At 34.3% G+C, this 144,179-nt stretch overlaps 6 protein-coding genes, 1 long non-coding RNA gene and 3 pseudogenes across 20 annotated transcripts; 5 read left to right on the top strand and 5 right to left on the bottom strand.

The window, feature by feature from the left end:
* Nucleotides 1–15,896: 15,896 nt before the first annotated feature.
* Nucleotides 15,897–18,986, top strand: LOC147400511 (uncharacterized). 3 transcript variants are annotated; one of them, XR_015179014.1, is made up of 4 exons: nt 15,897–16,267; nt 16,383–16,463; nt 18,200–18,325; nt 18,537–18,986. It is a non-coding gene; the product is annotated as an uncharacterized LOC147400511 (long non-coding RNA). The 3 variants fall into 3 exon arrangements; XR_015179015.1 differs by lacking the exon at nt 16,383–16,463 and having other exon boundaries at nt 16,243–16,267; nt 18,537–18,983; XR_015179013.1 differs by lacking the exon at nt 15,897–16,267 and having other exon boundaries at nt 16,274–16,463; nt 18,537–18,983.
* Nucleotides 18,987–29,145: 10,159 nt separating this feature from the next.
* LOC147400510 (UDP-glycosyltransferase 92A1-like) lies at nt 29,146–30,856 on the top strand. Its single transcript, XM_086446211.1, has one exon. The coding sequence runs from the start codon at nt 29,210–29,212 to the stop codon at nt 30,680–30,682; it is 1,473 nt and encodes a 490-aa protein (XP_086302337.1). The 5' UTR covers nt 29,146–29,209; the 3' UTR covers nt 30,683–30,856.
* Nucleotides 30,857–36,257: 5,401 nt separating this feature from the next.
* LOC147400509 (UDP-glycosyltransferase 92A1 pseudogene) lies at nt 36,258–37,741 on the top strand (annotated as a pseudogene).
* A 726-nt stretch (nt 37,742–38,467) lies between these two features.
* LOC147400508 (mannan endo-1,4-beta-mannosidase 2-like) lies at nt 38,468–43,447 on the bottom strand. 10 transcript variants are annotated; one of them, XM_086446209.1, is made up of 7 exons: nt 42,776–43,426; nt 41,783–41,854; nt 41,337–41,538; nt 40,539–40,596; nt 40,305–40,403; nt 39,211–39,285; nt 38,468–38,843 (listed from the first exon to the last, which is right to left on the bottom strand). In XM_086446209.1, the coding sequence occupies exons 2-5, from the start codon at nt 41,791–41,793 to the stop codon at nt 40,354–40,356; spliced, it is 321 nt and encodes a 106-aa protein (XP_086302335.1). In that variant the 5' UTR covers nt 41,794–41,854; nt 42,776–43,426; the 3' UTR covers nt 38,468–38,843; nt 39,211–39,285; nt 40,305–40,353. The 10 variants fall into 10 exon arrangements, 4 of the variants coding, with proteins under 4 accessions (XP_086302335.1, XP_086302336.1, XP_086302334.1 ...); XM_086446210.1 differs by lacking the exon at nt 42,776–43,426 and adding an exon at nt 39,389–39,492 and having other exon boundaries at nt 39,211–39,304; nt 41,783–42,769; XM_086446208.1 differs by lacking the exon at nt 42,776–43,426 and having other exon boundaries at nt 39,211–39,304; nt 41,783–42,769.
* Nucleotides 43,448–45,505: 2,058 nt separating this feature from the next.
* Nucleotides 45,506–47,464, bottom strand: LOC147400507 (nudix hydrolase 19, chloroplastic-like; annotated as a pseudogene).
* A 436-nt stretch (nt 47,465–47,900) lies between these two features.
* Nucleotides 47,901–49,479, top strand: LOC147400506 (UDP-glycosyltransferase 92A1 pseudogene; annotated as a pseudogene).
* Nucleotides 49,480–56,271: 6,792 nt separating this feature from the next.
* LOC147400505 (uncharacterized) lies at nt 56,272–69,120 on the bottom strand. Its single transcript, XM_086444521.1, has 8 exons — nt 68,781–69,120; nt 68,597–68,677; nt 68,413–68,492; nt 64,164–64,236; nt 60,225–60,372; nt 59,620–59,712; nt 58,288–58,412; nt 56,272–56,561 (listed from the first exon to the last, which is right to left on the bottom strand). Exons 1-5 carry the CDS (start codon nt 68,831–68,833, stop codon nt 60,333–60,335), a joined length of 327 nt encoding a protein of 108 aa, XP_086300647.1. The 5' UTR covers nt 68,834–69,120; the 3' UTR covers nt 56,272–56,561; nt 58,288–58,412; nt 59,620–59,712; nt 60,225–60,332.
* A 1,823-nt stretch (nt 69,121–70,943) lies between these two features.
* On the top strand, nt 70,944–76,673 carry LOC147400504 (alpha/beta hydrolase family protein). Of its 2 annotated transcripts, XM_086446206.1 has the most exons (6): nt 70,944–71,099; nt 72,022–72,399; nt 74,166–74,250; nt 74,356–74,525; nt 75,513–75,790; nt 76,250–76,673. In XM_086446206.1, the coding sequence occupies exons 2-6, from the start codon at nt 72,024–72,026 to the stop codon at nt 76,427–76,429; spliced, it is 1,089 nt and encodes a 362-aa protein (XP_086302332.1). In that variant the 5' UTR covers nt 70,944–71,099; nt 72,022–72,023; the 3' UTR covers nt 76,430–76,673. The 2 variants fall into 2 exon arrangements, with proteins under 2 accessions (XP_086302332.1, XP_086302331.1); XM_086446205.1 differs by lacking the exon at nt 70,944–71,099 and having other exon boundaries at nt 71,115–72,399.
* Nucleotides 76,674–79,012: 2,339 nt separating this feature from the next.
* Nucleotides 79,013–102,563, bottom strand: LOC147400503 (tRNA (5-methylaminomethyl-2-thiouridylate)-methyltransferase). 2 transcript variants are annotated; one of them, XM_086446203.1, is made up of 10 exons: nt 102,180–102,559; nt 98,710–98,784; nt 96,832–96,885; nt 96,540–96,618; nt 96,329–96,456; nt 94,096–94,179; nt 90,176–90,259; nt 81,177–81,328; nt 80,614–80,764; nt 79,013–79,503 (listed from the first exon to the last, which is right to left on the bottom strand). In XM_086446203.1, exons 1-10 carry the CDS (start codon nt 102,528–102,530, stop codon nt 79,042–79,044), a joined length of 1,620 nt encoding a protein of 539 aa, XP_086302329.1. In that variant the 5' UTR covers nt 102,531–102,559; the 3' UTR covers nt 79,013–79,041. The 2 variants fall into 2 exon arrangements, with proteins under 2 accessions (XP_086302329.1, XP_086302330.1); XM_086446204.1 differs by lacking the exon at nt 81,177–81,328 and having other exon boundaries at nt 94,096–94,193; nt 102,180–102,563.
* A 17,061-nt stretch (nt 102,564–119,624) lies between these two features.
* Nucleotides 119,625–137,482, bottom strand: LOC147400502 (Peptidase S41 family protein). The gene is made up of 12 exons (XM_086446202.1): nt 137,042–137,482; nt 135,476–135,557; nt 133,243–133,373; nt 132,232–132,318; nt 131,337–131,415; nt 124,744–124,832; nt 123,055–123,090; nt 122,706–122,825; nt 121,925–122,011; nt 121,691–121,840; nt 120,854–120,961; nt 119,625–120,056 (listed from the first exon to the last, which is right to left on the bottom strand). The coding sequence occupies exons 1-12, from the start codon at nt 137,408–137,410 to the stop codon at nt 119,808–119,810; spliced, it is 1,587 nt and encodes a 528-aa protein (XP_086302328.1). The 5' UTR covers nt 137,411–137,482; the 3' UTR covers nt 119,625–119,807.
* Nucleotides 137,483–144,179: the final 6,697 nt, after the last annotated feature.

Below are 144,179 nucleotides of genomic sequence, written 5' to 3'. Positions count from 1 at the left end.
TTTAAAAGGCTTTTTGTTTGGGTGGTTCTACGAAGCGTCGTCAAAACGAACAATTTAGGGGCAATTTTGTTGGAAACGCCCTCAAAGAATGACGATTAGGGGCATTTTCGTTGGAAACGCCCTCGAAGAACGATGAGAATCTGATGAATAGAAGGCGTTTCCGTTAGAAACGCCTCTGAAGATGGAAGAAACGAAATCTACAATCGATTGAGCTGTTTTTAATAGCGAAAATTGATGGCGATTTTGTGAACCGTCCTAAGAAACCCTAAATCGAGGCTCATTCTTCCAAAACGCCATTAAAGAGATGAAGAATCAAAGCATTTTCAATTTGGCACCTTCACGATCTCAAAATTGGCGGTAAGTTCTTCGTTTCCTCTTCTCTTCTCTCTCTCTCCCATTTCCACTATATATTTCCTCTTTTTCCCAACAATCTCTCTGATTTTTGTGCTGGCTTGATGTAAAAGGTGAGAACAAGTCTGAATTGAGCTAAAAGGAAGATTGTGTTGTCGGCTAAGGTGAGATGAATTTCCAATCTTCAAATTGATGAACCATGAACCCTACTATTTTATTTCAAACAAGTCTTTAAAGTGTTACTTTAAAATTTTGATTTAATTCTAGGGTTCTTAATTTTATTTGAACTTCAAAAGATTTAAGAAGAAAACTGCAATATTAAGATGTTAGTTTGTGACATCAATACCACAATTCTTTGGTTTTCTTTTAAATTTTTTCTTTTTAAATTTAATCTTTTACTCTATTATTCTATATAAAATGATTGACAGTAGGTTGTGATGTAGATCTTGTTATTTTTTGTCCATTTAATTGATTCAATTGTTTGATAAAATGTCACAATGGATTTATATAAACTACTAAAAACAATATTTTTTTATATAATTTTTCTTGTTATTAGAACAACAAAAAAAAAAAAAACTAGCCTTTATACTCCCATTATTACTAGAATTAAGTTTTAGGAACTATGGGGCTTGCTATAACACAATCTCTAGTTCTGTTTTTGTTGTTAGGTTCAACAAAATTCTAACTTGGTGTCATCTTGGTGAATTGGCAGACTACATGCCTACTTATGTCTTATAGAAGGAAGCTTTGAATTGAGTAGTGCTGTTAGAGTCATCTTGTTTCTGAAGTCTAGAGATAATGAGGAAATCATGCCAGAGCCTACTAAGGTAAGAAGAGGTTTTGGTTCTGCTTGTTGCCATATAAGCTCCCATTCATACAGGGACTCATAAGACTCTTGTGAGTACACAAGAAAGCATAAACTCACTTGGAAAACACATATAAAAATAGTCCAATACTTAGTACATTAGTATATAAAGCCCCTTTGGTTCCTAAATATGGTTTCTAATACTAAATATATTATTATATAGGAATTCAAATACAATGAAAAGTTCGAAATTAGCTTATGTAGATACACAATCATAAATCCAAATACAAGAACAAACAATACTGCAAACCTCATAAAGTTGGACAGTGCGTGAACGAGGCTTGCTTGATGGAGCTTCGTAGGAGGTCCCTCCAACCTTTTACTAGTCCATTCAAGGTAAAGAATGCCACATATTCCCATTTTGTTGTTCTTTACACGGGATCCAATGCTTCATAACATCATTAGGTTTTCCACAATGTTTTTATCATTCAAAAATCCCTGTAACCTTTAAGTCTTTTCCCTCTAAATCATTCACATTCTAACAAGCATCACATTGATTAATAGACTCGATACTTAAAACAAACAATAATATCCTACACAAAAATGCATTATTCGGACATAGTTTTCATGTTCCTTGTATAGTTGAACTATATAAAACCTCTACAAGGAATTCAACCCAAAAAGTAAAGGCCATTTCAGAACTAAATTAGTAATGTTGTTTTTCTTCTTCTTCTTTTGACAAGTGGTTATTTAAAAAATTTGTTGTAAACCTTTGGAATTTGTTGCGGAAGAGATTGGTTTAGCATTGTTGTCAACCAAATCTCATAAGCAAGCACGTCTCTATTGGTTATGTGTTGTTTGTGTTCTTCCACTTCTCATACGCAGAATTAATGTCTTGTTTACTTGTAAATGTTGGTTTCATACTTTTTGGATCTTATATAATTGATTTTTACTTAATTTGTTTGAGACAATTGGGATAGATTCCATCTGACATTTTTCCAGACGCAAATTGGTGTTTGTGATGATTAGGCAAAGTAATTGTTGGTCTTGAGCAGGTCTACTCTTTTTGTTACATAAACTGGATTAACTATGAACCTTGGCCTTGAGACATGATGAAAACCCATTAAGAAGGTATTCCTTGAACAGCTTTCACTTTTACATTATTTGTCTAGATTAAAAACCTTGGCTTGATTTGACCATGCCCGTAGTTAATCGTCTATATGTTTTGTTGTTGGTCTCTACAATTTGATTCAGTATTATATGTTCAAATGCCATGTCAATAGTTAAATAGTTTAAGTTTGTTTTCCTTTTCTTCGTTCATCTATATTTGTTGTAGATAGGATGAGTCACTTGTAGACTTGCATACGAACTCAATGAAAAGTAGAAAATTGATGAAATTGTCACTAACCCTCTACACAAGTCACTTCACTGGTTAGAGTGGTTATTATGATTTCTTTATCCTTAATTGTTGTAACTTTTGGCCTATTATGGTGTTAACACTCCCATCCATAGTTATACAGTCATCAATGAAAAACAGAATATTAATGAAATTGTCATTAACCCTCTATCTAGTTGTAGCCTCTTGAGGTTTTTAATGGATCATAGCTTGCTGTTCTTTGGAATGAATGTTTAGTTGTACGCTTTTGTGTTTCTTGTTGTTATTAGAACTTGAGGGTTAAATGAGATGTAGTAGTTTGCTTTGGAATAATGTATTATTGTCTTATGATTCTAGCTTTGGTCATCTATGGCATTCTTTGGGCAGTTAAAAAAGATGACAAACTGTTTAGATATCTATCTATAGATTTTTATGGAAATATTCATTTCTTAGGGCTGATCTTTGTCTTTCAAAATCTCTTCGGTACATTTTTCAAAGTCCTTATCTTGAGGTCCTGGTTGTCTGGTTTGCATACTGTCTTGACTCAGCCTATCCAAGTAGCAAGGGAGCCAATGGAGCTTGAGAAAAATATATCATCATCATTATCATTTTCATACTTGTTCAATTATTACTTATGTATCATTGTTTGCTACCGGTGATTTTTTGAACATTTCCATCGTCGTCATCATCTATCATTCATCCCTCATCTATTCATGGTCAGCAACATGAATCATGTTTCTCCTTACAACTCTATTGAGAGTGATATTTTGTAAATATGTATATGTCACCATCATCTCCCAATTCCCAACTATTTGGGGTCAGCTCAACAACGTTAATCTTATTTTGCCTTCCAACTCTATCTAGAGCTAGATCTTCTGTCAATGCACGTGTTTTCAATATGTGAAATGACACATTGTTAGGCTAGTGGTTGCAAATGATTTATTCCCGAGATTCAAAACTAGTATTTATTTTGATTTAAGTCTTAAACAACTTCAACTAGCATGCTCAGTTGGAAGAAGGAAACATTCAATGAAGCTTTAGTGAGAGTTTTTGCATGGGTTTTGAAAGCGCCCTCGATCCGCGGGGTGCGCGGATCCGCTTTTGACCCTTGAGGTTTGGGAGTCGCCACCTAGTTATTGTGGTCTAGGAACCAAACTGACTCTAAAATGGATAAAAACTAATCTACTATAGAAATCTGAATCCGGGGATCATGTTACGGGGTTGGAAGGTGTTAGGCACCAACCCCGCCCGGCCAATGCCGGTCTCTACTTATCCCAAATAAATCTACATCGCTAATGACAAACCTAGATTAAAAAATAATAAAAAAAGCTTACCTTTGATCTGCAAAAGTGCTATTCCCTCAGATCTGGTGAAAATGACTCCTTGTATCGTATTCCTTACTTCGTTCTATCTCCGGATCTGATTTCTGATCTCCGAGGTAAGGTATCTCCTTCTTGGATCTGGGTGCTTCGAATTTATTGTGGATTTTTGGAATGTTTTTTAGAGGTTTTTGGGTGTTTTTTAGGCTAAAATCGGAGTAGGGGTGTTAGGGAAGGAGTTGGGGCTCCAAAATTAGGGTTTTGGGGAGGTTATGGAGGCTTCTTCACCTACTTTTTCTAGGGTTTTTTCTTTGATACGAAAATAGGGTGTGGAGGCTCCTATTTATAAAGTTTTTAGAAGCATTAGGGTTTGATTAGGGTTTCTTTTAGGGTTTTGACTTAGTCTTTAGGGTTTTAAGGTTTTGACTTTAGTCTTATGAGATTGACTTGATTAGGGTTTTGATTTAGGGTTTTGACCTTGGTCTTATGAGATTGACTTGATTAGATTAAGGTCTTGATGTGGGATTTTGACCTTAGTCTTATGAGATTGACTCGATTAGTTTAGATTAGGGTTTTGATTTAAGGTTTTGACTTTAGTCTTATGAGATTGACTTTAATACTTGACTCTATTCTTACTTAATTGACTTTAATTTTGACTTTGGTCTTATTTGATTGACTTTAATATCTTGACTTTAGTCTTGCTTGATTGATTTTAAATTTTTGGAGAACCCCTTTCTATTATATCTTTAATTCTTTGGACCCCCAAATGGAGGGGTCCTTAAAGAAATATCCCATGAACCCTCAACAATTTTGCCTAAGAGTCCAATTAATCGATTTTTTAGGTTCAACTTTTTAAATTAATTTCATTAATGTTTCACTTTAATTATTTAATATTTTATTTATTAATTTCGAATTTTTTAATTATGAAAATTGTGAAATTACCGTTTTGCCCCCGGAAAGGACTTTTCACGTTTCAAGTCGGTTTTTAATGTTCTAGGATGTTTTAGAATCAGTTTTTCGTAAGGAATTCAATGAGAATGTTGGTTTGTGTCATTTATGAAAATTTTATGTGAAATTATTGTGAACTTTATGAGGGGCATTTTCGTAATTTTGTCAAATTCTATTAAAATTGGTGAAATGATTTATTTGGTTCCGATTTGTTATTTTATGTGTTCGAGAGAGTTTTCCTAAGCGTAACGTAGGCTCTAGGGTTGTTTTGAGGTTAGGGGTATTTTGGTAATTTAATCATTTTTAGTGATTTTTATCGTGAAACTTCTTTTTGGTTTGCAAGATGATGATTTCTATGTTTCTGGGGTCGTATTTTCCTAGCGTAGCGTGGTTTCTAAGTTTTTTCAGTTCGAGATACCTCATCCGGATTTCTGAAACATATCTGGTAACAAAATAAAGCATTGGAATAGACATCCATCATTGGGAACCTTTGCGATCGGGTTGACGACTTGATTAATCAGGCGGATGCAAAAATGGGGTGTCTACAGATGCCCCTCTTTGGCAGAGGGTTGAAGCAAACTAGATAGCAAATCTATCTTCGTAGATTAGTGCGATATCCGAATGCCAAAGCTAGTGACAGTTCATTTTACAGCCTGATTTAACAATTCGTCGGGGTATTCGGATCATTGAGCATAAAACCCTCCTCGAACTAAAAAAATGTCAGGTCCTTGAGCGCGAGCTCTCACTGGCAGTGTCAGATCCTTGAATTTTAAAAAAAATCTCCTTGACTGATATAACAACTATGCAAGTGTGTGGGCTCAAAATCTGAGAAAGATTTCAAAGAGTTTGAGTTGGAAATGAGTCAAATCTGAGCATGAAGTAAATATAAACTGAGCATAATTCCAAGAAAACCCTTGGCGGCATCTGAGCATAATTCCGAGAAAACCCTCGGCGGTAACTGAGCATAGTTCCGAGAAAACCCTCGGCGGCATCTGAGCATAATTCCAAGAAAACCCTTGGCGGCATCTGAGCATAATTCAAAGAAAACCCTCGGCGGCATCTGAGCATAATTCCAAGAAAACCCTCGGCGGCATCTGAGCATAGTTCCGAGAAAACCCTCGGCGGCATCTAAGCATAGTTCTGAGAAAACCCTCGGCGGCATTTGAGCATAATTCCAAGAAAACCCTTGGCGGCATCTGAGCATAGTTCCGAGAAAACCCTCGGCGGCATCTGAGCATAATTCCAAGAAAACCCTTGGCGGCATCTGAGCATAATTCCGAGAAAACCCTCGGCAGCATCTGAGCATAATTCCAAGAAACCCTTGGCAGCATCTGAGCATAATTCCGAGAAAACCCTCGGCAGCAGCTGAGCATAATTCCGAGAAAATCCTCGGCGGCATCTGAGCATAATTCCAAGAAAACCCTTGGCAGCATCTGAGCATAATTCTAAGAAAACCCTTGACGGCATCTGAGCATAGTTCCGGCATCTGAGCATAGTTCCGAGAAAACCCTCGGCGGCATCTGAGCATAATTCGAAGAAAACCCTTGGCGGCATCTGAGCAAAATCCAAGTTAACCCTTGGCGGCAACTGAGCAAAGTTGACAAAGGAATGAAGGACTTTTGGGAAAGAAAGAATGATCAGAGTGAATTGAATAAATCTGGAAGATACTGAATCTGGAAGATGATCGAATCCAGGAATGATTGGATCTGGGAATTCCATATTAGTTGATCTCTGGACGCAGTCAAATGTGAGATCCGAAGTGCTTTTGTTTGAACTTCAAGGATTTATCCAAAAGTTTTATGAATTTAAAACCTGAGTTTTTATTTTCTTTTGAACCTCAAGAGTTTTTTGAAGTACTGTTATCAAGAAGGTAACCTTAAGTTTGGAGTTCTCATTATTTTTTTTAGGATTAACATTGCTCAAGAACAAAATGTCCCTAGTTTGATAATAAACATGGCATTGAACACATCATTAAAAAATGCCCCTAGTATAAGGGGGGAAATTACATATCTAGAGGAAAAAGAAAAAATGCCCCTTGTATGAAGGTTTGAAATATTTGATTACCACAAACGCAATAAAGATCCAACTTTTAATTTTGATTAATTTTATTAAAGATTTTGAGTCAGGCTCAAGAGAACAAAATATTTCCTTTTGAGACTCATCATAGAATTCACCATTCTCTCCATTGGTTCACTTGGGGAAGTAAGAATTTTCAGATCGATCGTAGACAAGATACTTGTGGCTTCTGAATCTATGTCTGGTTTAAGTTGAGTATTGAACTTGATTATTCGGATTTCTGATGTTTCAGCTCGAACTGCTCTCAGCTTGGGATTTTCTTCTGTTTTTTTTTATTGCTCTAACTTTTGCTTAGATCGCCTTTCCAGGTTTTCAATCTATCGAGCTTTCTCTAACTTTTGCTTAGATCGCCTTTTTAGGTTTTCAATCTAGCGAGCTTGCTCTAACTTTTGCCTAGATCGCCTTTTCAGGTTTTCAATCTAGCGAGCTTTTTCTTTTTTATTGGCTCTGATTGTTGCCAAAGTTGTCCTTTCAGATTTTTAACTTTGCGAGCTTGGCTTAATTTTTGCCTAAGTCGCCCTTTTCGGGTTTTCAACTTAGTAGGCTTCATCATTTTTTTTTTAATCTTTTTCTTTTCCTCTGACCTTCTAGAATTACTGTCTGATCATGTTCTACTACCCTCCTTGACCTTTTCACACGGTACTTAGGAGGACTTTTATAGGTAGGCTTGGGACTAGGCATAAAATGAAAGGGATTTTGAGGCTCAAAAACCCAAATGCCCCTTGTGTGGCATTTAATTTAAATTTTTTCTTGAATTTTCTTCCCCATTCTTTTGAATTTTTTCTTTTTAGATTTTTTCTTCATCGGGGAATCTATTTTTTTATTTTGGTATGGTCGGGCCTGAAGTAATTTCTCAGGTTGCCTACATACCCCAAATTTTTGGGATCAGACCAAAACGTAGTTCGGATTTTTTCCTCCCCTATGTTAGGTGATCGGGCTGAGAAAGAAAAAGGCATAATTTTTATTTTTGAAATGACTGCAAAGGGGTTAAGAAAGGATATGTTGAACTGGGTAACTGGGTAATATAATGATTGATTCGGCCAAAGATGGCCTCCTTAAATGTAGTACCGTTTGATTTGGTCAAGGTTGGTTGGTTCTGGTAGTTCACCTCCATCATGATCTTGAAGTCTGACGACTTTTCCAGACAGTATTTCCTTAATGAATGAATTTCTCCAATTTAGATTTTCTCCTATAGTCGAGGAGGAGTGTTCAATTTTCTTTGAAGTCTGATAGTTAAATCTTTGACTTGTAAATGATGAGCTTTGACCTTCTTGTCAAATGCACAGGTGACTCTTCTTAGATAAGCTTGCACGTGATACAAGGCTTTAACTCGTTTTCTTCGACCAAGTTTAATTCTTCATACTGCTGACGAACCCAATCTATTTCTAACAAATGATTTTCCAACAAGATCCTAAGAGACGAAATTTCCATTTCAACTGGCAAGATTGCTTCCATGCCATACACTAAGGAGTAGGGAGTAGCTCCACTAGAGGATCGAATTGAAGTTTGATATGTCCATAGCGTGAATGATAATTTTTCTGACCAATCTCGATGTGATTATCACATTTTCCTGATGATAGTCTTGAGACTCTTACTGACTGCTTCAACCATTCCATTGATCTGAGAACGGTAGGGGGATGATTTGTGCTTTCGGATCTTCAACTTTGAACACGGAGTAATGATTTATGCTTTGAAGTACGATCCATTATCAGAGATCAGTTCAAAAGGTATCCCCGTATCGATTGATAATATGTGATTTGCAACTCAAGATGTAGTGAGGATATCACTGATACATTTTATAATATCTTCTTTGATTCCATTGATATAGACGAGTAACTATTTCATGTTAAATAACACCCAAGCTTGCACTTAACATATCCTCATAGGCCCATGTGAACAAGTCTTTTGAAATTTCTGAGAAAATTCATTATCCCCTGTGTTCCTCTAGAGATAAGATGGTTTCTATTTGAATCTCTTTAGGAATTTATTTCTGTTCCGAGGTCAATGACCTTTGCTTTCTTGAGCCCGACTCTTATCTTCTTGTTCAGGAGAAAAATATATCCTTGAAGTTAGATTATTAGTTAATTCTTTAATGCGCTTGAGGTATTCAAAAATTTTCTTTATTCAATCAAATTCAGAAGGGACGACAGATACCTCTATAAACTCAATAAACTAACTCGACTCAACAGGAAAAGAGTAGACTCAATCTAAAGAAAATATGACATTGAAAATTTGGACTCGAGCTAACTCAAATAACTCATGAAAACTCAATACAACTACCCACAATGGGCTTGATTAGGACTGAGGACTGAGACATTGCTTACAAACAACAGGATTGAGGCACGATGATCTTCATGGAACAACTGTGCGATATTGAGAAATTTTGAGGTCATTTCTGACTGTTGAATTGATATTGACGTTTACTCTAACTGATCGGATTTACAACCCTAGCTAGACGATGGACGATTGAGCTTAGATACAATGATAACCCTTAAACCTCTTTGAAGGTGAATTTAACAAATTTCAGTGTCACCCCCTTGATAACATTTTAAATGAACCCTGAGATTTTATTGAATTTTGTGCACCAATCCATTAAAAAATTCATCCATTCAATGATTATTCAGAACAAAAATAATTATGTTGCACTCTTGAAAAATATTGGAAAATAATTTTTTTATTTCACAAATCTGATTATTTTTTTGCAACATTTTTTGGTAGTTTTCCAAGGTCCATAAAAACTTTTCATGCAAAAATAGATCTTTTGCAAATTATTTTTCCTTCTTTTTCTTTTCTTTTGGAAACATTTTCTTCTGGAAAATATTTTTTCTCTGAAAAATAGTTTTTTATTTGGAAAGTATCTTCTCTTGGAAAATATTTTTTGGAAAACGTTTTTTCTTAGAAAACATTTTTTTTTTGAGAATAACACTTTTTTTTTTGGAAAACACTTCTTTTGAAAAATATTTTTTTCTGGAAAATACTTTCCCTTTGTAAACTATTTTTCTTCTTTGAAAATTTGATTTCTATTTCAATTTAAATGGCCCGATCCATCAAGATTGTTGGATCGAGTTGGGCTGGGTCATTTGCAAGAGATGGATTTTTTATTGGGTCGGTGCACCCATTTTGATTTTCAAAAACAACATTTTTTATTCTTGAGGACAATCATACACTCTGATCTCATCATTCACATACATCCATTTCATCATTCACATGCATTCTGATCTCATCATACATCCACATACATTCATCAATCACACGCATTCATTTAATAAACAACCCGGGAACACTCACGATAAGTTCGAGTCGTGACCTACTGGGAAGGTTTCTAGACTCTAAGCTTACTACGTGCAATGCATTTTTATCTGGCCACCCTTGCCCAAACACACCTATATACCTTTCGATACGTGGTGACTTGGTTTGATATACCGTATAGGTGATAATCTAAAACCTCAAATCACTTCTCTGAAGCCAAAAACAGCCAGTTTGATCTCCAGTTGAGAGGTGGTGCACAATGCTGAGCAAGGGCCCACTTAAATACCTCTCGTCTAGAATAGACGTAGTCTATCCCCCTCGTACAGTAGGGTACAGCGGGGCAAGATCTGCTTAGGCACCGATTTTGACCAAGAAGTGTAATTGATATACTTAGATTATCTTTTATACCTACGGGTACGAGTCAAGGGTTGTAGCTTTCATAAATGGTTTGGCATCCCACGAGGGGACCGACCATGTACTAGTACTACGTTGGCAATCGGGACATGTGACTGTGTGGCTTACAAATAGGTCAAAGGCTCAGGTCGCTCCAGCCTGGGTGCATCAATATATCTCTCAGAATTACCTGATCAGACGGTATTGATGCCCCCAGTTTGATATACCTTAAAGTACGTGACTGGAGTTGTGGGTTTCATGAATGACGTCGCATCTCCGAAGAGACCGGGCCACGCACTAGTGCCACGTTGGCTAAATGGGACGTATAAGTGCTCAAAACAGTAAACGTGCATGTAGTGTGTGCAAAACAGGGTGGGGTGTGCCCGGGGCCTTTTCCAAACAAATGGGCCCATGGGTCCAATTAAACCAATCATACATTTAATCAAAACCAAAATCATTCAAATCATATGAATATTCAATTAAAATCAACACCACTCAACTCATATGAATATTTAATCGAGGTCAATCACCATTCCAATCACATAAATATTTAATCAGATCAACATTATGACCAACATCAAACATACGTTCCAAATGATATTATGGCATATTAAATAAGCAATCAATATGAATTAATAATATGGTCCGAATTATTGAAATAAATTCATAGTTCCAGTTCTCCAAAAACAATTTACATGGCTCAATCAAGGTTATTTTGGGGCGACACAAAATAATTCAAAATTTCTAGGAATTTCGAATTGAGGGTATAATAATGATTAATGAAATAAAGAGGATGGTTTTATTCATTTTTTTTATTTTTTTTAAATAAGTTGAGCCCAATCAAGGAAATTCAGAAAACAAAATAAAATCAAAAGGCAAAAATATGTTGCTGTTGGTAACATTCAAGATCGGATTTTTCATTTTTTTTAATTTAAAAACAAACTTTCTTGTCGATTGAGGGGCTTGATGGGGGTATAAGTCAATAAATTAAACCCCTTAATTGACGGCAAGTTGTCCAAAAATTGTATTAAATTTGCCAAATCTGATTTTAACTCAAAACTCTCGATAGATGCTTTCCGATTACTAAAACTTGTAAAATAGAATGAGATTGGCTTAATGGAACAGCCATGGTATAACGGATTTATGGAGCTAAATATGATTGACATCCAATGACCACTGTTATTAAATCAATGTTCGGCCATTAATGTTCTTGATTGTCCAGAACCGAGAGCAAGAACGGAGCAATAACTGATAACTTCGACAAGTTTAATCAAGCCAAAACACAGAGTGAAACTGAGATTCAAGCATATCTTCTTCGATATCTTCACATCTGAAACCGAAATCAACAGTATCACAAACACGAGTGATCCGAAAAGAACAGCCACCAAAATCGCAACATGAACCGATGTTTGAGTGAAAGAAAAAATCACGAAGTAATCAGGATGAGGGCAAGGATCATAATCCACCTAAATCGATCGGTTTTGAGTGGTTGAACCGATCAGTTTCTGGTTCGAACCAGTTGGTTTCCAATGAGGACGACAAGATCACCATATTTGAATCGGTTTTTTTAAAAAACTGCTTCGAATCGAAAGGCATAAGTAACTTCGAGCGAAATTTAAAATGATCGGGCTGAAATTTCAGTCGATCGGACAGAGAGGTGCGTTCGGCTTTCGTGTTTAAAAAACGCTGAAACCAGGTCGACTTTTTAAAGAAGATGGTGTGCGAAAAGCAACAAATTGATTTTATGTGTGACACACCTCTTAATCACCAAAATTGTTGCTGTCCAAGTGGTGTGAGATAAGCACAAAACCGGGATTACTCGTGGCACCCTACACAAACAGCATGCTGTTTTTTTTATAGAACCTCTAAAAATTTTTTTTATTTAAAATAAAACGATTTTTTTCTTGCTACAACACAGCCCAACGTTGCTGTAGATAGATCCTTTAAAAAAAAATTTCTTTTATTTTCTTCCTTGTTGTTCATAGGGCAGCACGCCTAACCATTAAAAAACTATTTTTTTGCTCTTTGAATCGAAATATAATTTGAAATCAAACACACACCTAAAATTTGAATCGAAATATAATTACGTGCGTAAAAAAAATCATGGTCTGAAAACCATTATCTCATCCTCAATAAGATTATTCCTTTGAAATCTCGCATTATTTAGGGTCATTCCGAATGACTTCAATTGAACCATAAAAAAAATGATATACCGGATTAGGATATTCAAGATTGAATCATGTGATCTATGATTAAGCCAAAAGAATAACAAAACAAAAAAAAAAACATAAATAAATAAAATACAATAAACAAATAATCAACTAAATCAAATAAAAAGGTCCTATTAGCGACATATCCCATACTTGGGGCTTTTCAAGTTTGATCCTCGAAGGTCCCCAGTGGAGTCGCCACTGAAAGCGCCCTCGATCCGCGGGGTGCGCGGATCCACTTTTGACCCTTGAGGTTTGGGAGTCGCCACCTAGTTATTGTGGTCTAGGAACCAAACTGACTCTAAAATGGATAAAAACTAATCTACTATAGAAATCTGATTCCGGGGATCATGTTACGGGGTTGGAAGGTGTTAGGCACCAACCCCGCCCGGCCAATGCCGGTCTCTACTTATCCCAAATAAATCTACATCGCTAATGACAAACCTAGATTAAAAAATAATAAAAAAGCTTACCTTTGATCTGCAAAAGTGCTATTCCCTCAGATCTGGTGAAAATGACTCCTTGTATCGTATTCCTTACTTCGTTCTATCTCCGGATCTGATTTCTGATCTCCGAGGTAAGGTATCTCCTTCTTGGATCTAGGTGCTTCGAATTTGTTGTGGATTTTTGGAATGTTTTTGAGAGGTTTTTGGGTGTTTTTTAGGCTAAAATCGGAGTAGGGGTGTTAGGGAAGGAGTTGGGGCTCCAAAATTAGGGTTTTGGGGAGGTTATGGAGGCTTCTTCACCTACTTTTTCTAGGGTTTTTTCTTTGATACGAAAATAGGGTGTGGAGGCTCCTATTTATAAAGTTTTTAGAAGCATTAGGGTTTGATTAGGGTTTCTTTTAGGGTTTTGACTTAGTCTTTAGGGTTTTAAGGTTTTGACTTTAGTCTTATGAGATTGACTTGATTAGGGTTTTGATTTAGGGTTTTGACCTTGGTCTTATGAGATTGACTTGATTAGATTAGGGTTTTGATTTGGGATTTTGACCTTAGTCTTATGAGATTGACTCGATTAGTTTAGATTAGGGTTTTGATTTAGGGTTTTGACTTTAGTCTTATGAGATTGACTTTAATACTTGACTCTATTCTTACTTAATTGACTTTAATTTTGACTTTGGTCTTATTTGATTGACTTTAATATCTTGACTTTAGTCTTGCTTGATTGACTTTAAATTTTTGGAGAACCCCTTTCTATTATATCTTTAATTCTTTGGACCCCCAAATGGAGGGGTCCTTAAAGAAATATCCCACGAACCCTCAACAATTTTGCCTGAGAGTCCAATTAATCGATTTTTTAGGTTTAAATTTTTAAATTAATTTCATTAATGTTTCACTTTAATTATTTAATGTTTTATTTATTAATTTCGAATTTTTTAATTATGAAAATTGTGAAATTACCGTTTTACCCCCGGAAAGGACTTTTCACGTTTAAGTCGATTTTTAATGTTCTAGGATGTTTTAGAATCAGTTTTTCGTAAGGAATTCAATGAGAATGTTGGTTTGTGTCATTTATGAAAAATTTTATGTGGAATTATTGTGAACTTTATGAGGGGCATTTTCGTAATTTTGTCAAATTCTGTTAAAATTGGTGAAATGATTTATTTGGTTCCGATTTGTTATTTTATGTGTTCGAGAGAGTTTTTCTAAGCGTAAGGTAGGCTCTAGGGTTGTTTTGAGGTTAGGGGTATTTTGGTAATTTAATCATTTTTAGTGATTTTTATCGTGAAGCTTCTTTTTGGTTTGCAAGATGATGATTTCTATGTTTCTTGGATCGTATTTTCCTAGCGTAGCGTGATTTCTAAGTTTTTTCAGTTCGAGATACCTCATCCGGATTTCTGAAACATATCTGGTAACAAAATAAAGCATTGGAATAGACATCCATCATTGGGAACCTTTGCGATCGGGTTGACGACTTGATTAATCAGGCGGATGCAAAAATGGGGTGTCTACAGGTTTGTGATTATGGTTGAAATACTCATGACATTTTCACTGAATCAACCTTTTTAATGTTAATCCCTTTCTTAGATTATGAGATTTCTTTGTTTTTGGTGTTTGTTTTCTTCAATCGGTACATTTTGTTGGTTTTTGTTCTTGAAATGAACTTCGATCATAACTACAAACTCTTATCATTCCTAAAGCTTGATTAGGAAAAACTGTGTAATTTGTATTGTATGGGGACAGTATTTGGTAGTGCACCACATCTTTAACAGGAGCCCAATGGCATAGTTGCAGTCTATTAGACGCTTTCTCAAAACAAGTACTTTGGCAACTTTTCTAATCAACGAGAATAATTCTATCAGCTCTTTCTATGCTTGAAGAATAAACATTTTAACTATTTCCAATAGACTTGTATCTTCTATCATGAGTTTATCTAATAATAAATAGTTTTTTTTTTCATTTTTTATTTATCATACTTACAAATTAACCATTTCTGTTTTATGAATTATTAGGTTCAATGTTTATTAGGCTGAACCGGGAACCTCTGGGCCCATGAGGCATATGGAGTAGTCCCAGACATAATGACTCTCACAAAACCTCTCGCTAGAGGTCTACCCATTGGTGATGTCCTAGTAACCGAGAGAGTTGCTTCTACAATGAAGTATGGTGACCATGGAAGAACTTTTGCGGGTGGACCTCTCGTTTGCAAAGTTGCCCTTTCAGTGTTGAATAAAATCACGAAGTCCGGGTTCTTGGCCAGTGTTTCTAAGAAAGGTTAGTACTTTAAGAATCTATTAATGCAGAAGTTGGGAGAGAATAAAATCATGAAGCCCAGGTTCTTGGCCAGTGTTTCATTTTTTTTCTTTTGATTTTAGTCTCTTTTGTTTCTGAATTGTGAAGGGTACTTTAGTTTTTTACCTCCAAATTCTGTAATTATTATAGATTTTTTTTTTTTTAAATTCTAGTTTTCCTATTTAAGTTTTAATGGATTCTAGCCTCTTTGAATCCGATTTCTATCAACTTTTGTTGAAATCATTGGCATTTTAATTCTGATAAAAAAATATTGGTTTGATTTATTGGAAGTTGGTGAGAACTGAGAACAAATTCTAATCAGGATATTGGTTGTGTGCTTGTTTTGAATATATTTGTTCTGACGATCTATAAACAGAATGCCTATATTATTAAGAAAAGAGCAACCATAAGATAAGAGAGGGGGCGTTAAACTCAGAAGCTGCACCCACATCTATGTGCATTTCACCACGCTTGTCAAAAGATTTAAGTTGCCCATTTCATACACTTGTCAAAGTGCATTTCACCACATCTATGTGTGGTTCCAACTTTATACCTTTTTCCCTTAATTTATTTTGTTAATAGATGCAAAGTTTTTACCTGCATTGTACTGAAGTCGGTCATGTGCACTCAATGCCATTTGATTTTTCTTAATTTTGGTTTGCTGATTGTATTGTGTAAATATGCATATCAGAAGTTGAATTTGTTTTGATGTACTTGTTGAACTACTCTTCAGGTGGATTTGAAATTTTTGCTGGGAGAGGTGAATACGGTTGTCGATTAAAAAATAGCAGTTTATCCCAGAGTTGAAGGTAATCTTTTAACAATCTTGTTATTTTGATGATCTATTTAGTTCCATTGCAAGAGTTACTTATCCATTGTATCTTTACACATCTTTCTTTTATTCATGTATAAATGATCTGAAAGCTGGAAAGATAGTGACTCCTTTACCTCCGATGGAGAAGTTTTTGGATGATCCCCTACGAGTTCTTCGAGCTATTCATTTTGGTACTGCTATGTTATGTTTACATTAGTGCATATTTACATTCTAAGGATGTACAAATACACACATATATTACATGCGTTCTGATTTTTTTATTTGAAATTTGATTTCATGCATATTTGGCTTTGTGTTGGTAATCCCTAGTAATCCTGATTTTAAATCCTCTTAAGTGCAAGGTTCAATTTTGTATTAGTGTTGGTGTTGAACACTTGCTTCTAGCTTCCTCAAATTTCCAAATGATGTTAATATGCTTCCACAAGGCCTCGAAAACAGAGGTAATGCAATCCACTACTGGACTGCATACTTTGAATCAGCTAAGACAATCACATTAGCATACCCTTTTGAATATTATATGACAGCCCTTCATAGATTGCTTCAAGCTCAATCGGAGCTTATATCATTGAACCAGATGGACTATCACCTCCAAACAGAAACTTCCCTCTAGGATCCTTTGTGATGAAGCCAAAACCATTTATGTTTTCAGCACTCGACACATAAGCATTTATTTTGATGTACCCTTCTAATGAAGGCGCCCAAGTCACCAACATCACTGATATCTATTTCTCCCTGCCTTCACATCCCCATCGTTAACAACAGCTCAATGCCTTGGGGATCCAGATCTTTCACCACATTCCAGTTAAAGACGTATGTTGAAAACAAAAGCAAAAAAGTGTGTGTTTTGCGTTTAAAAACTAAAAATAGAAACCATTACATGTAAGGGTTGGTTATGGGTTGAGTCAGAAGGGAACTTCACATTACACCTCTCTGTACTTTTTCTGTTCTTAGCTTTTTGGTTGGTTGATAGTACTAGTGGAGAATATTTGAGTAAAATATATGTAGATTTTTATAGTCTTACTCTCATATCATGATTTTATAAAACCATGTGACATCACCCCGTTAACGTATGTTGAAAACATAGTTTTTTGTTAGTCCCATGTAACATCACCCTGTTATGGCCTTGCTATTCAATAAATCTTCATGGTGTTTGATGTTGTTTGGGTGTGGAATTTCTACTGTTCTGACACATACTTCATTAACCGTGCAAGTCTCTTCTTTAACTTTGCTTCATTTAGTCATTATAGAATTTGATTTTTCGAAGTTAAAGATATCTAGTTGATCTTATTTTTAACCATATGGTCTGGAGGTATGCTTCTTGATGGTCTCTTAGCTGAGAAATGTTCTTCAAAATTGTGATGGGCTTAGCTTTTCTTTTTTGATACTGGTGCATATCATTTCAGATTTTCGAAATTTTGGAAAATCTATTGGGAAGCATCCTAAATCCTATCGACAACAAATTACCTATTGGCAGTGACAGAGCACCTCCCTCCCTCGTGACCAAGATTCTCAGTGAGGCTCTCTCCTACTAGCCCCTTCATATGCTTTTATTCGTTTTGTGTATATTTTGCTGGTTTATTGTTTGTTTAATTAAAAAATTTTCCATCAAGGAGTACCATATGATTGGAATTCAATCACATATATGTTGTCTAAATGGATTGTTGTGTGATTTTTAAGTAATTTAGTATGCAATTCTAGCTCTCGGAGGTTCAGGTACTCCGTACTTGTGTTAGTATGTGACACGCACCATTGACCTTTGCATTTGTAACTCTAAATGTTTTTCAAGCAAGTGGCATAGTGGTTAGTAATTAGAGGGTGTAGAAGAATTTTTTTTTTCAGTATTATTTCTTGACCATCAGTTTATATGCAATTGTAGCACTTAGTTTTCTTATTTTCTTCTATATAGGCAGGGGTTAGCACAAACGTTAGTGCAAGTGGGGCAACTCCTTTGCACATTGCCGTTGACAATGGGAGTCCTAATATTATCAATTGCTTGCTAAAAGTTGGAGTTGATCCCAACATCAGTGACAAGGTGAGGGTATCTGGACTTTCACCTTTTTGTGTATTTATGTATCTATCTTGTATTAGATGATCAGAGTCTGGTTTGCAAATATGACCCTTTTTGTTTTGGATGAGAAGACTCATTGTCTGACCCAGTTTCATTTTAATCAGATACTGCCAGATATATTTATGTTCTTTGTTAGTTTCAAGTCATTCATGTTTTTTGTACGGTGTGTTCGTAGGCAACGTTAAGGTTCTCGTTTGGTTATCATTCGGGATAGATGGACCCAAGCAGGTAGCAATGAAGCTACCTGTTTGATCTGAGGATCAAGTTGTCAGTGACGCCGTCCATGAGATTATTGCAAACGGCAGATTCTAAGGTATGTTTTGGTTGCACATGATTTATGGCTTTACCATTTTATTTTGCCAGAGTGAGCATGGAGATGGGGTGGAGTATGAGAGATGATTGGGCTTCAAGTGCACATTAAATCCAAGAAACATATCGCATTTGTTTATAATTCATAGAGTTGTCTCTTTTTTTATAGTGAAAATATTCGTGAATGCGTAATTTGTTTTTGGATTTCGTAGATACATGTTTGGTAGATTGTAGTTTATGTTTGGTAAAATATTCATTTACAGGTTGTGGTATCTTTTTATAAACAAGTGATAAGTGAAATTTGTAGTGCCAATAGCAACTCTTTTTCTTTATATAATTGTAGGTTTTATTTTGAAATTAATATTTTATTAATTTTTTTTTACAACATTAGAGGCAGTTTTGAACTGTCTCTAATGTTGTTTTTTTTTAAACTAATTTGTTATTAGGGGCGGTTTTCAAACTGCCTCTAAAATATAAAATCCGCCCTTAAATAACAATATTTAGAGGCGGTTTTAAAACTGCCCTTAAATTATTATTATTAGAGATGGTTTTCAAATAGCCTCCAAAATATAAGAACCGCCTTTAAATCATATTCTTTAGAGGCGGTTTTTAAACCGCCATTAAATTATTAGTATTAGAGGCGGTTTTCAAATAGCCTCTAAAAATATAAAAAACGCCCTTAAATCATTATTTAGAGGCGATTTTAAAACCGCCCTTAGTTGGCCATTAAAAGGAATCAGCGACGCCACTATAGTGGGCGGTTTGACTAAACCGCCCTTAAATATATTAGAGGCGGTTTAGTCGAAATTGGTGACAGTTTAAAACCGCCTCTAAATACCAAATATTTTGTAATGAGGCAAATATTATTTGGTCGACTCTAGATATCCGTTGATAGAAGGTTACCTCGCACCTTACCGGGGTACAACATATCATTTACAAGATTTTATAAGAGAGTCAAGGCCAAGAACAGATAAAGAATTATTTAACTATATTCATTCTTCACTTAGGAATGTCATTGAGCAATGTTTTGGAGTTTTAAAAGTCAAATGGACAATTTTGAAGCAAATGCCACATTACAAATTTCAAACACAACGAGATATTACATTGGCTTATATGGCACTCCATAACTTCATAAGGAAGCATGCAATTGCAGATGAAGAATTTTTACGTTTCGAGGAAGAACAAATTGTGGAAGATGAAGAGGGTGCATCTGAACATGATAATAATAATGAGCCTGTAGATCGTCGATCTCGTATTACCATGGAGAGGACAAGGAGTGGAATAACTAATGCATTATATACTGCTTATGATAGAGCTTAAGAACTTTGATCTATTTTAGATTTGTTATTAATGAAAATTATAATTCTCTTTTTGTATGACATTGCAACACTTTTGATTTTCGTATAATATGTATTTTTTTGAATGTTAATGTGTATGGGATATTATGTGGATGTCGGATTGTGTATATGATGTTATGTGAATGTCGGATTGTATATAGGATGTTATGTGAATGTCGGATTATATATGGGATGTTATGTGGATATTAAATTGTGTATTATGCAGGTATTTTCTTTATAAAGAAAATTTCATATGTCCATTTTTAAAAGGAGGTGCTGCCGAAATTTCGATAAAATCATAAAATTTATACATTTATTTAAATTGAAAATAATTATTTTAATGATTTTTTAATATAAATTGATTATATATATTAGTATAATTATATATTTATTGTATTCTGGTTATTTTTTGCGCATTATCAACATTAAAGGTATTCTGGTCATTTTACCAGAATTCAGCAATAAAAAGCTATAAAACAAACATGTTTTTCTAACTTTTGTGTTTCTGTAACGAACAAGCTTCTGTTGAATATGGCTTTTCAGGCTCTCGGCTTCTGCTTCTTCCAGAAGCCAGCTTCTGGAGCTAGAGCTGACTTCTGTAAAGAACAGACCCTAAAAATTAAACAAATGTATGAACCTATATTTAGAAAATAGGATGAGTCTACTCGGAAACATTCTAAGTTGAATGTTGTTTCTAATTTTATTTTCTAAATTAATTACCTTTTTATGTGTTAACTATGTTTAGTTATATTAGCTTACGTTTTGTTATAATAAATTTCAAATTTATCTTCTTTCTACTTGTCAAGAAAACTTATGATATTCTTCCCATCTCAACCTAGAGTTTGATCAAATGGGGTTTGCGGTTGTAAAGGTCTTGTTTTTTTTTCTCTTATTTATTGATTTAATATCTGAAACATTAGAGAATTTATTAGCTAGCTATGATAGTAACATTATTGATCTTATTTGTTACAATGTTTTCTACCATTTCCCCAATCTTGACTCAATATGCATAGGTTCACTATTGGGGCATATTTTTTTATTCAACATTTTTAATATTTTTACTCCATCTGTATGCCATCAATTTTATTAGATCTAATAGCATTCAATAGTGTTTTAAACCACTTTAACAAGTTGAAGAATCATGAACTGCCCATTTTTTTGATGAGAAATCATCATCACCAAAAATCAACCCATTCCTAAACATTTAACTCACGTTGGATAGAACATTGGATCTTGGCCTATATATATATATATATATATATAAAATAAAACACAATTGGGTTAGAATAATTGTGAGTGACGCAAATGTCCCATCATTTACAATTTTGTGAGTTAAACCTCTCATCAAGCTATTGTGTCATGGGACTCACTTTATTTCCTTTATCTTTCAACACCTCTAATTTTTCTATATTTTCTCTTCTACTTATTTAATCAAATTTTTTTTTTCATTATTTATACTTTAATCCCGATTTTTCTAATAATATCTTTCAAACTCTATTTTTCCTCCTTTGACTGCCTTAATTGGAAAAATGATGTCCTATTATCTAACTTTACAATATTTTCTCTTTTACCTTTTTAATCTACTTTAATAGTTTTCATCTCTTATCCTATCCATCTCATTCTTTTAAAAATACCCCTTCCATCAAGTTATAGTTGATTGGGACCCACTTTATTTCATTTATTCTCCACCTCCCTTATTTTTACTATATTTTCCACTTTACTTCTTTAATCTCAATTTTTTTTTTTAAATATCCCTCCAACTTTTTTTTCTCTTACCCCTTTAACTGGGGAGAGGATGCACGTGTCGTAGGCACGAGTGAACTCTAGTGTGTGTGTATATATATATATGGCCAAATTCAACAGTCAAAGTTTTGTCTTATGTGGGTTAAAAATTTTAAATTGGACTGATTTTTTATGAAGAGATCATCCTCGCAAAAAATCAACCTATTCTGAAACTTCTAATCCCATCAAAAGTGGTTTATAAACTAATGGTAAAAGCTTTCACGATTCCTCAACATATAAACTCAGGTAAGATTTTTCAGAATTGGTTGATTTTTTGTGAGGATGGTTTCCTTACCATAGAGACCATCCTCACAAAAATCAGTCAATTCTAAACTTCTAACCCCATCAAAAGTGGTTTATAAACTAATAACAAAAGTTAACGGTTCATGATTCTTCACCTTATAAACTAAGGTAAGATTTTTCAAAATTAGTTGGTTTTTTGTGATGATGATCTCCTTACCATAGAGACCATCCTCACAAAAATCTGCCCATTCCAAAACTTTTAGGCCATATAGGACAAACCACTTTGGCAACCAAACACTACCTACATATATATATATATATATTGGTATGGTGAGAAGATCATCCTCATAAAAAATCAGTCCATTCCGAAACTTTTAACCTCATCAAAAGTGATTTACAAATTAATGGTCCACAATTCTTTAACTTATAAACTGAGGTTAGAAGTTTCAAAATTGACTGATTTTTTGTGTAGATGATCTCCTTACCATAAAGAACGTACTTACAAAAAAATCAGTCCATTCCAAAACTTTTAGCCTATATAAGACAAAACACTTTGACTAGGAATTTGGTAACCGAATGCTATCATATATATATATATATAGATAGATAAGGGAATACTAACGTCGAAGACCTTATGAGGACGTTCGCAATCTCCAACACTTTTTTCCTAATAGTATGCCTATCCATTTTGTCATTTAATAAAAAAGATAATGGTATATTAATCTTTTTATATAATAAATACTTATTTATTTAATTAATACATAATAAATGATAAAGACATTTAATCTTTAAAATTAAATATCTTGTTGCAATAAATAATTTGACAATCAATGCAAACAATCATTTATTGTGTAAAAGACCACATACCCCTATTTATTTTCACTAAAAGATAATGATTGGGGGCATTATTGAAGAAAAAAGTATTAGACAATGCTAACGTCCCCAGTACGTCTTGAACATTAGCATTTTCATATATATATATAGGGAAATGTTCAGCACCCTAAGTTTTACCACACACTTTAACAAACGTTTTTTGTCCTACATGGGTTAGAAGTTTTGGAATGGGCTGATTTTTGGTGAGGATGATCTCTATGATTAGAAGATCATCCTCCCCAAAAATCAGCCCATTTCGAAATGTTTAAGCCCATGTTTACACGTTGAAAACTTGTGGACCGTCCATTTTTTGTAAACCATTTTTGATGGGGTTAGAAGTTTTGTAATGTGCTGATTTTTGGTAAGGATGACCTCCTCACCATAGAGATCATCCTCACCAAAAATCAGCCAATTCCAAAACTTCTAACCCATGTAAGACAAAACACGTTTGTTAAAGTGTGTGGTAAAGCTTAGGGTGCTGAACGGGACCCATATATATATATATATATATATATATATAGAACAACGTTCCTAAAACTCATATTGGGACTCACATTGCGACACACCGTTTTGTCTTATATGGGCAAAAATATTTGGAATGGGCTGAATTTTTGTGATGATGATCTCTGTGGTGAGGAGATCATCCTTGCCAAAAATCAGCTCATTATGAAACTTCTAGACCGTCCAATTTTTGTTGAAAAATTATAGACCGTCCAATTTTTGTAAATCAATTTTGATGGGGTTAGAAGTTTTGGAATGGGATGATTTTTTTCCAGGATGATCCCCTCATCACAGAGATCATCCTCACAAAAAATCAGCTCATTCCAAACATTTTTTCCCATATAAGACAAAACGGTGTGTCGCAATGTGAGTCTCAATATGAGTCTTAGGAACGTGACCCATATATATATATATATATATATGGGAAATGTTCAGCACCCTAAGTTTTACCACACACTTTAACAAACATTTTTTGTCCTACATGGGTTAGAAGTTTTGGAATGGGCTGATTTTTGGTGAGGATGATCTCTATGATTAGAAGATCATCCTCCCCAAAAATCAGCCAATTCCGAAATGTTTAGCCCCATGTTTACACGTTGAAAAATCGTGGACCGTCCATTTTTTGTAAACCATTTTTTATGGGATTAGAAGTTTTGGAATGAGCTGATTTTTGGTGAGGATGATCTCCTCACCATAGAGATCATCCTCACCAAAAATCAGTCCATTCCAAAACTTCTAACCCATGTAAGACAAAACACGTTTGTTAAAGTGTGTGGTAAAGCTTAGGGTGCTGAACGGGACCCTATATATATATATGAACAACGTTCCGAAGACTCATATTGAGACTCACATTGCGACACACCGTTTTGTCTTATATGGGAAAAAATGTTTGGAATGAGCTGATTTTTTGTGAGGATGATCTCTATGGTGAGGAGATCATCCTTGCCAAAAATCAGCTCATTATGAAACTTCTAGACCGTCCAATTTTTGTTGAAAAATTATAGACCGTCCAATTTTTGTAAATCAATTTTGATGGGGTTAGAAGTTTTGGAATGGGATGATTTTTTGCCAGGATGATCCCCTCATCACAGAGATCATCCTCACAAAAAATAAGCTCATTCCAAACATTTTTGCCTATATAAGACAAAACGGTGTGTCGCAATGTGAGTCCCAATATGAGTCTTAGGAACGCGACCCTATATATATATAGGGTCCCGTTCAGCACCAAACATTTTAGCGAACCATTTTTGTCTTACATGGGCTAGAAATTTTGGAATGGGCTGATTTTTGGTGAGGATGATCTCTACACAAACATTTTGGCCAGCATTTTAGCCAATCATTTTTGTCCTACATAGGCTAGAAATTTTGGAATGGGCTGATTTTTGGTGAGGATGTAGAGATCATCCTCACCAAAAATCAGCCCATTCCAAAACTTCTAGCCCCATGTTTACAAGTTGAAAAATCATGGACCGTCCATTTTTTGTAAACCATTTTTGATGGGGTAAGAAGTTTTTGAATGGGCTGATTTTTGGTGATAATGATCTCCTCACCGTAAAGATCATCCTCACCAAAAATCAGCCAATTCAAAAACTTCTAACCCATGTTTTGAAAAATGTTTTGCCAAAATGTTTGGTGCTGAACATTTCCCATATATATATATATATATATATAGGGAAATGTTCAGCACCCTAAGTTTTACCACACACTTTAACAAACGTTTTTTGTCTTACATGGGTTAGAAGTTTTGGAATGAGCTGATTTTTAGTGAGGATGATCTCTATGATTAGAAGATCATTCTCCCCAAAAATCAGCCCATTCCGAAATGTTTAGCCCCATGTTTACAAGTTGAACAATCGTGGACCGTCCATTTTTTGTAAATCATTTTTGATGGGGTTAGAAGTTTTGGAATGAGCTGATTTTTGGTGAGGATGATCTCCTCACCATAGAGATCATCCTCACCAAAAATCAGCCCATTCCAAAACTTCTAACCCATGTAGGACAAAACACGTTTGTTAAAGTGTGTGGTAAAGTTTAGGGTGCCGAACGGGACCCATATATGGGCTGATTTTTGGGGAGGATGATCTTCTAATCATAGAGATCATTCTCACCAAAAATCAGCCCATTCCAAAACTTCTAACCCATGTAGGACAAAAAACGTTTGTTAAAGTGTGTGGTAAAACTTAGGGTGCTGAACATTTCCCATATATATATATATATATGGGAAATATTCAGCACCCTAAGTTTTACCACACACTTTAACAAACGCGTTTTGTCTTACATGGGTTAGAAGTTTCGGAATGAGCTGATTTTTGGTGAGGATGATCTCTATGGTGAGGAGATCATCCTCATAAAAAATCAGTTCATTCCAAAACTTCTAACCCCATCAAAATTGATTTACAAAAAATGGACGGTCCACGATTTTTCAACGTGTAAACATGGGGCTAAACATTTCGGAATGGGCTGATTTTTGGGGAGGATGATCTTCTAATCATAGAGATCATCCTCACCAAAAATCAGCTCATTCCAATACTTCTAACCTATGTAGGACAAAAAACGTTTGTTAAAGTGTGTGGTAAAACTTAGGGTGCTGAACATTTCCATATATATATATATATATAGGGTCACGTTATTACGACCCCCTTTTGGACCCCCTTTGCGACACACCTTTTTGTCTTATATGGGCAAAAATGTTTGGAATGGGCTGATTTTTTGTGAGGATGATCTCTGTGATGAGGGGATCATCCTGGCAAAAAATCATCCCATTCCAAAACTTCTAACCCCATCAAAATTGATTTACAAAAATTGGACGGTCTATAATTTTTCAACAAAAATCGGACGGTCTAGAAGTTTTGGAATGGGATGATTTTTTGCCAGGATGACCCCCTCACCACAGAGATCATCCTCACAAAAAATCAACCCATTCCAAACATTTTTGCCCATATAAGACAAAAAGGTGTGTCGCAAAGGGGGTCCAAAAGGGGGTTGTAATAACGTGACCCATATATATATAGGGAAATGTTCAGCACCCTAAGTTTTACCACACACTTTAACAAACGTTTTTTGTCCTACATGGGTTAGAAGTTTTGGAATGAGTTGATTTTTGGTGAGGATGATCTCTATGATTAGAAGATCATCCTCCCCAAAAATCAGCCCATTCCGAAATGTTTAGCCCCATGTTTACACGTTGAAAAATCGTGGACCGTCCATTTTTTGTAAACCATTTTTGATGGGGTTAGAAGTTTTGGAATGAGCTGATTTTTGGTGAGGATGATCTCCTCACCATAGAGATCATCCTCACCAAAAATCAGCTCATTCCGAAACTTCTAACCCATGTAAGACAAAACGCGTTTGTTAAAGTGTGTGGTAAAACTAAGGGTGGCGAACGGGACCCATATATATATATATATATATATATATATATATATATATATATATATATGTAGGGGAAATATTAATATTATAAAAGAACCAATTTGGTGTCATCCACGTAAATTCAAAAACAATGATTTAGTCCTAAAATCGATTTTAGAGCCTATTTGTTTTCATAGAGTTTTCTGCATCTCTTGTCTTTTAAGTTTTTATTTCTATGTACAGTTGTATTGATATTTTGAAAGTGTTTGAAATATTAATATTACAAAAGAAAATTGAAACTATCATAGAATGTAGGGGAAAGACTAAAAAGGGTAGAGAAAGATTGAAAATTTTTCAAAATAAATAGTCTATTTATTTAATTTTGAAAATAATAAATTACCATTTTAGCATAGTCCCAAAGTCAGACTATGACTTTAAAACAAGGGAAAACTTTAGAAAAACTTAAAAAACAAGAAAGAAATGGTGAATCATAAAAGATAAAAGTATATTACAATTATGAAAAATGTATATATCGAATACATAAGATATATATAGGGTTGGGTTCCGTAGACACATAAAGTTACAACGCTTTTGTCTTATATGGTTAAAAAGGTTCATAATGGGCTGATTTTTTGTGAGGATAATCTCTGTGGTGAGGGGATCATCCTTGCAAAAAATCATTCCATTCCAAAACTTCTAACCCCATCAAAAGTGATTTACAAAAATTGGACGGTGTAAAATTTTTCAACTTGTAAACATGGGGTTAGAAATTTTGTAATGTGCTGATTTTTGGTAAGGATGATCTCCTCATCATAGAGATCATCCTCACAAAAAATCAGTCCATTCCAAACATTTTTGCCCATATAAGACAAAACACGTTGTAGCTTTATGAGAAACTTTATGTGTATATGGATCCTAATCCTATATATATAGGGTCAGGTTCAAAGGACAACCATTTCTACACACATATAGACAACGTGTTTTGTCTTATATGGGCAAAAATGTTTGGAATGGACTGATTTTTTGTGAGGATGATCTCTGTGATGAGAAGATCATCCTTGCCAAAAATCAGCTCATTATGAAACTTCTAGACCGTCCAATTTTTGTTGAAAAATTATAGACCGTCCAATTTTTGTAAATCAATTTTGATGGGGTTACAACTTTTGGAATGGGATGATTTTTTGCCAGGATGATCCCCTCATCACAAAGATCATCCTCACAAAAAATTAGTCCATTCCAAATATTTTTGCTCATATAAGACAAAACACGTTGTCTATATGTGTGTAGAAATGGTTGTCCTTTGAACCTGACCCATATATATATATATATATATATATATTTTTTATTCTATGTTTTCAATATAATTTGTTCTCAAACATAATTTTGCATCTTATGATGGTAAAAAAAAAAAAAATTAAATAAATAAAAAATTTATTCATCAACTTATCTTTTGTTTAAAATAATACACTATTGAAAAAAATGAAAAAGTATAACATCAACATATTATCATCAAATGTTATATTTTTACATTTATGAATTACTAAATTCTATTATGTATCAGATCCAACACTAAAAACAGAATGTGTTTTTTTAGTTGAAAAAAAATGTGAAAAATATTTTTTAAAACGTAAAAAAAATACATTTAAAACAAAAATAAATGTGAAATTTTCAAAATAATCAAAAAAAATTTATTTTAATCGTCAAAGGTATCAGGTGTGTTTTAAACACATTTTTTTTTTCAAAAGTTGTCTTTTTTTTACTATGATTGTCAGAATTAAAACATTTTGGTTAACTTAGGAATAGGTTTCCATTTTATAAAACAGTAATATATTTTTACCGTTTTAATTTTAGTAAATGATAAAAAATAAAAAAAAAACTTTATTTTTTCTTATTTTAATTAATTTTTTATTTCACAAAAGATAATTTACTGTTTTAGAATAAAAATGAATGGATTACAATCTCATGAAATTTTTAATTTTTCGCAAAGGTTCGATAAAATATTCTGCAATTTCCTTGGTGTAAATTGTGTAGTAAATTAATTTAATTAATTTTTATCAAAATATTATTTTTTTAAATATTTAACATCACATCACATTTAAGCAAGTTCAACGGCAACAGCTTTATGACTTAACTCGTGGATCAAGGAAACGAACAGTTCTGAATGCCATCACTGTAACACAGCTGCACTGCTTTTATTTGGAAAAGGAAAATTTTACTGTTAGACGTCATTGGAGGCTTTCTGTTTGGATTGAGAGAAGTAGAGAAAAAAGAAACTCCTTAAAATAAAAATAAAAAAGAGAAGGGAAGAGAAGAGAAATTCAATTTCTCTTCATCATATTTTCATTGACAAGGGAGAAAAAGACAGAACGATGAAATCTAAATTCATGTATCCTTTTGCCAAACTTTTATTTTGCACCTCAGAAAGAAAAACTCTCTCTCTCTCTGTCTCTCCATGGCTGAAGAAGAAGAAAATGTAGTGGTGATGTTTCCTTTCATGGCTCAAGGTCATATAAGACCATTCTTAGCTTTAGCTCTTCAACTAGAACAGAAAACCAACTACACAATCATCTTTGTCAACACTCCTCAAAACATCATCAAACTCCATACATCTCTCCCTACCAACACCTCCATACGCCTCATTGAGCTTCCCTTCTGTAGTTCAGATCACAATCTCCCACCCAACTCAGAGAACACAGATGTCCTTCCTTACCCTCTCATCTCACACCTCCTTCACGCCTCCAAATCTCTTAAACCTTCCTTTGAGCAACTAATCCTCAAGATCACCAATCAAAATCGAGGTCACCCTCCTCTCTGCATCATATCTGACATGTTCCTTGGATGGACCGTCGAAATCGCCAATCGTTTAAACATTTTTCATTCAATCTTCAATGCGGGTGGTGCTTACGGTATGGCGGTGTACTTCTCTCTTTGGATCAATCTTCCTCATCGTGCAACGAATTCGGACTATTTCTCTCTTCCTGATTTTCCTTATGTTTCGAAAATTCATCGATCTCAACTCGCTACGAATCTCAAGAACGCTGATGGTTCCGATTCTTGGTCTCTCTACCTCCAAAGAGAGCTCCCTCTGTGTTTTAAGTCAGATGGAATGTTATTTAACACCATAGAAGAACTTGATCGAACCGGGTTGACGTATTTCAAAGGAAAAACTGGTGGTCGGCCAGTTTGGTCCATTGGGCCGACTCGATTTCCCCTAACAAAAAACAAAAATGTCGATTCCGACCACTGCATCAATTGGCTCAACACCCAATTCCCGTCTTCAGTTTTGTTTGTGTGCTTTGGTTCACAGAACACCATCTCTAGCTCACAAATGATGGAATTAGCGATCGGATTAGAGGCTAGCGAGAAGAAATTCATTTGGGTCGTTAGACCTCCAGTTGGGTTCGACATCAATGAGAATTTTAGATCAGAATGGCTTCCAGAAGGATTTGAAGATCGAATCAAAGAGAAGAATAGAGGGATTTTAATACGAAAATGGGCGCCACAATTGGAGATTTTATCACATAATTCTACCTCCGCGTTTCTTAGTCATTGCGGTTGGAATTCGATCTTGGAGAGTCTGAGCAATGGTGTCCCTATAATAGGGTGGCCAATTTCCGGAGACCAATATTACAATTCGAAATTACTAGAGGAAGAGGTGGGTGTGTGTGTTGAGATTGCTAGAGGGAATGCTTGTGACATTAAGCATGAAGAGATAGCGAGAGTGATTGAATTGATGATGGATGGGACTGAGAAAGGTGAGTGCATGAGGCAAAAGGCTCGTCAAGTTAAGGAGATGATTAAGGATGCAATTAAAGAAGATGATGAAGGTTCCAAGGGTTCTTCTGCAAGATCGTTTGATGAATTTATTAGTGCAGTGCTGAGTATGAGGAAGGCAAAGAGAGACCAAAACTTTAACAATGTATGAATCTACAATTTGAAACTAGGATGAATCGACCAGAAAACAATCTGAGTCGAATAAAATGTGTCGATCAAGTTATGTTGTCTAAATTATCATATTAGGGTAAATTACCATTTCATGTGTTGAATATGGGAAATCTTATTTCTACTTAAAGAAAACTTATGATTTTCTTCCTTCCTTAATATTAGGTTTGATACTTTATTTTATGAAACAGAGTTCTGTAGAATGTGTCTTTCATTTATTTTATGAAACAGAGTTCTGTAGAATGTGTCTTTCATTCATTGCATGCTACATGTGAAAAGAGAGTAATTAGTAGAAGATTGAATGAATCCAATTTTTCGTAACACGGAAGCTCATTTGTCGAACCATTTTGAGAAGCCTATTTTAGGCTGCACAAAGAATTATTGAGGCAACAAACTATGCTCTCCCCTTAGACAAGTGAAACCAGGTGGAAAAGGCATGTAAATTTCTTTATGTTGATCACCATTTGAAGAAATGCAGTGTGAACACTTTTGTTGTGGAAATGCAAGAGACCATCCTTCTATTGTGGAAATAGCAAGAAGGCAACGAACAATGACAAGTTTGGCAACAAGTGCAAAAGTCTTGTGGGTGAATTTTTTTGCAACCAACAGAGCTTTGTGTCGTTCAATGGAACCATCGGCTCAATTCTTACCCATTCTTACCAATTTAATGGCATCATGTTAACATTCATATTTAACTGCTTGGGAAAATGAGTTAGGTTCAACAAAAGAAGAAATGATCGAAGCAAAGGCAAAATGAGAATGAGAAAAACATGTATAAGAAAGAAAGTTTATAAGTGGATATGGAGTACCTCAAGTGTATGACCCAATCGAAGAGTGATCAGTGATGCAAAATGAATGCAATGATGTCATATTAGTCATTGTGGACTTCTCAGTCAAAGTTAATTAGGAATTTTAGGGATTATATCAATATTTTAGGAATATGTTAATAAGGAGATTTTGGTTGTATATTACTAGATCTAACGGTTATTCTATTTTCTAAATTAGTGCAGGACTCAGAAACTTTCATGGTATCAGAGTTAGGTTCTAAAAACATAATTCTCCCACATGGCCAAATACGGCATAGCGACTGAGAGACAAAGCTCCACATCCAAAGTGACCTCTAATCCAGAAACAACACTTGCTGCAAGCAATCATGGAGGAATATAGCAATCTTCTTTTCTCATCACAAGTCATAAATTCAATGGACAAAATTCCTCCAATGGCCCCAGTCCATGATGATGTTTATTTGCGAGAAAGGAAAATACGATTACCTTACCGGTGAAGTTACTGTACCGAAGAAGATTGACCTTAAATTCAAGCTATAGATGAACAATGATATAGGAGAAAATTTCCTTCTGTAGAGAACAACCAAGGAAATCTGGGACGCTGCAAGAAAGACATATTCAACTTCTGAATATACTTCAGAATTGTTCGAAATTAAAGCCATATTGCATAATCTACGCCAAGGGGATCTTACGATTACTCAATATTTTAATGCTTTTACCCACCACTAACAACATCTAGATATGTTCGAAGTCCACGCATGGAAGTGCTCGAAAGACACAGCCCGATACAGGAAAATTGTGGAGAAAAAACGGACCTTCAAATTTCTTCTCGGCCTCAACAAAAACCTGGATGAAGTTAAATTTCTTCTCGGCCTCAACAAAAACCTGGATGAAGTTAGAGGCAGAATAATGGGGACAAAGCCTCTGTTGAGTATTAGAGTGGCATTCTCAGAAGTTCGTCGTGAGAAAAGTAGGAAGAAGGTGATGATGGGATTTTAAAAATTTTCTCCCATACTCGAAGGATTTGCCCTTGCAATCCGTGGAACACAACCAAATAACAATAATGACAATTGATAGAAAAAATGAAAACCTTAGTGTGACCACTGCCGTAAACCTAGACATCTCAGAGAAAATAGTTGGAAAATTCATGGCAAACCTGTAAACTGGAAGCCATCGTGATAAGCAAATGACAAGAAAAGCCGAGTCAATGTTGTTGCCACCACAAATGAAAATCCAGCACCTACCGAGAGGAGCCTTTTCACCAGAAAAACAACTCAAAGTCCTACAAAAACACTTCAGCCAAAGTACAATATCTTAGTCAAGCACTTCTCTCCTTGGAAAAAGCATGTTAACACATAAAGGTAATTTTTTCAATGCCTTTACAATTAATAAAAGACATTTAAGACCGTGGATGTAAATCTACATATTATTGTTTCAGGCTATCAAGGACAGTGTCCAAGGGCATACAAGTTTGCAAAGCTTTGATACAAATTGTCACAGCCGTGTTCTTTTGAAGCGAGGTCATGCGGCACAAGGGGTGCTAATCCACAAGCAAGCCTGTAAAAATGATCGTACACCACAAATGTAGCTAGCAAACAAGTAAACTAGGCAACACGAGGCAATGCTCGGAGGCAACTTTATTGATATAATATTGAGATTACATGGTGTAACACGTAACAAAAGCAATAGGTGTGTTACAAGCAATATATGATCCTATGACACGCGGGACTTCCACGTAACTTGGCTCGGTGCTTCAATCAATTTGGACGTAGGCCAGAGATTGGGAAGCACTAGACACCTTTCCTACAAGGATGCTAATATTCCTTTCCTAGGTTTCTAGAAGGAAACATCAAAAGTGGAGGCCTCCATTTTTTACAAAAATGCCACTAAACTAACAGATATGCCCTGGCACGGGACTGACATGGCATCATAGTGAGCCTTACATAATATTACATGAGTGCTCCCAGATGACTCCAGGGCAAGCTACACCTAAACTCTAGGTGTTAGAGTACATGACCATTATAGTCTCTCCCACCTATTCTACAGATGTCCTCGTCGCATTGTCCCTGATAAACTCTTCAATCTTCTGCTTGAACAGTTGGTATCAGACCACATGACGGGAGATGCAACAATATTTTATAAATACAGCCCATGCCATGAGAATCACATAGTCCGAATAACTGATGGATCTCTATCTAAAGTTGTAGGAACCGGTTCAATCAAGATTGCAAAGGACCTGAATCTAAACTCTATTATCCATGTCCCTAATTTGGACTGTAATCTGCTCTCAATCAGTAAATTGACTCGTGATCTTGACTGCATCACTAAGTTTTTCCCAAATTTGTGTGAATTTCAGGAATGGGATTCGGGGAGGACGATTGGCAGTGTTGAGTTGTGTTCTGGACTCTATCTTCTTAAAGAAGATTCTCTTCCAAGAAGACAAGCTCATAATGCATGTTGTGTGTCCTTTAAAAGTCAGTTAGTTTTAAATTCCAGTGTCAATAAAGATAGTGAAATTAGTTATGGCATTATCGTCTTCGTCATCCAAATTTCATGTACTTTGAAAAATTATTTCCTTGTTTGTTTATCAATAAAAGTTTAAAAATTTTCAATTGTGAAATTTGTCAATTTGCCAAACATACTCGGAACCATTATCCTATTCTATCATATAAACCATCTCATCCATTTTCCATGATTCATAGTGATGTGTAGGGCCCCTTAAGAATTACAAACATGGTAGGAACACTTTGGTTTGTATCCTTTGTTAATGATCACACTAGATTGACCTAGATATTTCTTATGAAAGAAAAATCTAAAGTTGGCCAAAATTTTCAAAATTTGAACTCCATGACACAAACTCAAATCCAAACCAAGATCCAAGTCCTAAAAACTGATAATGCCAGCGAATACTTCAAATCTATCCTTAGTACCTATCTCTTAAGTCAAGGCATAGTTCACTTGAGTTCCTGTGTTGACACTCCCTAGCAAAATGGGATTGCAGAGAGAAAAAATAGACATTTGGTAGAAATAGCATGGTCTTTCATGTTCTCTAATCACGTTCCAAAATAATTTTGGGGAGAGGCAGTCCTTACAGCTGCATACCTTATTATAGATAATTGTAAAATCATTGATAGAACTTGTGAGGGTGGATGTGACTGATTTATACTTCTTCATAGTATTTTAAATCATTTTCTTTTAGTGTTTTATTTTAGAGAATTTCTCTCAAAAATTATTTTTAATCGTTTGCTTAAATTTAATTGGATTTGAGTAAAAAGAGTACCAGATTAACATTGTCTCTGTGGATCGATCATTATTCACCAAGGTAGTTTTATTATTTTATTTTATCATAATCTACAGTTCAAACAATCTATTTTAGAGCCTATTTGTTTTTATAGAGTTTTCTGCATCTCTTATCTTTTAAGTTTTTATTTCTATGTATAGTTGTATTAATATTTTGAAGGTGTTTGAAATATTAATATTAAATTTTTTTTGAAACTATCATAAAATGTAGGGGAAAGACTAAAGAAGGTAGAGAAAAATTGAATTTTTTTCGAAATAAGTGATTTATTTATTTAATTTCAAAAATAGTAAATTACCATTTTTAGCATAGTCCCTAAGTCAGAGTATGGCTTTAAAGCAAGGGAAAACTTCGGGAAAACTTCAGGAAAACTTTAAAAAACGAGAATGAAATAGTAAACCATAAAAGGTAAAAATATATTACAATTATGAAAAATGTATATGTCTATTGATACATATTATATTTATTTAATTTTATTCTATGTTTTTAATTTAACATGTTCTTAAACATAAATATACATCTTACAATTAAAAAAAAGTAATAAATAAATAAATAAATTTACTCATCAATTTTTCTTTTATTCAAAATAATATACTATTGAAAAAAATGAAAAAAATATAACATGAAGATATTAGCATTAAATCCTATATTTCTACATTTATGACTTACTAAATTCTATTATGTATCAGATCGGACACTAAAAAAATGAATGTGTTTTTTTTTTAAGTGAAAAAGATTTGGAAAAATCTTTTCTAAAACATAAAAAAATATAAAATTTTCAGAAAAATCATTTTTTTTAATCTTTTAACCGTTAAAGGTACTGGGCGTGTTTTTAAGCACTTTTTTTTTTTTTTTTCTAAGTTGTCTTTTTTTTAGTATGATTGTTAGAACTAAAATTTTTGATTAAATTGGTGAGTTAAAGAGGGGAGAGAAGAGAAGAGAAGAGAAATTGGTGAGTTAAAGAGGAGAGAGAAGAGAAGAGAGAGAAAAAAATAGACCCTTAAATGGTCGGATTTTTTTAAAAGAATTCGATTTTTTTTTAAATAAATGAGTTAAAGAGGAGAGAGAAGAGAAGAGAAATCAACCCTTTAATGATTTTTTTTTTATAAATACTTTTTAATGGTCGATTTTTTATTTTTTTATAATTTTTGAAAAATTATATATATTTTTTTGATAAATATTTTTTTAATTTTTTTTTAATTTTTTCTTTTTAAAAATATATAACATCACATCACATTTAAACAGCAAGCTGCCAAAACAATGCAAAAATAAATAAATGCATCCTCTGAACTTCAGCGACAGCAGCTTTATTACTTGGCACGTAGATCACAAGGAAACGAACAGTTGTCAATTCCATCACTGTAACACGGTTGCACTGTTTTTATTTGGAAAATTTTACTGTTCGACGTCATTGAAGGCTTTATATGTTTGGATCGAGAGAAGTAGAGAAAAAGAAAACTCTTTAAAAAACAAGAAAAAAATATATATATTCAAGTCATTATCCCCTGTGAGAAAAGACAGAATTATGATGATGATATCTAAATTCATTTTTTGGCACAAATAGGCTTCGCCAAACTTTTATTTTGCAGTTTTAGAAAGAAATACTCTCACTCTCTCTTTCCATGGCTGACGAAGAAGAAAATGTGGTGGTGATGTTTCCTTTCATGGCTCAAGGTCACATAAGACCATTCCTAACTTTAGCTCTTGAACTAGAACAGAAAACCAACTACACAATCATCTTCGCCAATCGTTTAAACATTTTTCATTCAATCTTCAATGCGGGTGGTGCTTACGGTATGGCGGTGTACTTCTCTCTTTGGATCAATCTTCCTCATTGTGCAACGAATTCGGATTATTTCTCTCTTCCTGATTTTCCTAATGTTTCGAAAATTCATTGATCTCAGCTCGCTACGACTCTCAAGAACACTGATGGTTCCGATTCTTGGTCTCTTTACAGCCAAAGAGAGCTCCCTCTGTGTTTCAAGTCAGATGGAATGTTATTTAACACCATAGAAGAACTTGATCGAACGGGGTTAACGTATTTCAAAGGAAAAACTGGTGGTCGGCCAGTTTGGTCCATTGGGCCGACTCGATTTCCCCTAACAGACAACAAAAATATCGATCCCGACCACTGTATCGATTCGCTCAACACCCAATTCCCGTCTTCGGTTTTGTTTGTGTGTTTTGGTTCACAGAACACCATCGCTAGCTCACAAATGATGGAATTAGCGATTGGGTTGGAGGCTAGCGAGAAGAAATTCATTTGGGTCATTAGACCTCCAGTTGGGTTCGATATCAATGAGAATTTTAGATCAGAATGGCTTCCAGAAGGATTTGAAGATCGAATCAAAGAGAAGAACAGAGGGATTTTATTACGAAAATGGGCACCGCAATTGGAAATTTTGTCACACAAATTCTACCTCCGCGTTTCTGAGTCATTGCGGTTAGAATTCGATCTTGGAGAGTCTGAGCAATGGTGTCCCTATAATAGGGTGGCCAATTTCCGGAGAACAATATTACAATTCGAAATTACTAGAGGAAGAGGTGGGTGTGTCTGTTGAAATTGCTAGAGGGAATGTTTGTGACATCAAACATGAAGATATATAGTGAGAGTGATTGAATTAATGATCGATAGGACTGAGAAAGGTGAATGCATGAGGAAAAAGGCTTGTCAAGTTAAGGAGATGCTTAAGGATGCAATTAAAGAAGATGATGAAGGTGTCAAGGGTTCTTCTGCAAGATCATTCCATAAATTTATTAGTACAGTATTGAGTATGAAGAAGCATAGAGAGACCAAAAATTAAAAAAATGTATGAACCTATATTTAGAAACTAGAATGAGTCGACTCAGAAACATTCTAAGTCGAATGTTGTTTCTAATTTTATTTTTTAAATTAATTACCATTTCATGTGTTAACTATTTTTAGTTATATTAGCTTACATTTTGTTATAATAAATTTCAAAATTTATCTTATTTCTACTTGTCAAGAAAACTTATGATACTCTTCCCATCTTAACTTAGAGTTTGATCAAATGGAGTTTGAGGTTGTAAAGGTCTTTTTTTTTTTTTTTTTTTCTTTTCTTATTTATTGATTTAATATCTGAAACATTGGAGAATTTATTAGCTATGATAGTAACATTATTGATCTTATTTGTTTCAATGTTTTCTACCATTTCCCCAATCCCGACTCAATATGCATAGGTTCACTATTGGGGCACATTTTTAATATTTTTACTCCATCTGTATGCCATCGATTTTATTAGATCCAATAACATTCAATAGTGTTTTAAACCACTTTAACAAGTTGAAGAATTGTGGACTACCCATTATTTCACTATAGTAAAATAGGGCTATAGCGACGGTCGGGACAGTCGCTATAGGTACAAAATACCGTTGCTAAAACATTTAACGACAGTTCAGGGTAGTCGTCGCTAAATACCCCATCGCTAAATATTATAACGGCCAACTATTATGTGTAGGTACATGGCCGTCGCTATAAAGTATTATTTTTATAAAAAAATTATTCTTTAGCTACGGTTTTGGCCGTCCCTATAAAGTTTTTGAAAAAAAAAAATTAATTTTACACCAACACCCTATGTATTATTGAATATTGGAAATACCCCCATGTTTTGAAATTAATGACCTTGACCCCTATTACCAATATGAAAAGACCCAAATGCCCCTCTTATCTTCAACTTTCAAAAATCTATTTGCCAAATTCAAATTCTAATCTACAATTTGAAACTCCTGCAATAAGCATTCCAGATGCCACACTATAAGAAAACATAATTGACACAACAATAGTTGGGCCAAGATTGTTTTGCCGGTATATTATGACACCACTTGCATACAAGACAACCTCCATTCTTCATTATCAAATTTGCAAGTTCATCTATTTTGTTTTGTAGAATATAAATAAGAAATCATCAGTAGCGTGCCTCCCTCAAATCTACAATACTTCGCCTTACTTGTCGTGATAACAACACTATTTTGTGGTGATGTTTCCCAAATGCATATATACTTGTCTGATTCCATTGTGGATTAATTCCAACACTCGGTAACTGCAACCACGAAAAATCAAAAAAATAGAAGATCATAAGTAGAATTTTAAAAAATCAAACCTTATAGATCTGAACAGATGAATCTATTGTGCATGAATCGGATCAAGAATTATCCTATAGATCTGAACAGATCCAATTTCTAAGTTAGCTTTATTGCAACAAAATCATTGCAAATATCTTATAGATGAAAAATGATAATCTAGGACTTGTTTAGAAACAAATTACAGTCTAGAATCATACAAATGAAGACGAAATTGAACTATAAAAACCAATCCAAAGACACGATTTTTAGCACTAATTCAGCTAAATATAAAGAACAAACGTGAAATCCATAACATTTAGAAAGAACAGATGAAACAGAACTCACCATCAAGGCCTCCTTCATGGTGACTGGAGCATTTGCAGCAGCCATGGCGCCAAGTGGTTTCGATCGCTTCTAGATCTAAAGCAACGAAGGAAACCTAAACATATAAATTGTTCAACAACCAAACTAGGAGATAATATATAGCTCAAAGGATGAAATGAGAAGCCATTTAAATACTCACATGTACTCAAATGAAATATTTTGTCATGCAAACTACTGTACCCCAGAAAAAACCAAGTCCTACTTCAAAATACCTCACAAGTACTATCTGCCGACACTCTTTCCCTAGAAAAAACCAAGTCCTACTTCAAAAACCAAGTGCAAACCACACCAACGTAATGTGAAATGTTTGGACGGTGCAGACACTAGCACAAATCATGCTACCAAGAGAATGCATATATGGAACCCAAGAAATGTAAGTTGTTCATTAGTTGTGTTAGGAGCTAACATAGCTAAAAGCCTATCCCAATTGTCTTAGAATATTCATAAATACATATACAGTAACCAAAAATGCCCATAGTTCCAAGCAAAGATATGATGCAGAATTGCACAATCCTACAAAGATATTCTAGTGAAACATTTGAATGGCAATATATAACCTTCAGAAACAAAAGAAACAGAATTCTAAATAACACTAGGGCCAATAGAGAAATAATGATGATGTTGGCAATAATAATAACACATAAAACTATTGTTATTATAGGTAGCAAGGAACTTCAAGTACTTTACCTCTATAGGTAGATTGGCAGGGAATAGATTAATGGTACAAGGATTATAAATTTCAAAAGAAATAATAAGTTCAAGATCGATTCATATACTAATTTCTCTTATGAGACTTGTCTAAGATGGACAACACACGTTGGATTAGTAATTGAGGAGAGTTTGATAGGATTCGATAGTATTTGGGAGTGAGATTCCTGTATTTCGATGAAACTTAGAGGGCTGTGATTTTGAATTTCTCATGTGGTAATCCATTTGAGCAAAACAACCTCCTTAGTAAGGCTCACAATCTTACTATGTTAGTAAGAAAAAGGTTTTACAAAAAAAAAAAAACTACAATTGACAATAAACAGAATAAAGGGATTGATTCATGATACCTCATCAGTTACTTCAATGCACCATTTTTCTAAATAGGTAAGCCTACTTTTACATACTCCACATCACTGGGTGAGCAGCACAAACGCTGCAAAAGAAGGCTGAGGAAAATGAAAAGAATGTAAATAAGGACACGGTGACAAGAGCAACATAGTTATACTCATTTTCGTTTGGTTAAAATACTACATAACAGATTTAATGGGATCAACAAGAAAATACAAGTTGAACCAATTTACCTATTGAATAGCTGAACATTGATGAACAAGAATATCTGATTGAACATTGAGTGTGCAGCTGCAATTCCAAACTCATGCACTCATTGCAAAGTGAAAATTAGTAGAAATAAATCTTTATATTGAAGATTATACAAGAGTGAAAGGAAAACCCAAACCAATATGGATTGAAATCTCCTAATTTCAGCTTGCCAGCTTAAAGTGTACACATCATACATCATTAATTAATTGAAAATACAACTAAGAGAGTGTAGTAGATAAGCTAAGATAGGAAAAAATACACAACTCAAAACATGACCATGTCTTCTAAAGTTTACATTACCTGGACACTTCAAATGGGAGCCATATCCATGTCCAGCATTTTTAACTTAATCTTGCTTTTCTTAAGGGCGTGTTTGATTGCATGGCCAACTCTAAGGAAAATAATACACCGTGGAAAACTTAAATTTAACGCTGTTTGAGATTTTAAAGCCTAGCCCTACCTAATGCAGGAACCCTTAGCTATCTCTTGAGATTTGAAAGCCTAAAGGCTTGCAAAGAAGAAGCATAACAAATTGCCAGCACTGGAAGTATTTTTTCACCCAAAAATATGGCACAACTAACAAAGTCAACTCTACCAACACTGGAAGTATTTACACAATCATATAAATAGGAGAAAAAAAAAGACTGCTACCCAAATAAGTGCATGACAGTTACTATACAATGGCACACTCAACAATTTAATTTGTAGTTACTATATATATTTTTTGATAAATAACAAACAACAATATCTCCATTTATAGAAGAACTTATTTCAGTTACCTTGATCAATTGTGTCCCATACACATAGAATGCCTTCCCATCCACCATGAATTGTGTCCCATTCCTTCCCACAAAACCCATCTCAGGTTCTTTAAAATAATCAAATCTCAAGTCCCCAAAAGACATGTAAATGAAGGCAACACAAGATGTAAAACCAAGAATTGGGTACAACAGCCCATGTCCTGCCAATATTTTTCTCTCTCTGATGTAGAACCTCACAAAAATAGAAGAAAACAACAAAAGGATCAAAACTAACAGAGATATTGGTATCTATTCTAAGCTCTAAACCATGAAAGTCTAAAAATCTTGGATACGTAGATCAAGATTTGGTGTCTTAGATCTCTTAACAAATTATGTGACTGAAAAAAAAAAAAAATTAAAATACTAAATCCAAAACATGTTCAACAACAATGTTTGGTAGTACTCTATATAAGCATTCAACTCACAGGCTAGTCATGTTTAACAAGTTACTTAATGGTGGAAAGACATTTCTGGTGCCATTTATGTCACTAATCCTCCTACATAAAGAAATTCAACCAAGCATTAACTACTACAATGAATTGCTTAGTCAAAGATTACTTACAAATATTAACAAAACAATTAAGAGAACATGATATAAGGAAGGATTACTCGCAGCCTATATAATTTGGTCAAAAAAGAAATGGAGATGGGATGTGGAAAATCTACTAATATTTCACTTAATTGTGATAATTTAGTTTACAGATGCTATAAGTTTTAGTACCTCTAGCTTACCTCCCAAAGCCCAAGGATTATCCATTTCAACCATGGAATTAAATTTTTAAATATTTCTATAAAACATATAAGAAAAATATTTTTCATTTCTATGGAGACCAAAAAGAAACAATATTAACATTTTTCATTTTCATAATTTTTATAAAGTTCTCTTTTATGGGAAACTAGGTATTTGGGCCTTTTGAAATTGGATAAATCAAATATCTATAGAACAAGTCTTACTTTTAAAACTTTTTTGGGGGGAAAAATCAGTGTGTGTCTCTCTCTCTCTCTCTAGGTATTTTGAGGATAAAAAATAAATAAATAAAATTTCTTTCTTCTCTTTCACTGGAGAGACCAACAATAGAAGAAGGTTTTTTCGACGTTAAATCCTAATGGAAACATTATAACTCGATTAGGGTGTAAGATATGCTATATGGAATCTTAATTGACTATAAATTTACATTGATTTACTATTGTAAGTTAATCTCCAATCCATAACATATCTAGGGCTCAAGCTTAATTATCCATCAAAAATAAATTGAGAAACAGAAATGAACAGCTTGAATTGGAAAAAATTACAGATTCTAGGGTTTCAAATCAAACAAAAATCACAAATTAAATTACTTGAATCAATAAAAAATTAAAGAACTAGGGTTTATCATGATGGAATTGAAGAAAACTAATGTTTCTTCTTAAGGACTTACAAATTTGAAATTTTTTATAGATCTTCTATCATTATCTTCTTTTGACTTCAATCGTTCTCGAAATCAACCAACGAGAATGAGATCCCTCTACTGCCCCTTTTTCTTCTTCTTCTTCTTCTGGTGAAACAAAGATCAAAAGCCAGCTTTAAAATCAAATATGAGAAACGAGTAGGGTTTTGTGAGAATAGGAGAAGCACAACTTTGAAATCGACAATGGTGAGTAACCGAGGATGGGACGAAGATTTGGAGAAATAGATGATTAGAGATTGATTTACAGTCGAATATTTAGGAAAATCGGAGATGAGAGATCAATTTACAATCGAAGATTAAGAGAAATAGAAGACGAGAGATCGATTTCCAATTGAAGATTTAAACAAATCGAAGGGGAGAGATCGATTTACAATAAAAAATTTAGAGAAATCAAAGGTTTCTTCTCGATTGTTCTGTCTTCGTTCGACCACGAGACCAAGTTTTGAATCCGAAACTTGCATAAAAAATAAAGGAGAACGAGTTTTGATTCTGTCAAAAACTAATATTAGATAAGGAGACGATTTAACAGAGTAAGTAACCACGATGAAAGAGTAAGAGCCGAGAGAGAGAGAGGAAGAGCCCTTCTTCCTTACTTCCATATATCGACGGTCACATTTTTTTATTGCTACAGATGGATATAATGAGGGTTTAAATGTGACCGTCGCTGCAAATCGTTGCTATAGAAGCAATTTCCTATAGTGTTTGGTGAGAGATCATCTTCACCAAAAATCAGCCCATTCCAAAACTTCTAACCCACGTTGCATAGAACTTATTTTATTTTCTTTATTCTTTAACACCTCTAATTTTTATATATTTTCTCTTTCACCCCTTTAATCCAATTTATTATTTTTCATTATTACCTATTAATCCCGATTTTTTTTTAATAATATATTTTCAACTCTATTTTCTTTCCTACTTTTACCTCCTTAATCGGAAAGCCTTCCCTAACTTTACAATATTTTCTCTTTTACTTCTTTAATCTACTTTAATATTTTTCATCTCTTATCCTATTCATTTTATTCTTTTAATAATACCCATTCCATCACGTTATAGTTTATTGGGATCCACTTTATTTCATTTATTCTCCACCTCCGTTAACTTCACTATATTTTCTCTTTTACCCCTTAATTTACTTTCTTATTTTTAATCTTTTTATTTCTTTAATCTCAATTTTTTTTTTTATAAGAATATCCCTCCAACTTAATCTTTTTTACTTTTATACTTTCACTTGAGAGACGATGCCTATGTTGTAGGCATAAGTGAAATCTAGTATATATATATATATATATTATATATATATATATATATATATATATATATATGAGTCGAGTTCAACACCTAAAGTTTTGTCTTATATGGGCCTAAAAGTTTCAAATTTGGCTGATTTTTTGTGAGGAGATCATCCTCACAAAAATCAATCCATTCTGAAACTTCTAACTCCAATAAAAGTGATTTATAAATTAATGGTAAAAATTGACGGTTCACGATTCTTCAACTTATAAACTTGGGTAAGATGTTTCAGAATTAGTTGATTTTTTGTGAGGATGATCTCTTTACCATAAAGACCATCCTCACAATTGGTTGATTTTTTTCAAAATAATCAAATTTTTTTTATTTTAGTCGTCAAAGGTATTAGGTGTGTTTTAAACATGTTTTTTTTTTTTCAAAAGTTGTCTTTTTTTTACTATGATTGCTAGAATTAAAACATCTTGGTTAACTTCAGAATAGGGTTTCCCATTTTATAAAACAGTGATATATTTTTACCGTTTGAATTTTAGTAAATGATAAAAAAAAACTTTAATTTTTCTTGTATAATTAATTTTTTTTATTTCAGAAATGATAATTTACTGTTTTTAGAATGAAAATGAGTAGACTACAATCTCATGAAATTTTCAATTTTCAGCAAATGCTCGATAAGATATTCTGCAATTTGTAAATTGTGTAGGGAACTAATTTAATTAATTTTTATCAAAATATTATTTTTTTAAATATTTAACATCACATCACATTTAAACACCAAGCTCAACGGCAACAGCTTTATGACTTAACTCGTGGATCACAAGGAAACGAAGAGTTCTCAATGCCATCACTGTAACACAGCTGCACTGCTTTTATTTGGAAAAGGAAAATTTTAGGTGTTGATTGATTCAGCTTCTTAAAACTGCTGTCAACTTCTACTGTCAGAATCTGCTGTCAGAATCTGAAAAGCTGAAAAACTTGTTTGATAGAGCTTTTTAAAACTGCTCTGCTGTTGACTAGAATCTGGTAATTACTGTTTGATACAGCTTCTAAAATCTGCTGTAGTAGGGTAAAATGACCAGAATGCCCTTAAGGTTGATAATGCAACCATAATGCATAAAAATTACCAGAATACCCCTATACATATATAATTACACTAAATATATATAAATATAATAAAATTATATAAAAAATTAAAAAAATAATTATTTTAATTTTAAAATGTTTATAAATCTAAAAAAAATTATAGAAAAATTTATAATTCTATAGAAATTTCGGCAGCATCTCCTCTTAAAAATAAACATATAAAATTTTTCTGATAAACAAAATACCTGCATAATACACAATCCAACATAATGTACGTAGAATGCATCAAAAATTATTAAAATACCCCTATAAATATATAATTACACTAAATATAGATAAATATAATAAATTTATATTAAAAATTTATGAAAATAATTATTTTAATTTTAAAAAGTTTATAATTCTATGATAGACAACTTCGCCCACTTCAACACCAGTCTCTTCCCATGTCTATCTCCTCACAGCCTCTTCCAAGCTTTCTCCTAGCTAAGAACAAGTGTAAGTTACATATCAATACTCCAACCCAGACTTCCATTAAATGGTAATGATACAATCTTTTACTAACCATTTTTTAACAAATTAGAAATATTAAATTGAAGTGTGGATACACATATATTAAAAACCCAATCAAAATGGTGCTTAGTTAGAACTCACAATCGCCTAAAACAACCACAAGTTTGGGGGTATTGGATCGGATGTCAGATTTAGAGTTGACAATTTAATTGGAAAAATATTATGAAAATAACAACAATACATCAATAAAACCAGCAAGGCAACTCCACATAAAAGTGTACGGTCATTTTCTTTATCGATGACTAACATAATTACAACCCGTTAGAATTCGATACCCACATGGGCAACATCAAACAACGCAGCATAGAAAGCTTCAACTCTATAAATAATACAAACACCGATCAAAATCAAAAGAGAGCGGTGGACATCATAACATACTGGATCAACACGAGGATAAGCTCTCTTTTTGCACAATTCATTTGAGCACTGCTTCCTTCTCCCAGCATCTATGGGGATTGTTCTTTCTTCACAATTCCCACAAAAGCGTGACATATTGTGCCATTCTAGCAGAGCTAGCCTGATTTAATGCCAAAATAAGATAATCCATACATAACTTTCAACACTGACAAACCTTAGCACTTTATAAATGGGATTTGCAATACTATGTAGTGTCACCCATACTTCTAAAGTGACCATAATTCAACTCAAAATCCCGATAAGATTTCAACAAATGCCCAAATATGAGTTTGTGGATTGGACACCATAGGGAGTAAATCAGTTTGCCAGGCTTCAATTTTGGGCTTATGTTCTGATTTATAAAACAGGATTTAAATGATCATCTTAGCCTATCTAAGTACAATACTACCTGTAAAAAATATTTGTAGAAATTTAAAATTCTTCATTTACGTAGAATCAGATATTGAAAAACCAATTGCTGAATCATGTCCAAGACATTATTGATTAAAAATATTGATGAAATTCATAATAGAACAGAAAAACAAAATCATCCTCATCAAGACAGTATATCTTTGGCAATCTCATATATACTAATTTTTTGTTAAAACTTGTTAATGCTCTCAAAGCAACTAAAAATCCCAAATTTTCTAATTTTTTGTTCAAAATTGTTAATGCTCACAGTGCAACTAAAAATCCAAAATTCACACAAAGCATCACTTACATGACCGGAAATCGCCAATTCCCCCATTGCGCGATCTTCAGTCCAATCGGTGGCAACCATTAAAGTCTGCAGTTCAACAAAGCAGAACTGTCTCTCATCCAATTTAGGAACAGAACCGCCATCTGCCGACATATCGATTGCCCAATAAACAGTATCATTCTCCAACTCTGACCAAGGTAGACGAACGAATCCGCATTTAAATGAGATTCAGAATTCTCCAAAATATGCTTGAAATCAGCCAAATTGATCCAACCCAGATTCCAAACTGGTGGGGAATTTTCGGTAGAATCCAAAGAACAGGCCAAAGGCCTACCTTTCCTGAAGGGCAAGACCTTGAAATTCGGTGAAGACCATTCATGGGTGTTGTTCTCCAAAATTAGGGTCTTTAGGGTTTCAAGAGCTGAATTTGGAGAATATGGGTTTAGGTTCAAGGCTTATGTCCTCGTCATTGATGGGTTTCAATACAACGTTGTCGTTGTAGATGGGTTTCGATCAGAATGATGGTCGCCGTCGTCGTTGTCGAGGTGGGTCACTGCTGCTGTTGAAATCGATGAGAGAGAGAGAGAGAGAGAAGGCAGGAGATGGTTTTTTTATCGTGGACTGTGCGTGGAAATACGACATATGACGAAGGGTAATTTCGTCATTTCACTCGAGCGTTTTAAAATGCGGTTGCGCAAAGCTCCTCTTATGCGCTTTTCATTTCATCGTTTTTTATCACAAATTTGCGTTTCTAAATTCAAAACGCTACATTTAGAAGCACTATCAAACACATGAATAATTGTAAATCTCAGTTTTTAGACGCAAACGCAAGTAAAACTGCGTTTGGAAGTGCAATCAATCGGCCCCTTACTGATCGATGTGATTGGAGGCTTTTTACGTTTGGATTGAGAGTAGAGAAAAAAAAAACTCTTTAAAATAAAAATAAAAAAGAGAAGGGAAGAGGAGAAATTCAATTTCTCTTCATCATATTTTCAATGACAAGGGAGAAAAGGACAGAACGATGAAATCTAAATTCATGTATTGGGCCATTGGCACAAATAGACTTATCTTTTTGCCAAACTTTTATTTTGCAGCCTTAGAAAGAAAAACTCTCTCTCTCTCTCTCTCTCTCTCTCTCTCTCTCTCTCTCTCTCTCTCCATGGCTGAAGAAGAAGAAAATGTAGTGGTGATGTTTCCTTTCATGGCTCAAGGTCACATAAGACCATTCTTAGCTTTAGCTCTTCAACTAGAACAGAAAACCAACTACACAATCATCTTTGTCAACACCCCTCAAAATATCACCAAACTCCATACATCTCTCCCTACCAACACCTCTATACGCCTCATTGAGCTTCCCTTCTGTAGTTCAGATCACAATCTCCCACCCAACTCAGAGAACACAGATGTCCTTCCTTACCCTCTCATCTCAGACCTCCTTCACGCCTCCAAATCTCTTAAACCTTCCTTTGAGCAACTAATCATAAAGATCACCAATCAAAATCAAGGTCACCCTCCTCTCTGCATCATATCTGACATGTTCTTTGGATGGACCGTCGAAATCGCCAATCGTTTAAACATTTTTCATTCAATATTCAATGCGGGTGGTGCTTACGGTATGGCGGTGTACTTCTCTCTTTGGATCAATCTTCCTCATTGTGCAACGAATTCGGATTATTTCTCTCTTCCTGATTTTCCTAATGTTTCGAAAATTCATCGATCTCAACTCGCTACGAATATCAAGAACGCTGATGGTTCCGATTCTTGGTCTCTCTACATCCAAAGAGAGCTCCCTCTGTGTTTCAAGTCAGATGGAATGTTATTTAACACCATAGAAGAACTTGATCGAACCGGGTTAACATATTTCAAAGGAAAAACTGGTGGTCGGCCAGTTTGGTCCATTGGGCCGACTCGATTTCCCCTAACAGACAACAAAAATATCGATCACGACCACTGCATCAATTGGCTCAACTCCCAATTCCCGTCTTCGGTTTTGTTTGTGTGTTTTGGTTCACAGAACACCATCTCTAGCTCACAAATGATGGAATTAGCGATCGGGTTGGAGGCTAGCGAGAAGAAATTCATTTGGGTCGTTAGACCTCCAGTTGGGTTCGACATCAATGAGAATTTTAGATCAGAATGGCTTCCAGAAGGATTTGAAGATCGAATCAAAGAGAAGAATAGAGGGATTTTAATACGAAAATGGGCGCCACAATTGGAGATTTTATCACATAATTCTACCTCAGCGTTTCTGAGTCATTGCGGTTGGAATTCGATCTTGGAGAGTCTGAGCAATGGTGTCCCTATAATAGGGTGGCCAATTTCTGGAGACCAATATTACAATTCGAAATTACTAGAGGAAGAGGTGGGTGTGTGTGTTGAGATTGCTAGAGGGAATGCTTGTGACATTAAACATGAAGAGATAGCGAGAGTGATTGAATTGATGATGGATGGGACTGAGAAAGGTGAGTGCATGAGGCAAAAGGCTCGTCAAGTTAAGGAGATGATTAAGGATGCAATTAAAGAAGATGATGAAGGTTTCAAGGGTTCTTCTGCAAGATCATTTGATGAATTTATTAGTGCAGTGCTGAGTATGAGGAAGGCAAAGAGAGACCAAAACTTTAACAATGTATGAATCTACAATTTGAAACTAGGATGAATCGACCAGAAAACAATCTGAGTCGAATAAAATGTGTCGATCAAGTTATGTTGTCTAATGTGATTTTCTAAAATATATATATATATTAATATTAGGTTTGATACATTATGTTAAGAAACAGAGTTCTGTAGAATGTGTCTTTCATTCATTGCATGCTACATATATATGAACCAAATCCTCAATTAGAGGAAGAGAATGGAAAGATTACAATAGTTTCCTTATTTAGAAAGATTACACAGCTATGAGGAATATCCTCATTTAATAGAGGACAATCACAAAAGATTGTGGTATCTTTCTTAACATATCTTAATACTCCCCCTCAAGTTAGAGCGTGAAGATCGGTAACGCCCAACTTAGGTAATAAATGATTAAATTGATCTTTCCAAAGATCGACAATACAACTTGATTATCACTCAAAGGTGCATTGGTTGGTGATGTGATACTCCAAGATCAGGAAGGAAATATTTGAACCTAGTGAGTTCGCAAGCAGCAGTTGCCATGGATCGATATTAAGCTTCAGTGAAGGATCAAGGGGTTCTCTAAGATATTGGGCTTGTACTCAAAATGGTGAAGTAGCATGTGGTAGTGCGTCATCGGGCAATTGGTCTGATTCAAATAAGAGTATGCTATCATTTTTAAGGTGCTATTCATTGACGAACGAAATATGCCCTTACCCGGACAAATTTTAATTAAGTATCGAAGCACACGTATGGCAACATCAAGATGACTTTGACGGGGCTGGTGCATACATTGGCTTAAAATATTAATTGAGTAGACGATGTCTAGCCTCATGATCATGAGATAGATAATGTGACCAATGAGTCGTTGATACATGGCTGGATCATTGAGGAAGGGGTTGTCGTCAATGAGGCTTTTATGATATTATTCCATAGGAAAATGTGAGGGGGCAAACCTAAAATTCCAAGCTCAATCAATATATCAAAAGTATACATTTGTTGATTAAAGAAAATCCCACTAGGAGAAAGAGCTGCCTCAATGCCAAGAAAATAATTTAGGGCCCAAGGTCCTTAATATGAAATTGTTGCTACAAGAACAACTTCAACTTATGTATGGACGTGTCATTATGGCCAGAAACAATGATGTCATCTACATAGACAAGGACAACAGTGAAGATGGAGCTATGAGCACATGTGAAAAGAGAGTAACTAGTAGAAGATTGAGTAAATCCAATTTTTCGTAGCATGGAGGCTAATTTGTCGAACCATTTTGAGAAGTCTGTTTCAGGCTGTACAAAGACTTATTGAGGCGATAAACTATGCTCACCCCTTAGATGAGTGAAACCAGGTGGAAGAGGCATGTAAATTTCTTCATGTAGATCATCATGAAGAAATGCAGCCTGAACACTTAAGTGATGAAGAGACCATCCTTTTGTTGTGGAAATGGCAAGAAGGCAGCAAACAATGACAAGTTTGGCAACATCAATAGAAGAAATGATCAAAACAAAGGCAAAATGAGAATGAGAAAAATGTGTATAAGAAAGAAAGTAAATAGTGGATATGGAGTACCTCAAGTGTGTGACCCAATCAAATACTGATCAGTCATGCATAGTGAATGTAATGATGTCCTATTAGTCATTGTAAAGGCAGAATCGAGTTTCACCTTGATTGACCCTGCCCTACTAATCCGAAGTAGCTCCTTGGTCCCTCTTGTAAGCACTGGTGTGGTACCTACCAATAATTCTCTGACACCCAAGTTAAAGTTGTAGAAATACCCCTCTCAAAGAAAAACAGTTTTAGCTTTTGTTCTCTCTTTCAGTTTGGCCCCCAAAAAAGATCTTTTCTCCTTCATTGATTCCTCTATTTATAGGTCCTTCCCTCAAATCAGGGTTCTTCCTTTAATCGGAATTCGATTATGGTGAATCCCCTGATTGTAAGGATCCTAAACAGAATTTAAATCTCGAAGAGTCCAAGATTTTTCGGAGATCTCTTCCAAGATTTTCGGACTTGACATGCGTAATCGGAAATTATCCGGATATTCGGACTTAGCCTGCCCTACCAAGCAGGTCAGATTTCTACCTATGTTGTCTTGCCCTATCAGACATACTAGGCATTGCTAACTTGGTTTACCCTACTGCTGGACAAGATTAGTTTTACTTGCCTGCCGCAGGTACCACTTACTCTGCTAAGACATGTGTACGGTCTAGATAACGTATCAATATTACCTTCACCTTCTACAGTCATAAAAGTAAATAGAACAGTGTCAAAACAGATGATAGAACAGTGGAAGGTAGAGGATAGGGTTACAACTTGGGCGGGCCAAACCCGAACCCATTTGGTTCAACGCAACATTTGGTCATATTTGGGCACAAGAAATTCGATCTTGGGTTCGAGAGAAAAATTGTTGATCAATTTAAATCAAGTTTAGCTCTTGGGTTGCCCAATTCGCCCGAACTCAATATATATATATATATATATATGAAAATGTTCAATTGAAAGTGCCCTCGATCCGCGGGGTGCGCAGATCCGCTTTTGACCCTTGAGGTTTGGAAGTCGCCACCTAGTTATTACGGTCTAGGAACCAAACTGACTCTAAAAAAGGTAAACATTACTAATCTACGAAAGAAAAAAGGGTCCGGAGATCATGTTACGAGGTTGGAAGGTGTTAGGCACCAACCCCTCCCGACCAAAGCCGGTCTCTACTAATTTTCCAAATAAATTACATTGCTAAAAGACCTAGATAATAAAAAAAATTAAGAAATTATACATTTCCGAAAACAACTTTATCGTTCCTCAGATCTGATTGAGTAACTCCTTGTATAGTACTCCTCGCTTCGTTCTGTCTCCGGATCTGATTTCTGATCTCCGAGGCAAGGTATCTCTTTCTTAGATCTGGGTTCTTCGAATTTTTTTTATGGATTTTGGGGTGTTTTTGAAGGGCTTCTAGGTGTTTTTCAAGCTAAAATCGAAGTATGGGTGTTAGGTAAGGAGTTGGGACTTCAAAACTAGGGTTTATGGGAGGCTAGGGGGACTTTTTGACCTACTTCTCTTAGGATTTATGATTTGATACGAAAATAGGGTGTGAGGACCTCTATTTATAGATTTTTTTTAAGGGTTGATTTAGATAGAATTAGTGTTTAATTAGAATTCTTTTAGTTAGAATTGTTTTAGGTAGAGTTGTATTTTAATTAGAATTATTTTAGGTAGAGTTATATTTTAGTTAGAACTCTATTAAATAGAGTTATTATTTAATTATAACTCTATTAAGTTTTTGACTTTTGGTCTTATTTGATTGACTTTAATACCTTGACCTTAGTCTTACTTGATTGACTTTAAGATTTTGACTTTAGTCTTGCTTAATTGACTTTAATTTTGAATTTAGTCTTACTTGATTGACTTTAATACCTTGACTTTAGTCATATTTGATTGACTTTAATTTTTTGGAGGACCCCCATCTATTATATCTTTAATTCTTTGAACCTCCAAATGGAGGGGTCTTTAAAGAAATATCTTGCGAACTTTCAACAATTTTGCCTGAGAGTCTGATTGATCGATTTTTTTAGTTCAAAATTTTAAATTAATTTCATTAATGTTTTACTTTAATTATTTAATATTTTATTTATTAATTTAGAAATTTTTAATTATAAAAATTATGAAATTATCGTTTTGGCCCCGAAGAGGACTTTTCGCGTTTTAAGTCATTTTTTTATGTTCCAGGATGTTTAGAATCGATTTTTCGTAAGAAATTCAATGGAAATATTAGTTTGTGTCATTTATGAAATTTTTTGTGTGAAATGGTCGTGAACTTTATGAGGGCCATTTTCGTAATTTTGTTAAATTCTGTTAAAATTGGCGAAATGATTTCTTTAGTTTCGATTTGTTGTTTTATGTGTTTGAATGGGTTTTCCTAAGCGTAATGTAGGCTTTAAGGATATTTTGATGTTAGGGGTATTTTGATAATTTGATCATTTTTTAGTGATTTTTATCTTGAAACTTCTTTTTGTCTGCAAGATGATGATTTCTATGTTTCTGGGGTCGTATTTTTCTAGTGTAGCGTGGTTTCTACAGTTTTATCAGTTCGAGATACCTCATCTGGATTTTTGAAATATTTCTGGTAATAAAATAAAGCAATGGAAATAACATCCATCATTGGGAATCATTGCAATCGGGTTGACAAGTTGATTAATCAGGCGGATGGAAAAATGGGGTCTCTACATCAACACCCTACTAATTTCCTTATGTGTTTTGTCCTACATGGGTTAGAAGTTTTGGAATGGGCTGATTGTTTGTGAGGATGGTCTCTATGGTGAAAAGATCATCCTCACCAAAAATAAACCCATGCCAAAACTTCTAACCCCATGTTTACAAGTTGAAGAATCATGGACTGTCCATTTTTTATGGGGTTCGAAGTTTTGGAATAGGCTGATTTTTGGTGAGGAGATAGATCATCCTCACCAAAAATTAACCCATTCCAAAACTTTTAACCCATGTAGGACAAAACACGTAGGGCAAAACGTAGGGTAAATAGTAAGGTGTTGAACATGCCCCCAAATATATATATATATATATATAGGAAATGTTGACGTCTAAGACCTCATGGGGGTAATACCACTCTCCACCATATTCACTTTACAATAATACCCTTGTTTATTATGTCTTTTGGTGAAAAAGACAAGGGTATGTTAGTCTTGATCCAATGGTATTAATATAAATATAAAAAATTTATAGAAGTATTGTTGGTATTAATTTTCAAACCATTTATTACAAACAAGACATTTAAATACAAAGATTAAAATGCCCTTAGAATTTATTATATAAAAGACAAGAATTTATTATAAAAACGCATAAACCAATTGAAATCAAGGAAGAACCATTACATCAAAAATATAAATATTAGTTCAACTAGGTTTGAGGTAACAGTCCAAAATCCAAATTATCCACTATAGAAAGGTCAAATTGTCACGATAACTGCTCAAAAATAATCTAAATGGAAGTAAATTTTGTGTGTGCGTGTGTGTGTGTGTGTGTGTGTGTGTGACACTAGGTAAGTCTGCTCAAAAGTGTTCTTTCCCATGTAACTGCTATAACATTTAACAAGCAAAACTACTTTCTCAAAAACTTCTTTCTCCTATGTAACTGCTACAACAAGCAAAGCTTTAAATTAAAATACAAAAGTTCTTAATTTTGTAGTAAAATTGATGATGGATATGCTGTGCCCTTTATTTTTTATACGCAAGTAAATGTATCTATGATGAGATGTATTTTTGTGAAGTACTAAGGACTATTTTGTGTAATTTGCAATTTTTTTTTATGAGGGATATGTATTTCATTTTTTGAATTGGGTTGGATTCAGTCAACTCAAGAAACAACACATGATCCCGATCATGTAATAACATATCCAATGATTGGGTTTGAATAATGCTAAGGTGACATCAAGATTGTATCTCACATCGCACATCTTGATGTGAACGTGAATGGGAACCATAGATGATTTTCATCGAGATACAAGTGAAAAAGCAACTATGGTTTCTATCCACTTTCACGTCAAGATGTGCAATATGAGGTACAATCTTGAGGTCACTCTAGCACGACCCAATAGGTTTCTATAAGCGTCCAAATAATGTATATCTCAATCATACTTATCTTAACCATTGGATTTAATATTTATATGGTCAAGAATCAAGATCTATGTTACTTCATGGTTCTTCTTGAGCTAATAGAACCCAACCCATATATAAAAGGGTATTTTTAGACCAACTACACACCACTCATGCAAGAGAACGATATCCAGCGATTGGGCTTCTATAAGTATCCCAATGATGTATATCTCAATTATACTTATCTTAACTATTGGATTTTGTATTTACACAGTTAATATCGTGAATTAGGTCATGGTTCATATTCCTTGAGTCAATGGAACCCAACCCATATATGAAAGGGTATTTTTGGTATTTCAATTTCATTTAAGAATGCTTAGTTTGAAAATTTTTCAATGACTGGGTGAGACAAAAGTTAGGGCGGCACTTAAGTGGAAAAATCTTTTATTATGAATCTATTAAGTAATTTTTTGTTTAATAAATATTAAGTACCATATATTTTCTTAGGGAGCGACCAGTTGCATACACTACAAAATATAAGGTATTTAGAGGCAGTTTTAAACTGCCACCAATTTTGTCTAAACCGCCTCCAATATATATAAGGGCGGTTTAGTCAAAACTCCCATTATAGTGGCGTTACTAATTACTTTTATTGGCCAACTAAGGGTGGTTTTAAAATCGCCTCTAAATGTGATTTAATGGCGTTTTTTATATTTTTATAGGCTGTTTGAAAATCGTCTCTAATAATAATAATTTAATGGCGATTTAAAAACAGCCTCTCAAGAATATGATTTAAGGACGATTTTTATATTGTTAGTGGCTGAATGAAAATCACCTCTAATAATAGTAATTTAAGTGCAGTTTTAAAGCTGCCCCCTAAATAATGTGATTTAAGAGTGGTTTTTATATTTTTAGAGACTAATTAAGTAGCAATGTTATTTAAATACAACCTCAAACTCAATGAGACAAAGAGTGGAGAAAAGGATTAGGGGGACAAAGATCATAGCTTTCTCCTTGTCTAACAAGCAAGACAGATATAGTTTATTGCAACAGAAAAAAAAATATCAATATTAACCTACTACAGTCCAACAGATTTTTGTGTAATCAAGGAACTATATGATATGAACATTTAAGCCAAATTTTCTAAAGAGCACGACCCATGTCACTGATTGCCAAGAAAATATGTTTACGAGGTAGAAGGAACAAAACTTGAATTGCAAATACATTTTAAAACAAAAAAAGACAAAGAAGAATAAGAACCAAAGTTGACCTCAATAACATATAAAATATAAAGTGTAGCTCTCAATTTGTTCTTTTTCAACACAATTTGTGAAACTAAAATTACATAATAGCTTAATAAAAAAAATTATTATAAACTAACAGAACTATTTTCTCTCTTATTTGTGCAAGTGTGAGTTGTTGACCATAAGAAATATGATGCTAGTGCAAGGGAAAGAGACATTACAAGAAGTTTGTATCCATATGTAAAATCAGTACACGATCGCAATGCACGATACTACCTAATTGCCGTCTTTTGTATCTCCTTTTCATCCTGTTTAAATCATAGATCGCCCGACAAAGTTAGTAGTGCATGAGCATTAGAGAAAATAACAACAATGAAAACTCCATTGATTGGTAGCTAATGACTTTTATATGTACACATCTCCACATGTAGATGGTAAGATAAAGTAGTAATATTTTTAGTCTTGTTTAAAGCAAAACATGATTTCTTACACAGACACAACTAAACTGAAAGTTCCCAAAAAAGGAGACCAACCCCAGACTTTTATTCAAAATCATTCTTTCTTACTAGAGAACACAAAACAAAACCTCAATTCAAAGGAAAGGGAAACAATTTCATATTGTCCTCGAAAACAACTTACCACTTATCTCATCCTGAAATTTGAGGATAATTCATATGGGTTTGGCTCCATACCATTGGAGCTTTTGGGTGAAACTGGCTAGAATGTGTCTAGGGGCACAATATATCTATGTGGCCATGACAATCTTAAACAATGGTTGGAGTGCTTTTGGTAAAACAAACTAACATCATGCCACGTGAACTATGGTTCTCACCCAATCAGTCCTTGAAATCATTTGCTTATAACTTCACAAATAGTGCAAAAAAAGCCACGACCTACATAGACAAGGACTTAATTTTCTACGCTAATATTACCTTACTACTTTTGGTGTATTGGTTGTGTTCATATCAAGTCCATAGTGATCTCCTAAATGGTGACAAATGATTGGATAGTCCAAATTAATACAAATATGCACCAAACTCACATTGAAATCATTGTACTAACTTTGAGATTCTAAAAATAATTGTATTGACTTTAAGACCATATTGAAAATAAGTAAAACAATGACTTAGTTGAGTTAGTAAGTGGATGGGCCAAATAACTCCACCTAGCCCTCCTTTACAGAGAAGGGTGGTAAGGAGAGAATTATGATGCCCAAGTCCAAAGTTGCGAAAGCTCGAAATACAAGAAGAGTCCTATAAAACAAAAAAAGAGAAGCCCAACTTGTATATGCTACAAATAAAGTATTTGAAGGCCCGATAATAGAGAAAACATCCAAAAGTTTTTAAAGATCAATTCATATGAACTTATGTGGAGACTCAATTTGATATACAGAATTGTAAAAGATAAAAAACAGACCTTGCTACTAGTGTCAAACCTAGTCCAATTCAACAAATAGTTGATTATCTTTAAAGTCCTACTGACAGGGCTTGGTGTGCCCATTCTTAAATCCATTAAAGTGAGAAGTTTAGAGTGCTTCACACTTTTTAATCCAATTAGCACCCCTTATAAGTACTCTCATAGAGAACTTCATGGAAAGGAACATTGATCAACTCTTGTGATTCAATTTGAACTGTAAAATTCCAGAATTTTAATAAAAAGAAAGATACCCATAATCACAAGCATGAAGAATCAGATTTTCATAAGCAATTTTTTCTAAAAGAAAAGCAATCAATGATCATCATATAGCATTACTAATGCACAAGCACCAAATGGAATTCTTCTCATGAGACTAGAATGCAAGATGAATATACTTACATCCCATGCATGTAAAATGTCAAACATAAGTTATTATCACTTAGAATAGTTCCTTAAAGTATAGATTCGTCGACTTTTCCTCAAACTCCTCACCAAACAAAAATAAAAAAATAAATGGGTACTTAAGTATACTTATTTCAAATTATATAGTAAAGCTACTAAAACATCATTGTTTTAATAGTAAAGTAACTTCTATTTCAGATTATATAAAAGAATTACCTCTTGATCAGGTGCATCAAGCGAACTACTCCTTGATTCATCATTTTCACTCCCCCTTTATCCGGGCTTAAGATCAGAAATGTAAAATATTTAATTTTACATTGGTGGAGTTAAAAAATGTATACCTAATAAACAAAAAAAGTATGAGTTAATAAGAAGTTAAAAAAAAAAGGATATAGTAAGAAATATAAAATATGATATATGAGATACTAACAATAAAAAAAAATATGAGGTATTAACAAGCAAAAAAATATGATATGAGGTAGGAAAAGTGTATGAAATCTTACACCAACATATTAGTGTATGTGTAGTTTACAAATTCCAAAATAAAGAGTAAGATATCGGTGAAAAAAGTAATTCTTACCTATTTTGAAATAGTTTAAAAAACCCCAAAAGTTACCGATGTTACTTAATATTTAAAACAAAATAGTTTACCAAAGACATTAAAAAAAAGAGTAACTCTTAAAAGTTACGATAAATTAATCATCATCCAGAGGTTGGGTAAAAGAGTCAGGTGGAACCGAGTACAAGTTTTCAAATTGCAAAAAAAAAAAATATATATATATATATATATATATTATGAATTATATTATATTACTTTATTATAAAACTTAAACAATAAGAATAAATACTTACTAATCGTTCCATTCCCATAAATAAATAAATAAATAACATTTGAGCTCCTCATGAGCCTCCCTATTAGATTCTTTTTGTCGCGCAGCCTCGACCTTATCAGCTTCTCTTTGTTTATCAATTTCAATTAGTTGATTTTTTTTTAAATTTTCACTTTATCCTTCAAAGTAATTAGCTCCTCGATATCTGTGGATGAGGAGGCACATTGACTAGAAGATGATCCAAACAATGATGTTGAAGTCGAACCCAAGTCATACACACAAATACGACTAGGTTTCTCAAACCGCATAATCTTAGCAAATATGTCATTTGGTCCGATAATGTCTTCAGAGTTCAGTGGTAAATCTTTCATGAGTTCTTTCATCTCATCCTACAAAAATATTTATGAGTTTAATTAATTTAATCAACAATTATTAACAATGATTAATTATAGTAAATAATTGACATTTTTCAATAACGTAATTGCACTTATAATTTTCTTAGCAGCAACATCATCTACTAGCACGTTATTATCATTGGTATGGGTCTTGATAAATAATTCTACCCGACTAAGTGGACCCTTTGTTGGATTTTACTTTTCTTATTCATATATTAGAAAATAACAGAATAGTAATTAGTATAGTTACATATGTAATTGATATATCAAACAGAATAATAACTATATTTATACTCAATAGAATATTAATAGGATTGATATACCTCTTCATGAAGTACATGTGAGAAACTCTTCGAACCAAATATATGAAGCATCGTTTGGTGGGAACGATTTTCCCGATTAGTAGTACTCCGATGCTATATCAAGATCAATTAACTAATTAAAAACTCAATATGTAATGTTAACAAACTAAATTCTCTTACACAAAATATATCTGACCCAATTCAGAATTCCAAAAATTAATCAGCGTGATTCATTACTCAAAAGGAATATCATCTGGCCAGTTTTGAATTAGAGTTCTATCATCATTAAATACATCATAAATACAAGCCTTCAGTCTGTGCTTATAGTCCTTTCTTAACTTGTTAATTTTTTTCATTACGTGCTTACAATGTTGAGAACATATATGACAAATTTATCTTAGAAATCAAAGAAAAATGTAAAACTATTCTAAAAAATTTATAAAAGTATATCGATAAAAAAAAACCTATATAATTTTGTTAAAGATATTTAACATACTAAAACACTCTACCACACCCGTTCTTTAGCATTCTTATCAATTATCTTCCATGATAAGACATCTAATCTGAGTAGATGTGGTATCTAGGCAAGACACCACAAAAACTAAATAATTTTTTAGCATGCTTACCATAAGGTTGTCCAGCTTTGTTGAAACGTACTTCTGGTATTCGATTAGGTTCGACATTAAATATGTTAATGTATCGTGTCAAGCCTCGTCTTCCCTTGGGGGGCGTTCCTAAAGACACCTCATCAACTTCATACTTGAGTGAGTCCGTCTACATTTGCAAACAATGTTAGAATACAAATATAAAATCAAAATGAAAATTAATTCAATATTTATTACAAATTTAAGCAGTAAATAATTATTTAAACAATGATATTGACATACCAATGAACACTTAAATTAAATAATTCATTGCAAAATATGAGCTCTAACTTAGTGATTTTCAAAATTAAAATCATTTGCATCATCAACAACATCAACTGGATGAGGAGGCGGTTCAGATAACAAGTGGGGAGGTGTATTGATAGTAACCCCAAGTACATCATCTCTAACTCAATTGACATCACCATCATCACTCTCTTTAAAGACATTTCTATCAAAACCATCATCAAATGGATGGTTCTCTCATATATCGTCTTCATCATTAATAATTTCCACATTCATGTCATACAAATCTCTCAGTTTAGTATTTACAACAACATTCCATCCTAAATCAATAAGATCTTCTACATAGAAAACTTGTCGTACTTGCGAAACTAATGCAAATGGTTCATCTGTGACTTTATCTCATTGAAATAAAAGTTGTGTGACGTTGATAAGTGTAAACCCATGATCATCAACTTTTATTATTTTTCCTATTGTCGTAACATCAATCCAATCACACTTAAACAATACAAACTTAAGACTATGAGAATATGTCAATTCAATTATATATGATATATTATTAATCATGTAATGGGTCTTTTATTTCTGGTGCTTGTATAATTTGTAGTGATTGTAGTAACCGCAACACCACTATTTTGACTTTTACGTCCCTTTTCGTTATCCGATACACGAAATCAAAAATCGTTCTAAATATATCCCTTAAATCTTTTCACAAAACTTTGTGAACCTAAGCTTAAGCTTACAATTTCATCTGACACTGTTTTATTTGATTTATTCAGTAATTGCACCTTGTTGAAGTGAAAAAATTAATTTGATACATTAGCAAGATAAAACATGAGTCATAATCATATTTAATCCATTTCACTTACACGATCCTTAATCCAATTAGGTAAACATTTCATTTTTACAACGTCTGCAATTCATGAGAATTCTTGTTTGAAAACTACATTCTAAGATAACGCATATGTTGTCTACACAATCACAAAACTAAATTACATCACGTACACTTGTGTATAATTTAAATGCTTCAAAAAAAATTCTTACTCTATGTAACAGGTAACATTTTTGTTATTGAACAGTATGTAACAATGTACATGTTCTCTTTCCAATTATCTTAAATAAAATGTAATGATGCCTCCTATCACACAATCATCGCAATTTCTAATTGGTCTTTTAAACCTTGTCTCAACATTATGTAGATATCTTGAACAAAATGTAAGACATTCCTTAGCCAAATATCCCTCAGTTATAGATCCTTCAGGCTGAGATCTGTTTCGTACATAAGATTTTAATCTGTACAAATACCTATATAAAAATAAACATAATGTATATGAGATAACTATTTGAAAGCAATTTGAGCTAAAATCATAATTACTTTTAATAGTATACACCTTTTGATTGGATACATCCAACGATATTGAACAAGACCACCTAATATTGCTTCTTTAGTCAAATGGATCGGCCGATCTACCATAATGTCAAAGAATGCAAAAAAAAATATCCGTTCAAAATTCATAACATGAGCGCAATGCGTTCCTCAAGTTGATGTAATTCCTGAACATTACATACTTTGCTACATAATTCACGGAAAAGACTACACAATTCAATGATAATTGTAACGATATTTTTAAATAGTGATTGTCTAATAGCCAATGACAACAATTCTTGCATTAAGACATACGAGTCGTAACTCTTCAAACTAGTAATTTTGCACTCTTTCATATTGGCACATCTTGTGATATTAAAATAGTACCCATCTGAAACCTTCAAACTCTTTAGTACCTTACAAAATAATTATTTCTCGTGTTTCTCCATGGAGAAGCAAGTAGTTGGTAAATAAACTTTATTCGTCGTAGACACTATATGAGGGTGAAATGTGTCCCTCAAGCCCATTTCTACCAAGTCCAAACGAGCCTTTAAGTTGTCTTTTGATTTATTTTTGAGGTTCAACAAAGTACAAATTATATTATCACACATATTCTTTTTAATATGTATCACGTCCAAATTATGTCTTAATAAATTGTTCTTCTAATATGGTAATTCAAACAATATGCTTAACTTCTTCCAATTGTCTGACATTACGTCATCTTCTGTTTGTCTCGATCGCTTCTTCCCAACTTATTTTCCAAACTTAAACGCAATCCCATTCAACAAATTTATAATGTCATTTTCAAATACACCAAATGGTGAAGTCTTATCTTCTACCGTGCCATCAAATAGATATTTTTTCCTTTCGAAACTTATGGTGTAGTTTTAAAAAACAAAGATGGCCCATGTAGCAATGTTTTCTTCCTTTATTCAAATATCGACTACATGTATCCTTATTGCAAACAAGACACGCAAGTTTCCCTTTTGTATTCCAACCTGATAACATAACATAACCAAGAAAGTAACTAATGATCCATATTAAAGTTACACGCATCTGAAAGGTCTTATTTTTTTATGCATCATACATCGTTATTCTGTATTCCCACAATTCTTCTACCAGAGACATCATGTAAACATTTATGTCATTTCTATGACTATTGGGACCGAGGATCAATAAGGATAAGATCATGTTTGACTGTTTCATACACATCTATAGGGATAAATTATACGGAATAAAAATCACAAGCTATGTGCTATGAGAAATGTTCATAGTCCTAAAAGGGTTGAAACCGTTGCTAGCTAATTCAAGCCTTATATTATGACCATCTGAAGCAAATGATGGATTCTGATCGTCAAAATGTTTCCATGCTAATGAGTTTGTCGGGTGCCTTAACAAGCTATCCTTCGTACAATCCTTGTCATGCCATCTCATATTAAAAGTAATTTTGGTTGACATAAACAGTCTTTGTAGCCTTGATTTTGAAGGGAAAAATCGCAATATCTTAGTCGGATTTTTGTTCTTCTTATCCCTTGGATCATCTCTTTCTATTTTTCATCTTGAAGGACAACATATATCATGCAATCGTTAGGGCATGCATGGATCTTAGTATAGTCGAAATCTAAATCTGATATGATCTTTTTTGTCTAACTAAAATTTTCTAGCAATGTTGATCCATTTGAAAATACCTCCTTAAACAATTCAAGTACCATTGTAAATAATTTGTTACTCCATCCATTAAGACACTTTATGTGAAATCGTTTGATGATGAAAGATAATTTGATATGTTTTGTACAATCAGGATATAACTCTTTTTCTCCATCACATACCAGATTGTAAAAAAATTTAGCTTCTACAATTAACTCACTATTTATTGTATACATATGACTACCCATATCACAATTTGTGTTGGGGATTCTAAAAATATCATTTAAAAGATCTCTCATTTCATCTCCCATATTTTACACGTTTGATCTCACATCTAAATTCAAATTCCGCTCTCTCGATGATGATGATCCAATATCTTCACCGTGGAAGAATCATCTAGTATAATTCTTATCAAATCCAAAACATACCATATGATCATATGCATTTTCTTTACTTTGATATAACACATTGTTACATTTCGGGCATGAACATTTCAACTTCCCATTAACGATGGCTCCAAGCTTAAATGCTAACTTAATGAATTATTTTACCCCTTTAATATATTCTTGGCTAATCCTAAGACATTCAACAAATTCGTATAATCAATATATAAACGATGTGACATTCCTACATTAAACTTAATAAACTATCAAATGTAAACATACCTCGACTTATGAATCCAACTCTTGTCCAGTAAGGGTGTGTTTGTGAATTTAACATCCGTCAAAAAAATCGACACTAAAATGGAAAAACAAGAAAGAGTTACATATATTCTTTTTTTTTTTTTATAAATAGAGTTACATATATTCTAACTTATATATCACAACATTCTTAAAACTTCATACTTGCCTTCAAGTAAAAGACAAAATTAGTTATCGTCCATAAAGTATTTCTAGAATTACCTAAGGTATGAATCAACCACGTATACCAAACTCATTACTATGGCTAAGCAATAAAAAATTTAAAAGTCAAACATCTATACAACATACCTATTGATGTTCATAAGATCAATGAGAATAGAAATCAACATCACATCAAATAAGGAAATTATAAAAGTACCCCACGAATTAATTAAGGCAACCTACACAGCCAAATTATTTGGTCTTATGTAGGTTACAAATTTTGGAATGTGTTGATTTTGGGTGAAGATGATCTTTATGATGAGTAGATCATCCCACCAAAAATTAGCCCATTTCGAAAATTTTAACCCCCCTCAGAAGCTTACATCCTATTCAAATAGGCATTAAAAAATCTAATACTTTTGGAGGTCATACTTCTTTTTTTGGTACCTTTTGACTAAGGCATACGCCTTATGGGAATATGTTGTAGTATCTTCTTTTTTTTTTTTTTTGAAGTATTTTACATAATAGGCTTTGTAATTATATGGTTTCCCTTGTTATCATGGTTCAAAGTTTCGTGCCATTTCAAATAAAATTTGGATAGATGAAAGAAAATTTTGTTAAAAATAGAGAATCCCTTTAAATATATTCTAGAATCATAGATTTTCTTATGCCCCCCCTCTAACATACGCCTCCCTACTCTCTCATCACAGAACTGTAGATCATTTTCCTTAGGATACAAAGAATCATTAATCTTTTTCTTTTGTACCTCGAGGCAAATGATCTACGGTTATGTGATGGGGGCGTATGTCATAGTGGAGCGTCATATCAACACTACTCTAGAAATAATAGAGACAATTCTAAATTGAAACAAACTCCAAGTAAGTATAATTTAATCCAAATAGAAATAAAATCATATTTGTAAAAAAATTTAAAGAATGCTCTTCAAGTATAAATCATTGAATCCGATAAAAAAAATCATACGAAACTAAGCTAGAGTAAACTATTATAACCCATTGATTAAATGCTCAAAACAAATTAATAGAAATGGTCAACCATCTGATTTGGGGTTGAGCAATTAGTTCAAGTAGAGAGAAATAAAACAAGAGTCGGATCTCAATATCATAATCAACCAAGGAGATATATTGAGAAAGAATTGGAAAAAAATTATATTATTCCAAACAAAGATAAATCTGTAGTTGGAACAAGTTATCAACCTCCTTTAGTAGATTTAAATTCTTACTTCAACTTAGATAAAAAAGAATTCATGAATATGAAGTGATGTTCATGTTTATAAAAAATTAATATAAGACTTTCCGAGGGGGTGACTTAGTGATTAGTGAACCACATAGAAGCAAGACTTATGAATTCCATGAAAAATAAATACCAGTGATCTCGCAATCTCTTGTTTTAAGATTTATATGTTCTTGACATTAAAATTCATAAGAATCATAAGGTTGGATACCATAGTTTGTTACAAAGTTTACATTGATAAGGTATTTCAAATTTTTGGGATTCAAGATTGTTGTTCACTTGGAGATGTTCTCATAATTAAAGGAAATGCCTTTGTGGAAAGTTAGTGTCCCAACAACAAAGTAGAGAAAGAATAAATTAATGCTGAAAGGGTTTTTCTATTTTTGCATTGACACTTTTATTCCTCATAATTTAGTCAAGTTTAAGAAGATTTTGGTGTCTTTGCTTAGTTGAGTAGTTTCATATTTCTCGTATTTATACTACTATAGGACCAACTAAGGGCTTATTGTGAACCAAATGCTTAGTTGCTTGCAAGTACATAATCATTGTTATAATTTTTACTTCTAACACAGTTTCTTGTATTTCCACTTCAGTCTTAGGATTTTTAGAAAGTAAAGGACAACTAAAAGTACAATCATGATTAGAATGGGCATGCTAGCTAGGTCAACTATCATGCTTCTAACATTGTTATGGTGTTCTTGTGTTGTTTTTGGAAAGTGTGATCTTGAGGATTCAACTTGATTTGATTTACAAGATACAAAAGGAGTAAACTTGGCTTACTCTAGCTTAGTTTGGATTGGATTATTGATCAAAATAATAATTTAGTTTCTAATTGAGTTATTGTTGCACAGATATGCATATAGTTCACCATGAAGGTGACCGATCGAATTGTTTTGTGACTCTCACATCGATTTAGTTGAGTTAAGTCACCTCAAATTGATTCATTGAGTTTTACAGTTGTGATTCAACACACTTTCTGCTCAAGAAAATGTGATTACAGATGTATTGCTTACATTAGCATAGTTTCCTTGTTTAACTTTTGACCAAATTGTGTACATGAATTATAACATTGCTTAAGTTTTTTTTTTTATAAGGGTGAGGGGGGGTAGATTTTTACCAAACAGAATTGAAGAGAGAATATGTAGAAATCAATTTTTAGAAACACTTTATGTGGGTGAATCTCATGCTTATTTTTCTTTCTATAGTTTACAGTCCAACATTTCAAACTGCAAACATGCAAGTGTCTGTAGTGCAAAAAAAATTTGGTTGCTAGTATATAGGGGCAATCCAATTGGAATTGCTAACCTAATGTGTTTTCTACTCATTTCAATCAGAATTTGTTCATTTTATTTTTAGCTCCTCCCATCAGTGAGAATTTTTTATGTGATGTTTGTTGATTTATTTCATTTCTCGTTTCCATCCATGGAAAAAAAAACAACTTTCCAACTTTTCTTATAACAACAATAGAAAACAAGACTACTAATTAAGTAACAATAATAGAAACTTCAATAAATGAAATTAAAAACAAAACAACTACTAATTGAGTAATAACAATAGAAACTTCTAAATTGAAAACAAGACATCTACTAATAACAACTATTTGAACACTCCATCAATCAATAGCAACTAAAACATATAAAAGTGCACACACATATTTGAACAACAAGAATATAATACAATCCAGCTGCAAGATGTGAGTCTTATAGATGTATTTGCAACTTAGTTGCAAGTTGCATGTATTATTAGCAACAAAAAAAAAAAAAAAATACAAAATACAAAATCAGATTTGTACTTTCATAACTCTATCAAGAAAATTATATTGCCAATAAACAGCTCAATAATGTTTATACCATAACAAAGCATCTAGTTATAAAAAACAAGAGAAGTAAACTAAGGTACTAATTCATCTTACACTTTCTTTTGGATTATTCAACAGATTCAATAACTCTTACTCAATAGATTTCAAATATTGGGATAAAAATCACTCAATTTGATAAACAAAATATCTTTAAAACCCCCAAAAAAATTCACTTTAATTACAAATTCAAGGCAACCTTTTGTGTTAATGGTGTTGTAATTCATACTCGTTTTTTTAATTGAAATGGTCCAATATGATAGTTAGGATTAGTGATATATAATCCTATTATATGCCATAACCAAGGTATATGAATTAGCATATAGCCACTCTTGATGCAAGTGTTCAGGGGAAAAAATAAGATATATTATATTGATGCACCGACTTTTACTAAGAGCACCCCAATTCATACAAAGACTGAGCAAATGTTGGGCTGCTATTAGTAAAAGTTGGTGTGACAATAGAATCTTTCAAAAGTAATTAGGTTACTTTTTTTTAGATTCTGAAAAACTAATTTTCAGAATTTACAATCTCATTTGGCTTTACTGATTTTTGAAAATTTATTTTAGAATCTAGAATCATAATAGTACCAATGAAAAATATTATACCCGAGCACAAAAATATGAAAATAAGAAAGAAAAAAGAAACAAATTTCCAAAATAATGTATTCTTTTCAGATCTGATCTAATAGAAAAAATAATATTTTTTTATTGGTCCCAATTTGATCTTTATTCAATTTGATAACAATATATTTAAGATTTAATGTACATTACATATATAAATATCATCTATAATATTTTATATTCAAATACATTATAATATTTTATATTCAAACACCTTCGATTTTTCTTCAAAAAACAGCACAAATTACTATCAAACAGAAGCAAATAACAAGAAATATAAAAATGAAAATGAAAAATGAAAAATAGAGCAAGAAAGGGTTTGAGAAGAGGGGTGGCTACTTACATGATGTAGAGAGAACAATACAACGAAAGTTTAGGAGATTTGATTCTCTAGGATCAACAAAATACTGTAAATCAAATTTTCTGAATAAAATAAAATAAAATAAATTCGAATTAGTGTTGTACCCTAACGATAAAAAAAATCATTCAAAACCAATTGATACAGAGAAAAGGGGAAAAAATTTTACATGTCCAACTCTTGACAGATTTGGATTTTGAAAAAAAAACACCCTCCTTTCTTCTTCTTCTTCTTCTTCTTCTTCTTCAACCTTGAGAAATCATTAGAAAATTGGAGCATTAGAGAATGGGACGGAGATATATATTGAGAATGGGAGAGAGAGAGGGAGGATAAGAGGAAATGAAAAAACTTACTGCCAAATTGGAAACCGCGAAGGAGCCATATTGAAAATGCCTCGATTCGTCATCTCTATAATGGTGAAGCCTAAATTTGGGTTTCTAATGGCAGTTCACAAAATGGCCGTTGGAAACGCCTTCCAACGATTTACCGTATCGCCTATCTCGACGATTCATGAAAATCGCCTCAGATTTTGCCATTAAACTAGCCTCAGATCAATCTACGTTGGATCTTCCACGATATTTCGATCGAAACTACCTCCAAAACCTCGTTTCATTTGGTTTATCTCAACACTTCAACGAAACCACCCCAATTATGAGCCTCTAAAAGCCCTAGTTTTTTTTAGTGATATTAACCATAAACAATTACACTCCAAACACTTAAAACAAAAAAGTTGTACTCCTATTTTTTCTTCTTCTTCTTTTTCCTCCGCCAAGGGCGGATTTACATTGGGGGTTGTGGGGGCACTTGCCCACTAGAATTTTCAAAGCCTTTGGATTAGTAAGTTATTGCAAAAGATTTTAGCAATGGATAAAAAATTCTACCACTATTGTCCCGACAAAAAAACATATATTCACTCTTAATTGTCCCCACAAAAAAAATTATACTTTTAATTGCCCCCACATAGGCAAAATCCTGGCTCCACCCCTGTCCTCCCCTAACATGTCAAAAAAAAAAAAAAAAAAGATAATAATAAAACAAATTGAAAATGCAAAGCTAACCCTTTACATTAATTTCCACACAACGGTTGATTACCTTAAAGAAGTACAATTAATATAGTAAGATAAAGAATAAAAATAAAATCATAAAAGGGTTTTTTAGGCTTGGAGTGCAACCAACAATTTGGTGGTATGCAACTAGTCTGTCCCATTTTCTACTATAAGAAAAACACTTTCTTTACTGACTTGATACAATTTCAATCTTACTAAGGGTTGTTGGGCCCACATGGATTATCACATTGGTAATCCAGTGGACATCCTTCTAAATTTCACTTAAAAACTCATATCCAAAAAAACAAAATTCTAAATAAATAAAAACTGTTTTAAGCTTCATAAGATATTGAAAATGGAGGCTATTGAACTCAAAAATTCAATTTAATGGTAAAAAATAACTCTTTTAGGAAATTTTCTTCCTCAAAGTTCTTCAAATTTTTTCGTCTACATCCTTACAGAATTGGATCATATGTTTTGATGCCACAATGTGAGCAAACGACCCTTAGTAAGATTCGAATCTTACTGAATTAGTCGGGCTAGTCTGACTCTTTTAATAATAGGACTGGGTTACCATGCCACGAGAGATTACCACCTTATCTTATCGAGTCCGACTTTGCAGCGGACTGTCCTTTTTTTCAAGTGTAAGTGTGTAACCCTATCCTTTATGAACATGCTTCTCATTATTTTCAAATTTGACTACCTACATTTTGATGAATATTTGAGGCACCTCCCTACGTTCTCAAACTGAAAACAACCCCTTGAATTCGGTCTTCTCTTTATAAAATGACGTCAATGCCCTCATCTTAAGCATCATCGTCATCATTTTCGTTGTTAGGGCTATCAATAGTTTAGATCAGACCCAACATCCAATCCGTTTCAATCAACTAACTTTGACTTTGGATCTAGAATTTGGATTCGGATAACGATCAAATTTAACCCATCAAATCGATTTTGGATCAACCATACCCAGATCCGATAAAATGTGTTTTAAGTGTTTAAATTATATTACATGGGTTTATAATAATATAATATTATATATAGATTCTATTTAGATTTTGGATATCAAATTGGGTTTGATTCAATCGAGATCTGATTCAATTTATTAGATCTGGTTTGAATAACTCTATCTGGTAAGATTCAAGATCTGATACATATTGTATTTGATCTTATCGGATTGGTCCCAATGCAACAATGATCCAATCTAAACCCAATGCATTGACAACATAGTCGTCAACATGATGATGACCATAAGGATATTGAGGTCATTTTCATTAGTTTACAAGAGTAAGACCAATGTAAAAAGGTCTTATCATCAGTTTAAAAATAGAAATGGTGGTATATCAAATATTCAACAAAATATGGGGATCATCTCAAATATTCCTTATCGTTACCGTGTGCTTTGGAATTATAAAACAATTAGCCATCGTGTGGGTCGCACGTGAAAGTCAAAAACACCGTGTCAAAACAACGGTTTCTATTTCATCATCCACACATCGTTTTTTTCTGGTTGGTGGGTCTCTTTCTCTCTCTCTTTTCTCTTCTCTTCTGTTTTGTGTTTCTTCAAATTGATCTTCCTCGATTCTCTCTTCTCACAAGACGCGAGTCCTCCAATCTTAATTTTGGGTTCTTTTCTTTCCCTCTTAATCCCCCCCCCCTTTTATTTCGCATTAATTTATTAGATGGTCATCCAGATTTATTGATTTTGTGATGAAAATCATGTTTTAATTCGATTATTTCTGCTTCTGTGGTATGATCATGTGTTTGAGTTGGATCTGATTCATATTGGTTTATTTATATGATTTGGTTCGATCTTTATCTTGGGGTTTTTCTTTTTTGATTATTTTGATGGTTTCGAGATTCCCAGATTTTTTTTCTGAAAAATTTAGGAGTTTTTCACTGCACATTGGACTAATTTTTTTTTTTAGATAATTTGGGTTTTTAGATTAAATTTTGATTTTCTGTTCTAGAGATTCAGCATTCGAAACCAATAAGATCAAAATCGCTTTTTTTTTCCTTTTCTTTGTTTTTTTGTTTTTTTGTTTTTTTTTTGGTTTTTTTTTTTGTTGTCTTTTTGGTGATTTGGGGAGCTTTCAGTGATGTTTGCTGTAATTTTAGGTGTGGTTGAAAGATAAAAATTGGATTTTATAGGTTCTATAGACTCAGCATTCGAAACCAATCAGATCAAGATTGTTTTTTTACTTGTGATGCGGGGGATTTGAGCTTGTGGGGCTTTTAATGATGGTTATTGTAATTTTTGGGTGATTTAAAGACTAAAATTAGATTTTCCTGTTCTAGAGATTCAGCATTGTTTATTACAACTTTTGGGTGTCTTCAAAACGGATTGGATCAATTGCTTTTTCGCAATTTGAGCTGATTTTGTCTTCCAGTGATGGTTGTTGCAAATTCGGATGTTTCGAAAATCTAAAATTGGACTTCTCAATTTAGAGATTCTTCATTGTGAATTTGGACTTCTGGGTAGCTTTGAAACTAGAATCGAAATAACGTTTCTCTTCAATTTGAGCTGTTTGAGTTTGTGGGGTTTCAGGGATGGTTAGCGTAAATCTAGGCACTCTTCATTATGTATTGGATCACATATATTGTGCATTCGTCCACCGAACAAAATTAAGCCCACTGTTCTTCTCTAGAGGATGGGGAGGTAGTAAGCTAGATCAGTTGGAGAGCATGATCAAGCAACTCTTCCCTAATTTGACTGATCAGAGACGCCCCCCTATTTTGGTTCATCCAATTTGGAGGACCGTTTGGGAGACGAAGTCCGCTTGCTTAAGAGAAGGTATCTTCAAGACTCCATGCGACGAGCAGTTAATTGATGCATTACCTCCTGAGTGTCACAATGCAAGGGTTGCTTTCCTCACACCAAAACACGTCTCGCCACAAAAGATGGCTTGTGTTGTCCATCTTGCAGGTAACTTAACCATCTTATTATTACTTACAAGTTTGTGAATTTGGTTATTCTATATTAGTTGCTAGGAATGAATTTAATTGTTAGTTAATATTTTATCAAATTTTTTGTTTGGAGAATTAGAATAGTTGAATGATTGAAGAATGCATCATGTAGGTGATCCTTGTTTGAGATTCTTACTTTAGCACCACTATTTGAGCCATTCTATGACTCACTAGAACTTGGATGTGTTACAAATAGACCTGAGATCTTTTATATAGAGAAACAACTAAACACTAGATTAATTTGTAGGCAATGTGGGATTAAACACATGGTATTTTAAATCTACCCAACTCAACACAAAATAATGGTTAAACATAATTCTAACAACTATCTTCAACATTTCTCCTCAAGTTGGAGCAGAACGGGTGACCATGTTCCAACTTGCCTGTAGTTGTTTGCAACTTTTTTCGTCCAACAGTCTTGTTGGCTTCAGCATTTACACGCTTCAAAACTCCCATGGAACTTGCTAGGGTTTACATCATCTTGGCACGAAGATTTGCACTCAATGACCACAGCACAGTGCTCGAGCGATGAACTATTATTGATACACACCAATAAACCATAAATCAACCAAACACTTGGTCAATTAAATTACATTGCACTTTGGCAATTCAAGATGGTGCACATTATAACAACCCATAGCACATAAGTCACCTAGATGACCAAACAATGAAGACACTCCCCCCTAGATGATGCACCAACAATGCCACAATTATAAGATTAGTTTATAGGATTTCCTAAGAGAAGTGAAGGAAGAAGATATGAGAACAAATGAAAGAAGAAGGATTTTTATACTCGCAAAACTCAATCACCAAGAAGAACTCTTACGTTTTGATGTAACTACTACCATGAGGTCAGGAGCGGAACCAGGATTTTATTTATGTGGGGGTAACTCAAACAGACACAAATTTTAACATTTCGTGTGGGGGAAATAGCGGTGGGTTTTGTTTTCCACCGTTGTTATCCATCACAATAGCATAAAAGTTCTTGTGGGTGCAAGTGCCCCCCACTGTAAATCCGCCCTGCCATGAGGAATAGCACAAATGACGAATGATATCTATGATGTACAGAAACCACAATTGAATAAAACTGCAATGGACAACAATCATGTTTTGATATGTTGCATTGAAGATGATCAATGAAAATATTGAGCAAATAGAGAAAAAAAGGCTCAAGTCTACTGGTCTCGGTGATATCTCTTTCTAGATAAGTAGTGTAAGAAAAGATGATCGAGTGATCCAATACGATGTTAAGAAAAATAGTTTAACTAAATTGGATATATTGCGAAGAGACCTAAGCTCCTTTATGTAGAAGAGTAACCAAGTACAAATGTAACTTGTAGAAAATTTGGGATTAAACTCACAACATGCTAAAACTACCCTACTCAACCTAAACTATTAACTAAACATGATTCTAAACAATTATTTTCAATAGAATGAATACATAGATGCATTGTGGCTGTTGGAATCACTCTTTCTACTTCCAATTAATTGTGACTAACCCAATTTTGGATCATCTTTGGTGCGTGTAGCTTACATTCTTGAATGAGGATTAACAAGAACTCTCTGAAATGTTTTGCATCTTATTTCCATGAGCTCTCTTTCTTGGATTTCAATTTAGACAGTGAAATGGGTTTTCCAAATATTCCTTTGTTACTTATCAAAAATTCAAAATAAATAAATATGCCTTTGTTTGTAGAATCACTTCAGTTGTTTTTCTTATTTTAGGCACTGGGGACCATTCATTCGAGCGGAGGTTGCGTCTAGGTGGGCCATTATTGAAGCAAAACATAGCAACTATGGTGCTTGAGAGGTGAGTGTCACACATGCATAGGTAGCTGCTCTGAAATTAGTAGGAAAGGTTGTCTTTGGTGACTTATTACAAATTGTTATGTTCAAGTTGAATGTATTCCTCCAGCCCTTTCTATGGACAGAGACGTCCTACACTGCAGTGGGGATCAAAGCTCCTTTGTGTAAGTGATTTGCTTCTACTGGGGAGAGCCACCATTGAGGAGGCTCGCAGTTTGTTATACTGGTTAGACACTGAAGCGGGATTTGGGAAGACTGGTGTATGTGGGCTTAGCATGGGTAAGAGTCTTGCTTAATTGTTGTTATAATCAAGGTTTAAATTCTCTTATTAAGACAATGCCTAGCAGGAGGAAACCAGGACATTCCCGAAAGAAATTTTTTATTTATTTTTCATTCCAATCTCAGTCAAAATTGGAATGTCTCACCAAAAAATTCTGAGATGTTATCGAACTTTAATCATGATGATAAATATAATAACACTCAAGTTACTATATTTTGTTGATAGGATCTAAATAGTCCCTCTGGAACTTGCAAAATGATCTAAGTTTTGGAAGTGATTGGATCCTTATTTAAGAGAGCAGCTATTGGCACCCCAACATCTACTTATTACACACTAATTAGAATAAAAAAAAATAAGTCGATGGATAAGAATAAGTAAAAGTTGGGTTGCCTATAGAAACTCTCTCTCTGTTTTTCCTTTTCTTTTTAGATTTGTTAGATTTAGGATTTTATATGGGCATAATCCTAATTGTAAACAACTGTTGAAATTGTTTGACTGTGTTATAATGGTTTGTAATGTTGAAGTAATAATTGGAACTGAACTTTTATCACATTTGAAAGGTGTGTTTTAATCTTAATTAGGGTGTGATAAATAATGTAAGAAATTGGGGTGTTATAAGTCAAAGTTGGGGTGCCAATGAAGCTCTCTTATTTAAGCTAGTAGCTTTTTTGATAGATCAACTTGTGAGAAAGGAAACAAAACAGTTATATACAGGGTCGGGTTCTGTTTACTCAAAAAATATGATTCAATAAATGACACAAGTAAACAAAAAATCTAATGATTGGAAATTATCCTCAAGATAAATATCATCAGGGTATGTATTATTGAGATATGCATAAAATCTCATCCGTTAGATTTCGTGTTTACACCGTCAAGATCTTGTGTCATTTCTTGAATCATATTTTTTGAGTCAACGGAACCCACCCCTATGTATATATATATCAAATTACACATGTTTCAACTTTGACACCTCTGTCCTATTATAGGTGGAGTACATGCTGCAATGGTTGGATCCCTGCATCCTACACCAGTTGCTACGCTTCCTTTTCTCTCTCCACACTCTGCGGGTGTTGCATTCTGTGAAGGGATACTAAAGTATGCCACTGCTTGGGAGGCATTGAGAGAAGATGGTGCGGTCCAGAAAGCTGCATCAATGACCCTCGAAGAAGTGAGGGAACGGATGCGATCCGTATTGTCACTCACCGATGTCACTCGCTTTCCAATACCCATAAATCCTGAAGCCGTTATATTCGTTTCTGCCACTGTTAGTTCCAAAACTTATCATTGCTATAATCATGCTTCGTTTTTATTTGGATGATTAACCAAAACATTCACTGAAAATTGAAAAATTACCAAAAGAGGCACACTGTTCATTTTAATTCCAAAATCGGGAATTTACCGTTTTACTGATTTCGGAATTAAAATATTTTCATTAAAGTGGGGAAAATGTTTACTCCTTTATACAATAGAATATAATTTTTTTTTTTTACTATGCATTCTAAAAATATACCGTTTTGGTATAAAGAAAAATGGAATTCCATAAACGGTAATTTACTATTTTCATAATTAAAATGAAGTAGTCTGTTGTTTTGGTAATTTTTCAATTTTACTGTGCCATTTTGGTAATTCCCCTTTTTATTTTCTAAAAATATTGTCTCATTATGTTATTACCTTATTACTGACTATGGTACCTCTATCTTTCTATACAACTTTCGGGTTTAAGTATGATGGGTACATCCCCAAACATTCAGTGTTAGAGCTTCAAAGAGCTTGGCCAGGTTCCGAAGTGAGATGGGTGACAGGTGGGCATGTATCATCCTTCATCCTCCACAACGATGAGTTCCGAAGAGCAATTGTTGATTCTCTTAACAGATTGGAATGGAAAGATTCTTCTTCTTTGTGACATTTGACGAAGCTGTATTCTTTCATTTGAGTATTGTTCTTCTCCTCTAATTTATTGCTCTCTGAATAATGAATTATAGCTGATCTCCATACACCCCATCAAAAACAAACAAACAAACAAAAAAATGATAACAAAATGGGTGTTTTGTGAATTAAATGTGTCCTTGTATGTTGAAAGAAATCTTCCTTGTTTAAAGGAATGGCCTGAGCAGACAGCATACAATAAAATGGTTGATTATGATTTAGGTCAGTGTTAAATTTTTCTCTCATTCTTATATTGATGAGTTTGGATTGAGCATAGAAGCAGGTGCAGCTGCTTCTGTAGCCGAAATTCATCACTGTGGGATTTAATCACCTCCATGTTTCTTCTACTTTAGTTAAGCATACATTGAAGAAGAAAAAAAATTTGCGAAGAAAAACAATATTTTGATGAAGAAATAGGTAAGTATTCATATGCATGCAATTTGAATAACAAAAAACTCTAGAAAGTCGATGGTGGGTCCCATTTAGAATCATACTTAATGGTGGGTTCCAAGCATGGTTTTAAATCTGTCTGATACTGAGATGAATCGGTCTCGTTTAATAACAATATAGATATACATGGTGTTTCAACATTCACATCATCTCGCGAGATAAACGAGATGTCTCAAACATGGTTTAAAATTTGGTTTCGTTTTGGTTTGTGACCGAAACGTTTTGGATTTTCAACATTTTGAAACGATACATCTATAGAATCTAAACATTTGAGGTTTCGGTTCCAAAGTTCTCATTTTTTCTTGTGATATGGTTTTTCCGATGGAGAATCCTCTTCAATCAAGGTTTCTCAGGTTATTTTTCGATCTCTGCTGTTGTCACCATAAAATCTTCCGTGCCAAAGTTTCAGGTTTGGTCAACTCAACTTCTTCATTTTCTTCTCCATTTTTTGGTTTTTAAGATGAAGATTTGAGATGGTTCGGAATATGCCGTATTTTAAAAATGATAATATGCTCTTGACCTCAGTCTCCCTTCAAAGACTTAAGGGATTTAGAAAAAGATTCTTTTATATTTTAAGTAAATATTTGAGAAAGCCTTGTATTTTCAAACTAATGACATACCCCTTGACATAGGTATCCTCTGAAAGACTTGATAAGAATGTTTCAATAATCTGTCAGTATTGTTTCGGTTTTTGAAATATTTGAAACATCGAGACTAATCGAGATGTTAAACCATGGTCTTAGACGATATTTTGAAAATCTCAACTGAGTCAATTGGGATTTTGTAGATTTTTTAGATTTCAAATATTTATTATATAAATAAATTTGATTTTGTGACCAAACATTTCCTAATCTATCTTATTTTATTACAAAATTATAATTATTTTAATTTAACAAATCATAATTATTTTATAAAATAAGATGAATTAGAAGATGCTTAATCACATCATATTTTTAGGGTCCAACTAGTTGCACACCAATATTGTTGGTTAGACCCCAAACTTAAAAATGCCCCTTTTCTATAACCTTGACTTAAACCTACTTCTTGCACTTCATTGAAGTAACTCTAAGCTTTAGGTTTTATTTATCTTCCACCGGCATTTGCTAGTGCACTATTTTTCTTGTGATTGATTTTACTTGTGTTCTCTTTAACCCCAAATTGAGGGGTACTATTTTTCCCTTAAAATTCCATGATCTCTAATCACTTCAAAGTGTCAATATGAATCCCAGCAAGTTTTTTAAACCTCACTTTAAAATCGTCAACAAAAATCCTCCCTTGATTTATCAATCTAGAGGTGATTTTGAGGATTTGTGATGCCTATAAACATACCAGATTACACAAAAAATAATTATGTGCGTAAAGGTTAAGGAAGAATAGGAAGAAAAAAATAAAATAAAATAAAGGGCATGCAATATTTTTTATTTTTGGAGTGCAATCACCAAAATGGAGTGTAAAGGAGAATGTATAAATGGAGTGCAATAATTAATGGGTGGTGTGCAACTAGTTGGTCCCTATTTTTATTTAGATGATAAATAAATATTTAAATTACACTATAAACCTTGACTTGGCCAAGTTTTACCGACTTGATGGATAATGCCTAGATGTCATTGCAAGTCATCTTGGTTGCCCAATGACACAATATGCGGGGCAGATCACATTGAATCGCCCGCTCATTCTTGAACTATTCAATCTCGAGATTTGAAACCATGCGTTTGGTTATTCTATCCTCACTCCCAAAATTAACTTTGCTTAGAGTAACTACAAAATTAATGCTTCTTCCATAACATTAACAAGTGCATTTATTACAGTAACTACAATATTACCAAATTTCCCTTCAAGTCTGATACAAAATAAATCAAAAACCTGTAGAGGTAGCTTCAAATTAGTAAATCAGTTAACTAGACATTTAAATTAGTCCACACTAATTAGACAATTATAATCGTTAATATACAGTATACCTTCCTCTTCTATTTTCTGAAATAGTATTACCCCTAGAGTCTTATATAAGAAGGTTATGTCGATCGTTAAAAACACCACTACTCATAGGGACTACAGAGAATTCTGTCTCCCTAACGGAACGATCAACTTAAAGTTAAGAAAGCCAAGATGATGCCACATAATCTAAATAGAATTACTATACTAGAATATTTGCATCCACTTCTCCCTAAGCTTCTGTAACCAATTCATAGGGATACTAGAAAACAAACCTCGTGATGCACATGTTTGAGAATCGATTACATCATTGTTAATAAGTTGGGGACTTACAGATTCTCTGTGAAGTTCAACAGTGTCTTCCAGCTCAGAATTCTTTGGAGAAGAATCTGGTTTAACCTTTATCTTTATAGGTTTCCCGAGTTTTGATTTATCTTCCATTCTTGCAATTTCCATAGCTCTGGCACAAACAGGGAAGCCCTCATCATCCTTAGATTCCACAATTACTCCAGAACCTAAGCAGGTTTTCCCTTGGTAGAAAGCAGTGAACTGCCCAGCAGCCAAGCCCTGATCATCTTCAGATATATGGACAATAAAAGAATCTCCTTGGTTGTCTTCACCTGGTTCCATCGTTAAGCTGCAATCGTAGAAACTCGGACCATGTCGTACCTGAGAATATTTTACTTATTAGTCCTCAGAAATCAACAGTTGTGACATTTACGTGAATGAGAAGGTTTAAAATCTCATCTCGAGACAATGTCTCGGTCAGGAGAAAAACCGAGGCATTCAATGTTTCTAGGTTAGTTTTTCGTTCCAGTATCATCCAAAAACCAGAATGCCTCAGCTGAAACATTCTGACAGTAAACATTAAACCGGGCTGAACGGCAAATAATTCATGGGATTTGATTAATGGTTGATAAATAAAGAGAGATTATATTGCCCCACCAAAATTTTCTAATGCCACACCAATTCATAAGTAAATCACCAGCCATCTAATCCTAGTTAAAAATCAATTTCATCCCAACTTTCCAGATGATTGATTTGTTTCACTTAAAAGGGTTGGTTACCAAGAGATTTCCTAGGTTGAGACCTGCCATTTGCATGACCCTAGAAGTCTTAATCTTCTTTTTCAACACCAACTATATTAATATTTTGCCACTATGTTTTACTTATTTCTATCAACATGGAATGTTAGTCATTGATCCTGAAGAAAAAACTCATGTCAATAAAGCATGTCAAGTTGCTAAACAGATACTATATCAAGCTTTATAACAAGACACAAAACGCATGTCAGTGTCCAGCACTGATAAAATATCAAATAAACATATGTTAGTGTACAAACATGATAAACTGACATATTTATACACTGTATCCCATACATTGAGAGAGAGTTGTGCTTGAAATGCTCTAATTCAGGATTAAGTTTACAGTATTGAAAAAAAATGTATTGGATATAAATAGTAGTAAAAAAAAAAAAGTGAACAAGTTAAGCAAAAAAAAGGGTACAATACATGAGTGTGACACTTATTTTTGCTAAAAACCACATAACAATAAGACGGGGTCTTGCAAGATTCGAATCGTGACATCGCACACCCAAACTGAGAATAAATACCACTGGACCAAGAGAGCGTCACATTTCACATTGGGAATTCTTAGAAAGTCTTTGCATAGTTTCCAAGCATTACTAGAATTGATACAGTACAGATTATTTAATTTGTCCTCGTGTGTGAAGAGTGTGGGGAAAGAGTGCACACTAACAAGACTTAATAGGTAATATACCTTGCACTGGAGCTGATCAACCTGGTCTGGGGGTGACCCGCTTAGCCAGTTCATGGATCCAACACAGAATCTTCGCCTTCGTTTATCAAACGAGAAATAATTCCTTGAAACAAAGACTACATTGTTTTTGACATCCTTTTCAACAACATACCTACAAAAGATGTATATAATTTTCATTGGAAACTTACATTGGTTAATGAAGAAAATTGTGGCCACTATTACAAATATCATAAACTATGTGGCTGAGAAGGAAAACATTTTACATTTGAGATTGAGTGTCCAGATGTATAAAAATCATGATTTAAATTTAAAAAGATTCCTAAAATATAAAGAGAAACCTTTAGGCATTAGTGATCAAGAATGCTTTTTGGGGCTCTTCTTGCCTTGCCAAAAACAAGGGGGGACCTACTCATCTTGTGAGTTAGCAGTTCTGGGAGATCCCTCCTTATCTCTCTCTCTGAGTTTCTATTTCTGTCATGAACTGAGCAGAACGAGTGAAGCTAAATACATGGGCCAGGTGGGATGAAACCTTTTTACTTTTTTGCATATTTTTGTCAACATACCACGGTCCTCCAGGAAGGCGTAGACCTTGGCGCTGACCAATTGTATAGAACCAAAACCCACGGTGTTTCCCAAGGAAATCTCCAGTCTCAGCTTCAAGTAATATACCTTCCATTTCCCCGATATGTCTTGCAACAAATTCACTAAACTTTATCTATAGAAAGAAAGCCCATAAGAAAAATAAACCAATCTCTGTTACAATCAAATTGAACATTGTAACAGTACACAATAGAGACTTCGAATTTCAGTATGATGAACACAGAACGAAGAAGAGAAGGATTTGTAAGCAACACCATAACAAGAAATTAGAACAATCTAAAGATTAGACCCCAGGCACACTCCAACTGCGGAGAGCACGAACCATAGAATACAGATTCTCAAGCAATGCATTCGAAACATAGCAAAAAAATAAAAAAATTGAATCATCAGAAACCGAGTACAAGATGACATGCATACAATTTGAACTTGAGTATTAGAATACCAAACTAAAACACACCACCACAAAGAAAATAATTTATCCACTAGATGTCCCAGAAAATCATAGGGTCAGACAGAGAATACTGAGAAGCAAGAGGCGGCTACTGTGTACCAAAGAAAAACCTCCCAACGTCAACCATCAATTACTGCAAATATAACTCAATAATTGTGACAAACTAGCAAGTGATGAACAAAAAATTGTGTGACAATCTGATATTCATTTCAGCGGATCATTTTGCAGGCTTCTTTCTTTAATTTGCATGTAACAAATAATTTTGTGACAATCTGCTAAAATCAAGTTTTCTGTGGTTATATTTTAGGAGGTTGGAAATGATATTGAAGCATGAGTGGTAGAAAGTGCTGAACCAAACTCCTCTCTGCTTGATGGAACAGAATACAGAAAAGAAGAGAGACCTTAAGAGGAATGTTTCTCGGTGCTTTCCCAGTGACCTTGCATTGTTTCAAGGCTGTCAGATTTTGGCCTTTTTGCACACAAAGATCATCTTGTGGTCTTTAAATCGGTTAATGGTATATTGGGGAAACTAGAAGGAATAGCAGGATCTTTGATAGGAAGGAACACCCCCTCCAAGATATGACTATCTCCATTCTAGGGTTCATATTTTTTTGGTGTAAGCTTTTTAAAGAAGAGTTTGAAGGGATACTTATGAGGATTAGATGAGAATTGATGTGTAAAGCTAGGTAGTGTTGGATGTGCTTTTTATGCCTTTTTTTTTATCAGTAAGATTGTTTTTCTTATCTTTTTAATAGAACCCTCTATCAAAAAAAAAGATAAAAAAAGAGAGAGAGAAGAAAAACAGTGGAGGCCATTATTTGCAGTTGGCACAATATTCTAAGTCGCATTCATAGACATTTTATAAAGTATCTCTTGGATTGTGGTATTTAGTGTCCCATAGTTGGGGTGTAAAAAAGCTTGTGAGCCTCATACGCGACCCAAATTTTTTGAGCCCAAGCCCTGGTTGGTCAAGAGTGGTTGATTTGGGCACCTTGCCCTGGCTAAAAAAACGATTAGCTCTGCCCAATATCCCTATTTTTAGACAGGTTTTTGACTATTGGGAGAGTAATTTAGGTCATTTAACTTCAAAGGGGATAATTAAACCTAAATACCCTTATTTCATGGCTTCTTTGTAACAATTTATAGAATAAATGAGGACATTTGACCTAATTTTTTCTATTAATAACCCCTAACCTCATTCACTCACCACAAAATTCTAACAAATTTTCTCCCTCTACTCTGCTATTGAATCAATTAATTTGATCATTGATTTATTGTTTAAATTCTATTTAGATTTTCTCGGACAATCAATAGGGTACTCATGTGACATGGATGTACGACGGCATCGATAAATCAAGCATATCAGATCAGCCTGAAGCTTGTATCAATCTCTACATGTTGGTGCAATGTTGGTAAGATATTTATTTTTTTAATTTAGCAATTTAATTCTCAATTATTTCTTTTTAATTTTATAATAATGGACCCTTGGCAAAATATCATTTTAAATGATGATTTTTCCCCTATTCCAGATTATCCATATAGGGTGACACCTTATGAAACCCTTACTACAAATGAACATGTTAGTTCTAGTAAAAAAAAGTGAACAAACTTCGGAAGTTTGGGCCCACTTTGATTAAGTGGAAGTTCCAGTCCCAAAAAAGTCCACTAGTTATACATATATTAAAGCATGTTGCCACAATTTATAATGAATTATGGGTGGCACTAGCCACCTTAGTAGACACATTAAACAATGTATATCAAAAAGAAATATAGACATTAAGCAATCCCAAATAAGCAGGTCCTCCATAGGGAGCCAATCAATTTTCAATTTTAGTCAAGCTATGGCTCAACAAGCCATCTGGATCTAAAAGTCGAAGCCGCTCAAGGAGGACATGGAACAAATAGAATTGGATATTGATAGAAGAGATCTAAATTTGTACATTTTTTATTTCTTCTCTTTTTTCCTTGTTTTAATTTCATAAAAAGTAGGCCCGACCCGAAGTCCACTAAATGGGTAGGGTCGTGGGTAAAGCTCCAATTTTGGGGATTTTTATCGAGCTGGCCCAATAATACTTCGACCCTTCCAGATCCAACCCGAAGCAAGCTAGGCCTGATTTACACCCCTCTTAATCAGACTGATTAGATGTCTTCTAACTTTGAGTCTGATTTAGCTTTAGCATACATGATTTAGCTTTATGTCTGAAAGTATACCAACCTCTCCTTCCACAAAACCATCAGCCTCGTCACTTTCAACTTCATCTAGAGATTCATCAACGCCGATTTCCTTTCCTCGGAGATCTACCTAAGCACGTCTCAGAAGTCAGTTTAGCTAAGGTCAAGAATACAACATTTTGAAAGAAGGTCAACCGAGAAACATGGGTGGAAGATGGTTGGAAGGAAGGACGCGGAAGTTAGTAGTGATAGCCTGCAATGGAGTTGTTCCGGTTCAAGTCGACTTAAAAGTATTCAAACTGAAGTTTATCTGGGTGAAGAATCTTAGAAGAGTTAGTATCGTGGAAAGGGGTGGCAAAAGGGATGCCGAGTTACAGTGTTCCTGTGAAGAAATTTCTTGGATTGCTTGGGCATTGGAAAAAGCTGCTTATTGGGAAGAAGGTAAACCGTTTTGACTTAAATCAACAGTAGACAGGAGAACGCTTCTAGCCTCTGGTGATACCAATAGTATTGGCAGATTCATCAAGATTTCAGATTTCCAAAGTTCTGGGTGGTTTATTCCTCTTCTCATCCCAGAATGTTTTGAAGGGTCTGGTTAGAGAAACCTCGCTGAGGAACTTCGTAAGGCTGGGGATTCCATGGTACTCCTTTTGTGGTGGGAAAGAGTGTAGGGCCCTCCTTAGTTAAGGATCCGTGGAAAACAACTCCTGTGGTTGATAAGGGTGCAGGAATCCAACAAAGAGTCTGTGATTGGAGATGTCAATGAGAAGTTTACTGGGACATCAAAAGGCATCGATGGCTCGAAATCTTGGAAGTGTTCTAAGTCATCAAGGGTGGATGTGATCGGCAGGGAAGATGGACTAGCTGTATCAAAACCAGGACTAGAGTTATCATCGCTTAAAGTGGTTTCTGATAAGACTCATGGAAAATATTTTGAACTTTGAAAAATCTTTACATGATAACAGCTGGACTGCATCACAAGAGAACTCGACTGAATCATGTTAAACCATCAGATCAACAGGAGGAGGATGAGGTGTCAATCATAGAATGCTCTATTGATTTGGAGGAGTGTGTCGATGCAATGTTTGACAGTGAGGTAGGGATTGGTTGCAGGCCTGTGTTGGACTAGGCAAAGCCCAATATTTAGGCTATTATAGAAGTCCATGATTCTGATTTGGGCCAGACTGATTTGGTTTTATTTGGAAAATGACTGGTTGTGGACTCAAGCCCATGGCCTAGTGGATCAACTTTTGGAGAAAGATGGTGAGCCTTCTGGTGAGTGCAGTCTTGGTGTGGACTGTTGCATTGAGGCTCAGCCTGTTAGCTTTCTTATTTCTCTTTTAGCAGAGGCTTGATCTTCGGCAAACAATATTTTGACCAAGGTAGTTGCATCCGAGAGACACCTAGCTCACGGTGTAGATTATGGGCAGGGTCTTGCTTTGGGGGTTTGTGTTGCGAACGAGAGGCAAGATAGATGCATGAGAATAGCTTGTGTTCTGTATGCTGATTCCCTGTGTTGGTTGAATGAAGGAAGATGTGTAGAGTTGCAGATGTATGGAGGGAGGTCTGCGTCGTCACTGCCTCTTGCTCGGTTAGATCCTTGGAGGGACACTACTTTGGTGCTTAAGCTCCAACAATCAGTAGGCATAGACTACCACCGTGATAATCAGTTGATTGTGTAAAAGGAGCCTATCCTAGAACTTTCGGGTAGCTTAAGGGCCATTGCTTTGAGAGATTTGATTGGTAAAATCGAAGAGTGGATGCTGGGTGGAATTCTGGACCTGGGTTTATCTGTAGGATTAAGGATTTCCAGGAGGGGCAAAGCGGCGAGAGATATTCTGAAGGTGGCTTTGGGCAGACAAGCTTTAATTGCCAAGTGTTTATTTTGTCTCCAAGAAAATAAAGTGGATGCACCAACAGAGTCTCTCCTTGTGGCTGCGAAGTATAGCCCTTCGTTGATGTGTCCTGTAGTTTTTTATAAGGCCCCCTTCTGGACGTTATGGAGTCAAAAATGAGCAAGAAGAATTCCAGATTAACTAAGGAGGTTGTAGAGCTTGAGAAGGAGGCTCATCTGGTTTGAAACTGGTTCACAGCAGAAGGAGTGGGCGTTTATCTAATGTTATCAATGCAGCATAAATTTCTGATTTGGAATGTTAGAGGTTTAAATAATTGTTCCAAGACAGCGATTGTGAAGTCGGTTATTGTTTCTCCCAAGCCGCATCTAGTCTCTTTGCAAGAGCCTCAAGTTAGAAGTGGTGAATGATAAGATAATTGCAGAGATTTGGGGTTCTAGATTCATTAAGTGGTGTTGCGTGCCGACTGTTGGGACTGCTAGTGGTATCATTGTGATGTGGGATGTGAGATTTGTTGTGGTTAAAGACTTCTTGCTAGGCACCTTCTCAGCCTTGACGTTATGCATCTGTGTGGATGGTAAAGATGAGTGGGTGTTCTCAAGGTGTATAGACCAACTTCTGACGCAGACCAAGTTCAGTTCTAGGAGGAGTTGGATGTTGTGGGCTCATATTAGGGGAAACCTTGGTATTTGGGAGGAGATTTTAATGTCATCGAACTTTCGTTCGAGAGAAAGGGCGATGCTCGAGTGTATTCTAAGATGAGATGGTTTTGGGGGTTTATGGATAGGAATTTGTTAGTTGATATCCCTTTGTGTGGGAAGGATACACTTGGTCTAATCATCAGGATAGTCCAATTCTGAGTAGATTGGATAGGTTTATTGCCTCTAGTGATTGGGAGGATTTCTTCGGGATGATGGTTCAATAAACGTTTCCAAACCCATGCTCGGATGATTGTCCAATTACCTTAACCTTGGGTATCTTGAGAAAACACCCTAGCCCTTTCAGTTTTGAAAACATGTGGCTAAGAGAAGAAGGGTTTGTAGATCTTGTCCAATGATGGAGTGGCTTTTCCTTTTTGGCAGGCCAGGTGTTGTGTTCAAGCTTAAGCTTAAGGCCCTGAAGGATAAGTTGAGGGCATGGTAGGATTGAGTTGAATAAAAAGAACATTCTTGGTCAGTTAGATGTGCTTGATTTGAAAGAGGAATGGTTGAGTTTGTCATTAGAGAAGAAAACTACAAGAGTAAATCTGAAAGCTAATTTTCGGGAGGTGTGCTAGAGACAGAAATCTAGTGTTAAATGGTTGAAAGATGGCGATCAGAACTCCAAGTTTTCTCATAAGATGGTGAACTTCCATAAGAGAGTGAATTTTATTAAAAAAGTAAAGATTAATGGGGTGTGGATGGACGAGGAAGATGAGATTAGAGAAGGTATTGTGAGCTTCTATAAGAGCTTATATTCATAAGAATACTGTCTAGGCCTCTCCTAGATGGGTTGGACTTTGATACCAATTCAAAAGAGCAGAAAGTGTGGTTGGAGAGACCGTTCGAGGAGAATGAGATTTTTAATATCATCAAAAAGTTGAGCTCAGATAAAGCTCCAGGCCCAGATGGCTTTTCAATGGGTTTCTTCAAATTCTGTTGGAAAGTAGTTAAAACAGATTTGTTGGCGGTTCTGGCAGATTTCTCTCTCAATGGTGATCTAGATTCAGGAGCTAATACCAACTTCGTTGCTTTAATTCCAAAAAAAAAGGGGGTGGAGAATATTTCGGATTTTAGACCAATAAGTCTCGTTAGTGCCACGTATAAGATTATTTCTAAACTGTTGGATGCTAGGTTAAGAAAGGTGATAGATAGTATCATTAGCCAAGCTCAAGGGGCGTTTGTGATGGGGAAACAAATTTTGGATGTTGTGTTGATAGCTAATGAGTGGATTTACTCAAGGTTGCCATCTCAAATTCCAAGAGTGGTGAGTAAAGTGGATCTAAGAAAGGCTTATGATCACGTTAGTTGGAATTGCTTGAGGTTTTTGTTGGCTCGCATGGGTTTTGATCAAATGTGGATTAGTTGGGTGATGAAGTGTGTCTCAGCCCCTTCTTTTTCCATCTTGGTTAACGGCTCTCCTGCGGATTTTTTTAATTGTTCGAGGGGGCTAAGAGTCTGAAACAAGGGACCCACTATCACCATATATTTTCATCATTGTGGTCGAAGCTTTGGGTAGGATGGTTACTAAAGCAGTGGACAATGGGGATATTTTGGGATTTAGGGTGTTGAAAAATAGTCCTATGGTGTCGTACCTTTAGTTCGCAGACGATACTTTGTTCTTGTTGGATGCCTCCATTCAACAAATTCGGGTTTTGAGTGGTATTTTGGTGTGCTTCGAGACTTTCTCTAGAATTCCTTTAAATTCTAGAAAAAGTAAGATTTTCACTATCGGAGATGTGGAGGATTTAGACTACCTCAAAGCTAATTTGGGGTGCGAGGTGGGTGTTTTCCCTTCGTCTTATTTGGGTTTGCCCTTGAGGGCTTCTTATAATTGCAAATCGATGTGGAATCCAATCCTTGAAAAAGTTGGCAGGAGGTTGTCTTCGTAGAAAACTCGCTATTTGTCGAAAGAGGGTAAGCTAGCTTTGATCAAAAGTACTTTGTCCAGTATCCCGGTGTACTTTTTCTCTATTTACTTTGCCCGCTAGTGTGGAGATTAAATTAAGCAAGATCATCAAAGATTTCTTGTGACATGATACTGAGGGTAAGAAGAAGTTTCATTTGGTTAGTTGGAATGGAATATGTCGGCCCAAGAAGAATGGGAGTCTAGGGATTAAAAATCTTAAAATTATGAATAAGGCACTCCTTGGGAAATGGTTATGGAGGTTTGGGTGTGAGAAGAATGGTCTTTGGAGAAAAGTGATTGCAACTAAGTTTGGTAAGAAATCTTTTCGTCGGGGGATTTGTAGGGTGTTTACGTCTTATGGCTACTGAGTTTGGAAAGGTATTCAACAAATCCTACCTTTGTTTCAACGTAACATCTCCTTCAAGGTTGGCATTGGTTCCTCAATTCGCTTTTGGGAGGACATGTGGTGCAGATCAGATTGTCTCAAAGTTCGTTTTCCAGGTCTGTTCTCCATTTATTTGAAGAAAGAAAGGAGTGTGGCATATTTTTTGTACCGCTCTTCAAATGGATCATCCTGGGATTTGGGCTTCAAAAGATCACTTAATGACTGGGAGATTGAGGATGTTCTTAGACTTTTGAGAGATCTTGAAGTTTTGGCGGGTAATTTTGTAAGCAAGGATGCTAGTGGTTGGAGATTAGGAAAAAAAAAATGTTTTCTCAGTCAAATCTTTCTAATCTAAATTACTAAACCCAATGGGAACTTTTCCTTTTAGAGAGCTTTGGGGAGTTACTATTCTGTCCAAGATTGCTTTCTTCGTCTGGGTGGGAGTTCAAGGCAAATTGTTAACCTTGGATAATCTTACGGAAAGGGGAATCATTTATGCTAACTTATGTAGTTTATGCAAGTTAGTCGGGGAATCAGTGAATCATATCCTCCTTCATTGTGAGTATGCTCACAGGGTTTAGTTTCATTTCTTTTATTTGTTCGGTTCGACAAGTTGCATGCCTAAGTCCCTTTGGAGTGTGTTTGAGTGTTGGTCTCAATGGGGAGTAGGCTATCAAGTTTTTAAGAGGAAGTTGTGTTCCATTCTTCCCTTTGCCATTTGTTAGAGCTTGTGGTGCAAAAGGAATAGCAGGGTTTTCAAGAATAAAGAGCTTGAAATTCATAAGGTGAACATTGAAATTCTGAGCCTTTTGTTTCATTGGAGCTCGGTCTACATTGAAGCAAGAGGGATTCATTTTGAAAACTTCTTGGGGAGGTGGGATTGGGTATGTAACCATATGGGTAGTTTTTTAGTTCCTTTTCTCTTTTGTTCACTTTGTTATCCTTTAGGATTTTAGGTCTCCTCGACCACCCCCGTTAATAAAAATATTTTTATTCATCAAAAAAAAAAAAAAATGTATTACCACGAGCTATTACAATTTTGCTCTTATCCAATCAAAGCCCAAGTGTTTGAACTAGGAAGGAGGATGCCATCCATTATTCTTAGCACTAGAGTAATATTCAAAGGACCTAATATATTTTATTGAGCGAAGGTTTTTCTTTTTTATTTTCTTTTTTTTTTTGAGAATTTTGTGTTTGTGTGGTATCTTATTTTAAGCAAAGTAGAATGACTACCTTGTCTTTCCTTGGTAGGTCCACTCAACCTCCTAGGTTTATTGTATCTTGTTTTGATTCTCAACAAAATTTATAATTACCATAAAAAAGGGCAACATTTTTTTCTAAACTAAGCAACTCAAATATTGGCAACCAAGGAATCGGATATGATAGGCCTAAATTTTCCAAAATTCATCAAAGATCCATGTGACTAGATAAAGCATAACATGCTTTTGAATTATAGTCAGAAGCCCATTTAAATCAGTTACCAACAATATTTACCTTCCCGAGGAAACAAATTCCTTGTGAATCCTTCCTATCTTTGTTAGGAAGATCCATTCTAGTGGCCAGCCTACGGACTTCATCCTGACAAAGAAAAAAGAATTAGAACCAAATGATGTCTAAAGATGTTTGCATATTTCAATTATAACCATGCCACCAAGCTGAAAACCTCAAGACCTTATTTTAAGCATAAATTTGTTATCACATGCATGTGTGAACTTAAAAAATTCGAGTTAACTTGTGTCTCATTCAAGGTTTTAAAATCCAATTTTTTAGAGTCTATAGGCAGCTCAGAAATGAAAGTATTTTTTGGATAAATATTTTGAGAAATATAGAAATATCACAAATTTCCTGGAAATACTTATCCAAAGAAAATTTGGCAATAGCGGAAATGTTGTAACAAAGGACAAAAATAGTATATTAGATTAAAAATAGTATGAAAACACATTTTTTGTATGTGATTCAGTGTTGATGAAGTGAACCTAGGTTGTAAATTGTAATATTAACACACGAATCTTATCAACTAAGACAGCAGGTACCTTCATGAAAATACACCCAGAAATCACTATATTACAACCTAACAATCATTTGGAATAAGAAAAGTGAGGCGACCAATATGAGTTTGACCCTAGCACAAGTACATAAGATTTTAAGGACTGAAATTAGCAGGCTTACAGATCTAAAATTATCACAGAAACTTCAATTGGATGCATAAAGCAAAAGAAACATGCTAAGTTATATCATTACATCTTACATGAATGCTTTTGTTGCCAATGGGTTCCTCTTTTCCCTTAACATATAATTTTTTTTTACTTATAAATAAAATTACTTGTACTGTTATTAATTTATGTAGGGCTTGGCAGAAGTCAAGTATCTTAAGAATTAAAACCAGGGTTCATTCTGATAATTCGAGCTCTTCAAAGTTCTACAGAGAGGCATGTAGAACTACATGAATTCAAGATAAGAACGACTATTTGTCACACAAAAAAACACCAGAAGTGAGACTCACCATTGAAAAGAAAAATTAATGGAAACACAGATAGCATTCTTCTTCTTTGATCTAGAAAGTGGAGTAGAAAGATTATGGGTGGCAAAATGTCCACAGATGAAGTAACAAAACTAAGCTAAAGTCAGTTTGGTTTCTTTGAATTAGGGGGTTATCTTGAATATTTAGGGGTTTTCGTTCATAGGGAGGCTCCTTTCTTTTATTTCTTTCCTACAAATTTCCTTCATCATTTGGTGAGACGTTCTTTTTTTCTCACCTCGGTTAATATATGCTACCTATGATTTCTACAAATTTCTTTTCTTCTATTTCTATGCTGCATCACAGAACCAACTTCATGATCTCTTCACCAAGGCAGTAAACAAATGTACAACAGACAGTTTATTTCAAGTTGTGCGCATAGATGACATACATGTTACAACTTGAGGTTGATTTAAAATGTCAATGTTTGACAGTATAGTGACTTACATTTGTTAACTTACGTGGAAGGAATATGTATCCAATGGGTTGGGATAGTCAGATGTCATGGAGAAAAGTTAGTGAAGGAAAATATTGGGAGAATTCGATGGGTTGGCATAGTCGGATGTCTAGAATTTTGTAGTGTTTGGAATGGGATCTGTAAAGTTACCACAGAATTTAGTAAGTGTATCCGTTTCAAGGTTGGAAGAGGCATCCGCATTAGTTTTTTGAAGAATCGTTGGTGCAGTGATGTTCCCTTACAAGAGCTTTTCCCTAGACTCTTTAGTCTTTTCGTTGTTTTCAAAGAAAAAGAGTACCTATCTCTTCCTTTCTAATTCTTAACAACGAGGATGTGTCTTGGGATTTTGGTTTCAGAAAGAGGTTTAATGATTGGGAGATCCAAGAGGTGGCATCTCTTACCAACCTCTTATTGTCCTATGCCTTTTCTACCAAGGAGGAAGATTGCAAGATTTGGGTATGTTGTCAGGATGACAATTTCTCAGTAAAGTCTTTGTATTCCTCTCTTGATGGGACAGATGAGCTTCCTTTTCCAGCTTTTGTGATTTGGTATACTTTGATTGTATCTAAAGTGCCCTTTATGTGCGTAGCAGCCTTGGACAAATTCCTTACCATTTGTCATCTTAAGGCAAGGCGTGTTGTCGTTGTCGATTTTTTTTTTATGTCAGTGTAGTGGGGAGTCAATGGATCATCTCTTACTTCACCGTGATCTTGCTAAGTCAATTTAGTCTTATTTTTTCTCTCCCTATTCAATATTCCGCGGTATCAGTCTGATGCAAGACAGTGAGGGGAGAAAAGAAAATATGGGATTTAGGAAAATCTAATTTAGGATGTAGGTTTCAAGAATCAAGAATTCAAAATTTCTTGAAAAATCAAGAAAATAAAGTTTGTGCATTGGGTTCTTGAAAGGATCAGAGGGTTCTTGATGGTTTCTTAATCTCTCACAAATAAATAAAAGAAGATAGAGGATAAGAAGAAAATTAAAGAAAAAAAAGATTGATATTTACCTTGGAATCACCCCAATGATTACCACGGCATCAACCATGTTGAATGTACCAACATTCAAAAGAAAATAGAACTTCTTGTTTATTCCATTTATTCTCTATCAATAAACCCTAATACAATCTATAAATAAGGAAAATCAACTAAAGTCCTAATAAAACTAAAATACCAAATAAAATAACCTAATTTTCGTAACTTTCTCTCTCCTAATTTTTCAACCCTAATAAAATTAAATAAAAGACAAACTAAAGTTACTAAACTACCCCTAAATATTATAATAAAACCAGAGGCCAATAAAACATGAAAATAAGCCCTAAAACAACTCAAAACTAACTAAAAAAATAACTAATCTAAAATAATCATGAACGATAAATCTAGACCTAATTAAGTGAAAACCTAAAAAATTACAAATTTTTCGTCAGAACCCTTGACCATTGACTTGATTTGTGTTCCGCAGATAGTCCCACTCAATTCTTGTCATGCAATGTTGGAAATTCTACTACCTTTTCAGGTAGAGAGAGGAATCTTTGAAATATTATTACCTTTGTAATTTGTTGGGGCTTGTGGAAAGAAAGGAATGAGCGCATTTTCAATGGCAAGGAGGAAATTGTGCAAGATGTCATTATTAACGTTTTAGGCTTTGTTTTCTTTTAGTGTATATAGTCCATAGAGTTTAGAGGTCTTCCTTTTTAGGATGTTATACATAGATGAGATGTTGTGTGTAGAAGGAGAAGCTAGTCTTGTTCTTGCTTTTTGGTTTCTGCCTTTCTTTGAAGGTCATCTTGTCCTCTTTTAAAAAAGGCCTAATTTATTTAAAAATAATAATAATAATACGTATGTAATTAAGAAGCAATATCTGTCCATTTATTTTTTTCCATAATGGGATTTATGATAAAAGGGGGAAGAATACTTATGTAATTAAGAAGAACTACCAGTCTATTTTTTTCCATAATGGGAAGATAAAATGGGGGGGAGGCTAAACCAGCTGTACCTTACAATCTATCCCCCATTGTTTTCTCTTATGCTCTCTTTCATTTTTCTTCTTCTCTACTACCTTAAAATCTCCATAAAACGCTAGTTCTTTTTATAAGTAAAAAAACAATAGTTTCTAACTCAACAAAATCTCAAAAACATGTTGTGATCAATTGAAAATATTTCACCTCTTACAGCTTCTAAGTTTGAATTATTGGTATAATGCATCAATGTAGTGGGCCTCTCAAATTCTCAATGTCTGACATCATATTCTTGTGTCCCATATTAGTAAACATGCAAACATTCAAGTTATAAATGCCCAAAAAGCAACAAGGACATTTCTTTATCTTATTTTATTATTTTTGTGTGGTAGGTTTCTTAGATATCTGCTACTGAATAATGATCAAAATAAAGAGTTCTAACAGTTTTAAGAAAAAATAAAATCCATCAGCTCCTCTGGTCTAACCTTGGAGATACATCCGAGAGGGAAAATAAGTCGTTTAAGCTGGCCCTGTGACAGATGTGAAAGGAAGTAGGTTTGATCCTTGACCTGAACAAAACAAGCTGCTAAAATCAACAACATGCTTAAAAAAATTTCTAACTTAATCCCAAACAGAAAATCCAAATGAGAAGGATATAAGGAATGGTGTGGAAACTTTAGCTTCTAACATGACACCAGAACATACAGGACTAAGAATTAGTCATCAACGTGCCAATGTTCAAACAGTGCTAAAAAGTTCAATCAATCATATCTTTAAATATAAAAAAAAGTTGGAAAATAATTTCAAGGAAAAGTTTACATAATGGAGGCTTAAGAACATTTAATAAGGGCAAGTTTTGTCACAGCAGATCTACTATATCATTGGTAAACCATTCTTGGGGTACGATCGTGAGACTTATCAGATTCATCATAATGCAAACTTTAACCATTGAAGCATATGTTTGTGATAGATTAGGGCACATTTTATTGAAATAAAAAAAATAGATAGGGGGGGGGAGGCCAAGGCGGCCCCCACCGAGCATACAATGACTGAACCCAGAAAAGAACCAAAAAACCAACAACAGGAAGACAACCAAAGATTCATGAATGACATAATGAATCCCATTTGAACAAAAAATCCTCTAAATTCCTTGAAGATTTTGCTCCAATAGAAAATCAGTCCTATGATGGACGTAAGAACTTCATGCAAATGATGTTCCCTCCCTTTTAAAGACCCTGTTATTCCGCTCCAACTAGAAATCCCAACATATAGCAAACAGGGTTTAGACCACAGGGTTCTTTTCTTAAGTGAGATTTCGTTTGGGTGCCAACTTTAGAATAAGGTTAGGAGTGAGGAAGGGAAGTACCAAGACATTTGGAATAAGGAAAGAAACTGGGACCACACCTCTCTTGACAAAGAGCAATGAATAAGGATGTGGTCGGCCAAGGTAGCAAAAATTGACTAAAACAATTCCCCTTACCATGAGCTTATCCAATGTTAGAATTTTTCCTAGGAAGTTGTCCAAATAAATATTGAGATCTTAAGAGGGAACTTTGGGAAGTGGAAAATGTCCTTTAAAGAATTTTGGTTCAAGGAAATCAACGATTTATGAAATAATTTGATAGAAAAATATATATATCTTTGCTAGCTTCCCCAAAAAAAAAAAAAAAAAACTCCCACCCCCCCCCCCCCCCCCCAAAAAAAAAAAAAAGAGCCAATTTGAATCAGAGTTATGAAGTCAATTAATTTAGACACTTCTTGAATTTCCAAGGCATTAAAGTTTCTTCTGAAACAAAAATCTCATGCAATTTCATTCCCAAATTGAAGCAGTAGAACTCCACACTTATGATCTCCCAAAATCTTACTCTATATCCCTACCCTATTTTGAAAGCCATCCTTTGCCAAAATTCTGGATACTTTTTCAGAGGCTGCACCCATAAACGGAATGCTTTGAACCACTTTCCCAACCAAAAAGACCAATTCCATATTTTGTCTTGGTGATCTTCTTCCATAAAACACATCTCTCCTCTCCAACCTCCATAACTATTTTCCAAGAAGAGCCTAATTCATCGACCCAAGATTTCAAATCCCAATGCCTTCATTTCTCTTGTGAAGAGAAATCCAATTCCACTCAACAAGATGCAATTTCATGTTTCATTCATTATCATTGCAGAAGAAATTTCTAATTACCTTTTCAGTGCGAACTTCAATGATACTAGGATTAGTAAATAAGGATAAAAAATAGATTGGAATGCTTGATATGGTACTCTTTATCTTCCTTTTGAGAGGTACTTCGATTTCCACGACCCTATTTTTTTCTATTCGTTCAATAACTGTATCCCAAATGGATTTGTTTCCATAGGTTGCACCCAGGATAAGGACTAAGTAAGAGAATACTAGTGATTCAATTTCGCATCCAAGAAAAGCTGCAAGGTGGGTAATATATGAGTGCTCCATGTCCTTTGATGATTCTAGGAAAGTGAGAAAATCAATAAATCTGCTAACTATGAATATAAGTAAGCAGAAAAGTAATTTTGGTTATGAAATAGAAAACACAATGAGCAAATCTAGAGATTTGATTTTGTAATCATTATTGCTTCCCAGCAATATTGACATCAAAATTTACATGTCAAGGTTCTGCAAACAAAGGAACATACAAAGGAACAGAAAGTATGTGAGATAGAAAAGATGACATAGTTTATTAGTTTACACACATACCATGTCCTTCGATAATTCTAGTTCAGAAAGTTCATCCCCTTGATCTGAAGATGAGTGAATTATGCGTGCATAATGCCCAGATGCAACATAGTCAAATTCCATGCTGTTAATGGCATCCATGAAGGCACCTTAAAGAGGAATAGAAAAGCAAATCAGATGTAAATAGGCAATGGATATTAATGCCTTTTGCTATTTAAGAAGAGCTACATACCAAACTTGATTCTTGTATTGCAAAGAACGTCTGGATTAGGAGTACGACCACATCGGTATTCCTCAATAATGTAAGACACCTGATATGTCAAATAAGATAATTCCATCAAATAACTATATGAAGGACGCAATGAAATGAACTATGCATCACTAGATAGAATTTACACCCATATTGTATAACCATTAAAAATGTTTTTATTTGAGCACACAAGAAAATTCCTGGCACTGGTAGAGAGATCTATTCAGTCATATCACTAAACTCCAGTAAGGTAGTTTAAGAAAACTATACATACCACATTGTTCCAGTATTCGTCTGTTAGATGCACAACTTCCAGTGGTATGCCAACCTACAAAACAATAAGCTGAGCACAATTGTATGTTCACTCTTCTGCATAGTCCATAGTCCACACCAGATAATGTTGAAAAAAGTGTGCCTTAAAATGCATGCCTCAAGGCTTAAGCTTTGACCAGGTATAATGAAATTAAGCCTTACCCAGTTGAGCTGTTAGCCTTTAAGGTGCAGTCTTAAGCCTCAACCATGCATGATAAAAAAAAATTTGGATCAGTACAACCATGCATGATAATTGGGCCAACCAAACATTAAAAAGGTCAGGATAGGAATGACTTTTTCCATAAGACCCTCAACAGTCACCTTTATTATCAAAAATGAACTAGAAGAGATCAAGGACATCTTCTACCTCTTCTGTTTAAAGAAGTCTAAACCCATCTATCCTACTCTTAGTTTTCCCATTTTATGAGATGTATACCTTGTGCTCCCATTTATCATCTAATTTTGATTCTCACTTCTTGTGGATTGCTTGCAAACGAAGCTTTTCGAATACACAGGATCAATGAGGTACTAGCCAGCCTTGGAGTTAAATACATGTAAAACCCATTGTTACCTGTTTTCTCAACAAATACATGCAAAATCTAATTTTCTACTTATTTTAAGCTTGTTATTCCTATTTTTAGTTGTTGATTGTTAGAATAGGTAATGATAGAATTAAGTGGCAAACTAGGATTCATGTTGCCAACCCCAGTAAACAGGACAAGGTCACTGTAGACAAAGATGATAATGGTGGTGGTCATTAAAATAGTCAAAAAACAGTTTTTTTTTTTTTTTTATAAGTAAAAACAGGCAGTTATTAACAACAGAGCAGAGGTAATTAGATAGACATTGCATGGAAGCATGGGGTTGAGGTTGGGCAAACCAATATGGGGGACGTAAGGAATACATAACATCAAATGCAATTATAGCAGTAGGGTTGTAAAAGGGTTTAGAAAGGATGAGGAACCATCTTATGGATACATAGAAAAATTGCCTTCTAGTAGAAGGGTGCTCAAAGATGTTTTAAATGCAATGAGAGAATATTTGATGAAGGGGTTGGGGAATAAACTTCTTGCAAAACAAAGTTTCAACCAATTGGCTAATTAATTAGTTAACTTGTCTATGGTTTATGTCTACTGGCTTTCTATTTTAATACAAGTGTTTGCATAATAACCATTGATTTATTTTTTCTATGATATACATATACTTCTTATATACTTCTTAACAGTCAAATGTTGACAATAACTAGAAATACTAGGCGTTTAGCTTAGAGTTGTCACCCATTAAGGTAAGTTATAAAAATAACTAACAATCTTATTTTATTCTTTTTCTTTTATACCGATTATTGTTGCTTTTTATTAAAATATATATATGTGGAACTTAATTTAGAAACAAACCAAGCCTTTATGCCTCCCTCACTAAGACAAACAGTCTACTATGTGTGCTTTTTTAAAACACCGATCGACAACATCAATCTGATTTCAATTTCCCTTCTCAAGAAAAAAAAAAAAAAAAAGATTTGTTCTTTCACTATATTTCATCCAAATAGTGAATCCTTATTTCTTTTCCTGCAAATAAACAAAGATGCAAAACTGATTTATGTAATTTAAAGAAAAAAGAAATGGACATCACGCTTGCAACTTCAACCAAGTGGAGAAAGCATAACCACGTGAACCATATGAATTCCATCATAAACAGCAAGTACACATTCTTTATTGCACTAGCTTCAAATCTTATTCAGATATCAACCACAAAAACATATGTTGCTTTTCAATTTTAAGTGTATATTTAGAAGTTCAGAGAAATGATAAATTTCTCAGTAAAGCTTGCAGGAGAATGGAACCTGATCACAAACAGCTTCTGCGTATTTCAAATCTTCATCCCATGGGCATGCTGACCAAAAGTTTTTGAAATCTTCCTACAAAGAATCAAGTATCAGAACCAAGTTGAGCTGTGTTGGAATCCAAAACCCAACAAAACATGATGTAAACAGACAAAGATCATGATTTCAAATATCGTCTAAGACCGAGTCATCTCAACATCATCCACGAACAAGACGGATAGACATGGCGTCTCAACTATGCCAAATCTCATGAGATAAACGAGGTGACTCAGTCTTAATTATAATAATTTTTATTTTTATTATTATTATTATTATTTTAATTATAATAATTTTTTTAATTTAAATTCATATTATCTAAATAAAATATGATTTTATGACAAAACATCTTCTAATCTACCTTATTTTATAAAAATAAAATAAAATTATTTTTCATGTATATATGTATATATATATATATATATATATATATATATATATATATATATATGAATAAATAATTGTAAACTGAATTTAATGATTTATATGGTTGTATCTGCTTTCCTGGTTAGAAATGAAACTAGGTGTATCATGGGATCTCAGGCTCAAAAGAAGACTAAATGATTAGGAGATTGGAGATGTAACCGCTCTCATTGAATTGCTTGCTTCCATAGGACCTTCCCTAGAAAGAGCGGATCGCCGGATTTGTAAAGGCAGTTGTGACAGGAGCTTCTCTGTTAAATCTTTCTATTCTCTGCTAGAAGGAAATCAAGATCCTTCTTTTACTACTTCCCTTATTTGGTCTTCGAATGTGCCTACCAAAATCTCTTTTTTCTTTTGTTTGGCAACTTTGAATAAGCTTCTTACGATTGATCTCTTAAAATGTAAGGGTGTCTCTTTTTGATTGATTATTGTTGTTATTGTAGAGCGAGTGGAGAGTCAATGGACCATCTTCTTATTCATTGTGAATTGGCTCATGGTGTGTGGTCTTACTTTCTTTCTCTTTTTAAGGTTTAGTGGGTCAACCTCAATCAGTTATTTCTCTCTTGTTTGGTCGAAAGTTTACCTCTTTTTCTAGCAGGTTGAAGATTCTTACCCTTTGCAATTTGTTGGGGCTTGTGGAAAGAAAGAAACAGGAGCAGGTCTGATGGGAAAGAAAGCCCTACGCAACAGTTAACTTTTAACATTTTTGGTTTGTTGTTCTATTGGTGTAAAAAGCATAGACTTTAGAGGGGTTGTTTTTTCAAAGATTTTCTGTTTAGGTGAGACATTGTTGTTCTCTAGGTGTAAAAAGCATAGACTTTAGAGGGTTGTTTTTCGAAGATTTTCTGTTTAGGTGAGACATTGTTATTAGTGAGAGATAGTAGTTTGTTTGCTTCGAGGACTTCTTATCCTCTTATGAATAAAATTGAACTCATCATAAAAAATAAAATAAAATAAAAGATTTATATAGTCAGAGACGAGTTGACTCATTCAAGACAACTCGGTACGAGATTTGAAACCATGAGTCAAGGAGAGCTTATATTCAGAAGCATGGTTTTAAAACTCGTCCGAGACCGAGACGTATCGCCCGAGTTAACTCGGTATCAGCGGTGAACGAGACCAACTCACAATGAGTTATGAGACGAACGCGTCTCGTGAGTTATGCGAGTCGTCTCGGACGATATTTTCGCAAAACTCGTCCGAGACAAACGAGATATCCGAGATATTACAGATTTTACATTAACTCGCGAGACAAACGAGTTGTATCGGACGAGATTTTCAAAATCTCGTCCGAGTTAACCGAGACAACCGAGTTTTGTGAAAAAAAAAGTTAAAAATGAAAATTTCTATTTTATTTTTACAAGCAATAGCTATTGAGTGATATTATTACTTTCTTGTGATAAATACTTAAATGTATTTTTGATAATTTGTTTTATTTTTTCTTTAGAAGTTTTTTGATAAAAATTTCAGTAGAAATTTATACTAATCTTTAGGAAACATGTGTTTTATTTAATGGGTAGCATTCAATGACTAACTTTTTGGCAAAACATTTTTCAAAACATGAGTTAGAAGTTTTGGAATGGGCTGATTTTTGGTGAGGATGATCTCTATGGTGAGGAGATCATCCTCACAAAAAATCAGCTCATTCCAAAACTTCTAACCCATGTTTACAAGTTGAAAAATCGTGGACCGTCCATTTTTTGTAAACTATTTTTTATGGGGTTAGAAGTTTTGGATTGGGCTGATTTTTGATGATGATAATCTCCTCACCGTAGAGATCATCTTCACCAAAAATCAGCCCATTCCAAAACTTCTAACTCATGTTTTGAAAAATGTTTTGCCAAAAAATTAGCCATTGAACGGGACCCTTATTTAATTACCTTGAATTTGATTGATAGGTATATTATAATTTTTTTTTAATTTTATATTTTTTAAGGGGTTCATTTTTTTTAATAGGAATCAATTCTGAAATTTTCCTGATTTTTTCAGATTTTTTCAGATTTTTTAAATGGTTAAAAACCATTGTTTTAATGTTGAACGAGACGACTCGACGAGACGAGACGTATCGTCCGAGTCAACTCGGTATCAGAGGTGAACGAGACGAGACCAAATACCGAGTTTAAAAACCATGTTCAGAAGGCTCTTATTTTTATTTTTATTTTTTTGATGTTTTTTCATCAACAACGAGATAACAGAAACGAATTGTATTAAATAGTTCAAGAATTGTAGGACGAAATACAATTGAGAGAAATGGAGAGAAAAGAAAAGGAAAAAAGTGAGTTTCCCTCAATTTCTCTCTTATAGAGAGAAAAATGGGCCAGTTTTTACTCTCCAAATCGGAGAGAAATCGACAGAACAGAAATGCTCATGAATAATGACTAAAAAGAGTACTAAAAACTACAAACTCCGCCCTTTTTTTCTCTCCAAACTTTAAAGTGTTTGGATTGAGAGAAATAGAGAGAAGAGAAAAGAAAATTAATGAGTTTCTCTTCATTTCTCTTGTTTAGATTGTTAAGTGGGGAAAGAAGAGAAAAGAACTGAAAAGAAGGAAAGAGAAAAAAAAGTTTTTTTCTTTCTCTCCAAAAGTGAAGAGAACAGGAGAGAAATGAAGAAAAACCCTTTTAAAATATTTAATAATTTCAATACTGCCCCTAAATATTCTAAGATATTTGAAAATTCCAAAGTTATCCCAAGTTCTCTCTTGTAAATCCATACATGCCGGAGAGAAATTGAGTTTTTCTTCTCTTCTTAATGAGTTTCTCTTCTCTCCACTTCTCTCAATCCAAACATAAGCCAAACAAAGACGAAAAGAAACTGGATTTCTTCTCCCTCTTCTTTTGAGTTTATTTTCTCTTCATTTCTCTCAACCCAAACAAAGAGTGAGATTGAAATTGAATCACAAAAATGCAGTCTAATCAACTAAACAAAATATCACCAAAAAAAAAGGACAAAAATCGGACATTTATGTCGAATTCCACTATAAAATTTCATCCAAAAGTAAAGACGATTACTTGAAACCAGATTTTGAGATAGAACGCAGTGCAGGAATGTCCAGCATAGTGGAGAAGTCGAAGAGCAACGCTACTATCAACACCACCACTGAGAAGAACTGCAACTTTGAATCGCTTTCCAGGCATCGAACAAGAAAGATAAGGTTCAAGTTCGCCATTAAAGCTCGAATTAAGGCAAAATTGAGGCTCAGTAGAAGAAATGGAGATAGATCTAGTGAGATTTCTAGGGTTTGAGGATCGATGAAGGGTGTGAAGAGAGGGGAGAGAAAGAGAATAATATTTGAGACTATTAGGGTTTTGCAGAGAGAGAAAGCTGAGAAGAGGCAGAGCTGATGACATGGTTCTCAGCATCGCTCTGTGTCTGATAAGTGGGAGCGTCGTAGTGATGATTTTATATCTCGGTGTTATCCCACGGGAATATCGAGTTGACTCTCCCGAGTCATCTCGACGCCTTTTATATTTAAGTAATTATTATAATTTTTCTTATTTAAATAGAGCTACTATTGGCACACCAATTTTTATTTATTTTACCTATGAAGGATATTTTTGAACATACCCCGTATCTTTTGAACAAATCACGCTTTGAGAGAATAACTACTTGTCAAAAGGCTGAAATTCCCTTCCAATTAAGTCATGCCCACGTTTGGAAGGATAAGGAATTGTCAAAAGATTAAAATACCCTCACAATTAAAATCTAGTAAAACAATCAAGATCTCTAATATCAAAATTTGTATGGGATGCCAGATTTAGGGTGTAAGATTGAAAGTCTTGAGTTTTCTATTTTAGAAAGCATATTATCATCTTCAACCTCTCATTTTGATGAATACTAAAATCCTTGAGAAAATTGATCATTATCCATTCATTTTTTACATTAATCACACAATATAGAAGAGTGAAGATCGAGTCACTATCTCATTTCAAGTAAAGGTAATCTCAAAATCATGATCATGGTTGAAAATCTCAAATTTTTGCATCTTTTTTTATTTTAAAGAAAAAAAAAAAGATTTTTCACCTGGGATTTTAATTTAAAATTTGAATGTTCATTGCTCATTCCTTTTTTAGGTCTTTTTTTTAAATTATTTATTAAATCTAATGCAACCATGAAATTGTAGCCTACAAAGAACGTTAACTTCAGAAAAAAAAAAAAAAAAAAAGATTGGAGAAGATGAATATGTTATGAAAACACTTTCCTAACTCCATCCTCTTGTGGCATCCAAACATACGATTCGATGCCACATGGTTGTATATAACAGAATTCTAAAAACTTTGAAAAGAAAATTTAAAAAAAAAAAAAAACTTATTTTTCACCATAAATTTTAATTTTAAATTTGGGAAGGTCGGTAGCTAGCAGTCTATTTTCAATACAATTGATCAGTCCTAAATGAAAAAAAAAAAAATTTAGTTAGTTTTCTTTTAATCAAAGTTTTTCCATGAAATCTAGGGTGTTGTGGTGTTGGAATGCTAATGTTGTGATCCACGTGGACCTAACAACCCTTGGTAAGATTTGAAATCTTATTAGGTAGTCACGTTAGCCTACACTACCATCTATGTGTTTTAATTGTGTTTTTGTTTAAACAGAAATTTAGTTTATGCTTTAAAAAAAATGTTACTATGGTTGTCTAGCATAGGATGGTTGTATGCGAACTAGCTTAGCGGAAAGGGCAATTATAAAAGCACCCCACAATTTAATAAGGGCAACCACACCATAGTCGAATTGTTTTGTTTTATATGAGTTAAAAGTTTCGGAATAAGCTGATTTTTTGTGAGGATTTTGTTTGCAGTCGAAAATTAATGATTATTATTTATATAAAAATTTAAAAATGTAAATAATGTAACTATTTCTAATAGTTTGACTTATACCATACTAATTGCCTCGAGACAAGTCAACTTGATCTTTTTGAGGATATGGAGAGAGATTTCCCAGTCACATCTATTTGTGGCAATCAAAAAGATGATCAGATGTCACAATCTTATATATTTCAAAATTTTAAACATTTCAACAACAAAAAAATAGTTAGATTTTCATTGTCTTTGATCAAAATTACAACAGTTCATTTTTTAACAATTTGATCTAAATGACTATCTAGTTGACCTATTATTTTGCCAACATGGCAGTCCATGTGCCACATTACTATTTTTTTAATATAATATGACCTAAATAACTCTAGAAATTGACGTATTTGTTTGCCAACTTGGTAGTCCATGTGGACCCATGACCACTCAACTAATTTTCCTCAAGTAATTCACAAATGAAGTAACAATGAGGGTATTTCAATAAATTTTAAAGGCATTGATTCACAGATGAATTTAGTGTGAGGGTATTTAAGTCTTTTGACAATTACTAAACGTCATCATTTGTTCAACTAAACGTCATCATTTGTTGGTCCCTCATTAATGACAATGGTCAAGGGATCTTTGTCATCAATTTGAAATGTAGGGTGTATCTTTAATATTCATCAAAATGTAGGGGGTATGTTAAAATCACCCTTATTATAATTTTTGTTATTAAAATAAGCTACTATTGGCACACAAATTTTTACTTATTTTACCTGTGGAAGATATTTTTCAAACACTAACATGTGGAAGTTATGAGATGATTCTGCCAAGTCACATGTGAAAAAGATCCAACCAACCAGTAAAAATCAAAATAAGGGAGATCAGGTGATGTGGGAAGAGAATTTTAAACTAAGATTCTAAGGATTGAGGATATAGTTCGGCCACATCGTATCTCTAAATATCAGGAATTTAATCATATTCGTGAGAATTAAGAGAAGTCCCTAAAAGGGTGGGAACGATTATAAAGGAAAAAACGAAAATCAAAGAAAAACCAGAGCGGATACCCCTATAAATATATGGGCACAGGGCACTATAAGGTATGCGATTTTTTCCCTTAAATACTTTATATTATTTTCTTGTACTAAGGTTCTGACTTCGGCATCGAAGAGGTATTGTTGCAGGCATACCAATGAATACAAAAAGGAGAGACTCTTAACTTAATGGGAATTTCGATATAGAGTAAGTTTTTACATCAACAATTTTGCATTGTTTGTGGGAATTATTACAAAGAGAAATGACAATTATGGTGAAACCAAGACGAGAAGGACCTAAAGAACTAGTGAATCCACCATTGGCACCACAAGGCCCTTTACAAGCTATACACCACTTGGTGACAGAGATGAAGGGAAAGATGAGACAAGGGCTCGAACGACAAAATAATGAGATTCTAGCGATAAGAAGGGAAAATGAAGAACTCAAACAGAGGCTAAGCGAATGAACAAAAACTGGGGGAAAACTAGGAGCTGGATAGGGACCTCCACCCCATATAGCAGATCAAATCGAGATTAATCAGATAATAAATTCAATAGGGGCAGGAACTCAATAGGGAAATTCGGAAACTCAGACTCCCTTGACAAGGGAGGAGGTAAAAGAGTTGTTGTAGAGGGACAATGAACAAGTCAATGGAAGAGATTCAGGATGCCACACACGAAATATAATTCGAGAGCTCAAAAGGTCGCCATTCTCACCAACAATAATGGCATCCGACCCTCCAAGATTATTTCATCCTTCAAATTTTGAAACATTCTTTGGAATGAAATATCCAATGAAGCACGTCCTTTATTACAATAATCAGATGGTGTTATACCAAAATGATGACTCGTTGCTCTGTAAACTCTTTCTGGTGACACTGAGGCACAGAACTATGTCCTGGTTTCAGGGACTGCCCTCAGGATCAATAAGAAGCTTTCGTCAGACAGTTTATACTCTTAAAGAGAAGAAAAGGTCGGAGTAAATACACTCTTCTACCTGTGGTAAGAAATAGGGGAGAGCATCCGGACTTTCATGTCACGATTCCGATCTAGAACATTGGCGGTGGATAACTTGGATGAGGCGACTACATGTGTAGCCTATATAACAATGATAGTTCTCGAGACACGGCTGCATGAATCACTAATCAAGATCGATCTATTGTGATTAGAGGAATTGTATGCAAAGGTAAAGAAGTATATCCTGATAGAGGAGTCAATGAATAATTACAGCATATGCAGCCATTGCTAGTACAATAAAACCTGAAGCTCCTAGGAAACCAGAGTGAACAAAGGAAAATAATGATAAAAGGAAAAGGCAAAGGAAAATTAGGGAAAGGTCGATGTGGAAAATCGAACAAATCTACACATCGTTGAACAAAAATATGTACAAGATTCTAAAACACATACAGAATGATCCGGGTTTTGCACAGCCACCCCAAGATTTTCGAAGAAAGTCGAGAAAGTCGTATTGCAACTAACATGGTGTAGAAGATCATCTAATCGAAAACTGATACAAACTAAGGCATATCATTCAGGATATAATAGAAGATAGGAAACTCCGAAGGTTTATGGCAACGACTAGGGACGAATAGAGATGCCAAAGAGGAGAGAAACATATGCCGCCACCCCCACCTCCTAATGAGGAAAGGCACCGAGAGCATGAAGAGAAAAAGGTAATATACACAATAGCAAGGGTGCTAATTCAGAAGTTCGGATGGGGAACACTGCTAAGTAGATGGTCAAGAAGATTTGACATGAGGTCAGGGAGTACCAGGTAATAACAGGAGTAAGCGTGGCACGGGTACTAGAGTCTGTGTTAGGGAACAATGCAATTGTGTTCACTCAGGATAACCTCGATGGAGTAGCCACGCTGTAGACACCCCATTTTTTACACTCACCTGATTAATCAACTCGTCAACCCGATCGCGACAGTTCCCAATGATGGATGATTATTCTAATGCTCTATTTTGTTACTAGATATATTCCAGAAATTTAGATGAGGTATCTCAAACTAATAAAACTGTAAAAATCACGCTACGCTAGGAAAATATAACCTAAAAAACATAAAAATCATCATCTTGCAGATAAAAAGAAGTTTTACAATAAAAATCACTAAAAAATGATCAAATTACCAAAATACCCCTAACATCAAAACGTCCTTAGAGTCTCCTTAAGTTTAGGAAAACCCATTCGAACACATAAAACAATAAAATGAAATCAAATAAACCATTTCGTCAATTTTCACCAAATTCAATAAATTTACGAAATGCCCCTCATAAGGGTTGGCAATCATTTCATACCAAAAAATTTCATAAGTGATACAAACCAATAATCCCATTGAATTCTTTACAAAAAATCGATTCCAAAACATCCCAGAACATCGAAAATCGACTTGAAATGCAAAAGTTCTCTTTGGGAGCAAAACGATATTTTTCTAATTTTTTAAAATTTTTAATTTTGAAATTAATAAATAAAATATTAATTAACGTAAAGTAAAACCTTAATAAAATTAATTTAAAAATCTAAAGAAACCAAGTCAATCTCATAAGACTTAAGTCAAAACTCTCATTAAAACCCTAATCTAAAGAAACCAAGTCAATCTCATAAAACTTAAGTCAAAATCCTAATATAAAGAAATCAAGTCAATCTCATAAGACTTAAGTCAAAATCCTAATTAAAACCCTAATCTAAAGAAACCAAGTCAATCTCATAAGACTTAAGTCAAAACCCTAATTAAACCTAATCTAAAAAGACCAAGTCAATCTCATAAGACTAAAGTCAAAACCTTAATTTATCTTATCTAAAAGAAACCTAATTAAACACTAACTCTATCCAAAAAAGCTTTATAAATAGAGAGTTTTCACAACCTAATTTTATAGGTCAAAGAAAACTTTAAAAAATGTAGGTCAAAAAGTCTCCCTAACCTTCTCAAAACCCTGATTTTGAAGTCCTAACCCCTTACTTATCATCTAAACCCTAGTTTTTGTTCATAAACTCCTAGATACTCTTCACAAAACATCTAGAAATCCATCAATAAATTTAAAAAATACTCAGATCTAAGAAGGAGGTACTTCATCTTGGAGATTTGAAATGGATTTAGTGACAGAAACGAAGTAAGGAATATCTTACGAAGAACCATTCTACCAGTTTTAAGGGAAAAAATTGTTGTGATTATATAGATATATTTTCTTTTTTTATCTTTTTTATTTTATTTTATTTTATTTATTTATTTTAGACTTTTTTTAGTAATGTAATCTTCTTGGAAAATAGTAAAGACCGACGTTTGTCAGGCGGGGTTGGTGCTTAACACCTTCCAACCCCGTAATGTGATCCCCAGACTTAGTTTTTTTTTTTTTGTAAATTAGTTATTTTTATCCATCTTGAGTTAATGCTCGATTCCTAGACCGTAATAACTATGTGACTACTCCCAAACCTCAAAAATCAAAAGCGGATCCGCACATCCCGTGGATCGAGTGAGCTTTCATACGCCCCATTACGATGCTTTGGTAATAACATTCCCAGTTGGGAACGTGGATTTAAGAAGAATCCTAATCGATGCTTGTAGTGTAGTTGATATCCTCTTTTTGGAGACCACAAGGAAGATGAGGTGTTGAAAAGACTTAAACCAATTCAAGTAACTGTTTTTAGTTCAACGGTGCTCTAACCATTCCCGTTTGAGAGGTTACGCCCCTAATCAATGCTAGACCAGAAGTCGTTATGATAAGATTCATTATAATCGACTTACAATGCAACCCTAAGAAGAAGATGGATACACGACAAGAAGACAATCTTGTTAGTGTATCATCAAGTGGTGCGATTTCCAAGTAGAAACAGGTCGATGGAGATTATGGGGGATTAAGAGATGTCACAGAGATGCTTTACAACGGTACTCAAGGTTGGAAAGATTACCAATGTAGTACTAGATAAAAAGAGGAAAGAATTACCCACGGGATATCGGGACATAACAATTATAAAGGGAGCCATAGAAAGAATAGGTAATAGTGATGGAAAAAGTAGTGGAAGTAAACCTCAGAGAAAAAGGAAAAATGAATATCGGGGCACACATGCCCGAGGAACAATGGGAGGATTAAATATAATTTCCGAGGGCCAACAAAGATATTTTTGTGTGGTCGTTCAAAGACATGTCCAAGACAGACCCTCTCATTGCAAGTCCCTGACTAAATGTGGAAGCAACAGCCAAATCAGTTCGACAGAAGCCAAGAAGGTTATCTCCCCACCTGAGGCATAGGATAAATGAAGAAATCAACAAGTTGCTCAAGGCAGGATTTATCCAAGAAGTTGAATATCCAGAGTGGGTAGCAAATATTATAGTAGTCTCGAAGGAAGACAGAAGGATCAGGGTTGCATCAACTTCACTAACCTGAAAAAGATCTACCTGAAGGATAGTTTTCTACTCTTGAGGATTGATAGATTTATTGATTCAACATTGAGGCACGAAATGATGTCTTTTATGAATGAGTACTCAGGATACAACCAAATCCCCCTAGCTTTCGAGGATTAGGAGAAAACATTGTTTATAACCGAACAAGGGTTGTTCTGCTTCACAGTCATGTCGTTTGGACTAAAACATGCAAGAACAACCTATCAACGATTGGTAACCAGGATGTTCAAGGATATGATCGGAAAGACGGTAGAGGTGTATATAGATGATATGCTAATGAAAAGCAAGTTGGTAAAATTCCATCTCAAGGGCCCCAGAGAAATGTTTGCACGGCTCAAAAAGTACCGAATGAAATTAAACCCAAAGAAATGCACTTTTGGAGTTTCATCAAGAAAATTTCTCGGGTATATGATTACACAAAGGGGGATAGAGGTTGATCCGGATCAAATTTTATCGTCAATTGAGATGTCGAGTCCAAATAACTTGAAATAAGTACAGACTTTAACCAGAAGGATATTGACTTTGAATAGATTCATCTCAAGGGTATCGGATAGATGCCGACCACTATTTGAATTGTTGAAGAAAATAATGGGATTTGAGAAGACTGAAGAATGTGAAATGGCATTCTAGAACATAAAGAAATACCTTGGAGAGCTACCCATACTCAATATGCTAGAGAAGGATGACGAATTGGGAATCTATCTGGTAGCAATGACACTCTCAATAAGTTCGATTTTGTTCAGAGTAGATCTTGGATGGGAATATCCCATGTATTTCATCAGCAAAAATCTCGGACAATTGGAAATCAAGTATACCAAGACTGAAAAAGATTAGTTTAGCAGTTTCGGCCATACTTCTAATCACACCAAGTCTGAGTAATCACCGACTATCTTCTATGGGACATGCTACAAAGAACTGACAAGTCTAGGAGAATGGCAAAATGGACGGTAATGTTTGGAGAGCATGACCTATAGTTTGAGGGACGAACGACGTTAGAAGGTCATGTATTAGCAGATTTGCTATCCGACTTCTGTATTGATGATCCAAATTGGGAAGAAAATGAGGATGTAATGATTGAGGAAACAAAAGAAATAGGCGTATGAGACGTTCAATCAAGGTGGATGATGTTCGTTGATGGATCATCAAACTACAGTGAATCAAGAGTTGGGATAGTCTTGATGACACTGAGTAATGACAGAATAAAAAAGTTGTTAAAGCTGGGATACGGGGCCTCAAATAATGAAGTTGAGTATGAAACAATCTTAAATGGGTTTAGATGATGAAGGAACTAAAAATCGACAAGTTGATGGTTTTCACCGATTTCCAATTTGTCGTTAACCAGCACAATGATGAATACTAAATGAAGGATGAACGAATGGCGTAGTATCTAGCTGTACTAAAAAAGGAACTCAAAAAATTTATTGAAGTAAAGATAAATAGGATCCCAATAGATGAGAACTAGCTTGTCGACTCATAAGCAAATGTAGCATCGATGCTCAGGAATTCAATTTCTCAAAAGATCGTTGTGGAATGTCAACAAAGGTTGAACATCGATTAGAAGTCGGAGACATGCATGCAAGTTGATCAGGCCCATGGTTGGATGTATGACTTCTGTAGACACCCCAATTTGAATGGGCCCCTACTCGAAATGGCTCAAAAATATTGATTTTTCAACAAAGGTTGCCAACGGGCCTCAAAGGCAATGTGCATCGGGTGACCATTCATATCCACTTACAATATCAATTCTAGCAATTCCAAACCTTAGTAGATGTGGCACTCGTAATCGAGGATCACGTATCTACAACTTCATCAGATACCTTCAAAAAGAAATCATTCCCGAAGATAGAAAGAAGGTAAAGAACCTATTTTACTAGGTTGGACGGTATACACTGGTTGAAGAAGAGTTGTATAGGATGTCTTTTGGAAGCCCATTTTTAAAATGCCTAGATCCAAAAGAGTCTGAACTAATATTGGCAAAGACTTACGAGGGAATATGTGAAAACCACTATGGAGGACACTCAATGGGAAACAAGGTACTAACACAGTGGTATTATTAGCGGAGGATGCAAGAGGATTGCAAATGGTATATAAGATTGTATCATAAGTGCCAAAGACATGCAAATTTAAATTACAAACCTACAGAGGAACTTCATCCAATAGTAACTCCTTGGCCATTTGCAATATGGGGAATGAACATCATTGAACTGTCACCACAGGGGGTCTAGGGGTAAGATATTCATAATGGTTGTTACCGAGTATTTTACAAAATAGATAGAGGTAATTCCCTTTGCTTGGATCAAAGAAGAGGAGGTCATTAAATTTATGTGGGAACATATCATAACGCAGTTTGGGATCCTATACGCAGTAGTTTTAAACAATAGTGCACAATTCAAGGGGAACCGAATCCTTATTTACTATAAAGGAAGATGGGTAGATGAGATGTACAGTGTATTATGGGCATATCGAACAACAGCAAGACGGGCTACAGAGATGACACCATTCACGTTGGCCTATGGGACGAAGATAGTAATCCCAACTGAGGTATAGGTACCCACAATTAGAACACAAGTCGTTGAGACTCAAAATAACAAGGAGTTGTTGGCACAAAACCTTGATTGGCTAGACGAGACTTAAGAGTGGGTAATGGAAAAATTCGATATATACCAATATTAGTTGAAGAGATTTTATGATTGGAGAGTACAAAGGAAAACGTTCAAATCAAAGATATGGTTCTGTAGAAAGTATTTTAAAATACACAAGAGCTGAATAGCGGGAAGTTCAGAGCCAATTAGGAAGGACCATACATTATATACAAACTAGGGAAAACCAGAGTCTATCATCAAAAAACTAGAACGGGAGATGTAATTATGGCACATTGGAATGCCTTTAACTTTAAGAAATACTATCAATAAAAATTTTATTTTCCAGGTTATATGGTCTATTTTCATGTTGGAAAGCCTTGGCTCATTATGGGAGCTAAGCCCAAACTTTTGGGGTTGAAAATCCTTGGCTCATTACGGGATTTGAGCCCGATCGTTTGTAGTTGGAAAACCTTAACTCATTACGGAGTCGAGCCTGATCGTTTGGGGTTAGAAAGCCTTGGCTCATTAAGGAAACTAAACCTGACCACTTGGGGTTGGAAAATCTTGGCTTATTATGGGAGTCAAGCCCAATTGTTTGGGTTTGGAAAAATTGTAGGTTCACTACGAGAAGTTAGCCATTACCATAATTAGATTAGTTGAACGATTAACATAAAAGAAAAATAGGAAAAAAAAAATAAAAATCTTTCATTAAAATGGAAAGCTGATTACATTCAAAAGGAAATTGAATTACATTGAAAAGAAAAAATAAAAGCTAAAACCCCTAAATAGTGGGGGTGGTGTCAACAATGTAAAAATGAGGGAGAGAGATGTCCTAGACATGCTTTGGGTCCTTAGTAAGATTGAATAGGATGGGAACAATCATCTCTTCCAAGGCCAGCTCGGCCTTCTTCAGTTTGGCCTTGAGTTTGTTGCATGCCTTCTCCCATGTCAACTCCAAATCGTCAAGTTAGGCCAGGTAGAGGTTGAGTTGATCCTACAGCTCTCTCTCCTTCTTTGCTTCCTTCACCTTGAGTTGTCCCCTCTCAAGGGCAAGTTCATTTTTGAGCTAAGGCGAGATCTTTTTTTCCTTGCTTGAGTTGCTCCTTCGAGTTTTTTTAGCTCGTACTTCAGGGTGTCCAAGTTACCTTGAATCTTCAATTTATGAGATGCGGCGACATCCCTTTTGGTCTGTAGCTTCTTGGCACTGCTTCAACTACATTTTGATCGATAATGGTTGTATTCTTCAATTATATGAACTTTAGGACCCCATACTGAACCTGAAGGACAAAAGAAAATAAGGATTAGAAGTCGGCACCAATATAAATGAAAGACTAAAACAAATATAACGAAAAATTGCTTATCGTGGCCATCGCTAAAAAAATGTCACAGAAGAACCAAGCCGAATTGCCTGCGAAGTGCTTATTCGTAAGTGCCCTATCCTTGAGGAGACATGACGACTCAAACATTGCCCAAGAAATTTTAAATTGGAAAGCACAACGCATTAATCTATGACTGGGTGGCCAGCCATAGATGGGAGTTGACCCAGAAAATACCCAGTAGATCACGACCCCTGGACTTAAACCTGGTGGCAGAGGTCGAGATGGGAGCATAAATAGGCTAGTTGGGAAATTGAGTTATCACCCTTGGGGCCTCGATTGAGCCAACTGAAGGAAGAGGGGGACGTACGTCAGTACCCCTCCCCAACCTCTTCAATAGAGGTTGTTCATCCTCCCCTTCTCGAGGAGGTGAAGGCTGTACCTCCTGCACCTCGTCATTAGAGCCATCAGACTCCACAAGAATAAAGCACTTCGACAAAAACGACGCCATATCTTCAAGGTCATCCTCGGGCGCTTTGCGAAATGCTTTACAAAGTTGAGGCTTGATGGATAAATGCCTTACTTCTTCTCCCTCACCCTGATAGTTGATGGAAATGAGGAAGTCGATAACTCGAATTCACAGTTCTTGATTGGAAAAGATATGGTTAATCACCACCGAGTTAGGGACCTTCTTGTCTATGCTCGATATGAAAAATTAGAAAAAGATTGGAGGTAAGATCCTGGAAGAAACAAAGGAAAATTAGATCGAATTTATGGTAAAAAAAAACTCATCAACTTGATTGAAGGAGATGAAGGCAAGCGGGGGAAATTCGTCCCCTGGTGCATTCTTCTACTGACTAGTCAACTTGATCGAGAACAAGAACCAATCCTTGTCCGAGTCTGGGAACTTGAACACAGACGACTTCCCTCTCCTCTTTGTTAAGTAGAAGTATCCCTTCTTTTTGGGGCACTTCCTCATAGAAAATTGGGCTCTTATATCAAGAAGTCCAAGTTGCAGACATTTTTCCAATCGAGCATTCATTTGCTTGATGGCGTAAATGAGATGGTAAAAGTTACCACTCATTTGTCCTGGTGCCCTCCTGTAGAAGTTCAAAACTTCCCGAGTTAGCCTATTGAGAGGGACTGGGAGGCTGGCTTTAAATTGCCCATAATACACCACAGTGGTGCCATGGGGGAGGCCTTGAGATGACGAGGCTCCTTCGAGAAAAAAGTGCCCACATCATCAGGGATAACGAAAGTATCCCTGATATTAAATAAAGGAGGCCACGTAGGGGAATATGACTTCCCCTTAGCCATTGAAGAAGAATTTTTAAAAGGAAAGAAAAAAAGAAGAAGGAGCTTGAACTTTAACTCAAACAGAGGGAGGATGATAGAGCTATGAGCTTTGAATAGTCCTTCCACTGAATCTCATTAGAATTGAGAAAGGAGGTGAGAGGGTAGGCAATAACTCTTGAGGCAATAAACAAGACAATAAGAAGAGTGGAGAAGAAAAGTAAAAAAAGAAAATGAGAAGAATGAGGGGGTATTTATAGATCTCAAAAGCATTGAGATACGTAAAAGATGGAAGACTGAGATTGCCTTGATTAACGTAGCAATGATCGGCAGTCGAAAAGTTGAACTCGTGTGGGAAACGAAAGAATGGTACGAACTCGCATAAACAACCAGCCATCCAAAATTTGACATATGTATGCAGCGCATAAATGCGTCGCAACCGACACATACGATTATCAAGACTTGATAGTCGGTAGTGTGCTACACGAGGAAGTCATTAATAGTGTCACCATGGAAATTCAAAATGTTGAGCTTCAAATTTATTGCCAAAGACAGCAGGTGAAAGGAAAAGTGAACGTTAATGATCCAATGGGGGACTGCCACGCGCCGATAATTAATAATTTGGTCTCAGTCCCTTGGATCAAGACTTGAAACACTGAGAGGGGGTATTGTGGAGGATATTTTTCAGACACTGACACGTGGCAATTATGAGATGATTCTACCAAATTACATGTGAAGAAGATCCGACCGACCAATAAAGATCAGAATAAGGGATATCGAGTGATACGAGAAGATAATCTTAAACCAAAATTCCAAGGATCAAAGATATAGTGTGGTCACATCGTATTACTGAAAATCAGGAATTTAACCATATTTGCAAGAATCAAGGGAAGTCCCTAAAAGGGTGGGAATGGTAAAACGGAAAGAACGGAAATTAAGAAGAAAATTTGGGAAGAAGCCCATATAAATATATGGGAATAAGACACTACAAGGTATGTGATTTTCTCCTCTAAATACTTTATACTATTTTCTTGTACTGAGATTATAACTTGGGCATCGAAGAGGTATTGTTGTATGCACACCAGGAGTACAAAAATGAGAGAATCTGAACTTAGTGGGAATCTCGAGATAAAACAAGTTTTTGCATCTCCAATACCCCAATTTCTTATCATCTCAATTGAAAATTAAAATACACTCATCAAACATTAAAGAACTTTGGCTCGGATTATAATCTCAACATTACAAAATATTATAACATTCGTTCAAACAATTTTAGTAGTTAATAATTAACCAATGGGCATTGGACATAGTGGCCAAAGACATCCTTCCAAAATGGGAGAGGTCTTGATTTCAAACATCATCATTGGCCACCCACAACGATTTATCCTTGCTTACTGTGGTTTGTGGGGGTATCGCATGTTCCCGGGGGATTTGAACGAGATATGGTCCTCTTAGCGGTCAGTTCTTGCCCCTACAAGTCGGGCCTAAGTGTTTAGAACCTATCTCATCAAAAAACCAAAAAAACAAAAAATCTTTACAATTATGATTAGGCTTATATAAAATCCTAAACCCGAAAAATAGAAAGCTAAAAAAATAAAAACAAAAAAAGCTACTACTGGCACCCCAACTTTTACTTATTCTCAACCATACATTTCTTTTTTTGTTTAAATTGAGTGTAATAAATAAAAGCTGGGGTGCCAATAGAAACTCTATTTTTTTAAAAGAAGATATTTCCCAAAACGTGTGCAACTTATGATGAAATTTCAATTATGGTGCACTGTTCATTTTAATTCCCCAAACATGTTTTTCTAATGAATTCGACACTTAAATAATCAATGAATTGATTGATAAATTGCTAGTGAGATCGTTGATATTGAAAAATTGATAGTATTTTATCAGTGAATTCGTTAATTACAAAAGTGATGAATTCACTGGAAAAACATGTTTTGGGATTTACAATGAACGGTGTATTGGACTCGAAATTTCATCGTATTCGACGCACAAAATGGAGATTCACCCTATTAAAAAATAGCTTCTATCAACACACCAACATTACTTATTACATCCCCAATTAAAGTAAAATAAAAAATAATTCAATGATTGAGAATAGGTAAAAGTTAGGATCACAATAAAAACTCTCTCTCTCTCTCTCTTGTTTAGATTTCTATTTGGTAGATTTAAGATTTTATATGTAAACAACTCTTGAAGTTGTTTGAATTTGTGTATAATACTTTGTATTGTTGAGGTAAGAACTTGAACCAAACTTTTGTAATGCTTGAATAATGTACTTTAATTGATGATAAATAATTTAAGAAATTGAATCTTGAGGTGAATTAAAAAAAAGTCGTGCTGGAGTGACCTTAGCAAGGGACACACGGAAGACACATTGATGTGGTGGTGCGCGCATGTCCGTACAAACATGCATTTTACTTGTATCTTAGAGAAATGCATCTAAGGGCATATGCGCACCACCACATCAAAATGTCTGTGCGTGTCTCCCACTAAGGTCATTCCAGCATTAATAATTGAAAATTTATGTAACAACAGATTTTGACTTATGATTTATAAATAAAGCAAAAACATTTATACTAATGAAATTAAAATGCTCTCATGGAGCTTATTAAAGACTTGTATGAGGAGATTACTTCACAAAGAAGGATTACTCACTATCCCCAAGCCTTTAAACTAAGAAACTAAAGATCCACATTACTTAACAAGAAATAAAGAAAGCTTGAAATAAATAAAATCCTTGAAAGTAAATAATGGGGAGGTAAGAAATGGGGAATTAGAGGGGAGGATTGTTAGCAATTAAACTTCTCCCACCTTGGTATCTTCTTCTTCTTCTTGAAACGGCTTCTAGGGAGGGTGAGAGATTACTTGGATAGAATTTTGGGAGGATTGGAGAGCTTAGAATTAGAAAAGGGATTTTGATAGAATTTTGGAGTTCAAATTCTTCTTCTCCATTTACCTTGGATAGGGGTCATATTTATAGGTTTTTGGGAGATCCATGGGAATGAACTTGTTATAAATCCTAGAGTTCCCAATATTCCAAATACAACAATATAGAATGACCTCAATGGCCCCTCATCAAATAGTCCTTGATTGTCTTTTACACTCTTATGAATCTTAACAATCATGATGATCAAAGGATATGACTGTAAATGACAAAAAGATTTTAGAAAATTCTTGTGGGAGGTTAAAATAGTCTAAGGACCTTGGTTTTGAGTCAATCTAGAGAGAAATAAACTAAGTGACAAATAAATTAGTTATTAGTTTTTGAACTTTTTGGTCACTTGGCTTTGCTAGGTCTTTAACAAATTAAGGATAAAGAGGCATTTGAGCACAAATTTTAGAACTTTCTCTAGGTAGGATAGAATGGTCATGGGCTCTTGAATTGAGTCAAATTACATTGAATGAAATGAAATTCTCTTGAATTTTGAAGAAGGCTAGAAAAGCATAAGCGAGACCTATCTCTATTGAGTTTCAACAAATAAAAAAGAGGTAATTCAACTTGAGTGGGGACCAAGCAAAACTTGAGGTCAAGATTAGAAGAGTAGGAGAATTACAAGAAAGCCTTGGCGGGAAAAACTACGCAAGGTTAACATATGGGTATTGAGAGATTAGGGAGGTTTTTTTTCAAGGAAAAATCCAATTAGGGAGGACTTATGGAGTCATTTCCTGGTCCAAATCTGGTGCACACATAGGCTGCATAACTGCCCAATTTAATTAGTTCTTAGTGAGAAATGACCAGAATAAAAGTGCATTGCATGTGAGTAAACAAAAGCCAATATAAAATTAACCTATACACTACCCAATGGAAAGTCAGAACATTGCATGGCCTTCCTTTAGGTGACCAACGGCCAGGCAAGCTTATGCTTGGCCGTTTGTCACCAATGGGCAGGCAAAACCTGATTTTGCTTTGATTAGTTTAATCTACTTAAGTGAGTCGCATTTGATTAATCAAAAATCCCTCGATTTGATCCTTATCACTGGATTTGATTGAGCTCTCGGACTTGTTCAGGCTGGTACTACATCGATACCTTTTCAGGTGAAGATTAATGGAGAAGAAGATCATAATAGAAGATTCACCGAAGAAGACAAGCAGAATAGAAGGTTCACCGGAGAAGATAATCAAAGTCATCATTTATTGCAACACAGTTCAAGGATCAAAGAATAAAGTGCTACAAAAATATTGACGAGTGGGTGACACAAAAACATCTCCTACACCAAATATGAGCATTTTTCAACTTAAGACTCTTAGTGTAATCCCATGGGTGGGTTTGAAACCCATGAAACAAAATTTCTCAGATCCAATGACTTCAAATATTCTTCCTCTCTCTATGAATACTAGAAGGTTGGCAGGTGCAAGCGCCTCTGTATTAGAAAGGCTTATTTTTACTTAAAAAATTATTTTTAAAGTGAAAATTTCTCAAATAATTTTGAAAATATCAAAACTTGAATGTGTTACATGTTTTGACAAAACTATCTGATAATGTTGACAAAACATTCTATAACTATCAACATTATATGATAACTTTATCAACAGTTGTAACACTTTCAAAATAAACAAAAATGTGTAATTATTTGAGAAATTTCCCTTTTTGAAGACTATATAATAGAAAAAATGATACTTTTATAATTTTGAAAACCAACTGCAGGACTATGAGATTGCAATTTTCTATGTTTTTGACCAAAATAAACCTGATTATATTAAGTTCAAATGTAAATGTAAACGTGAGGCACTAATGAGAGTCCAAATTTTGGTGTCGAACCACTTCTTCTCTCATAATAGTACAGATTTTATAATTTAAAAAAAAAAGATATTTTTATAATTTTGAAAAATAACGGCCATGAGATTGCAATTTTTTTGGTTTTTGACAAAAATGATCCTGGTTATATTAAATTTAAATATAAAAACGGGGACATTTATGACTACTCAAATTTTGGGGTCTAACCACTTCTGCCCCGCCTTCTCACACTACAATAGTAAAGATACGTATGTGGTCTACTAGGATTTTTGATTGGCTATCAAGACCTTACAGCAATGACAACAACAAATCCTTGTCCCAAAGATTTTGGGTATCAAGACATTAACATTTTTGTGCGTATTACATACAAGTATACATCCATTACCATACTTGTCCTTACATGAATAGTGTACACAGACATATAATCATAAATCTAATGACTTACATGAAGAATTTTGAAAGAATTCCTATTCTCTTCTTTCATGAGGCAGATCCCTTGGATTCCTGATTTTCCAACTCATGCACTGCTACCATGATACAAGAATCCACCTCGAGAGACGAAGAAGTGCTCTTTTCTTTCAGGAAGGATTCTTTGGGTGAAGTCAGTACATCTGTCGTGCATTGCACATCAGGTGTAATGCCAACCTGATCAATGTCATGAAGTGCTGGTGATACGTATTTTGCAACCGTGATGAACAGAGCTGATCCATCATGCAACTCGGTAACACTCTGTCAACCAAAATAAAGCAATAAATAAATTGAAGACTAGTGTACAAAGAATGCAATCAAAGCCCCGAAACCAAACGGCTCAGGTCTCTAACTTGCAGTATTGGCTAGCTTAGGTGTCAAAACTAACATCTCAGGCAAATGAAATGACACAGTTATAGCAAGTTTGAACTTGAGCTCCAATACCCAACAAGTTGCACTCAAAAATGTCAGTTTTAGTCGAGGAAAGAAACAATATTTTATCAAGAGCAGCTATTGGCACCCCAAATTTTACTTATTACACCCCACTTTCTTAAATTGTATCACCCCCCAATTAGAGATTAAAACACTCTTCAAACATTACCAAGGTTTGGCTAAATTTATAATCTCAACATTATAAAAAAAAAAAAAAAAAAAAAAGAGAACTTCTATTGGCTCCCCAACTTTTACTAATTACACCCCAATTAAAAAAAAAGCATTACAAAAAACGAGAGAACTTCTATTGGCACCCCAACTTTCTTACTTATTCTCAACCATTCACTTATTTTCTTTATTTTTAATTGGGGTGTGTAATAAGTAACAGTTGGAGTGCCAATGGCAACTCTCTTTCTATCAGGATCTTGAGTTCATTATTCTACTCCGAAGAAACACTATAATCAGGAAACCTCAACATGAGAGCTTGTTAGTTGTAACCAGAGGTGTACTTACTATTGTGTAGAAATTTTATCTGCGATAAGCTTATTCATTGAATAAACTTGTTATATCCCCATATGAAGTAGAAAACATTAAGTTCTTGGACTGTAATGAGCTAGAATATATACCTGAATCTTTCCTTTCCCAAAAGTTTTGTGTCCAACAAGAATAGCTCGGACATTGTCATGCAACGCTCCCGCCAAAATCTCACTAGCACTTGCACTTCCTTCATTCACCTGTTTTAAATGAGAGAAGATTTTAGTGCTCATAACTTTTACGGGATAAGTCGACCTGTTACACAAAATCTTCGGATCCTATTTCAGTAAAATTATTATATGGAGATCAGTTTGACTTTACATTCATTGGCAATTACCCAAAAAACTATCAACATGGAAATCTTGTAATTGATAATTTTCTTCAAGGTAGCCAATATAGATAAAAGAACATGGCTTGAGCCGCAGGATCATATGCTAAAATAATGAAGGAACAAGCACCGCAATTCTTGTGAACCCGCAACAGCAAAGATGCTAGTTAGAAAAATCATGACTTTTTGGATATACAGTGAAGGTAGAATGAAGAACATCGTGTTAAGAAACTTCAATAAAAGATGAGATGCATTTAGGAAATAGACCATAATAAATAAAATTTTCCATAGTGGAATAAAAACAAAGGAATTTGTTAATAGTTTTTTTACAATAAAACACTAGATGTAGTCAGTTTTAGATGCTTTCATAATTGACATGTATATAAATTTACATATGTGTGTATATGCATTTGGTATGATGGAATTGGTTTAGGCTTTTCTCACAAGATTGTAGTAAGAAATAATACATCAGTGGTCTAGTTTACCCAGAAATTACAGTTAGAATTGACATTTCCAGCCTAAGCTAGATATTTTTTTAATTTTATTTAAAAAAAGAAAAAAATCTATGTTAGATATCAATAGAATTTAAAATAAAACATACGAGAACAACAAGCGGATCGTGTGTTAAAGCATGCCCATTGACCATACTGATGGGTAACATATTCCCATCCCGATCAATTGTGTTCACAAGAGTTTCATCACCATCTAGCCATATTTGAGCAACATCCAAACCTGCTTTAACTAAGCCCCCCTGTGAAAATATATAAATAAGAAGAAATTAATATACATACACACTTCTAAGATTGCATGTAAGCAAAAAAAAGAAAAAACTTACCGGGTTGTTACGCAAATCCAGTATATACGACTGCACACCCAGGCCCTCCATTTCTTGAATGGTATTTTCCATGTCATCAGCAGCAGTCTATTTAAAATTACACAGAAATGTTGGCCATCAAGAAATAAAAAACATGAAATGGAAAAAATTGTTTAACCAACTCATTTTTTGGAGAGGGGAAGACTATAAATATAAGAGGGTTACAGGGCTTAACTGGGGTATGACAGACCCAAGAGTGGAGGAGGAAAATATACACTTACACTCCCCCTCACCCATAAGGGCAGAAAGAATCGAACCCATGACCTAGATGAACCTAGCACTCTGATACCATGTTAATCAACCAACTATTCCAAAAGACTGATCTATTGGAGAGGGGAGAACCATGAATATAGGAGGGTTACGGGGCATAACTGGGGTATGACACACCCGTGATCGAGAGTGGAGGATGAAAATATACACTCAACACTCCCTCTCACCCATAAGGGTGGAAAGAATCAAACCCATGACCTATACTATGTGAACCTACAGCCCTGATACCATGTTAACCAACCAACTACTCCAAAAGACCAATCTGTTGGAGAGAGAGAGAGAGAGGAGGGGAGGGAGAACTATGAATATAAATAACTGAGATATGACACACCTAAGAGTGGAGGAAAATATACACTAAACAAAAATCACACATGTAAATATGGTAACAAACAATATCCCAACATGAAAGCAAATGATATAATTGATAGCACACAGATGCGGTTATTCAAGACAAAATCTTAGCAATATTCACCTGAGAGAAGGCTGACAGCTTCACATATCCAGTCTTAGATAGATGGCCATCTGGGGCTTTGTGAAGGATGACCGAACTAGATAGAGGAGAAAGCTTAATAGATTCACGAGATAGTTTGACCTTCAAGTAGAAATTGGATATTTGCATATTAGATTCATAAAAAAAAAACCTTTCGAGGGGACAAAAATATAACATGAAAATAATCTAAAATACATATATTTTCTAGACATCGTAATACGTTGATTCATAGAAAGTAGCAAAGTTATTTCTTCATGTTGTCTGAATGAAACAATTCGCATTTCAGTCCTAGAAATGAAGCCAAAACAATGCTTAGTTAACAAATATATACCTCTCTGAAACCAGAATCATTTCCTGAAGCTTTGCTCTGGAAAAACCAAAACACTAATTAGTTGACTTGAGAAATGCTCAATGCAACAACCATCAGATTTCACCAGCTTAGACCCCAATGAGCACTATAAACAATTCGTTTGCATAACAAGGAATCTCCATTCCTCCTGAGAATAGCCATGCCAGGCATTTTTATTATCTTATCGGCACAATTATTTAAGTACGTTAGCTAATATTTCCTTTTTTGCCAATTCTGATTAAGTGAAAATTCTTCAGTTGGCATAATAATCTTCACAGTTAGAGAAGAATCAATTCATGACTTGAAAACAATGCAGAAGAAATATTTTCATTGGAAACACCTGAATCTTTTGAGCAAAAGAGAGAAAAGAATACTGCTAATAAATTTTGAAGTAAACTTTACAATGTTACTCTATTATCCAGAGAGATGTTTTTATGATTTTTTTTCCTTTCTATTATCTCATACCTATATGTAAAGTTCCTTCTAATAATCAAATAACAGTTCAGATTTCTGAGGTTACTAGGTTTAACATACATGTAGCTGTTTGTCTGAATGTAAAACAAATAACCATGTTGAAGATACATATATGTCTGTTGAGTGTAGACCATTTAATTAGGAAATACTTTTGCATGAATAGAAAATTCTTAAAACAATATTTATCAGTTCCATGTTGAACTTGGCTAAATATAACTAATATAACAAATGAGTTGATCTATGAAGTTGACACCTTCCATAATCTAGTAAAACACTAAAACACATGTTGCTTCTCACAAGAAGTTACCCAAAACTAAGAATAAAAAATAATTCAACCACATTTAAAATAATTATTGAAAATTGAGCACAATATAATAACCAACAGACTACTTTGTAAAGAAAACAATCAATAAAACATTTAAAGCTTACAAGAGAAAAAACAAGAAGAATTTTATGTTGTTACATAAAATTTCCTTATAGCCCCATCAAGTACCAATGCATTTAATCTATAAAGAAAAGACTCCTTTATAAAGAAAAAAATCAATAAAACATTCAAAGCTTACAAGAGAAAAAAAAAAAGAAAAAGAAATTTTCTGTTAATATTATTACATGAAAATTCCCTATAGCCTCATCAAGTACCAATGCATTTAATCTAGTGCCAAAAGCAACTTTGACACATTAATGAAGTTCTAAACTTCTAATCATATTATGTTAAAGATATATGTTTGCTTTCAAAGTTTAAAATCTTGTCTTAAGGCAAGGTTTCGGTCAGAAGAAAATATGTCTGTTTAGACCAAAACATTTTGAGACAATGTTTCATTCCACGTCTCAGCCAGAAACGGAATATCCTGACCGAAACATTCCAAGATGGTACGAAACTTTAAACCATGCTTGCATTAGCCATTTCACACTATTTTGTGACTTTTTCATAGAGAGCACATACATATGAGGATGTAACATAAATATTATCCGACAGCTATGCAACCACAAAGCCCATGGTAAATCTGACCCAACCTATCACCATGGAAACATAAGAGACCGAAAGATAGTTTGGATTATTTGTATTTTCATGAATTGCTGCAAGTCATGCTACCTACGAATGATATAGTATCAAACTATTTACACCTACCATTGAAGCAACTCCTAATCCATGGAAGCCATTACTTTATAACACAAAGATAGTGAAATGTTAATTACAGTGTAAAGTTTTACTGTAACAGTCGTTCCAACACGACCTCGAAGTTTCTGTGCCGCTGCTTCTCCATCAACACCATCGAGCCTTTCCCCTAGAATTATCACCATAATTAAGATGAATTTAGATTAGCTTAAACTTCAGCCAATACCTTGGAAAAACCAGCAAAGGTCTGCAACACATTCATTTCATAGCTCTTTACAATAAATTTGAAGGTTAACATGGGTATGGTTAGTTTTGTATATTTATATTTCATGACTTGTTTAGCTTTCATTGTGCAAAACTTTTTCTTTTATTTTCTTTTGTGTGGATGACTGCAATCTTCACTTGAAGCATTAGCCTACAAGACATTGATAATAGGGTCTAGAGATTTAAACAAGGGGTTTAATAGGCAAGGTTAACTATCTAAATGAACCACTGATGGTCATAGAAAATTAACTTATCCAGTTATGAATGACAAACTCCACTAGTATCAAGCTTAGGCTTGTACAGATTTCATGAAATAAGTTAGGTGCCAGTCTGGAAATAAATTCTAAGAAAAGAACAAAACAAAGATAAAAAAAATAACATGGTTTTGATGCAAAAATATGTATTTATTTGTACAAAAAGAAGAAGTTTAGAAAGTGATTCTCAAGTCTCATTAATGAGAGCTTGATATATATATAACTAAAATGTGAATAGACATAAATGCCCTTACATAGAATTAAAATAAACAATTAAAGAAACTATATTATTTCCAATACTCCCGCTCAAGCTGGGGAAAATATATCAACTAAGCCAAGCTTGACAAGATGAGAGTTAATGACAGAAGGACCAACAGATTTCGTAAGCTTATAAGTAAATTGTTCTAAAGAAGATACAAAGACTGACTGTAGAGCACCAGAACAAACTTTCTCCCTGAGAAAGTGAACATCAACCTCTATATGCTTGGTTCTCTCAAGAAGGACTGAGTCAAAAGCAAGCATGATAACAAACTTGTTCTCGCAAGACAAAATAGAAAGGCTAGAGACCGGAAAACCTAACTCCATCAGCAAAGATCTAATCTAAATAAGCTCGCAACGAAGGATCAAATAATAAATTACCAACTTTGGCATGAAGACGATGATTATAATCCATATGAGGAGGCATGACGACAACCAAACATACTAGTGTCCTGAAGGAGATCCAATGTATATTTGAGCTGATATAGCGAAATATCACGACGAGAACGAACTACTTCTATCCCCAAGAAGTACTTGGGGGAACCCAACTCCTTAACCTCAAACGCCTAACCCAATAGCATCTTAACCCTATCAATCCACTGTACATCATCTCCAGTTATTATAATATCATCCACATAGACCAATACAATAATACAACTGCCATCCACTCATCGATAAACAAAATAAGTATGATCTAAATGACATCTACAAAACTCCATAGATAAAATGACCTCAGAAAAATGTTGAAACCAGGCTCACGAAGACTACTTTAGACCATACAGAGATTTGAGATGGTGACATACTTTCCTAGAATACTCCCTCTGAAGACGAAACCCGGAAGGAGGGGTCCATATAGATAACCTCAGTCAGATCCTCATTCAGAAAGACATTCTTCACATCAAGCTGGTGAAGAGGCCAAGAATGACAAACATCTAAAGAGGTGAGGTGGACTATAGAAAGTTTAGCTATAGAAGCAAATGTAGCACAAAAATCATTTCCTAGAGTCTGCGTAAATCCCTTAGCGACTAGACGGGCCTTGTATCGATCAACAATGCCATCCACGAGATACTTGACAGTGAAAACCCATTTACAACCAATGGTCCGTTCCCCAAAAGAAAGATGAACAAGCTCCCAGGTGTGATTCTTCTGCAAAGCATCTATCTCAGCAATCATGACTCCAATCCACTTAGGATCTCGCAAAGCCTCTGATACAGACCGGGGAACTCGAATAGAATTAGTAACATTAAGGTAGGCTTGATAAGAAGGAAAAAGTCCCTTATAGGAAACAAACCGAACAATAGAATAATCAATAACACACCCTCGCTTACCTTTACAAAGTACAATAGGCAAGTGAGAGTCAGAAATAAAACGTATAGGTGTAAGAGTAGAAAAGGGTATACCTAAGTCTAAAGAGAAGGTTGACAAGTCCGAAGAGAGGTGAAGACGACGAGAATAAACCTTAAGAGGTGGCAAAGATGAAGATGGATCCTACAAAAGAGATGAAGGTGGAGAAAAAACTAGAGAAGATAGCACTATAGATGAAGAATCCTACAAAGATGATGTACGAAAAAAAGAAACATTTTTTAAAAATGTAACATCCAAAGAATGAATTACACGATGAGAAAGAGGATCATAACAACGATACCCCTTTAACATAGATGAGTAACCCAAGAAAACACAACAAATGACTTTGTCATCTAATTTCGTGAGATGAAGAGTCCTGTCTTGAACAAAACAAGTACATCCAAAACTATGGGTGTAATAGGGAAGAGAGTGTTATCAGGTCAAATAACATGAAGAGGCACTTGTCCCCCAAGGTGCGCCTTGAAACGCGGTTAAGAAGAAAGGTCATAGTGAAGACTGCCATATTCCAATATAACTTGAGAATATGCATACCTCGAAGAAGGCAACGGACAATATTCATGAGGTGACGATTCTTACGTTATGCCACCCTATTCTATTCAGGAGTGTAGGGACAAATCAACTGATGAAATATACCACACTCATGAAGGTGGGATAAAATCCCATCATAAATGTATTCCCCTCCGTTATCAGACTTAATAGATTTAACTGTGATGTTGTATTGGGTCTGAATCATTTTAAGGAAATTAACAAAAATGTGGAGCACCTCAGAACGAGAACGCATCAAATAAACCCAAGTACAACAAGAATAGTCATCAATAAATGTAACATAATATCTATGACCGTTAAAAACAATAACAGGAAAAGGCCCCCACACATCAGAATGAACTAAATTAAATTGATGAATGCGAGGAATATAAGTACGTTTGTGTTTAAAAAACACACACATAAAGCACTGAAATTTGTGTCCCTCACAAAAAAAATTTAAAGTAGGAAATGAAGAACATAAGTGTTGAAAATTGACATGTTCTAAGTGAGCATGCCATAAATCTAAAGTTTGAGAAGAAAAAATATGGCTCGCAGAGAGTAAAAGCACAAAAGCAGGAACAACAGTAGGTTGGGATCCAAACAGGTCCAACCCATATCTCTCAAACACCTTGCCAAAAATCTTCCTCGAAGTCAAGTCCTGAAAGATACAGTGAGTAAGAAAAAAGGTTATAGAATAGTTTAGAGATTTGGTAATACTACTCATAGAAAAAATGTTAAGAGATTAATTAGGAACATGAAGCACAGAGTAGAGAGAAAATATCAGAAGATAAAGGGATGGTACCTTTGCTGTGGATAGGAGTAAGGACCCATTAGCAAGACGAACGTCCTTATGGGTAGCAGGAAAAATAGAATAAGTAAAATGACTAGACTCACTTATCATATGATCAGAGGCATCAGAATCAATAACCCAAGTCAGAGAAGCAGAGCCAAACTAAGTAACATGAAATGCAGAAGATGTACTTGGGGGCATAGTAATTGATGCCACAATCGATGATGAGTGAGTATGAGCATGGATCTGAACCTGTACAATAGTAGCAATCTGAGTTTGAAGTTGTTATAAATCAATAATGCCAAGGAAAACAAGAGTATCACTAGGAGGAACTAATGATGACTCCACAACTGTAGTATGGGTAACAGATTGTCCTGAAGAATATCGCAACAGATGGGGATAGAGCTGAAAGCAACAAGTCTTTTTATAGCCAATCTTCCCACAATGGTTGCAAGTAAGGTCACTCCCTCTACCACGGTCACGACCTCCACGACCTTGACTACCAAATCCCTAAGGACGAGAGTTAGAAAATCCCGAATTGACTACTAGATCCATCTGATTTGTAGTTAGAGCAGAGATAATCCCAAGGACCTGAGTTTGAAAAGGAACTACACGACGATGATGCCCATTACTATCAATGATTGCAAATGTCTCAATTAAAGAGGGTAAAGGTGTGGTGTTAAAGATCTATGTCCAAAGTGCCTCAAACTCTGGACGTAAACCCATGAGAAACTGGTATGTCTAATGTCTGGGAACTCATGTAACTACATATCTAGCTGCTTCTACAGACAACTAAGACATAGACTCATAAAGAGAGAGAAAGAGCTCCTCCCAGCAAGACTAAAGGAATGCAAAGTAATCAGCTACACTTTGAGTCCCTTGGGTAGCCTAGGCGATATCTTGATAAAGTTGGTAGATCCTCGAATCATTCCGAGCATGCGCATATGTCTGATTGAGGGCTGACCACAACGAAGAGACTATCTCATGATACATGAACATGGTGTAGATGCGCTGCTCTATAGAGTTAAAGTTATCTGAGGATAGTGCAATTGTCAATTTCCTATTGTTCAATTTTTGGATCAGTAAGAGAGGTGGCTTATTAATGGTGCCCAAAAGCAATATAGATTTTCCTCTACTCCCCAAATAAAATCTAACTAACCGAGATCAAGACTGAAAGTTCCGATCATCTAATAAGGTACTAGTAACGCGTTAGGATGAGAGCTTTGCTCCAAAACTGATGTTGGAATCATTGGTTTCTTGATGCGATGTCATTGTTTTTCTGCGAATAAAGTGATCTAAACTTTGGTTTGAAGGGAGGTTGCTAGTGTCCTAGACACACAAAAAAAAGTCTTCCTTGTTGCTGTAGTATGTTGTCATGGGTCAGGACAAGAGTGTTGCAGTCATAGGTCACCCAAATAGGTTGGTTGTGGTCACAGGGCTTCACGTAGCTCCCAATTACTGTCACAGGCACCTGTATAACGAGCTACTGTTGTCATAGATCACAAATACAGCAACATGTTGTTGTCACATGTCCAAAAAACAAAATTTGTTGTTGCTACTACTGTCGTAGGGCACACACACAACACTTCCACTATTGTCGAAGGTCCAGAGAACCAAATTTCTGTTACTACTACTGTCGTAGATCACAAAAACAGCAATCTGTTATCGTCGCAAGTCCAAAAAAGAAGTTTGCTATTGCTATCATAGGGCACCCACATAGCACTTTTGTTGTTGCTGTCGGTCCAAAGAACCAAAATACATTGTTGCTACTGCTGTTATAGGACACACAAACAACAATTTGTTGTTACCACAAGTCCGAAATGTCACTCTCCTGTATCCCAACAGCCACTCCAATCTATACAACACCCTGTGGCTGTTGTAGGTCCCCAAAAAATTTTGTAGGACAGCAAAGGTAGAAAAAGGACCCTATCACAGTGCAGAAAAATGCACAGTGCAGAATTGCAGTATGTGAAGAAACTAAGAAAAGAATCCTATCGCAACATGCGATATATGAATATGAATCAGGAAAATAAAAGAAGCCCCCAAAGAGGGAGACCTTTTAACGAAGCTTCGACTAGGTTATTAGGTCTCTCAAGATCCAAAGATGTTGGGAATGGAGGAGAAGAAGAAAGAGGAGAAGAGAATGAATTCAAGGTCCCAAGAGGAATCGAAGAGAAGAACCCAAAGAGATTTTTGGACATCCTCTATAGCTTTGATACCAAGAAGAATGTTAGAAAGTGATACTCAAATCTTATTAATGAGAGCTTGATAGATATATATATAAAACCTAAAATGTGAATAGACATAAATGCCCTTACATAGTGTGAATAGACATAAGTGCCCTTACATAGAATTAAAATAAGCAACTAAAGAAACTACATTATTTCCAATACAAAAATCATTTGGAGCCTCTTTAGGTAAATATCCGTAACTTAGGTTGAATATTTATATAAGGAAGACTAAAACCTCGAATATATTCACTCTATATAGCTTCATAGGAGAGCAACAAATCTGTTTTTGAGTATAATTACAGAATACCACTAGACTTCATAATTACATATGCTCGACAAAAGAGAGAAAAAAAAAATGTTGAAGGAAAGGGAACTCTGGCAGCACTGACCATAACTAACTGAAATCAAAATTAATTTCAAAACAAATACGCTGGCAAGATGTATTAACAATTATAGCATGAAAATCAAATATTTCAAAACCGATACGAAGAAGTTTATAATCATTTAATCCCATGAGCATTTAATTAACAGACTAGTATAGGTTTGATGGTTACAGTAATCCATCAGGTTGGCTTTTGGCATAGAAGATCACCTATGGTGGGTCTCACCCCTTCTACAAGTAAGCCATGTCTTTTCTTTTTTTTATCAACCAATCGAAGACGTAGACTATCTCAAGATCTCAGGATTAAAATAATAACCGAAGCAAGTAATGGATGAGTAATGCTACATATGCCTATAAACTAGAACATGGTTATTTACAAGATTTAAACGAGTTTGTGGAAGCGTCAATAAAAACTAATACAGTCTATGCTATCTGGACAATTCAAAATGGATCCAATACACATGTCCAACACCCAAGTCCACAGAATACAGTGAACAAGGATGCAGAGCACATTCAATCACGACAGTTTAAATGGTATTTAAGGCCATATTTGTCTTGACAAACTATAGATGAGGAAAGATTGGAAAATCTTTTGTTAACCTACCATCAATCTCAATTAGCTCATCTCCTTCAACTATACCGGCACGTTCAGCTGGGCTTCCCTCTATGCAAGACATAACAACCTGCAAATGTTATCAAGAAAGATTGGAGCCATGTACATGGCGATTTATTGACAAAATAACATCGCATTACACCCTAGCTTCAAACATAATATGAGAAAATAACATAGATATAGTCATGGATAATGGATATTTACTGAAATAATAAAAAGCCCGAACTACAAAGATCAGGGAAATGCAAGTGTCCAAAATTCAGAATCCATCAGAATCTTGGCTGTTACAACCCAACAACTTGGTTTTCTTGAGAAATTGACAAAGAAGTCAATAACAGAAAAAGCAAAAAAAAATGAAGATCTTCTAGAAAGACGAAGGACATCTCATATAAAAAAAGATAGTTAATATGGAACCGTGGCAGAAAAAAACATTATCTCCCCCTGATCCTTCTCACATTTTCTTCTATTTAGACACCAAATGCAATATTTGACATCTGATCCAGGCACAGTAACAAGGAAAACTTCACATTAAGAATTTTCTAGTTGGAGGTCTTTATGACAAATGGTTCCAGCTGATAATATGACTATATAGTTCCAGCTGATGCTATGACTAAATAGTAATCACCGTTTTTTCTACATATTTTTAACAACCACCAATGCAATTTGTTACATTAGGAATTGAAACTGTCCAGGGAAAATATTTTTTATAAAGTTACTGAAACTAAATCTGAAATGCACTACATGATATGAAAATTGAAATAGAATGTTTGAACACAAAACAGGATATTAAGTTGCATTAGTAATCAAGAAACAGATTTAATAATCGATTTCTGCATATATTCTACAAGGAAGAATTTAATAATTTATTCTAAAGATTCTCACTAACCAAGTGTCCAGAGCTTGGTTCAACATTTATAAAGAGGCCAACCCCTTGCAAATTGCCATCACTTCCAATTCTGAAACTTTGATAATCCTTCAAGTACAAATCCAGTGTTAGATATCTTGTAGTATCTCACACATCATATAGATCATCTAACTGAACAAATTAACATCTGAAAAAGAAATTTGGAAACCTAAAATTATAACCTGAACGTAAAAACAAAGAGGGAGACTAATCTGGGATGTAACAAAAGATTTCCTTTTCATTCAAAAGGCAGGGATCTACATATGGAAAATGAGTTCTAGCATCTCAGCCCCTCTCCACATGGCAAGTTTCAATACAATAGACCTCTATCAAATTCCATAAAGAAATGAATTTTTTTTCCTTGCTTTTTCCCCAATAAAATATATGATATTGGGTAGAGGCAAGGGTAAATTTGAAAAATGCACTATCCACTTGGCCATCAGATGGATGCCCAGTTGACCACACCAGCCCTCTATGTGCAAGAAAACATCTATAGATTAAAAGAAAAGGGAATCCATTATGACAAGGTTTAAAATCTCGTCTCGAGGCAATGTTTCAATCAAGAAAAAACCAATACTGTCTCAACCAACCCAAAACATTCACTGTTTCAGAGTCAAAGTTGCGTATCGGTCTCGGCTGATATCAATAAGTATAGGCTGATTAATTCGGATATTTTGAACCATGGTTGTGGCATCCCTACTGAAAAGAAATTAAAAAGTAAGAAGAAATACACTAGGAATAAACAGCACATATTATTCCAAAGGACAAATTACATTTGCACATCTTCATCAACCATAACAAAAGGCAGTTTTCAGTCGTAGTTGATTCACATAAAAAAACAGTAGTGGAGACAAATGGAATAGCTATGGACATCAAGGCAATTGTTATTTCTAAGGAACTCGAAATATTTTGGTGGAAAGGACAATGGAAAATCATGCAAGCTAAATATATCCAAAACACAGTTACAAAAAACAGGAGGGTACGTCGATAAACCTTTGGGCTTATAATTCGAGTAAAGGGATCACCAAGAGTAGCTAGCATTCCACTGATCTTATTATATGCTGCATCGGCCGAACTCAATGGAAACATTTCCACCATTGTCTGCTGAAGCTTTAAGTCCCAGTCTGCCAAAACATGATTTTTATTTTTGGCTGTGATATTGCTACACCATTATAATCAATGTTTTCAAATGCTAAGGCGTGAGGCAAGGCACTCAGCTCACCAACGCCTTGAGGCATAAGCCTCAAATGCAAGATATTTTTAAATAAATAATATAATATTAAAAACTCAAAATTAGATAGTCATTTCATATTTATAAATTTCAAATCCACAAAATCGAATTTCAAGGTTTTAATTTACAACAGTAAATAATAATATAAACTATTATTACTCTATATTTTAGCTAAATAGAAATATTTTGTTTTAGAATAGTTGAAAGTCTATGTAATAAATAATTATTTTATATTCATTACAAAAAATACAATTAGATATTATTTTTTCACAAACTTCATCTATATAACACTAAATACTACAACTCAACGATTTTCTTTATATATATCACTATTTTGTATACGAATTCAGTTCTAAGTGTTCCAATTATATTGCATACTAGCAGTAACAAAGAAATAGAAGTTAAAAAAAAAAAAGAAGAAGAAATTACAAAATCTTACTGAAATAATAAAGAAGTAAATTAGCAAGAAAAGAATAAGAAAAATAAGGAAGAAGTGCATTATTTAAAAAATAAAATAAAATAATTAGAGGCATATTCCTAGGCCAAAAAGTGCATGCCTTTTAGGTGCCTTGTTATTTGGGGCGTAAGCCTTAGTTGCTTTAAGGTTTCAACCTTATGCCCCAGGGCATCTTTAATGAGCCTCGTCTTGAGGTGAGCCTCAAGGCGTAAGCTTCTCAAGCCTCTAAGAACACAGATTATAATGTAACAATACCCCAATATAGTGGCTACACATCATCTTATTATAAAATCACAGCATAAGTGAAATTATTATTTTCAAAAGTAATATAATCATATCATTTATTCAAGGTTGAGAAATCTTGAAGAAGCCCTCTAGATTTTTGGTGAGAATTAGAGACACCCAAGTACTAAAACTGAAAACATATCCCTTGACTCAAGTCTTCCATGAGAGACTAATATAAAATGACTGAAACATCCTCACCTTCAATCATTGCAAAAAAAAAAAAGAAAAAAAAAGTCCTTGATTTTCCCCCCCAAAAAAAACCCATCATCTTTAACTACTAGGGTTCAATATTTTACACATATTCAACCTAAAAAATTCTCTCTTCCAACCATCAAACCTCAAAAAGAAGATACGGTGTTCAAAGAGATTGAAGACACTAGATACTTGGGAAGAAAATCAGGGGTTTTAGCCTAGAGGGTAACAATGATGGGCTTAAGACAAGCTTGAAGAGCTTCAAAAAAGTTTTAAAAAAGAGAAAGTTCCAAAACGTGATCAAATTTTGGCGAAATTTCGATTTCGGCTCACTGTTAATTTTAATTCCCAAAACACGAACAGCAAGATCACATGTATTTCAAAGTGACGACTAAGGTGGTGAGATCACTGATATTTATTCGAAAGGTGACAATATTGTTGGTTATAAAAGTGACGCTCTCGCAGGTTCGTTACTTTTTAGCGAGATTGTCACTTTATAAACCAGCAAGATTGTCACTTTTCAAATAAATATCAGTGAAATCGTCACTTTGAAATACCTGTGATCTCGCTCTTCATATTTTGGGAATTAAAATGAACAGTGAGCCAGAATTGGAATTTCGTCATATTAAATGCACAAACTGGAAATTTACCCTTAAAAAATATATTTCCTTCGAGGTTGAAGACCATGGATTTTTGGGGAAAAATAAAGGGTTTTCGTCTTGTGATTGAAATAGGGTGTTTTGGTCATTTTATGTTAGTCTCTCATGCCAAACCCAAGACAAGGGTATGTGATTAGCTTGACAACATAGGGAAGTGTATCTAATTCTGCCAAAACCTGGAGGGTATCCCATAATTATCCTTTTAAGGTTCTGCCTGTGGAAGGTCATTTGTTCCGGTGGTTTGCTTTTCGTTTTTCTTTTTCTCTAAAATACTTTTAAAAAAAATTAATCTTTTTGAGAAAAAACTCATAACCTTCACTAATTCCTGATTTACCAATCTTTTAATTCAAAGTTGAAAAAACAAAAACAAAAACAAAAAAAATTTAAGTATTGCCAAATTACCTTGATGATTGAAAGTTGGATCTATGAAGGTTTCTCGAACCAATCCCCAAGTTTCGACAAGAGTTCTTTGAACTGTATTTACCTAATGACAACGCATACCCAATAAGAAGGACAATTCTTTTTTTTTCATCAATATTTGTTAGATATCAGTAGTTTATATATGTGCTAGAGAGAACCAAAATTTGATCACTAGAGAAGCTCTGATACAATGTAGAAGATCAGATTAGGATTTAGAGAATAAAAGAATGGAGAAAGTGGGACGAGTTAAACTTGACTCTCTCACTATGAACCAGGGTTTACACATATGCCCTTATGACACATATATAAAATACTGATATATCTAACAATATTAAACTAAGGATTAATTATCGTACAAATTAAACTCAGCTCTCCATCAATCTTAGTAACTAGTTACGAAGTTAGACAATTGAAAGAGAACGAAAGATTTATAAAAATAATATAGAAAATTTGCAAAATTACTGTTCCAGGAACTACTCATTTTAATTCCGTAAACAGTAATTTACCACTCTCAAAAAATTAATTTCTTCACTGTTACTATAGCAAAAATAAAATGGAAAACATATTATTTAATGGGGAAATTACCCAAAAAGTAGAGAAAAATTGTGAAATTCCCATTTCAGAACTATTCATTTTAATTCCAAAATGCTAAATTACCATTTTTTGAATTAATTTTTTACCAAATAGGATAATTGTTTAAAATTACTAAAATACCCCCTCAGTGCTAATGATTAAACGCATATTTGAGAAGGGTATTTTTGTAATTTAACTTAAAATTTTCCGGTTTAGTAAAACTTTAATTGCAAAAAGGGCAATTTACTTTATTCAAAATTAAAATGAATAAGGCCCTGAAATGTTAAATTCACAATTTTTAGAGCATGTTTTGGTAAATCAGACATATATAATAAAGTTTTAAAAAAAATCCCATTTTATAGAACAAACTTTTGTTCCCGCTTCAATTTTTTACCAAATAGGATAATTGTTTAAAATTACTAAAATACCCCCTCAGTGCTAATGATTACACAGCACATTTGAGAAGGGTATTTTTGTAATTTAACTTAAAATTTTCCTGTTTAGTAAAACTTTAATTGCAAAAAAGGGCAATTTACCTTCTTCAAAATTAAAATGAGTAAGGTACTGAAATGTTAAATTCACAATTTTTAGAGCATGTTTTGGTAAATCAGACATATATAATAAAGTTTTTAAAAAAATCCCATTTTATAAAAAAAATTTCCCGCTTCAATCTTAATAAATGATTGAAAATTTTCCGCCTTTATAAAAAAATGTAAAATTTGAAAGAAATTAAGAGAGCTGCTTTTAACACACCAACTTATACTTATAACACACCAATCCACATGCAAAACATGCTTAATCTAAAAAAAAGACTGGCGAGACAATAGAATTTATCGAAATTAATTTCAAAAAAAGGTTAAGTATGATTTTCAAAATTAAAATAAATAGTAAATCGGAACGGTAATTATGCAAAATTTCAAGTACCGTTTTGGTCAATCGTCGAAAAACAATAGGGAAAAATATGGCATCCGTTACCTCTCGTGCTCGAGAAACAGGGAAAGCTACAGTGAGGGACTCTGCGAGAGCTGGAGAATCACAGAGAAGGGAACTCACAGAAGCAGCCGCAGCAGCAAAACCAATGAAACTTCTCCCAATCGATCGAACCAAACTTTGATCAGATTCTCCATCGAAATCGCCTTGAAACTTTTTCTTAGACCGATTTCCGAATCTTTCAAGCTCTGAAGAAGCAGAATTGCTGGGTTTTGTAAAATTTTCACTGATTCGAAGCTTAGAACAATGGATTCGACACGAATCGGGAGACCTTCTTTTGGTTTTGAAGGATTTAGAATGGATCGAAGAGATATGAGAGAGAGTGAGATTCGATTTAGGGCACAAAGCTTCCATTTTTGGGGCGGCGAAAGGTTTCTGGGTTTTTTCTCGAAGATTTCTGTGTGTTTTTTTCTCTATAAGAATTAAGAATGGAAGAGGAAGTAAGATTCTTGTGGGCCCATTTGAATCTCCTATATTTGTGGCTCCTGTGATTGTGGAAGAAAAGAGAAAAAAACAAAACTAGAAACTCACAAGTTGTGTTACACGTGGATGGTAAATGAGCGGATGACACGCTTTAACAACCCTAATTTCTTACCCAACTAAAGATTAAAACACACTATTCGAACTTTTCCAACTTCGAAGAGATATTTACCAAAACGTGCATAACTTATGAGTTCTAGTATATTATTTCATTTTAATTCTCAAAACATATTTTTTCAGTGAATTTATCTCTTTTATAATTAACAAATTTATTAATAAATTACGAACGAGATCCTTGATAGGGGTGGAACCAAGATTTTCTTGTAATAAAGGCAAATTATGTTTAGTTGTATGGTTCAAGAACTGAAAGATGAATGATTTTAAAGAGAATTTCATAAATTTTTGATTAGAAATTAAAGGAAAGGATATGTCATTTTCAATTAATATATGAGAAGACCCGGTCAAGAGGCAATGTCATCAACAAAAAATTGAAAAAGGAAGGGGGCAAAACTTGGAGGGAGGTAAGGGTGTGGGGGCAAATGGGGCATGTAATAAATTAAAAATATAGGGGTGTCTTAAGGTTCTGGGGGGGCAATTATCCTCCACCTAGCTCCGCCCCTCATCCTTGATATAGCAAAATCGTTGATTTTTTTTTAAATGAATTTGTTGATTATAAAAATGACGAATTCACTAGAAAAACATGTTTTGAAAATTAAAATAAACAATATATCAAACTCAAAATTTCTTTATATTCAATGTAAGAAATGGAGATTCACCCAACTTGCAATGGTTTAGCTCAAATTATTATTTCAACATTACAAAACATCATAGCACGTGTTGAAGTAATTTTAGTAGTTGCTTACCATTATGATTATGCTCGTACAAAATCCTAAAACTAAAAAATAGAAATACTGCAAAAAAATATGAGAGCTTTTATTGTCACCCCAACTTTTACTTATTCCCAACCATTACTTATTTTCTTTATTTTTTTACTAGGGTGTAATAAGTAAAAGTTGAGGTGTCAATAACAACTCTCTTTAACCCATACCTTTTTGTACACAACATCGCATTCGATCCTAGAAAAATCCTTGTGTAATTTTGAGTTATTTAAAAAAATATATGTAATACCCTGAAAAATAATTATGTGTATAAATATAATAACATGTGCATATAAGTGTGTTGGTTAAGTATAATTAATAACATATAGATATAAATTTTATTTTTATCATTTTCTGCACTTATAATCTTCTTTTTTTCTTTAAAGGTATGAAAGTAATTTCATCCCAAGGTAGTTTAGGCATTCTAAAAATATCATTATCAGAAAAATGTTTATCTTTTGATATGATTTTGATGAACTCTTATAGTCGAAAAATCATAACTTAGTTGAAAAATAAGAATCTCTTTATATTAAGAACGTAATTATCATTTCTATTTAAGTAATTTATATTTTTGGGCAACCAAATGTCAAAATTTTACTTCAGCCAATATATAAAATATGCTTAGAATATAATTTAACAAAACATATCAGATTTCCTAAATTTTAAGAGACAGAAGATTTTTGACTACTTAACCATTCACATCTACTTTGAACAATGTTATTTTGGTCTTTTTACAAGAGTTCCAACAAGAAGGGATTTTTTTGAAATTTGTAAAAGTCAAAAGGTGCCTCAAAATATTTTATTTTGAATTTTAAAATTTTGTTGAATTATATAAGAGAAAATAGAGGTTTAATTGATATTTATCCAATAAATTTGATAATTTTAAATTTGTAAAACTCTTTTATGTTAATTATTGCTTCCCTATTGCGTCAAACTTTATCAATAATCAATGACCATGATGAAGTAAAGACTATTTTAACCACTCACAAGGGGTTAGCTGAGATGGCAAGATTGACTGAGTTTGCTCCCCATGTCAGGACTTCTAATATCTATATACTCTTCCACAAAAAATGACTATTTAACTGTCATACACGTGTTGGGTGGGATGGTATGTGTGGCTTGCCAAAATATTAAAAAAAAAAAAAAGTATTTTAGCCTAAATAGGTACAAACTATAGGATTAATACCTATTGGGTAGGGGTGCAACTTGGTCCGGTTCAAATTGAGAACTGAATCAAATCGATAGCTTTGGGGTGATTCTGTTTAGTTTAGAACAAAAGGGTTACAATAATGGAAAACCAATCAATTTGGTTCGGATCTTGAATTAAGCTTATATAGAACCAAACCAAACTAAACCCTTATGCAATAAATAAATATATTGTAAATAATAATTATTATGTATTATTTTAGGAGTTAGGACATAGATTAGTATTTTTTGTGGATAAACTAATGACTTTTTATGGATAGATTAGTAATTATTATAAGAAATTTTATGCTTGTTTTTTTATTAAAAAATATTACTTACAATGTATAGAATATTGGCAATCCGTAGACCCGAACCGAACCAAACTGACTTTAGTTCAGTTTGAGTTGGTTTAGTTCCAATGCAATTTGGTTCGGTTTTGATTCTTAATTAGTGGAACCAACCTATGTCGATTTGGTTCCAATTGGACCTCAAATCATGTAACACCCCGAATTTTTAATTCGTATCTCGAGGAAAAAATAAATAGTGAAATTTTAAGAAAATCTTAAAAGTGGGATTTAGGGGTAAAATTTTAGGATGTTTCTGATCATTTTTAATGGAATCTGACCTCACCATTAAATTCAAAATGATCGAAAAACATATTTTAGCCTGTAAGCACGCTCAAATGCGAGTCCGAATATAAAAGTTGCAAAATCCTCGATTACCGGGTCGGATCAGGCTAAAAAAGTGATTTTTTTTAGAGCAATAATTTTTAAAATTCGATCATACCATTGGGTTCATAACGAAAAATTATTCAACATGGACTATTTATTTGTCATTTTTGGAGATCAGGAAGTTGAATTATCGCCAAAAACGAAAACGACATCAAGTTTATGGGTCACGTCAGGCCAAAAATGTAAATTTTTGATGGAGAGATAATTTGTAGAAATTGACTATACCATTAGATCCGAAATGAAAAATTAGGCGAAATAGAGTATTCATTTGTCAGTTTTGGAATTCGGATGATCAAATTATCATCGATCGAAACAATTGACAAAATACCGAATTCGTCCCACATTTTATTTAAATAACATTTAAAAAAAAAAAAAATTTCTCTCATCTTCCCCACTCGTCTAAACAGTGCGAACCAGAAAATAAAGAACCAGAGTCAATTATCCAATATCCAGATGGAAACATAGAAATAAACTTTCCTGCTTTTAGAAGATCAGTCATACTAACTGATGAAACACGTTCTGTAACTACAATACCATTAACAAAAAATCTATTACCACCAAGAACATCTTTAAGTAGAGCTTCTACCAGCAAAGAATTAAAACTTAAAGGAATCAAGGATGAGACAATTCCAGTAGCATACTATCATGATCCTAGAAAAATAACTACCACCCAATCTCCCAATTCTTCACCTACCCAGTCACAAATGCATGATGACCTACCTCAAATAAATGTGATAAATAAAATAAGTTTCAAACCAGACGTTTCTCGAATAAAATTAGAATATCTCTTGTCCAAAGAAAAAGAAGAATTTGAAGAAAGATCAGAAAACTTTCAAGAACAAGTATGGGAATATTATTATGACCATCTAAATGAAACAAAGAAACAAATTCCTTTCTTTACCTGGTATAACAAATATTTCAAACAACCCACACCAACACCAAAGGAAATTGATGTAATAAAATCAAATATATGGGATATTCCTAAAAGAGGACAAATAAAATCTATACATCCTCCTCCAATAAATGAAATAGTCATCCCTGTAGATAAAGACACAGTAATAGGATCACCTTATAAAACAGTAAAACCAGAAGCAGAACCCTTAGTACCTACAGGAAAAGATATAAATAATATAATGAAACAAAATAATTACACAAATAGATACCTCAACTCTATTGGAGAACAATTAACAAGAATAGAAAACAATTCAAGTCCTAAACTTTCAGAAGCCAAACAGACTGTTATAACAGATCAAACAAAGAATAAAACTCCACTTTTCACACCATATGAAATACCAGAGAAATTAAGGGTAACAATCCCAGATAAACAAGAAATGTTACAAGAAATAAATGAGAAATTAGCTAAACTCAGTCTAGGAAAAGGAAAAGAGATTACGGTAGTAAATAAAATGGAAATAGAATCCAATTCTAGTACAGATTCTAGTCCAGATGATAAACAACAGGAGCCTATAACTGATCTAGATCAACTCTCAAATCAATTTCAAGAAGAAGTCAATATGGCCACCACTATTCATAGGGCAAGAATTAGACCAAACTTACCGAACTATTACAATAGACCCTCTCCAATAGATATGGGATATGAAGAAAGAAGCATGACTACCCAATCAGTATATGATGGAAAATCCCTATATGAATGGAACATAGATGGATTAACAGAATACAATATAATAGGTTTATTACAAGAGAATGACCATGGTAGCACGGCAGCACAACCTTATGCAACAGACCATCAAATAGCCCAAAGACTAGTCTCAGGATTCACAGGCCAATTAAAAGGATGGTGGGACCATTATATCTCCGCTGACCAACAACAATACATTCTCACAAAAATAAGACAACTGAAACGGGAGTCTTAATAAAAAATGAACAAGGACAAGACATAGGAGATGCTGTCAATACTCTCATTCTAGCTATAACAAAACAGTTCATAGGTGACCCAGATCCCTATAGAAATAGAGCCTCAGAATTATTAACAAATCTTAGATGTCCTAAACTCCATGACTTCAGATGGTATAAAGATGTTTTCCTCACAAGAGTATTACAAAGAGCTGACTGCTCACAAGGATTTTGGAAAGAAAAATTTATTTCAGGACTACCCACACTATTTGCTGAAAAAGTTCGTACAAGAATCAGATCCCTCAATAATGGTACTATACCATACGATACTCTTACATACGGACATTTGATATAGCCTATATACATGAAGAAGGACTCAAACTTTGTAATGACCTTAGATTACAACAAAAATTAAAACAAGATAGAATCTCCTCCAGAAAAGAATTAGGCCAATTCTGTGAACAATGTGGGCTTCCTCCACCTTACACCTCCTCGCCTTCCAAAATTTCCAAACGTTCAAAACATTTTCGCCCCCGAAGGGTAACATTAGTAAAAACACCACTTATCCAAAGCAACCATCTTTCTACAAGAAAACTTCAAAATACCAAAAGAAGAAACCTTTTGAACGTTCAAAACAAACAAAACAAAAGAAAAAGATACCCATATGTTTCAAATGTGGAAAAACAGGACATTACAAGAATCAATGTAAAGTAAAACAAAAAATAAATGATTTAGAAATAAACGAAGATTTAAAAGAACAATTAGAAAATCTAATGATAAACTCTGAATACAATAACACTAGTAGTAGCCAAGAAGAAATAATTGAAGAAACAGCCTCTAACTCCAGTGAACAAGAAGAAAAGAAACATTCACTACAATTTTGTAATACAACTTGTAAATGTAAATCAATAAACACCTTAACTAAAGAACAGAGAGTATTATTCGACTATATTGACAATATAAAAGACCCAGAATTACAAAAAGGATATTTACTACAGTTAAGAGAAACAATAAAGAAGGAAGAAACAAAACACCAAGAGTTCCAAAAATATAATCTACAGGAAATATTTGAAAGACTAAAAACACCAGAAAAAGAAGTAACAATCCAAGATTTACAGAGAGAGGTAAATCAAATAAAAGAAGAAATAAAAAGGTTACATATTATAAACAAAGGGCAACAAGAACAGATTGATTTGTTGAAATTTACCAACCCAAAACAAAAACAAATAATACAAGATAAGGAACAACCAGAAGAACACTTTATACAAATAATTAATAAAATACAATTTCAAAAATGGTTTGTCAACATAGAGCTAGTAATCAATAAAGAATTCACAATCACAATTGTCGCCTTAGTAGACTCAGGAGCAGATTTAAACTGTATACAAGAAGGTATAATACCAACAAAATATTTTGAGAAAACTACAGAAGGAGTATCAACAGCAGATGGATCAAGTCTAAAAATAAAATACAAACTGACCAATGTTCATATTTGCAATCAAGGAATTTGTATAAACACCCATTTTATCCTAGTTAAAAACCTAACCCAGTTTGTAATCTTAGGAACTCCAATTTTAGCATTAATACAACCTTTTACAGTAGACTCAAAAGGATAAGATGTAAACTGTTAGACCAAGACATACAATTTGAATTCATACAAGAACCCCAAGAAAAGGAACTAGATATAATAAAAAACAAAACCATAACAAAAACAATCAATTTAATAAATAAAAAGAGAAAACAATTGAAGTTTCTAAAACAAGAAATAAATTCGTTAAAAATTGAAGAACAACTAAGAGATCCAGACTAAAAACAAGAATACAAGAATTTAAGCAAGATCTTGAAAAACAAATATGTGTCCAACATACCTAACGCCTTTTGGCATAGGAAACAACATGAAGTCCATTTACCATATGAACCAGACTTCATAGAAAAAGAAATCAAAACAAAAGCAAGACCTATTCAAATGAAAAAGGAAGATCTAGAATATTGCAA

This window comes from Akebia trifoliata, chromosome 6, assembly GCF_017979445.1.
Source record: "Akebia trifoliata isolate Shusen 1 chromosome 6, ASM1797944v1, whole genome shotgun sequence".
NCBI lineage: Eukaryota > Viridiplantae > Streptophyta > Magnoliopsida > Ranunculales > Lardizabalaceae > Akebia > Akebia trifoliata.
This window is presented reverse-complemented; position numbering and strand designations above follow the sequence as displayed.

Excerpts from the sequence above, each read along its gene's own strand:
- LOC147400510 (XM_086446211.1), top strand. The coding sequence starts at position 29,210 with ATGGCTGAAGAAGAAGAAAATGTAGTGGTGATGTTTCCTTTCATGGCT.
- LOC147400508 (XM_086446209.1), bottom strand. Across the intron at positions 40,597-41,336 it reads ATGGGACACAATTGATCAAG|CTGCACACTCAATGTTCAAT; the intron begins GTAACTGAAATA and ends TTGGAATTGCAG. Across the intron at positions 40,404-40,538 it reads AATGTTCAGCTATTCAATAG|CCTTCTTTTGCAGCGTTTGT; the intron begins GTAAATTGGTTC and ends CATTTTCCTCAG.
- LOC147400505 (XM_086444521.1), bottom strand. The coding sequence starts at position 68,833 with ATGACGAATCGAGGCATTTTCAATATGGCTCCTTCGCGGTTTCCAATT. Across the intron at positions 64,237-68,412 it reads TATTGTTCTCTCTACATCAT|TGTCGATTTTTTTGACGGAT; the intron begins GTAAGTAGCCAC and ends TTTCCATTTTAG. Across the intron at positions 60,373-64,163 it reads AGTTGGATTCATAAGTCGAG|ACGGACTCACTCAAGTATGA; the intron begins GTATGTTTACAT and ends TTGCAAATGTAG.
- LOC147400504 (XM_086446206.1), top strand. The coding sequence starts at position 72,024 with ATGGTTAGCGTAAATCTAGGCACTCTTCATTATGTATTGGATCACATA. Across the intron at positions 74,526-75,512 it reads TGTATGTGGGCTTAGCATGG|GTGGAGTACATGCTGCAATG; the intron begins GTAAGAGTCTTG and ends GTCCTATTATAG. Across the intron at positions 75,791-76,249 it reads TTATATTCGTTTCTGCCACT|TATGATGGGTACATCCCCAA; the intron begins GTTAGTTCCAAA and ends TTCGGGTTTAAG.
- LOC147400503 (XM_086446203.1), bottom strand. The coding sequence starts at position 102,530 with ATGCTGAGAACCATGTCATCAGCTCTGCCTCTTCTCAGCTTTCTCTCT. Across the intron at positions 96,457-96,539 it reads CAATACAAGAATCAAGTTTG|GTGCCTTCATGGATGCCATT; the intron begins GTATGTAGCTCT and ends TTCCTCTTTAAG. Across the intron at positions 94,180-96,328 it reads TAGAATTATCGAAGGACATG|GTCAAGGATCAAACCTACTT; the intron begins GTATGTGTGTAA and ends TGTTTTGTTCAG.
- LOC147400502 (XM_086446202.1), bottom strand. The coding sequence starts at position 137,410 with ATGGAAGCTTTGTGCCCTAAATCGAATCTCACTCTCTCTCATATCTCT. Across the intron at positions 133,374-135,475 it reads TCCAACTTTCAATCATCAAG|ACTGGGACTTAAAGCTTCAG; the intron begins GTAATTTGGCAA and ends ATGTTTTGGCAG. Across the intron at positions 121,841-121,924 it reads TGGATTTGCGTAACAACCCG|GGGGGCTTAGTTAAAGCAGG; the intron begins GTAAGTTTTTTC and ends ATATTTTCACAG.